Source organism: Hypanus sabinus, chromosome 9 (genome assembly GCF_030144855.1).
Source record: "Hypanus sabinus isolate sHypSab1 chromosome 9, sHypSab1.hap1, whole genome shotgun sequence".
Classification (NCBI taxonomy): Eukaryota; Metazoa; Chordata; class Chondrichthyes; order Myliobatiformes; family Dasyatidae; genus Hypanus; species Hypanus sabinus.
The window spans coordinates 24,768,977-24,901,250 of record NC_082714.1 but is presented as its reverse complement, the minus strand read 5'-3'; the positions used below and the strand labels follow the sequence as shown (position 1 = coordinate 24,901,250).

Genomic DNA, 132,274 nt, shown 5'->3' with positions numbered 1-132,274 from the left:
GATATCAAACACTCCTCGTACGTTAACTTTTTATTCCAGGATCATTCTTGTAAACCAACTCTGGACCTCTCCAATGCCAGCAAGTCCTTTCTTAGATATGGGGCCTAAAACTGTTCACAATACTCCAAATATGGTCAGACCAATGCTGTATAAAGTCTCACCATTGCATCCTTGCTTTTACATTCTAGTCCTCTCAAAATGAATGCAAATTCTTCATTTGCCTCCTTAATACTGACTCAGTCTATGCCTTTATTCTTTCTATCGAAGTGCATTACCATACATTTCCCTACACTATATTCCATCTACCATTTCTTTGTCCTAATCTATCTAAGGTCTTCTGCATACCCCTGTCATCCAAATCTTTAACATAGAAAGTATTAAGTAGTGGACCCAACACTGACCCCTGCAGAACAATGAGAAATGGATCCCTTTATTTTGGCATCTGTGTGGACTTTCTTGTCCATGTTAGTATCTTTCCTGTAATATCACATGAAGCACCTTGTCAAATGTCTTCTAGAAATCCAAGTGAACAAAAACAACTTACTCTTCCTTGTCTATCCTGCCTGTATTTTATTGAAAGAATTCCAACAGATTGGCCAGGTATGTTTTCCCTTTCAAGAAACCATTCTGACGGACTTATCTTATTGAGTGCCTTCAAATACCCCAAAACCTCATAATTAATAATGGACTCTAACATTTTGCCAATCATTAAAGTCAGGCTTACTGGCCTTTAATTTCCTGTCTTTTGCCTCCCTCCCTTCTTAAAGGGTGGAATGACATTTGTAATTTTCCAGTCCTCTGGAACTATTCCAGAATCTAGTGATTCTTGAAAAATCACTACTGATGTCTCCACAATTTCTTCAATTACCTCTTTCAGAATGCTGGGGTGTAGCCCATTTGGTCCAAGTAACTTATCTACATTAAGTTCTTTCAGCTTCTCAAGCACCTTCTCCTTAGCAATAGCGACTTTCTATCTACTGCTCCCTGACATTCTCGAAATCTGGTCTGCTACTGATGCCTTTCACAGTGAAGACCGATGCAAAATACTTATTGAGTTCATCTGCCATTTTTTTATTCCCCATTATTACCTCTCCAGCATAATTTTCCAGTGGTCCAATGTCTACTCTTACCTCTACTTTATTCTCTATATATCTGAAAGGACTTTTGGTATCATCTTTAGCTTACCTTTATATTTCATATTTTCTCTCCTTATTGCTTTTTATTTGCCATCTATTATTAGTAAAGCTTCCCAGTTATCTAGTTTCCTACTAATTTTTGTTATATTGTATGCCCTCTCTTTTGCTTTTATGCTATCCTTGATTTTCCTTGTCAGCCATATTGCTTCATCCTCCATTTACAATGCTGCTTCTTTGGGATGAACTGATTCTACTTCCAAATCATTCCCAAAAGCTTCTGCCATTGCTGTTCTACCATCAACCCTGCTAGAGGCTTGTTCCAATGAACTTTGGCCTCTCATGCCTCTAGATAGCTTTACTCATCTATACTGTGGATGTGAAAACCATAGAAAGGGTTCAAAGGAGATTTACAAGGATGTTGCCTGGACTGGGGAGCATACCTTATGAGAATAGGTTGAGTGAACTCGGCCTTTTCTCCTTGGAGCGATGGAGGATGAGATGTGACCTGATAGAGGTGTAGAAGATAAAGAGAGGTATTGATTGTGTGGATAGTCAGAGGCTTTTTCCCAGGGCTGAAGTGGCTAGCACGAGAGGGCATAGTTTTAAGGTGCTTGGAAGTAGGTACAGAGGAGATATCAGGGGTAAGTATTTTACGCAGCGAGTAGTGAGTTCATGGAATGGGCTGCCGGCAAAGTCGGTGGAGCCGGAAGTGATAGGTTCTTTTAAGAGATTCCTGGATGGCTACATGGAGCTTAGAAAAATAGAGGGCTATGAGTAAGCCTAGGTAGTTCTAAGGTAAGGATATGTTCAGCACAGCTTTGTGGGCCGAAGGGCCTGTATTGTGCTGTAGGTTTCCTATGTTTCTATTACAGAAGCATTTGATTTTAGCTTCACCCTCACAAATTGCTGGGTAAATTCTATCATACTGTGATCACTACCTCTTCAGGGTTCTTGTAGCTGAAACTTCCTAATCACACCACACCGAATCTAGAACTGTCTTTTCCCTAGTGGGTTAGACCACAAGCTACTCTAAAAAGCCATCACATATGTATTCTATGAATTCCTTCTCATCATAATATTGCTCTTTTTACATGCCTTTTCTATCATAATATAACATTGGAATTATTCAAAGAGAGATCTTGAAATAGATGGCAGGGGGTCAGTATTAAGGGTCACCCACATGACTGAAATAAGAGGATTTTTTTTTCCTCTCAAGATGTTGTGAGCTTTTGGATTTTTTTTATCGTAGAAAGGTGTGGAAGCTGAAACATGTGACGTTTCATGGCTGAGATAATTAGAGTTTTAGGCTTTTGTGGAACTGTGGATTATGTGGGATCCCGACAGGAACGCGATGTTGAGGCCAAGATCAGACGCAAGAGACTGCAGGCTCTGGGATCTGGAATGATGGCGGTGTTTCATCTGAAACAGTATCAAAGTTCAAAGCACATATATGTCACCACATACAACCCTGAGATTCATCTTCTTGTGGGCATACTCAATAACTTCAATCACCATAGTAGAATTAGTGAAAGACCACACCCAACTGCATGGACAAACAACCATTGTGCAAAAGACTAAAGAAAACAGAACAAATAATAATAATAAATAAATACATAAGCAATAAATATTGAGAACACGTGATGAAGAATCCTTGAAAGTGAGTCTATAGGTTGGGGGAACAGTTCCGTGATAGGGCAAGTGAAGTTATCACCTCTATTTCAAGAGCCTGATGGTTGAGGGGTGATGACTGTTCCTCAACTCAGGTCTGAGTCCCGAGGCTCCTGTATCTTCTTCTTAACAACAACAGCAAGAAGGGAGCATGGCATGGGTGGCGGGGGTCCCTGATGATGGATGCTGCTTTCCTGCGACAACATCCATGAAGATGTGATCAATCGTGGGGAGGACTTCAGCCAGGATGGATTGGGCCATATCCATAGGCTTTTCTATTCCAGGGCGTTGGTCTTTCCATACCAGATCTCCATTCAATATACTCTCCTCCATACATTTATAAAAGTTTGTCAAAGTTCTAGATGTCATGCTGAATCTTGGCAAACTCCTAAGAAAGTAGAAGTGCTGCCGTGCTTTCTTTGTGATTGCACTTACATGCTAGACCCAGGACAAATCCTCTGAAGTAGTAGCACTGAGATATTTAAAGCTGATGACTCTCGCCACTTCTGATCCTCCGATGAGGTCTGACCCATGGACCTCCGTTTTTCTCTTGAAATTAATAGCCAGCTCCTTGGTCTAAGTGACATTGAGTAAGATACTGTCCCCTTGTCTTTGCAGATGCTGCCTGACCTGCTGAGTCGCTCAGCAGCTTGTTTTATGCACCAGATCAGCTACGTCCTTATTGACCAGTCGAGCAGATCTGAGGGGCTACGTGGTCTACCGCTGCTCCTCTTATGCTCATAGGTACTTCATTAGCTGTGAAACAGTTTAGGACATCCTGAAGATGCAGAGAAAGACATTTTACGAGCACGAGTCTTTCTATTTAGTTTAATTGCTGGCAGAGCTCATTAAACAGCACTGCATGAACTCTTCGTTTCCTCACTTCACAGTAAGTGAACTAGAACTCCCTGCCCTCACCGCAATTGAAATACTAAACATTCCATCTTGGGTGAAGTATCAGGGCCACATGTTCTTATTATCCATGACTCTTACAGTGTTTCTTCAGCTGTGTGTGTAACTGCCAGTTGATTCTTATTAGTTGTGAGTTTTGCTGCCAGAAATTCTCATTATCTACACGCTTAGGAACTATTGGGCTATTAATTCACTTTAATCAAGTGTGTGGCTGCCATTAATTTCTTTTTAACCAAGGAAACTATTTTAACTTGGTCAGTCATGAAGCTTGTGGGTGATCGTGCCACCTGCCTGATGCCTCCAAGGGGCATTTCAGTCTTGTCATGATGAAGGGAAGAGTAGGCTCTTTGAACAGAGGTAGTTCTTGCTCATGGTAATGCAGTGGCTTCTATTCAGTTATAAATTAGGAGTAATAACTTTAGTGAAGAGTGGTTATCACAGCAAGAATGTGCAAAAGGACAGGCTATGATTATTTTGGTATTTTCAAGGTCCTTATTTAATCAGGAGTATCAACCCAACATGACTGAGTTGGAGTCCACAGGCATTAAAGCCTAATTACCAGGACACAATTGGAAACTTAACCTGGGAGGGAAACCACACAGACAAAAAAAAAATGGTGCTAAGTTTATTTTAAGAAAAAGTGTGTTTGTTAATTATAAAATTATTGGTCAATAAGAACAAAGGTTTTTGACAAACAGACAAGTATGTTCCAATTCATTAATTTCAAATTGCTTTCCGAATAGCAGTGGAAATCCTAGTGCCATAGGGAAGGAAGTATTAGTCATGCCATAACAGGATAGTTAAAGGCAGAAATGTGGCGATTCATGTGATTATATATTCAGGCAAATATTCAACCGGAGTTAGTCGTCCGGTGTCTGTGAATAATGCACACCAAATTCCCCTTTCTTTGGACCTGAACTTGCATTTTACAAAGAAGCTCATACCTTACACAGGGAGTGGGTGCAGGATGTGGGCCTTCATAAGCTGTCACTCAAGTAGACTGCAAACAAGGATATAAATAATTTTAGGGCGGTGGTATTTGGAATGTTACTGGGAAATTTGCCTTCAATTTCTAGAGTAGTTTTGCCAGTCAATGGTATTTTAACGGTAACAGTATACCATTAAACTAATGTCAAATGAAAATTCCAGACAATTGGATTGCATTAACAAGGAACAGCACGAAGGGAGAGGAAAGGGGAAATGGCTCTCCAAGGATGGGTTCAAAAAGATACGGAACACATAGCGAAAGATACGGCAGAAAGAATGTCTCCAGATTTCAAGATAATTTGTTGTTAGGACTTTAAGTTTCCAGTGCTGATAAAAGGTATCCTGAAATGGTGCTGTCTTACAGCCTGAGGGTTTTCATCATTTCCTGAGTTTATTTCAATTTCCATACACATTTTTCTTTCTTAGCCTGTTAAGTGTTTAGTTCAGCATTTAAGAAATATAATAAACCAAGCGATATATCAGGTGAGGTTTCAGAATGGTAGATATGACGTTGCAAGCTACACCTGCTGACATGGTTTGTCTGGCCAAATAGAATACTGTGCTCAGTTCTGGTCGCCTCACTGCAGGAAGGATGTGGAAGCCATAGAAAGGGTGCAGAGGAGATTGCCTGGATGCCTCATGAGAGTGAACTTGGTCTTTTTTCCTTGGAGTGACAGAGGATGAGAGGTGACCTGATAGAGGAGTATAAGATGATGAGAGGCATTGATTGTGTGGCTAGTCAGAGGCTTTTCCCAGGGCTGAAGTGGAGGACACAAGAGGACACAGGTTTAAGGTGCTGGGGAGTAGGTACAGAGGAGACGTCAGTGTAAATTTTTTACTCAGGGAGTGGTGAGTATGTGGAATGCCACTATTTCTTGGGGTACTTCCTTAAGCACTCTGGGATGCAAGCCATCTGGCCCTGGGGATTTATCTGCCTTTAATCCCTTCAATTTACCTAACACCACTTCCCTACTAACATGTATTTCCCTCAGTTCCTCCATCTCACTAGACCCTCGGTCCGCTACTATTTCCGGAAGATTATTTATGTCCTCCTTAGTGAAGACAGAACCAAAGTAGTTATTCAATTGGTCTGCCATGTCCTTGTTCTCTGTGATCAATTCACCTGTTTCTGACTGTAAGGGACCTACATTTGTCTTGACCAATCTTTTTCTTTTCACATATCTATAAAAGCTTTTACAGTCAGTTTTTATGTACCCTGCCAGCTTTCTCTCATAATCTTTTTTCCCCTTTCCTAATTAAGCCCTTTGTCCTCCTCTGCTGGTCTCTGAATTTCTCCCAGTCCTCAGGTTTGCCGCTTTTTTTTGCTAATTTATGAGTCCTTGAATATGGTCCAGTCCACTGACTCGAAGCAACCCCATAGCCACTCCTCTGCCTTCCACAAACGCATCTCTGGAGGTTTGTTCTTTAGCCTCTGCCTGTATGCAGGTAGGAGAAGAACAGACAAGTGATCTGATTAATTAAAATGCGGTCTGGACATGGAACAGTAGTCATTCCTTATCTTATTATAGTGGTCCAGTGTGTCGGGACCTCTGGTACAACAGGTTATCTGCTGATGGTTATTGGGCAGGATTTCTTCAAATAAGTCTGGTTAAAGTCCCTGATTATGATTTGAAATGTTTTGGGGTGGACTGTTCCTTGTTTGGAGATGGCATCATGCAGTATCTCAAGTGCTTTGATTATAATCGGCCGCTGCTGGTATGTAAACTATGGTCAGGATTATAGAGGAGAGCTCTGTTTGTAAATAGATTGGATGGTATTTAATTGTTAGACGTTCAAGGTTGGGGGAGCATGAGTTTGACAAAAACAACTCATCTGAGCATCACTGAGAGGTTAAAACACACCGCTCCACCTTCTGCCTTTTCCAAATCAGCTGTTTGGTCCATACGGTAAATCGAGAAGCCTTCTGGTTTGATTGCTGTATCTGGTGCCTGGAGAAAACAATGTTTCACTCAGACAGGCCGCAATAATCCCTCATTTCTCTCTGACATCACAACCTTGCCCTCAGGTCCTCAATTTTATTCTCCAGCAACTGTACATTTGCTGACAAGATGCTGGGTAGAGGGGACCTCAACCCTCTGCGTTTCAGCTTGGCTTGGAGTCCTTCCCCCCCCCCCCCCGCCCCACACACATAACTTCCAGCCATGGCAATGAACATTCGTCTGCCGAAAGGTGCCATATAAGAGTATCAATTGTAATGAGTGTTTGTTATATCTTCCTTGAAGGGTTTGAGGATTTTATACCTAAATCATGGGAGGCAATCAGGAGAATCCCCAAAGCAGCTCCACACCAAGATGCCGTTGATATAAAATAGCTTATATCCCAGCACAGCCTACCGTAGATCTTAGAATGCCCTCAATGTGTTAACTAATACATTGCACTCAACGTTATTGTCAATGCACAAGTGAATGTACGTACTGATGCAATGAGAAATTTCTTGAGCGGTATCACAGTCACTTAACATCAGATAAGCTGCATTCACAAGAAAAACAAATTAAACATAAATTATATACAGTTTTTATAAGAAAGCACACAACTGGAACAAAAAAAAGAGTAAGGTTCATTGTAATGCAAGGTTATCATAGTGTTGCTATACTGAGATAGTGCTGATGCACCATCAATAACTTTCAGAGACAGGAGGCAAAAGATAGGCTTTTATTAGCTGCAAACGTGACCACAACATCTTGGAGACTGAGGGAGGAGCTGTGCCTCCAATCCTACAGGGGTCTGTGGGAGGAGCCACAGGAGCATTCAGCAGAGGGGCGTGTCCAGACAGGTATACACATAGTTTACCACAAGTGCTTAGTGTTGTGCAGGTTGATTCAAGAACAAAATGGTGAAAGGAAGTAGCTGTTCTTCAGCCTGGTGGTGTGGTAGAGAATTGGCAGATGTGCATCAGATGTCCTTTTGGGAGATAGTGGGCACCCCAAGAGAGCCATGGGTTGAGACTCCAGATCAGAAAGTAAGAGTCAGGTGGGTGACTGTGGGAAGGAAGAGCAGGGTAAAAGATACCCACTGTCTGGGGGCATCAACTCCAGAGTTGGGAGTGTCCAGCCATTTTGAATATCTCGTGATGCTGGACGACCACGAAACCTCTGAGCTAGTGGGCAAGACAGAGGAACCGCATACGAACCTCTCTAATCCTAAACCTAAATCCCATAAAAAAGAGATAGTGATAGTGGGGGAAATTTATCAGTACTGAAACGAAGTCTTGTACAATGAACTGCCTACCAGGAGCACAAGTAAAAGACCTCTTTGGATGAGTAGATAAGTTCCTGCCAGAGCTGGGGTGGGTCTAGTGGATTGTCCACTCTGGAACAAATGACATAGATAAGGACTGCAAGACAAATTTAAAGAGTTATGTGGGAAGCTTTGGGACAGAACTGACAAGGTGGTCTTCTCAGAAGCTCTGTCTGTGCCAAATGCCCGTCCAGGTAAGATGGAGGAGATCAGAAGATTTACTGCATGGCTCAAATCATGGTGTCATTTAGAGCGGACATTGGGGGACCTTTTGGGGCTGATGGAGCCTATGCTGCCGGGATGGGTTGCGTTTGAACCGGGGGGAACCAATGTACTGAGCAGTCATATGCTTCAGTTAGCTGAGGACTGTTTAAACTAGGGAATGGGGGAGAGGGGTAAGGAGCTTATAGAACAGACTAGCCTTAACTGTTTAAACACCACAGTGGAGAATAACATATTAGGGCATAAACCAATTATAGGCTTCAAGAATATAAAAATGGGCCAAAATAAGATGAAAAGTATCAGTAATAGACTGAGGATAGCCTGTATAAATGCAAGAGGCATTAAGAATAAAATAAATGAGCTGGAGTTATATGCAGGTGTACCTAAGTATGATATAATAGCAATAACTGAAACCTGGCTGACCTCAGAGAATGGTGATGAATATAGTATTGAAGCATATGCTTTACTTAGGAAAGATAGGAAAGATCATAAAGGTAGAGGAGTAGCCATATACGTATATGAGAGGGAATTTAAACAAGAGGCTGCTTATGACAGGAGATGAATTGAGACTTAGTGACAATATCTGGGTGAGAATTGAAAGCTATAAGGATAAAGGAATAACATTGGGTGTATGCTATTTACCCTCTAATGCTGATAGTGATTTGAATAAGCAACTCTATCGCAAGTTATAGTTATGGGAGACTTTAATTTCCCAAATATTGAGTGGGAGAACGCAGTGACTAATGGATTACAGGGAAGTGAATATGTTGAGTTATTAAATGATTGTTTTTGACCCAGTATGTAAATGCACCAACAAGAGGGGAAGCCTGTTGAGATTTGATATTCTGTAACAATCAGGGTAGAATTTTGAGTACAGATGTTGTTGATCCTTTAGGAACAAGTCATCATAACATTCTTAGTCTCAAAGTTTTTTTGGGGAGAGTATGTCAGTAAAAACCCAAAACCATTAAATTGAATTTCAGAAAGGCAAAGTTTGTTCAGATCTGGCAAAGAGCTCAGGGAACTGCTTGACATTGAATTAGTAGAGGAGCAATGCAGTCGATTTAAAGAGGTAATACACACAGTACAGGGAATCTTCATACCCAAGGTCGGGAGAAGCAATTAAAACAATACATCAACTGCATGGATGAATAAAGATGTACATAAAAATTACTGAAGAAATGACAGCTATATAAAGAATACAAAAAATTGTAATGACATTAACCATAGAGCATATGAAAATATGAGAGCTACAGTCAAGAGGGAAATTTGAATTGCCAAAAGGCAGGCTGAGAAGAATAATGCTGATAATGCTAAGATTTACCCAAGAGATTTTTTTCAATACTTTAGTAGTAAAAGATAAAGTAAAGGAGTAAATTAAGTGTATTAGGAATAATAGTGGGATAATAAATTATGTGGAGAAGGACGTAACGGATACTCTTAACTCATATTAACCTAAAGATGTACTCATCCACAAAGATGTTAGCTGTATGACTGTAAGTGTAAAGAAAAATAAGGTTGTTTTAAGTGACTTAGAGACCTTAGCAAGTGAAGTTCTGCTTCAACTGAGAAGGCTGAAAATTAATAAATCTCCAAGGGCACACAATGTATATCCAAGGATACTTAAAGAGGTCTGTGATTAAATATACAAACCCCCAAACATTTATTTTCCAAAAGTTGGTGAAGACTGGTGAAATCCCTAGGGACTGGAAATGGGCTAACGTTATCTCAGTATATTTGAAAGATGACTACAGCGACCTTGGTAATTATAGACTGGTAAGCTTAACGTGTATTATAGGTAAGATAATGGAAACATTAATAAAGAATGAGATGGAAAATATGCTGATAAAAGCAGGCATTTAGCAGAAAGCTAAGAAGGGTTCAGAAAGGGGAAACTGTATTTTACTAATATGCTGGAGTTCTATGGAGAGCGAACTAAAGTTTATGTTGAATAACAATAGAGCAGTTGATATCATTTACTTGGACTTTCAGAAGGATTTTGACACGGTGCCTCAAAAGAGGTTAATAACCAAATTACAGGAGGTAGGTATTCAGGGTAAGGTGTGGGAATGGGTGTGGAATTGGCTCAAAAACAGAAAACAACCAGTTATGGTGAGAGGATCATTTTCACACCTGGAAGATGTTAAAAGTGAGGTTCCACATCGATCAGATTTGGGGCCACTGCTGTTTATAATTTACATTAATGATTTGGATAAGCACATAACAAACAACTAGTAAAGTTTGCAGATGACACAGAATTAGGGGAGAGGCTGATAACATTCAGGCAGCAGAATCAATACAGTTAGATCAAAACAAAATCCAGATTTGGGCAGATAAATGTCAGATGAAATTTAATGAAAATAAATGTAAAATATTACATATAGGAAGTAGAGCTATTAATATAAATATACAGTGGAGGATCTTGGGTTAGAAAGTGCACTGTCAGAGAAGGATTTGGGCGTCCTCGTAAGACCTCATCACTATCAATGTCTAGACAATGCACAGAGGCGATTAGGAAGGATAATAAAATGTTGGGCTATATAATGGACTCAGTGGAGCTCGTCTAGAGGTGTACTCCTTAAGCTGTATAATGTGTTTGTGAAGCAACACTTTGACTGTGGTCTCCATATTTGGTGATGGGTGTGAAGGCACTGGAGAGAGTTCAGAGAAGGGTGACGAGACTCATTCCAGGACTGCAGCGTAAGAGCTATGAAGGAAGATTGGAAGAATTAAATCTTTTTAGCTGAAGTAGACATAGAATGAGAGGAGACATGATAGAAGTGTTACAAATCAGTAAGGGTATAAGTAGGTTGGGGGCCAGCTGCTACTTCAAAATTAATCTATCAACGAGGACACAGGGCCATAGGTGGAGATTTCAGACCAACATCAGGAAGCATTTCTTTACACAGTAAGTTGTGGACACAAGGAACAAACTACCTAGTTGTGTAGTTGAGAGTAGGACTTTAGAGTCCCTCAGATCTAAACTCGATAGTTATTTCAACACAGCATGTGAATAGGTACTTGGCAGCCTCTGTTGGGCCAAATGGCCTATCCTTTTCAAAAACTTTCTAATGTTTTAATGTTCAGACTCCTGTATCTTCTGCCCGATTGTAGTTGTGAGAAGATAGATGATGCCTCCTTGAGGCATCCCATCATTTAAACACTACCACTGGTGAGGAGGGATGTACTGGTAATATATTGGGCTGAGTCCACTGCTCATTTTCTGAACATTCAAATTGCTATACCAGGCCATGATGGAACCAGTGAGGATACTACAATGCTACATCTATTGAAATTTGTTAGTGTTTGGTGACATGTTGAACCTCTTTATCCTCCTAAGAAACTAAAGATGCAGGCTTGCCTTCCTTGGACTTGGACCCATTGCAATTTGCCTATCGCCACAATAGGTCAATGGAAGACGCAATCTCAATGGCTCTCCACACGGCTTTAGACCACCTGGACAACACAAACACCTACGTCAGGATGCTGTTCATCAACTATAGCTCAGCATTTAATACCATCATTCCCAGAAACCTGACTGCCAAGTTGCAGAACTGGGCCTCTGTACCTCCCTCTGCATTTGAATCCTCAACTTCCTACTGGAAGACCACAATCTGTGCGGATTGGTGATAACATATTCTCCTCACTGATGATCAACACTGGAGCACCTCAGGGGTGTGTGCTTAGCTTTCTCTACTCTCTCTATATCTTTGACTGTGTGACTGGGCATAGGACAAATACCATCTGTAAATTTGTTGATGATACAACCATTGTTGGTAGAATCTCAGGTGGTGACGAGAGGGTGTACAGGAGTGAGATATGCCAACTAGTGGAATGGTGCCACAGCAACAACCTGACACTCAACGTCAGTAAGATGAAAAAGCTGATTTTGGACTTCCGGAAGGGTAAGACAAAGGAACACATACCAATCCTCATAGAGGGATCAGAAGTGGAGAGAGTGAGCAGCTTCATGTTCCTGGGTGTCAAGATCTCTGAGGATCTAACCTGGTCCCAACATATCAATGTAGTTATAAAGAAGGCAAGGCAGGCTGCATCACTGTCTGGTATTGGGGGGGGGTGGGGGGGGTCTATTGCATAGGACCGAAATAAGCTGCAGAGGGTTGTAAATCTAGTCAACTGAATCTTGCATACTAGCCTACAAAGTACCCAGAACATCTTCAAGGAGCGGTGTCCCAGAAAGGCAGCGTCCATTATTAACGACGTCCAGCACCCAGGGCATGCCCTTTTCTCACTGTTACCATCAGGTAGGAGGTACAGAAGCCTGAAGGCACACACTCAGCGATTCAGGAACAGCTTCTTCCCCTCTGCCATCCGATTCCCAAGTGGACATTGAACCCTTGGACACTACCTCACTTTTTTAATATACAGTATTTCTGTTTTTTTGCATGTTTTTAAAAATCTATTCAATATACGTCATTGATTTACTTGTTTATTTATTATGATTTTTAAAATTTCTATTTATTATTTTTTAAAAATGTCTCTGCTAGGTTACGTATTGCATTGAACTGCTGCTGCTAAGTTAACAAACTTCGCATGACATGCCAGTGATAATAAACCTGATTCTGATTTTGATTACATCTCTGTGCTGGGCCCAGGACTGGTAATGCTGTAAGTTCCCAGGAATTTTAAGCTGTTGACTTTCTTCTGCAATCTCCCAATGTAGGCTGGCAGCTGATTGCCCTCCTGTCCCTTCATTTACTTTGTGGGATCTGCACACTAGTAGCAAGGGCAGTATACGTTGCTCCTTCGTATTTAAACAAATCAGATTGGTGATGAGTCACCCTCTTGAACTGCTATGGTTCATCTGATAAATGTACTCCCACAGTGCTTTAGGGTTGAGAGTTCCTGGATTTGGATCCAATAACAATAAAAGGATGGCTGTGTATTTTCAGGTGGGGCTGATGTGCATTTTGGAGGGATACATGCAGGTAATTATGTAGTCCATAGTTCTTCATTGTGAGATTTACTGCTGGAGCAGTAAACTACTCCATAAACTACAGTACAATTTGTAGATGGTTGACCATGCAGTCAGTCTGTGCTGATGGTGAAGGGAGTAAATGTTTAGTGGTTGAAGGGTGCCAATCATACAGGTTGCTTTAATGAGAGCCCCTTCTACCTTAGGCCACAAACTTATCAATCACCCCTGCTGTGGACCACTTCTGGAGGTCCAAGACGCTGATTTCTACAAAGAAGGGATCCGTATGCTCCACGACTGCTGGACTAAGTGTGTAAATGTAGGAAAAATAAATGTGCTAGGTTTTCTAAAATTGACTCCTTCTACCTTAGGCCACAAACTTATCACTCACCCCTCGTACTTAAGAATTGGAATTATATTTGGTTTTCTAACTAACTTGGGATTAGTAAAAAAGAAAGTTTAGTCTGTAAACTTATAAATAGGGAATTACGCTAGACCTAATTAGTTAGAGAAATTAGAGTAATAAAGGAATCTCACTGATTCTAATTAAAAAGGAATTTGTGTTGGTTTGAAATCTAAAATTTGGAACCTAAACAGATTGCTGGATTTTTGAATTGTTCTTGCTCACGTAAATATTTTGTACATATTATTTTTTTCTTATAGACAAAATTTATCTCCAGAAGTGTGTGGTTTCTATTCACTGCCTTCTTCCGACACCCAGAATCTTCTGATGGCTTAATAGCACCTAGTGTAGTACTGTGTAGTTCAATTTTTCTCAAAGAGGGTGGTGACTACTCACACACAATAAGACCAGTGCTACACAGGTGTTACACTCATATTTCCAGCATCTGCAGATTCTCTCTGGTTAGTCACTCCCACTCCACTTCTGGACGTCAGCTCCCAGGTCAGTGTTGGACACGTGTTGTGATGAGCTGAATGGTACTGAAATGCCCTATCAAAACCCAAACAAGGCACTGATTTGCAGTAAATTGGTGAGTAAGTGTTGCTTAGGAGTACTGTTGATGATGGCTTCCATTTCTTTTTTAATGATTGGTAATAAATAAATTAGGTGGTAATTATCTTATTTGTCTTTTTGTGAACTGGATGTTTATGTTTCTCCCATTATTGAGTCAATGCTCATGTTGTAACTGGCTAATTCACAGTTCATTCTGGAATGCAGACAATCAGTCCTAAACTGGAATGTAGTCTGGTGTCATTGGCTTCCTGTGCCCAGTGCTTTCAGACTTTTCTTGATGTCATCGGGATTGTGCAATGGTTAGTGGAATTCAATGTGGTTTGATGCTTTTGTGTTTTCTTTGGCAATCACATGCTGGGCACCATAAATTTGTCAATGTCTTGTTTTCCTGTCCTGAGCACAAAACCTTTTGTTGATGTAGAACTGAGTCAGGTGCCTTTTCTACCTTTTCTGCAGCATGAGAGTGGCAAAAGGTACATTTAATGTTGCTAGAGCAAACACGGGGAAATCTGCAGATGCTGGAAATTCAAACAACAACACACACAAAATGCTGGTAGAACACAGCAGGCCAGGCAGCATCTATAGGGAGAAGCGCTGTCGAAGTTTCGGGCCGAGACCCTTCGTCAGGTCTCGGCCCGAAACGTCGACAGCACTTCTCCCTATAGATGCTGCCTGGCCTGCTGTGTTCTACCAGCATTTTGTGTGTGTTGTTATTTAATATTGCTACTTTGTTGCTACTTTGTGCAGATATTTGGAGTTGTTCAGCTGTGCTTAAGATTTCCTTCTCTATCTGTGTATCATTTGACAATGTGATTCAGTTGAGGTAAATGATTGACAATAGTTTGCTCTTTGTTTCCAATGGTGATAATCGGTTTGGAATAAGTAATATGCAACTTCTACTTCCCCAGCTTTCTAATAACCAGTTGCAATGAGAGGCACTATAAGAGCTTAGTCCACAATTGCTTCTCTATTGTCTATTTAGATGGATGTGATTCCCTGATGTACAGAATCATAGGCATGTTTCTGCGATATCGTTGCAAAACCATGAAAAAGATTTCACTAAGTTGGAATCAAATGTCAGTCTTATAGAACCATAGAACATTACAGCACAAAAACAGGCCTTTTGGCCCTTCTTGGCTGTGCCGAACCATTTTTCTGCCTAGTCCCATTGACCTGCATCTGAGCCATATCCCTCCAGCCCCCTCTCATCCATGTACCTGTCCAAGTTTTTTCTTAAATGTCAAAAGTGAGCCCGCATTCACCACTTCATCTGGCAGCTCATTCCACACTCCCACCATTCTCTGCGTGAAGAAGCCCCCCCCCCATGTTCCCTTTAAACTTTTCCCCCTTCACCCTTAACCCATGACCTCTGGTTTTTTTTCTCCCCTGGCCTCAGTGGAAAATATGGATGCACATTTGATAACAAAAGACTTGGTAAATATTTTGCCACATGACAGTCAGAATAAATCTCTCTGGATAGTCCAATTTGGACAGCAGTCTTCACAGGCCTCCTGTCAAAAATACTGGCCTATAATAACTCCATTGAAGTCCACATGCTACTCCACACATAGTTGGCAAGAAAGGAAAGGTAGTCCAGCCATATATAGACTTGTTCTATAGTTATTTTGGCTCTTGGAGATCATGAACATTGACAATGAAGAATAAGAATTTTCTAATCTTTCAAAAACAGAAAAAAATCCACACAGTGATTCCATGGTCTTGTAAACAAAAACAAAAATACAATCTATGAAGTCAGACAGTATCCATAAAAAGAAAAATAGTTAACATTTCAGATCTGGAGCACTTCATCAGAACTAAGAAAGAGAGAAACAGGTGAGGGAGGGTGACATTAGAATGAAAAGAATTCCTTAGATACAAGAAATATTGTGTTGGAAAAGGAACAATTAATCTTTGTCTATGTAATGCCTTATCTGTGTAATGTTGTATAGTCTGGCCTATTGGGACATGCACAGCAGGCCAGGCTATACAGAAGAAGAAAAGAAATGGGATGGCAGACAAAGCTGATCTATTCTATACAGACAGAAAGAAAGAGCAAGTATTGGAGGCCGCAGTGCCTCCAGATGAAGGGTAAGCTTCTGTTCCTCAGCCTTACATTGGGCTTTATTGTAAAGCAAAGGAGGCCACAAACAGAATGATCAGAGTGGGGGCAAGAGGGGGAAGTAAAATGGCATGCATCTGGAAGCGCAGGGTCACTCCTGCAGACTGAGCATGGGTGCTCTGCAAAATAATCACCTATCTGCACTTGGTTTCTCCATTGCAGAATCTGAAGAAGTTTAAATGAAAATAATGTTGGGGTCCTGGATGGTGGGTAGAGATAAAAAGACAGCTCTTGCTCCTCCTCTGAATGAATGGGTAAGTCCATGAAATGGAGAGTGGTAGGGGGGATAGAAGTACGAACCAGGGAGTTTTGAAGGGAGCAACCGTTTTGAAGTACTGAAAGGGGCGGTGAATATGTGTCTGGTGGTGGAATCTTTGTAGCTATAATAGAGGAGAAGCCACAATTGAAAACGAAGAATAAGATTGTGCAGAATGCTTCATCATTAGAACAAATGCGATGGAGATAGAGGAACTAGGAGAACAGAGTAGAGTCCTTATAGAAGGCAAGTGTGGAGGAAGAATAATCAAGGCAGATGTAGAAATTTTACAGTTGACGTCTTGGGCCGAGACCCTTTGTCAGGACTAACTGAAAGAAAAGATAGTAAGAAAATCTCTTACTATCTTTTCTTTCAGTTAGTCTGGACAAAGGGTCTCTGCCCAAATCATCGACTGTACCTCTTCCAATAGATGCTGCCTGACCTGCTGCATTCCACCAGCATTTTGTGTATGTTGCTTGAATTTCCAGCACCTGCAGATTTCCTCGTGTTTGAGATGTGGATATTTGTTGGCTTGTATTAAATGTTGAAGAAAACTTATCTCCTGATATGGAAACAGAGAGGTTCAGAAAGGGGAGAGAAGAGTCCATAAGACCATAAGATATAGATGCAGAATTAGGCCATTAAGCCCATCAAATTTGCTCTGCCATTTCATCATGGCTGACTCAATTTTTCTCTCAGCCCCATTCTACTGCCTTCTCCCCCATCCCTCCATGCCTGACCGATCAAGAATCTACCAGCCTCTGTGTTAAAATACCCATAAAGACTTGGCTTCCACAGCTGCCTGTGGCAAAGAATCCCACATGGGATTCTAAATTGAGTCAGGTGTGGACCATGTGAATGTGAGAGAAGGATGAAAGTTTGTAGAAAAACAATGAAGTGTCTGAGTTAATGAAGTTGTCATTACTGTACCAGAAGACGAGTTGTGGAAATTTGCCCAAGTAGGACTGAAACAATGACTGTTCCACATGTCCTGCATTAAAAAAAAACAGTTGTGGGTCAGGCCCATGTGGGTCCCCATAACAATTGCTTTGATCTACAGAAAGTGAATGGAGTTGAATGAGAAGTGGTTTAATGTGAGGCCATTAAACAATAAGTACAGTGAATTTAGAGAAGCACTTACAATGAACAGCATTTTAGGAAAAAGGCAGCTAAGGACTTTAGGGACAAAGGAAGAGAAATTTATGCTAATAGAATGGAATAAAAACGCAGGGGATTCTGGTGCACAGCAAATGTCAATCATGTTGAGTCGATTGTCTGTGTAGTAAGAAGCTGTGCGAGGTACCGTATATCTCTGGAGGAATCCTATTTGATTTTAGTATTTCACTGATCTTCATTGTCTAATTGGGACCGTTACTTTGTCAAGTTTTGTTACAGTCTAATTAATCTTACTCTAATGTGGCCACTGTGGCTCTGAGTTCTAACCATTTTGATGACTACTCTAATGAAAATGGGGATCAGAAATATAATAATTATCAATAAATCCAATTGGGATCTCCAAAGAGACATTAATTGAAAGAGTGGTTAGAAGATGGAGCCCTCTATTACAAGCAGTAATTATGTTGAACAGCTTTAAGGAGAAACAAGTTAATAACTTGAGTGAAAACAATAGAAAATTATGTGATGGGATAGAATAAAAAGAGTATAATGTTAGGTATAAACAGAAGTAGAGGCTTTTTGGGTTGAATGACTTGTTTTAATACTGTAATGTGTAATTATGGAAGGTAATCAATTTATTTGTGCATGGATTTATCTTTGACATTGGCAAAGATGCCAACATCCTCTTAAAATACAGAATTGATCTACTTGAGTCACACACCCTAATTACTGTATCAGTTAATGGTTTGTGTTGGTCTAGATTGCTTTGGATTGGATTTCATCAGCTGTTCTGTCCCACAATCGATCTTTCTTGTGTGGCCACTTAGGCTGAGACGTAGCACAATGTTTTTGAGCTCCCTTTACAGTTGACTTGGGATTGTAAAGCAGGCATATGTCCATCTTCTGTTTCTCTTCAACCAGTCTTCTGTTAGAGTGGGTATTCTCATCAAACTTAGTCATCCAAGATAATTGTATTGAAGTTCCTTCTGTATTGCAGAAAGCAATGCCTTGCATTTGATCTTGATGTTACCTTGACACTTGAGACAAGTTCTGCACTAATGGTACTGCAACATATGTGTTTACTTGAATGCTTCAGCTGCATTTTATGTAAACATTAACTTTCAGACAGTGCTCAGATAAAATAGCTGGATTGTGAATATAATTAATGATTTAATCATGCAGTGAACATTTCAGAATTTTATACTGATCATGTTTTTAGTGTTCTTTCATCCTTCATGTTGCATTTCCAAAATGGGGCAAGTGGAGAAAATAATGTATTAAGTCTTTAATGTATCCAGAGTTTCTCCATGTATGAGTTTACCTTGATGGAAAAAGTACTGGTTTCGCAGGTTTAAGAAGAAACACAACCCTCCTTCCTGTTCCTAAGGCCTCCTAGTTTTGTATTCCACATATGAGGGGTGATTGATAAGTTTGTGGCTTAAGGTAGAAGGAGTCAATTTTAGAAAACCTAGCACATTTATTTTTCAGCATACTCCCCTCCTACATTTACACTCTTAGTCCAGTGGTCATGGAGCATACGGATCGTCGACCTCCAGAAAGTGTCCACAGCAGGGGTGATTGATAAGTTTGTGGCCTAAGGTAGAAGGAGATGAGTTATGCAGCTCTCATTACATGCACCTGCAGGTCAACTCTTTGAGTTCAACTCATCTTCTAACTTAGGCCACGAACAGATCAAGCACCCATCTGTGGACATTTTCTGGAGGTCCAAGAATTGTATGCTACATGACCACTGGACTAAGTGTGTAAATGTAGGAGGGGAATATGTTGAAAAATAAATGTGACAGATTTTCTAAAATTGACTCATTCTACCTTAGGCCACCAACTTATCAATCACCCCTCGTAATTTACCACCCAAATAACCACAGGAATAACATGATGATACTAATTTTTATCATACCTATGGTCAAGTAGATCATCTTTTACTACTGTTATGAGTGATGAACAGACCTGATGGACAATGGGGTACAGAGTTAACCATTACCCCCCGAGAAACACGAACTATTACTGTTGTTATGTTGACCATGAGAAAGAGAGACGAAAAACAGGCAAGAACATCTGCGACAGATAAGAGAGAGGGGGAAATTGCTGATTAACCGTATTGTGACTCCTTTTTGAATTATTTACTGTTTTGCTGCAAGGACAATCGTTTGCTCATAAACATTCCTCAGTGGCCTGAAGGAGTGGCCTTATTTGATGGACACAGTCATTCAGGAGTGATGGATAGCTGAGTCCCCGTGAGTAGGGATAAAAGACAGGTCTGGAGAGACACCCTCCAGACACGCCAGTGGACACTGATTGAGTGTTGGAACCCACAAGAAAGGTGGGGGCTTCGAAGACCGAACCAGGAGATCGGTCAGTAAAGCTCACAGTGTTACAGCAGGGCCAGTGGGGACTTGTGTGTGTGTCCACTCATGCCAGAGTCTGGCTGAAGACCAGAGGGGTCATAGTTGAATGACCACCACAACACGATGGATTAAGAAAGCAAAGGAAGGTTTGGCTGCTGTAGCTGTTACCTCTCGCTCGCTCTCTCTCTCTCCAATGATTACAACACAACAACCATAACTACATCAGCACTCATGAACTGAACTGAACTCTATACTTTCCTATGACAATTCATTTACCCGTAGACATCGATAGAGCGTGTTTATTATTGCTTATTATTATTATTATTATTCCTACACTTTTAGGTTTATTACTGCTACCTTGTGTTATATGTATATTTGCATTATTGATATGGTTTTGCTTATTTTTATTAATAAACACCTTTAGTTTGGTACCACCAGACTCCAACGGATTCTTCTTTCTCTGCTGGTCAGACACTCAGTTACGGGGTACATAACACTACCACTCACACCTTGCCTTTCAAATATTCTTGCTCAGCTCCCACCAGCTAGCTGTTTTAGCTGTTTTTGCTACCTGTTTTAGTCTCTGGAGCTTCTCCTCTTCCCTTATTGGCTTGTATTTTTAGTTCTATTAACTTTCTAAGCTCCCTCAATCTTGTCCTATATGTCCAATTCTCTACCTAAACACATGTTCATCATGTTATTAAAATAAAAGCAGAAAATAGTGAAAATAATCAGTAGTCATATAGCATCTGTGGAAAATATAGCCTTCTGTTATCCCCAGCATTTTAAAATTTTATTTCAGGCTTCTGGTAGTTTCAGTACCATTGAGACCTCTGAAGCATTCATCATTAATAGGCCTCACTATAATCATTCGTCATTTTATTTTGATTGCTGCACCTGCCTCAGCCATCCTACTTTTGCTATATGTTCTTGGAAAATTATATCTTTCTCAATTACCTTCAAGGGACTGGGTGATAAATTAAGAAGTCGGACTTCAAAGGTAGTAATTTCAGGACTGCTACCTGTGTCATGTGCTATTCAGAGTAGGAATAGCAGAATAGTTAGGGTGAATTTGTGGCTTGGGCAGTAGTGCGGGAGGGAACGTTGCACATTCCTGAGGCATTGGAGACAGTTTTGGGGAGATGGGGCCAGTACAAACTGGAGATTCTACACCTGCACAAGATGGAAATGTTTGCTAGTGCTACTGGGAAGAGTTAAAACTAATCTGGCAAGGGGATGGGAATCCAGGCAGAAAGATAAAGCAATGCAGAACCAAAGCAAAAGTTATAAAAGAAGAAAGTAAGAGTGGAGTACAGAAAAGCCGGATGCAAAGGACACAAATTTTACTAAATTTCAAAAGGACAATGAGTGTAAGGACACTTCATCTGAATACCTGTAGCATTCAAAAGAGGGTCAGTGAAGATGACAGTATTCTGGTAAGATGGTGACATGCTGGGATGCAGGGACCGCTCTGGGTCCAACCAAAGGTGCAATTGTTTGTCCCTTTTAGTCTTTTTCATGATTGTAAGACAATGCTAGTTATCAAGAAGATCAGATTCTGTAGGTCTATCTCACTAGTTAGTTGCTGGATAGTGGAGGAGTTGCACTTCGTGTTGCAGCCTACTTCAGTCGCCCAGGATAGAAGGCGCCATCAGTGGTGGTGCACGATCCAACGGATGGTGTGGGTGATTGTCTCGGAAGCTTTTGTTTTGATCGCAAGACCCTGTTGGACATTGGTAATAAAGGATTCTGCGAGTCCGATCCCCGGTTCATTGATGAGACCGACAGCCCGGGAGCTGTGTGGCCTCGACTGTTGCGTGGACTAATTGTGTCCGCCGGGGAAGGAGAAGCCAGAGTGGGCTGTGCACGTGCTGGGTTGGAGGCTGGCGCCTCTCATTAGCACTGTTCTCTGGAAGGTAAGCTGTACTGCCTTCATCTGTGGCTGCACTATGTGATATAAGGAACTGCTGTGAGCTGTTCTTGCCCAAACGTGGCTCCAGGACAACATCCACACACCATCAAATTATAGGCCGTGACATTCAGGAACTTGGGCTATAATGTCTTTTAAAATTTTTGTAACTATGTTTTTCTGCTATCATAATTATATGTGTGACACATATATTACTGATTAACTTAATCAGTTGGTTACAGATGACATCTGATGACATAAGTTAATCACATGATTAACTTATTATTATTTAATTATTTATGGTTTTTATATTGTTATACTTCTTCACTATTCTTGGTTGGTGCGGCTGTAACAAAACCCAATTTCCCTCGGGATCAATAAAGTATGTCTGTCTGTATGTGTCAACTGTATGTGACAGTTGCTTATAACCATATAACCATAAGACACAGTTGCTTCTGTGTTTTGCAGAGGAACACAGTTTCGTTTGGCTATATTCATGTCTGTGGTTGAATGGTAAACTTGAACTTGAACCTCTGGCACAAATCAGTACAGTTTGGTTGAATTTCCCATACAAATGGAGGGTGCAACAATTCAATCTGAAACCAGTGTATTATGCCTAAACTAGGGAAGCTACCACGGGATAAAGGTGGAATTGGCTAGCATAGACTGGGAACAAGGGCTATGTGGTGGGACAGTGGAGGGACAGTAGAAGACTTCCAAAAAGATTTTTAAAAGCAAGGCTGGTAGGGAGAGCCAGTCTTTGATAGCAAAAGAAATAAATAAAGGCATCATGGATACAAAGTTGGCAAGAGTAATGGGAAACTGGAAGATTGGGAAAAGTTTAAAAAGCAACAAGGAATCACTAAGCAAGCAATAAAGAAAGGGAATATAGATTTTGAAAGTAGACTGGCACAAATTTAAGAACAGATAATACAAGTTTTTACAAATATATAGAATGGAAAAGGGTGGCAAAAGCGAACATGGGTTCCTTGGAAGATTAGAAGGGGAATTAATATTGGGTAATGCGAAAATGACCAAGACTTTCAATGATTATTTTGGTCACAGTGGAGGACATGTCTAACACGCCAAAGAGAGATGTTATAGATGGGAAGGGAGGCGAGAGCCTTGATACAATTGGATCACTAACAAAGTAGTCTGAGCAAACTAGAGGATGTAAAGATAGGCAAGCTCCCTAGTCCTGATGGAACACATCCCAGGGTACTGAAAGAAATGGCACAAGTAATAGTAGAAATGCAAGAGATTCTGCAGATGCTGGGTATCTTGAGAAACTCACACAAAATGTTGAAGGAATTCAACAGGTCAGGCAGCACCTGTGAAGGGAAATGAACAGTTGACATTTTGAACCAAGACCAACAAAACATCAAAATTATAATAGATTTGTTTGTGATAATTTACCAAAATTCTCCAGATTCTGGGCAGGTCCAAGTCAATTGGAAGATAGCAAACATAATGCAACTGAATAAAAAAGAATGTAGACAAAAGGCAGGTAAGTATTGATCAGTAAGCTTAATGTGTGCAGTCAGGAAAATGCTTGAACCTATTATTAAGAAATAGTGAGACATCTAAATAGAAATGGTTCCATCAGACAAATACAGCATGGATTCAGGAAGGACAGGCCGTGTTGACGCATGTAATGGAAATAGGTGAGGATATAATGAGCTAAGTGGATAGAGGGGAACAGGTGGATTTTATATGCTTGCATTTCCGGAAGCTGTTGGAGCAGTGCTGCCAGAATAATCAAGGACAAGACCCACCCAGCCAACACACTTTTTTTCCCTCTTCCCTCCAGGAGAAGGTTCATATGGCCAGATTTGGGAACAGCTTCTTTCCAACTGTGATAAGACTGCTGAACGGATCCTGACCCGGATCTGGGCCGTACCTTCCAAATATCCGGACCTGACTTGCACTACCTTACTTCCCCTTTTCTATTTTCTGATTATGAGTTACAATTTAAATTTTTATTATATTTACTTTGATTTGTTCTTCAGGGAGCACGAAGCGCAGAAACAAATATCACTGTGATGATTTTACGCTCCAGTATCAATTGTTTGGTGACAATAAAATAAAATATAAAGTATAAAGGTGTTTGATAAAAAAACGTCTCCCTAAGATAAGGATACATGGAATTGGGGGTAATATATCTTCATGGATAGAGCATTAGCTAAACAATAGAATGGGCAGAGATGAGATAAATGAACATTTTTTTGGTTGGCAATTAGTAGTGAGCATGGTGCCGCAGGAGTCAGCTCTAGGCCTGACAACTATTTACACCATTCATGAACAATTTGGAAGAGAGGACTGAGAATAGCATATCTAAGTTTGTCACTAAACTGAGTGGAAAAGCAAGTTGTGTGGAAAGTCTACAGAATGATATAGATAGATTATATGAGTGGGCGAGGGACTAGCAGGTGCAGAACAATCTTGATAAATGTAAGGTCATCCACTTTAGAAGGATAAATAAATTAGATTATTGTTTAAATGGTGAAAGATTGTAGTATGCTGTTGTGTAGAGGCACTTGAGTGTTCCAATTGTAACAAGTTAGTTTGCAGGTACAACAGGTTATTTAGAAAGCAATATTGGCCTTCATTTATAGAGGGATAAAATTTCAGAGCTGGAACGTTATGCTGCAACTAGAGAGGCTTCTGGTGAGGCCCGTCCTAGAGTACTGCAAGCAGTTCTCATCTCCTTACGTTGGAGGCATTGCAGAGAAAGTTCACCGGGTTGATACCAGAGATGAGGGGGTTAGACTATGAGGAAAGATTGAGTCACCTGGGACTGTATTTGCTGGAACTCAGAAGGATGAGAGAAGATCTTATAGAAAGATATAAAATTATGAAAGGGCTAGATAAGATAGAGGCAGGAAAGTTATTTCTACTGGTAGGTGAGACTAAATCTAGGGGACATGGTCTCAAGCTTTGGGGGAGTAAATTTAGGATGGAGATGAGGAGGAACTGCTTTTCCTAGAGACCAGTGAATCTGTAGAATTCTCTGCCCAAGGAGGGAGCACAGACTATATCATTAAATATGTTTATGACGCTCTTAGATTGATTTTAGTATCGTAGGGGAATTAGTGAACATGGGGAAAGACAGGTGGTTGAACTAAATCCACAGCCAAATTAGCCATTATTTTATTGAGTGGTGGGACAGAGGTGATGGGGCAGATGGCTTACTCTTGCTCCTATGTTCTTATATTCATAAGGGCTATCTTAATTTTTTATAATGTTTCCCACCCACAATCATTACCGTAGACTCTTTTGATGATCTTGTTGATAATTTCAGCAGTACTGTTAACTCCTCTGATTCTGACTAGTCTCCCACTATTCATGTGCCTTTATAAACTGACACACTTAAATTTTAGTTTTATCCTAAGGCAAAATGTGGAGTTTCATTGAAGTATATAAAAGAATGTATATTTCCAATATATTACTTGTTAAAACTATTTGCTGTTGTGCAACATAATTTTTAATACAAGCAAATACTGCTGATTATACAAAGTTATAAACAAAAGCAGAAAATATTTACAACACCCATCATATTCAGGCAGTGACTTTCAATCAATGTTCAATTCTGGTGACAGGTTCTGCTCAATTCTGCTCAATTTCTTTATCTTTATCTGTCTTGAACAGTCTTTTTCATTCTCTCTTCTTCACTCAACAGATTCTGCCTGGCTAGTATTCTTGTTTTGCATTGTTTTTGATGCAGTGGAATATGAATCAGTTTGAGTCAAACTGAAGAAGTAAAATCCTTGACAAATTATCAGGCTTCAGAAGCAATTGGCTTCTGAACACTCCAGGAATCTCATCAGTGCAAAGATATCCCAGTGCTTCATATGATAATAAAGAAGAGCAGTTTAATCATGTAAGGTACAGGAGCTGCACAAAGAACATTTGCAAGGACATAAATAGGAAGACGAATTGGCCTTGGGATAATCTAATTTTGATATCTAGAATATAATAATAGAAATAAATGGACTCTATTGAGACTGTTAGCTCTTGGGATCTCTTCCAGTCTTTGAATTATGGATGGTATAGAATTATTGCAATTTCTAGTGGAGAATGAGGCCATACAGCCCATTGAGTGTGGTGAAAAAACTGCTATCCCAATTCTCATCTCTTATCTTTGGCCTTGATCAGACCAGTCAGACCAGGAACTCATTCAAGGACTCTCAAAATACGACAAGGGTTTCTGACTCCACTGTTATTGTGACAGTGAATTCCAGAATCTACCCTTCTCTGCATGGAAAATTAACTCCTCAACGATCTGTTCCAATGTCTTCATAATCATACAAGAGACATCTTCTGTTCTGATAGAAGTATCAAAGAAAAGGGACTCCTAATATTTTCACATAATTAAGGTTCTCTGTCAGTATTCGTGTAAGTACCCTCTGGTATAACAATAGACAATAGGTGCAAGAGTAGGCCATTCAGCCCTTTGAGCCAGCACCACCATTCAATGTGATCATGGCTGATCATCCACAATCAGTACCCCATCCCTGCCTTCTCCCCATATCCCTTGACTCCGCTATCTTTAAGAGTTCCATCTAACTCTTTCTTGAAAGCATCCAGAGAATTGGCCTCCACTGCCTTCTAAGGCAGAGCATTCCATAGATCCACAACTCTCTGGGCAAAAAAGTTTTTCCTGAACTCTTTTCTAGATGGCCTACCCCTTATTCTTAAACTGTGGCCTCTGGTTCTGGACTCCCCCAACATCAGGAACATGTTTCCTCCCTCTAGCATGTCTAATCCCTTAATAATCTTGTATGTTTCAGTCAGATCCCCTCTCACCCTTCTAAATTCCAGTGTATACAAGCCCAGTCACTATAATCTTTCAACATATGACAGTCCCGCCATCCTGGGAATCAACCTCATGAACCTACGCTGCACTCCCTCAATAGCAAGAATGTCCTTCCTCAAATTTGGAGACCAAAACTGAACACAATACTCCAGGTGTGGTCTCATCAGGGCCCTGTACAACTGCAGAAGAACCTCTTTGCTCCTGTACTCAACTCCCCTTGTTATGAAGGCCAACATGCCATTAGCTTTCTTCACTGCCTGCTGTACCTGCATGCTTACTTTCAGTAACTGATGAATAACATTACTTGCTCACTGACAACCACTCCAACTCTGGCCCACTAATATTTTATCATGTTGATCTGCTCCTTCCTTGCTAGAGTCCCATGCTGCAGAGCCTAAGAAACATGCAGAGAATATTGAGTAAAACACTGCAGCAAATCAGAAACACCAAATGCTGGAGGAACTTAGTGAGTCAGGCAGCATCTATGGAAGGAAAAGAACAGTCAACATTTTGGGCCAGGACCCCACATCAGAACTGGAAAGAAAGAGGGCGGAAGCCAGAATGAAAGGATAGGGTAGGGAAAAGAGCACAAGCTGATAGATGATGCGTGACTCCAGGTGATAGGGAGAAGGTGGGAAGGTGGAGTGGAGGTAAAGGGGAATGATGTGAGAAGCTGGGAGTTGATATGTGGGAGAGGCAAAGGGCTGAAGAAGAAGGAACCTGATAGGAGAGGACAGTAGACCATGGAATAAAGGAAAGGAGGTGATGGGCAAGCCTCCTAGCTCCCTACCTTCTTTATTCTGGCTTCTGCTCCCTTCCTTTCCAGTCCCAATGAAAGACCTCGACCTGAAACATTGATTGTTCACTTCCCTCTGTGTATGTTCTCTGACCTGCTGAGTTCCTCCAGCATTTTTTGTGTGTGTATTTCCCAAGATTTCAAGCTTTTGTAGAATCTTTTGTATCTCCAAGACACAAGGACACAAGTTGAATGGGGCAGGAGCAGACGGAAACAATGGGCTTACCTGTCAGTATGCTGTTCATTAAAAAGGTCTTTAGATTTAAATTAGACAGCCACAATCGATGATATTGATTATATGTTGACAAGCAACTGTTTGCTTATAAGCTGAAACAAACATGGACAATGTATTTTTCTTGCATCTAATTAGCAAGAAGGAACTTCTTTTAACTTACTGAAATAAGTCACCAGGAAAATATACAGAAAGCTCAGATTTTAAATAAAATATGTATCCATTTGTTCTTCCCAGGCATTGTTAAAGGTGGCATGTAAATTTTTTTTGGGGAAGTTTCATTATTAAGTATAAATAAAATATTAGATTTTCCTTAACCATAACTCTGCTTAACACAAAAACCGGCAACAAAAGAACTTTAAAAATTACAAATTATAGAGACTTTCATTTAAAGTCCAGTAACGCCTTTCTTTGCTAATGATAATCTCTGGTTGAAGTGATTGAGTAAATGGAAATGTAATGTTCAAATGAATGAGTCTTAGATTAATGCTGTGCATGGGTGGATGTCTGTGCAAAGGGCAGCATGTGCAATTGTAAAGGGAAAATTATTTTTGAAAAAGTGATAAGCAAAAGGCTAAAAGAGTCTCTAAGCACAGAAGTGCAGGATGGCCTTCCGTACCTATATTGTACTCTTTCATATGTCCATCAAAGTTTTCACAGTTTTTGTTAGAAAATGATTTCTAATGAGACATTGTTACCTAAGATGAAAAGTGCATTTGGGTCAAGCATGTGGTTCAGTTTTGTACTGAGAGGCAACAAACAAAAAAGATCCAAACTATGCAGGATCATCTAAAGATTGAGGTTTGGCTCTGAAAGAATTGAAAGGTTATATTTCCAGGAATTAATTGTCTTATGCAACCTTCTTGATACTAAAAATCATCAATTTTACTTGAATTCTGGCATTAAAAAAATCTAGTTGTACTGTGACCAGAAGGCTTCTTCTTGTGCAGCCCTGTTAGAAACAACAGGGAGGTGATCTTGAATCTTCCAGCGACCACTTGCATTATGTATCCATTGGAAGACGAGCGAGAACAAGCAAGATAAGCCACACAAAAAGGGATTAGAGCAGGAATGAGTTTATAGAAGGAGAAATGAACGAAAAGGTTAGGGAGTTTGTTAGAGAATTCCAGAGCTTAGAGTCATGACCAATAACAATTCTAGAGATGAAAGCTTCAGCAAATGCAGAACTGACTGGCATCTGCGCTGTGGGAGGAGGCAACGTTTTTAAAGGTGGGGGTGGGAAGATCTCAGAGCAATTTTATTGCAAATCGCATATTTCTGAGTTCCTTTATATTACTTTTCTATTCAGACTTTGAAATTTTAACCATCTGTTGCCTTCGAATTGGTGCACCCTGCAAAGATTTTAAGATGTCTCCACAACCAGTAGCTTTAACAATAATGGCTCGCTAGTCAAAGAATTTGAATTTGATATTCTCATATCTGATTATTCTAGCAGACTATATTAAATGTGATAAAGGGAGATATATCAAATAATGTTTTCATGATTGTAACAAACTCTGCATTTTGACAATACCATAAATTCAGCTCATCGAAGTATTGCTGTAATATTAATTATTTTTATTTCACCTGCAGTTGGGATTTTTGGTAACTAGTTGTTAAAACAGTTTTCTAATCTTTGCCCTATTTTGAATGATAAATTAAATCCTCCTTTCAATCAGGCATGTTTTTGTCACTTAGAAATAGAAAATAGAAAGAAAAAAAGAAAGACCTAAGTAAGAAAAAACGTGCACCACCGAACCACTGAGAAGATGTTATGTGATTTTGAATTTGAAAAGCACTCCTCCTCATGAGGATCGTAATTTCTTGGAGGTAAGAGTCAGGACAATGAACTTCAAAAATAGTGAGTGCGTATGGTATAAAAGCAAATGTAGCAGTAGGTTTTCCTGCTTTTCCTTCAGTCTCTCATTTCCCAAAAGCAGCAGCAGGTTCGCTGCCATAGCAACACATATTAGATCAACTAGCACTTGCATGACCTCAGGTAAGATTGAATTTATAGGCCGTTTACCATTTAAAAAAACTAATCGAACATTTGAAAAGAGATATTTGGATTGAATGTAACCACCTTATGCATATGTAAAACAATACAAAACCAAAAATAATACCTAGCTATTGGGTCGAGTTATTGGGTCTGGTAAGAATGGTTTATACTTGGAAAGATTAAATGGTCAGAACTTTAAAAATTATGCTTAAGAGTTCCAATTAGTGGTTTGCTGAGGTGTAAAATTAAAACCTGACCTGAACCTTACTGACCATGGTAAATCCGAACCAGATCCAAGTGTGAAAGCTTACTATTTTTTTCTTCACCCAACTCAACCATCACTGTAAATGTAACAATCTTAAACATGCTATTATTTGACAAATAAACTCTTCTTAGGTATTTCAATTGCATTTGCAATGGCCATAGGATTGATTTCGATGACACAAAACCTCTGTGCCACACCAGTGGCTTTTGGGACTGTCTGGTGAAGGAAACCATTGAAGTAAAACTAGAGGAAAATAATTTTAACAAAGGCGAAGGTCTTGCTCTAAGAAAGAATTGGAATTCGGTTGTAAGCAAGATGGGACAGCGGAATTCTAATTGGATGAGGACTAACCAATCAGGAGGGACGGAATACAGAGGTATAAATACCACCAGACTAGACAAACCCAGGCATCATTCCTGATGAAGGTGGCAGAGTTTGTCATTGAAACATCAGTTAGAAATCAAAACCGGTACCCAGATGGAATCTGGAGAAGAGTTTATTCATCATATTCGCCGGGAAAGCACTAGCTCCTTTTTCATGCTAATGATTTGTTTGAGCATGAAGTACCAAATACTGCTTAACATGGAATGCACATGTGGTAATACTGAGCAAATCACCCTGACTTGGAAAAGAACTTTAAAGCAATGGCACAGTACAAACCGAACATACTCCAATCCAAAATAAAACAGAACCTGGCCCGAAACCTGTGTGTATATGCAGGATGCACTGGGATGAAGTCAGGTAAACAGACTCAGGTGCTGATTACATCTTGTTATCTGTTTGAATACATAATCTCTGTAAAAACACTTCATAATTTAAGCTTATTTTAAAAGGAGCCAAAGATTAATCCATAAATATCGAAGTTGAAGCATTTGTTTGGTATATTTTATAAGAAAATGCATTTCATACGGTAGAATGGATTAACAATTAGGCAGTGAGTTTATGTGAGCTCAAGCATTCACACTTGAAATATCACTTATGATATTATGACTTATCACCGGGCCCTAACCCACCTGGACAAAAAAGACACATACGTTCGGATGCTGTTCGTAGATTTCAGTTCAGCATTCAACACAATCATTCCTCAGAAACTGATTGGAAAGCTGAGCCTATTGGGTCTGTACACCTCCCTCTGCAACTGGATCCCAGACTTCCTGACTGGGAGACCTCAGTCAGTCCGGATCGGAAGCAGCATCTCCAACACCATCACACTGAGCACAGGGGCTCCCCAGGGCTGCGTGCTCAGTCCACTGCTGTACACTCTGCTGACCCATGACTGTGCTACAACACACAGCTTGAACCATATCATCAAGTTCGCCGATGACATGACTGTGGTGGGTCTCATCAGCAAGAACGATGAGTCAGCTTACAGAGAGGAGGTGGAGCGGCTAACGGACTAGTGCAGAGCCAACAACCTGTCTCTTAATGTGAACAAAACAAAAGAGATGGTTGTTGACTTTAGGAGGGCACGGAGTGACCACTCCCCGCTGAACATCGATGGCTCCTCGGTAGAGATTGTAAAGAGGACCAAATTTCTCGGTGTTCACCTGACGGAGAATCTCACCTGGTCCCTGAACACCAGCTCCATAGCAAAGAAAGCCCAACAGCGTCTCTACTTTCTGCGAAGGCTGAGGAAAGTCCATCTCCCACCCCCCATCCTCATCACATTCTACAGGGGTTGTATTGAGAGCATCCTGAGCAGCTGCGTCACTGCCTGGTTTGGAAATTGCACCATCTCAGATCGCAAGACCCTGCAGCGGATAGTGAGGTCAGCTGAGAAGATCATCGGGGTCTCTCTTCCCACCATCATGGACATTTAAACTACACGCTGCATCTGCAAAGGAACCAGCTTTATGATGGATACCATGCACCCCTCATACAATCTCTTCTCCCCCCTGCCGTCTGGGAAAAGGCTCTGAAGCATTCGGGCTCTCACGACCAGACTATGTAACAGTTTCTTCCCCCAGGCTATCAGACTCTTCAATACCCGAAGCCTAGACTGACACCTTGCCCTATTGTCCTGTTTATTATTTATTGTAATGCCTGCACTGTTTTTGTGCACTTTATGCAGTCCAGTGTAGGTCTGTAGTCTAGTGTAGCTTTCTCTGTGTTGTTTTTTTACATAGTTCAGTCTAGGTTTTGTACTGTGACATGTAACAGCACGGTCCTGGAAAACATTGTCTCATTTTTATTATGTACTGTACTAGCAGTTATGGTCGAAATGACAATAAAAATGACTTGACTTGATAATTTCTGCATGTTTGGGTTAAGTTACTGGTCTGGCACAAAGAATATCACATGGATAGAGATAAAATTTGGAGAGAGAATCAATTAACACCACATCCCACAAACAAGTCACCCAAAGATGTTCAAAGGCAACACGAGTGAATCTGCAGATGCTGGAAATAAATAAAAACACAAAATGCTGGCAGAACTCAGCAGGCCAGACAGCATCTATGGGGGGAGGAGCATCCCATGGATGCTGTCTGGCCTGCTGAGTTTTGCCAGCATTTTGTGTTTTTACCCAAAGATGTTAGTGTTTTTATTAGTGTGCAAGCTATTTCAATCAAATTCTTTTAAGTAGCACCTTAGAAAAGTAAAGACGTAGGTTGATTGAGGAACAAAATGCCAGCACTCAGACTCATATCTCTGAAGATACAATCCCCAATGTTGGGCCCATTGTATTCAAGTATAAGCAAGGGGTTATACATTTTAAAATTGTAGGGCAAGAGGAGAATGCAAGTTCAGAAGAGTTGAGGCCAAGGGCTGGGTGCAACAATATGTTGGTAAAAATATGCGCTGGCTTTTTAGAACTGAGGCTTTATTTAACTTGAATCCAGCAAGCTTAGGGGCAAAGAGATGGGAGATAAATTGTCAGAGTTAACGACTTAAAAATGTGTCCCAAACCTTGGTATAAATTCTAAATCAAGGCCAGAGCTTGGAGTCCAACCAATTATTCGACCACAAGCATAGGGCAAAGATGAATGGGTTGGATTGCTTGTCTGATATAGCAACTAGAACGTAGTGAATATCTAAACCAGGCGATAAATAGTGAAGCCTGCAGTTTCTTTTCCTATTGTCAGCATATTGCATTGGCAATCATGACAGTTTATATTGTGAAAAGCTATTTCACATCACTTGCGAGCTTTATATGCCATGAATACGGCACAGTTGCTTTCTAAATAGTTAGTCTTATATCTCAGAGGGTATGTGATAATGCAAATCTTTAATGGGACCAATAATGACCAATTTGTCTGTTACTGGTATACATGGCATGCCAACAGTAATTTGGGAATGATGAACTAAGAAGATAACAAGATTGTGATTGACAGTGTTACCCTTTAAAAATGACTATTTTCTTCAGTGAAGGGTGAAAAATTACATTAGCAAATGATTCAAAACTACAAGATACATGTGAAGCAATTTTTGACCCCTGTCAATGTACCGTGATCAAAGCATAACTATTTGTCATGCTCTAATAGTTTTTTCCCCAACATGAACCAAATTAGACATTTGTGTCTAAATTCATTTCTCTTTCTTATTTAAACCTGAGAGAATACGTTGAACAGGTGAACCCAATATCATTGGGCATGATTGTCATCCGCAAAGGTAGGCAGTGGAGTTCCAAAACAAGCAGACTAGACCAAGACTTAATTGAAGGGAAATATTGTTTTATTCAGACTCTTTTATTGGAGTTTAAAACAGAATTGAGTGGATTGATATTAAAATCTAGAACTTTATCATCTACTATAATTACATTTTTGAGGAATATCAGAATTGAGACATCTCCAAGACATATAATGAAGATGCCTCTGTGTGTCAGTTTTCTAACCCAATATTGATAGCATTCATTTCTTCTATATAAAAACAAAGTCATTCCCAACTTTTTTGGAAGCCCTTCCACCATTCTTACTGCTGAAAATAGTTCTTCTATTTGATTTATTTATCATCTGTGTAAATCTTTGGTGATAGAATTCAAGGTCATAGCATTTCGCTTAAACATTATGTCAAGTGAGAAGGGAAGCCAGCACTGAACTCAATAAAAACAGCAGTGAACTCCTCTTAGGGCTCCTTGGCAGTCTCAGTGCAGCGGGCTCTGTTCCAGCTGGATGGTGTGTGTGCCGTCATCCTGCCAAGAACAACAAATGGATGAACCTTTTGTCTGGTGAAGGACCTTTGCAACATTAGGACGGTGCCACCTTGTCTGCGACTTGGAATCAATAGGCAGCAACAGCAAAAGGGGTGGTGTAATTTCAAAGGCTGACATTTATCAATGATCGCGAGAAAAGGAAAAGGCACAATTCATTAACTACCTTTAAAAATAAACAAGATTTGCACTTAATGGAATCTAATGTCAGCTTTCATAAGGTTGCAAGAATGACGCAGCATCAAATGGAATAAGACAGAAACCCCCATCACATTGAAGTACTTAGATAAGGGGTTGCAATGGACAATATACTTGCTGAGGATGGGAGGTAGGATTTGCTTAAATGGCCTTTTTTGGTTTAGATGGATATGACAGGTGAAACCTGCGGTAAATTTATGATTCCCTGAATTATAATAAATTGAGAAGTAATAGCTTGACCCACCTGTGTGTGTTGATGCTTAGCACTGGCAATAATTGTTTTCCCAGCTTCAGCACCTCTCCAGACTTAAGTCATTCGAAACACTTAAGCAAATGTTATTTCTTGTGCCGCTATTTCATTGGTAGTTAATATACTTTTAACCACTAGTTTATAAAATCCAAATCAGCCAATATGGTCCCATTCTTGGTGTAAATGTTCCAACACGATTTACAAGCTTCCCTCATTGTGCTGTTGTTTAAGGCTTGGTAACAAAGACAAACTTCAGAAGCATACATTCTCTTCTCTTTTGTGCCCCTGGGTTTTGTGTATGTGACTGACAGGGTGAAGAGTAGATGTCTGTAACATAAATGCACAAACCTCAGTTCTTCTGAAGATAACTTCCACCGTTGTCTATTCATAGCAAGTGCTGCTGGAAAGCATACTATTCTTGGAAATAAGCTGGTTTCCTTCATTTCCATATTTTAATATTACTTACATAACACATGGAACATTGTGCAACAGGAATGGAGATATAGTTCAGACCAAGTTTCAAGATGATATTTGCCCTTTAATAATGGCAAGTTATAAGTTCAACAGCTTTAAAAAATTATACACAGAGAGCTAGGATTGACATGTAAATAGGTAACTGTTGTGGTGTATATCTATTGAATAATAATTGAATAATTGACATTGAATAAAACACCAGTCTGTACTATTTTATATATTAGAATGTGGTATTCTCTTTGATTACTACTTCATATTTTTGACTCCCTGATTTAAAGATTTAAAGATATTAACTGTAAATGATTGGAGATTATGGGCTAAAAATCATTTGCAAAACACCAGAAGGAAAAAAGGACTCATGGCTTAAAACCATGTTAATTTGGAGTCAAGCAACTCTGTGCCTGTTTTTGGTTGTCTTAGCACCTGTTATTAATATAATTTATTTATTTATGGATGAAATGTTTTTCCTTTCTGAAACATACGGAATGTACAACTATGGTGTACATACAAAATTCTTTCAGCAGCAAGATTTTTAATTTTATTGGTCTGAACAGAAGAACCAGTTTTACTATGCTTAAGGTTCAGAAACAACATTATGTAAAGAATCAATCACAGTAAACCAGCTGTCTTAGTGAATTGGTTGCACATCATTTTACATACTCCAAATTTACTTGGCACACTGCTCACATTGAACATTGACTCTATAATTTGTTACAGCCAAAACTGGCATTCCAGCGTCCATTTGTCTGGACGCAGCATTCATCACAGATGAGGCAGTGTGCACTCTATACCTATCCATTTATCTACCCAGACTTTTCAGGAAAGAAAGTAAGATCAGCTTTATTTGTCATGTGTACATTGAAATATACAGTGAAATGCACCTTTTTTGTCAAATCAGATCAGTGAGGATTGTGCCAGAAGCAGTCCACAAAAGTCTCTCCACTTCTGGCAGCAGCATAGCATGCCCACAACTCACTGACCCTAACCATACGTCTTTGGAATGTGGTAGGTACCTGGAGGAAACCCACATGGTTGCAAGAAGAACGTACAGACTCCTTAGAGACAAGGGTGGAGGACCAATGCGGATGCAGGCAACAGTTCCATGGGTTCCTCTTCATTCACATTTATTACCTCTTAAAACCCAAGAATAACTCACATATATGACCGGACTACTCTCACAAAGGCCACCTTCAATCTTAATTCTCTTACTTCCAGCTCTTTGCAGCTTGTAACTGCTGATCAGTGCCATTCACCATAGTCTGCTGTTCAATGCTGCATTAGAAAGGTAGTTGGTGAGCTACGCTTCACAAGACTAGACCATCTATTCTCCAGCCAGCTCAAAAATGCAGCCACTCATGTCCATCACAGTTCCCGTTCTCAATATATGATTATTCATCTGAAAGAGATTGTATTTTCTCGATGTACACATCATGATAGATCAGCAGAAGACGTCTTTCGTATTCAATTCCAGCAATCCAGCATTACTGGAATTGAGTATGAAAGATGTCCTCTGTTGATCTGTTCTTAGCTATAGTCATACCTACCTCTCCTTTTTCAAGGCTGTGCTACTCTGAAGGGTGGAGAGCTGCTCGTGTGATATTTCCCTGTATGCTCTTTTTTTGGTGGCCCTCTGAAGTATGCAATAGCTAAGCTCCTATTCTTTCTACTATTCTCTGCCTCATTAGGCCATTCGATGAAGTTAGCCATTACCTGCCATATTTGACACCAGCATCTAAGGCAGCAAATGTAAGCAAGAATGGTGACAAGGAGCTACAGGAAAACTAAGAAGAGAAGAGCAAGAAGCCATTCAGTCCATACCCACAGTAACAGGAATCCTGCATCAGGCTTTCCCAAAGTCAGTGCCTTTCTGCATATGTTGTAAAATAACATTTGATTCCAGAAAGTTTCTCAAAAACCTTGTAATATCCACTACAACATTGCTGAAATGGCCTTCAGCCAGAGTGATAAAATTATTTCCACCTTTACTAAGATCTAGCTATGCTGTATCTTAGAATGATTTCCAGGATGCTACTTGGCTTACTAAGAATGGAAACAGACTTCCCAATAAATTTTAGGCCGAATCTTCAAATTCAGTTTTCCACTTCAGCTACTCATTGCATCAAGTTCTAATTCAGAAAGACCAAGCTGAATGAGAAAGTTCGGTTGTAATCATGAAACAGTGTGAGGGTGAGAAAGATATTATTCCTTTTTGTTTACACACGGCTTCATTTTCTAAATCCATCATCTTTCTGTTTAATCTCCGGCACCTGAATTCCTTTAGGGCAAGCATCTCATCGCATTAGCAAACCTGACCACTTCTTCTCAAATGGCTTACTTAATAACGCTTGGAGTCATGGTCACGAATGGATATTTAGGATCAAAACAATGTAAGGTAGCAGAGGTACTCACTGAGGTCACAAGGGTACTTAATATTCCTGTCTCGTTCACTGGAATACCTAGCTAAGCAGTTTGATCAAGAAATGCACTCATGAGCCTCATGACATTGTTTAAAAATGCAGCCTGACCTCGATCACTCTGCACATAGTGTGAACCGGGAGCACACTTTGACAGCCACCGTCAGTTTTTATTGCTACCTCAAAATTTCCGCAATGGAAACAAATCACTGGAACTGTGCAACAACATACTTCAAGCAGAGTTATCTATCTCTCTCTTTCTAAGGTTCTTCCACCAACCATAACTTTTAAGTGACAGATACTTTTTAAGCAGCAAGTTATGGAGCGTGACTGTCGCCTCCACAGCCACAGTGTCAGTGTCGTGCCGGGCAGCAGTCTACATCCTGCAGGGGTGAGTATACAGATGGATCAGGGGTAGTACAGTTCTGGAAGACTGGCATTGTGCTTCAAAGATGCTGAGACCTTTCCTGGCTCTGCACCAGTTCGGGGAAGAATGTAGACATGAACTATCCCATGCTACTAGTCATTTCATGGAGCCAGATTGACAGGCCACATGAGTGCCAACCCGAAATTCATCTTCAGTATCTTCCTTACGTCGAGTCCATCAGACACACACCCAAGTCAGCACCACTGAACAGATGCCACTATGGATAGGAGAGTATAATTCTTCTCACGCCTGACTGCAATCATTCTGGGCATCTTCTCTGATGAAACACATCCTTATAATCCGAAAGGTTACTTCGTTATACCGTTATCAGAACGGCTGCTCTGCGGGTGTAAAGGTGCTTTCTTCTCTGCAACATCTTCTTGCTCTGTGACCCTTGTGTTTCCTTGGGACATCATGCTGCAGCATTGGGCTCCCCTCCCTGCTACCGTGTGAAACTCAGCAAAGGAAAGGTGGTCCTGCAACAATAAAAGCTGGAAGTTATACACCTCATCGCCAAACATGTCACATGATATTGCTCGCAGTATACTGCTGGATGGACCTTTTTACAAACCATGATTTCCAGATTCATTTCAAAATATTTCAAAGAAGGGCGAGATCACCCAATGCTATTTAAAACTGTGTGCTTTTGATTACGGTTCTGACTGCGCAGCTACCATTGCTGCCACAGTAAGAGTTCTCACAATGTACAATAGGTCTCTTTTGCTCTACGAGTATCCTCAGCTATTACTCCTCTGTGATCTATGGGTGATAATCGTATCAGAATATTTAGGTAGTAGTGGTGCACCTGCTAAATGTCTGTATGCTGAATTGCACACAGGTGAAGATGTGTGTCAGGACTAGACCAGAGTACTGCTCTCCCCGAGGACAGATGCTGCACTGAGAGGAAGTGTTGATGATATGATATGTACTTGTCTCCTTGTCTAAGTACACCAGTGAAATGGGTGCCACGTGACATTGTTTGCAGCTGTCTAGTGCACTGACTTAATGTCCTATTGAGAGCTGAAGGATCCATTAATGAGAGTGTTTGAATATGCACCTGCTTGTTTATGGATCGAGTCCCAGCAAGTGAATACTCAACCTAAAATTAAATAAAATCACGCCCAGCAGATTTCAGACGAGCTCTACTTCTGCTGTGGGACTCGCCCACTTCAGAACTCTCGCCTATTTACAGGCATCACCTGCTCGCCTGGGGCAGGTTCCTTCTGGTCTGGGGCTTTTTGACTGCTAGAACCGACATCTGTTTGGGATCATAGCCATCACCTATAACATCAGCAAGCGGTTGAGTAGACTTAATATAATTACTTCTTTGGACCTTTGTGTGAATAATTGTGAGAGTGAGTCAATGTTGAAGGCTGTGCCTTGTATTAGTATGATTTTCCTGAAGTTATGAACCCCTGACAACTCTCCCAAACAGATCTCAACTCTGACCTCTCTGGTGTTCCTCTCCCCATCTCAGTGTTGCTCAAACTACTGTCTATCCTCACTCCACTCAACTGCAGCTGCTGCCTGCCAACCCTCTGTCCATACTGTAGATATCTACATGGCTGCAGATGACTGAGAGAACAATAGAGGGAGAGGGGTGGAGGAAGGAAGAAAGTCAGAAAAACACATGGAGAGAGGGAGAGAGACAGACAGACAGACACACACACACACACCCCTCCCAACCTGATGGCATGAGCATTGATTTCTTGATTTCTCTAACTTCTGGTAATTTCTACCCCTTCCCCCTTCTCTCTTTTCCCATTTCTCTTTCTATCTCACCTTCCCATTACCTCACTCTGGTGCCACTCAGCTTTTCCTTTCTCCCATGATCCATTCTCCTCTCCTGTCAGATTCCTTTTCCTTAGCTCTCTACTTCTTCCACCTATCACCTCTCAGCTTCTCACTTCATCCTCCCCCTCACTTACCTATGCACCTTATCCCTCACTGGTTTCACCTATCACTTGCCAGCTTCCCCTCCCCCTGACTTCTTAATTTGGCTTCTTCTCCCTTCCCTTCCAGTCCTGGTGAAGGGTCTTAGCCCAAAATGTAGACTGGTTATTCTTCTCCATAGACGCTACCTGACTTGTTAAGTCCTTCCAGCATTATGTGTTTGCTGCTTTGGATTTCCAGCATCTGCAGAATCTCTGTGTTAGAGATAGAAGTATGAGAAAAGAAACGTTGGGAGGCAGAGCATGTACGTCTGACTGGGGTGGGGGATATTTTGTAAAGGATGAGTTAATAGTGTGAATGAAAAACTATAGGTGTAATGAAGATCCTTAAACAGCAAGTACATGTCTTTGCCAATCTCATAAGTAGTACTCTTTTTGTGGTCCCATCAACCTTTATATAACTGTCGCAAGAAGTACTTGCTTCTTAGAATCTCTTGCACTGCAGGCCAATATGTCATTTGTCTTTGCCTGCATGTTTGCTTTCGGTGCTTAATGTGCATGGACTCAAAGGTTCCTTTATACTTCAACATTTCTTATCATCATTTAAATAATACCTCATCTTCCAGTTTTCCCTCCACAAAGTGGATTACTTCATACTTATCAGGCAATATTTTCCCATGCATTCAACTTACAAAGTCTCATAACCCACAATCCTCTCCAGTTCTGTTGTTGATCAGCTTGGAAGTATTGTTTTTGTTTTTTTTCTTAACAAGTTATTGATATATATTGGAATAGCTGGTCACAGGCATTTAGCCTGTAATACCCACTAGCCATCGCCTGCACCAGAGGAAATTGTATTCCAATTTTCAGTCAGTGCCAGTGTACTAATCTCAACTGCGTGTGGTTCAATTTTACATGCTAACCTCCAATGTAGACCTTTATCAGAGATCTTCTAAAAATCCAAAAGCCCGTATGCACTGGTTTCTTGTTTATCCATTCTATTGGCTGCATCCTCAAGATGCTCCAATAAATATGCCAAACTCAATTTTCCTTTCACAAGATATGAAATAAAATATGCTCTTAAGGAACTTTTATGATTATAAAAGCAAAATAAAACAACACACAAAAATTACTTTGCTTCAATGTGTGTTTTTTGGGCAGATGATATGGCAGAAAATTCTGATATACCCTCTGCCTTAGGAATATAATTGCCTCCATGGCCCACTCCTCCCTCCCTCCATAACAGAGGGATCACTCGTACTGAACTTTGATATTAGTTCCATCACTAGTTACCTCACAGAAATTCATGTTACATAATACAAAGTTGTCACTTCCATGGATTTTTAATCATGAAATCACTTCTGATTTTTCCCTGGATCTCCCCGGTTATTCTGGCTATCCATCATTTCTCCAGTGAGGAAATGAAATGTGTCTGCGTGCAGCATTCAGTCTGGGTGATACGGCTGTAATTGTGTCTGAATTTTACCATGAGGTTGTACAGTTAACATCTGAGACATGTGTGTCAGACTACATTGGAGTTCAGAAATATTACACTTCAATTCCGATTAAACAAGTAATTGGAGCAGAATGAATTGAGCTGTTTGAGGCTGGTAGAGCACTTGATATGCTACACTATATAATCGTAGATTCACTGGCCTACACCACTTATGTGAGACAATTGAACTTCTTGCAGTATCACATCCATGGCTTGACCCATTGGTATTAACTTCAAAGTATCTGCTTCCTTGAGGCCCTCTGTTGGTTGTGGTTGACCTTGGATGTTGCATCCTAGATGTCTATAGCATATGACACATAAATCACAAGACAGGACAGTATGATATGGAGAGCAAGCTGTTGCCCATGCAGCAGAACCCCCCCCCCCCCCACCCCTCCACACAGCTGATGAATCCAAAGGAATGGCAGAGACTGATACAGTTTATCACCAGCAGCGTCGCAGGAGTTGCTAGTCAGCATTGGTCTGCCTTAGGGACTCCAGCTCCAGAGCTTTCCTCGGGGTTTACTCCCAAAGCCTTCTCCATGAGTCAGTATAGCTGCAAGGCAGCAGAGATTGGAGATCAGAGTTTTGCTTCTCCTAGAAGAGCTGCCAACCATGGCTGATGAGTCTCACCTGTGGCCCATCGAAGTGACTGGTTTTAAGGAGCCAGCAGTCCGCCTTTGCTACTTCTCCTGTGAGTAGAAACGGTTCCACTGGGCTTAGTAGCTGGGTTGCACAGGAAGGACAGGAGCTGGACTTGGTTGTCAGAGCACACCATTGGGAGAATTTATTAGGTAGTGGGAGCTTATCCCCACCACCACCTCCTGACCTTAGTGAACCAGCTTCCAACAGTTTTAATTACTGGAACTCTTCTTCCCACTTACTTCACCAAGGGTTGCAGTCCAGAATATGTAAAGATGTGGACCTTTTCGCTTCCATGCCAGTCTTAACCTTTTGCCAATTAATTTCACAAGTAAAATGGCTGTTGGTGTCTGCTCTAGCTGCAGTCCACCTCCCATGTAAGATGTACAGCTAGTTTTAAGCATTGCTGGGTAAATTTCAAGGGAATGCTATCAAGCACAGTATTGGACTTCTGGCTTTTGCAGGTAACCAATCAGCAGTCTATCTAGTGCTGCGTGGACACTGAAGATCATCACTATGAGCAGGCAGCATGAAACTAACAAGCTGCTTGTAATACAATCAATGGGCACAATTTAATTGAGCAGTGCTATTCTGGTGACCAGTTTCTGGAAGCAGTTTAATTTAGCAATGTCCCCTCCCCATATGGTATTTTCAGCCTGAAATTACTGCCATTGATAGCAGAGAACTAATGGGAAGATAATGATAATGCCACTACACCATAATTGGGCAGTTTTCCCTTTTTGTAAGTACTATAGCAACAAACAATTGTTTTCTTAGTTGTGGCCAAATCCAGATTTTGGCTACGTTTGAGCAGTAGAAAATGAGATTAAAGTGATTTTGGTTTATTGCCCAGCTTCAGTGCGTGCAGTCTACGTATGGCTGAGCAATTATCTAGCTAACTCACAAATCTCACAATTTCTCAACAGAACCTATACTTTTGCCATCACTTAGGAACAGTGTCGATGAATATTGATCTAAAACATATCCTCTGACTTGATGGTAACTGAATATAAATTGAATGGCAACAGACCCAAAAAAATGGAAAAGGTGATCAATATTAAAAATGAAACGCATATATCAATTAACTGCTCATAGCGATGAATTTTATCCCAGCAATGACACAACAAAAATCTAATCTCCTTTTTGTCGTAAAGAGAAATGACCAGAATGAACGGTATATTTAACAATATATAGTCTCATTCAGTATTGTGTCATTGAACGTAGAACAGTATAGGCCCTTAAACCCACTATATTCTGCTTAATGATATTAACCTACTCCAAGATCAATCTAACTCTTCCTCTTACACAGCACATATTTCTTACATCCATATCTCTATCTAAGAGTCTCTTAAAAATTCCTATTGTATCAGCCTCAGCATTGCATTCTGGACACCATCACTTTCGGCAAAAAACCCCACCTCAGACATCTCCCTAAATGTTCCTCCAATCATCTTGAATAGATGCCCTCTATTATTGGCCATTGGTGTCTTGGAGGAAAAAAAAATCACTGTAAGTCCACTCTATCTACACCTCTCATAATCCTGTACACCCCTATCACGTCACCTGCAATCCTCCATCACTCCATAGAGAAAAGCTCTACCTCACTCATGCTTTCCTCATAAGACATGCTCTCTATTCCAGGCAGCACCCTAGTAAATCTCCTCTGCGCCAACTCTAAAACTTCCTGTAATAATGCACCACAGTAGCGCAGCAGTCAGGGTGTTGTGGAGTTTGGAATTCAATTCTGACTCTGTCTGTAAGGAGTTTATACATGAACAGCATGGGGTTCCTCTGGGTGCTCCAGTTTCCTCACACTGTCCAAAGACATACTGGTTGGTAGGTTAATTGGTCATTGTAAATTGTCCTGAGATTAGGTTAGGATTTAACAAGTAGGTTGCTGGGCTGTTTGGCTCATTGGGCAAGAAGAAACTGTCGCTAAAATAAATTAAAAGTGACCAGAACTGAACACAATGCATTAAGTGTTCTCTAGCCAGAGTTTTATAGAGCTCCAACATTACAGCGTGGCACTCTTGAACTCAATCCCCCAACTAAAGAAGGTCTCACATCATATGCCATTTTAACCATTCTGTCTACGTGCGCAGAAATTTTGACGGACCTGTAGATCAAGATCCCTCTGTGTCTCCACACTTTCAGGAATCCTAACATTAGCATTGTGCACTGCCTTCACATTTGATTTGACAAAGTATATCACTTCACACTTTACAGATTGAACTCCATCTGCTTCTCCAAATGCCTGTAGGTCAGGTCCTGAAGAACCCTCTCTATCATTTATGCCACCAATGACATAAGACTGACAGGTCTATAATTCCCAGCATTATCCCTATAACCTTTCTTAAATATAGATTACTTTCTTGGGACTTACAGTCAGCAAAAGTGACAAGGCAATAAATAATAAAGAATAAGCAAATAACATCAGAATGGAATTTATTAAGTCTTTTTATTCCGTTATATTTTCCACATGGTGGGTATCTTATACATGCACGTGCTTTTGGATAAGTGTTAGAATGTGCAAGTTTATGTGCTTTGTCGTGCTTTCACTTTGTCAATGGTTGTGGTTCCAGGGATCTCTTTATTAGTTGGTGGATATCAGTGCCATAAGAATCTTAGGGACATCCATTCACTAATTGTTATGGAAGATTCTCTGGCCAGAATGGAAGCCTGGGGTTGTGGAGTACTGTAAGCAATCCCTCACCACTCTTGCGCTCTCCTTTCCAGTCAACAAACCGTTGATTATGTGTGATTAATATACAGTTATTCTTCAGAAGTCAGGACTTGATTTCTTTCCGGATTTCTAAGGTTGGGCCTATTTCTATGGCACATTTAACCAGAAAGGAATCTCTGAAATTCTGCTACAAAATCTCATAAGAAATGGAAGAGGAATGTGCACTTTACAAGGAAGCAGAATTTCCACTGTTCCAGTTTCCAGACTATTTGTTGCTCTAATCAAGTCACTTAGAGTTGTAACCCTCTCACTCTGCCACCTGATTGAACTCAGCTTCATCCCCAATTACATTGGAGCCCAGATTTCCCCCCCCATTTTACAATAAAGACTACCCATGGCCCCGCTTCTCCAGGAGCCCTATCTTAATGGGCAGCGCAACTTCAGTCATGTCACTGGTAGCCTGGACTAACACAAATTCCTTACCAGCTGATTGGTCAAAACACCATTCAACCAGCAAAACTTTCCCCAATACTTTTACAGGACTCAATGCTCTAAGTAGTAGTTTGTCAGGAATTTAAATATTGACTCCACTCTGAACACAAGCATTGTTTGTGGATAACCTCTTTGAATCACACCAAACCTTAATCCCCGCAGCATCCGTAATAAAGTACCCTTAATCACGACACGCCTCAATTTCCATGAATGTTAGTTTAAACACTGGCTCAGATAAACATACAAATGAACTGCTTAATCAATCCTCATACAGCATTCAAAACCCCGACGGATACCCCACAAATGCAACCCTCTTGCTAGGGCTTGTGTGCCAACTTGGCCAGTTAGTTAACTCAGCTAACAGCACATGACTCAGGGGTAAGAAGGCACCTTACAAAAGCAAAACACGTCTAAAATTGGCATGATTTGGAGTTTAACCAAACCAGAAGGTTAGGATGTTCCAAGGAACGTTGATTGTAAAGAATGCTGTGTAAATACTGCCCATACACAATTATTGGTTGCCAAGAAATGACAGGTCGTACACCAGTATAAAATTACAAAGAAAGTGTATTTATGAATTTTAAACTTCAAACAATTAATAAGAAAAAAGGTAAAAAAAAAGAAAAGGGCCCATTACAGTTAAACCAGCCTAAATGTTCACATAAACATTGGAGCTCATTTCTGTAGCAGTTGGATGTATTTCTTTACTCACAGCACTGAATTCCCATCATCAACAGCAGGTGCAACGTCTCTTCTTGGAACCCTTCATTTTGCAAAGCACTCCTTGCATTTGGGTCTCCCCTTCGATGGGATCCTCTAGGTGTCTTCCCTGGTGCTCTTCTCTCCGCACCTCCCACCAAAACTAGACTACTGTCCTTCGGAAATCTCACCCCGCCCAGCTCTCTAGAATCTTATCTCATGTCCCACTGGGCAGAACGTTACAGCACATACCCAGACAGTCCTGACTGGCTGACACAACATTCCTAAGTTAGCCAACAAGACTCCTTATCTTTAACTAAAGCCAAAACAGTCCTAATAGGACGCACTAGTTTTACAGAATACTGCTAAAATAAAAATAACTCTCAGCATTGCAGTAGAAATCCTACCCAGGGCATTGCAGAGTCATAGAGTTGTACACCAGAGAAAAAGACCCTTCTGCCCATTGTGTCTGTGCTGATCATCAAACGAATCCCACTTACCTGCATTAATTCCATGTCCCTTTACTGCTTGCTTATTCAAGTACCATTTGAGATACTTCTTCAAATATTACTGTTCCTGCCCCCCACCACCTCGCCTGGCCACTCATTCCAGTTACAAGCTACTCTTTACAAGACACATTAACCCCTCAGATCCTCTTTAAACTTCTTATCTCTTTTCTGAAACCCATATCCTCTAATCCTAGACAGCTCAACCATGGGAAATAGACTCTGAATATCTACCGTTATCTATGTCTCTCATAATTTTATACACCTCTGTTGTGTCACTTTGAAGTTTCCTTTGCTCCAGGAAAAAGAAACACAACCTGTCCAATCTCCCCTCATAATTCAGACCCTCCAATCCAGTCAGTATCCTTGTGAATCCTTTCTGCTTTCTCTCTCTCTCTCTCTGGATTATTCACATCTTTCCTGTCATGTGACAATCAGAACCACATACAATACTCTAAGGCTGCCAAACCTGTTTTGCACAACTGTAAACACGAGGAAATCTGCAGATGCTGGAAATTCAAACAACAGCACACACAAAATGCTGGTGGAACACAGCAGGCCAGGCAGCATCTATAGGGAGAAGCACTGTTGACGTTTCAGGCCAAGACCCTTCGTTAGGATGAAGGGTCTCGGCCCGAAACGTCGACAGTGCTTCTCCCTGTAGATGCTGCCTGGCCTGCTGTGTTCCACCAGCATTTTGTGTGTGTTGTTTGCACAACTGTAATATGACTTCTCTCAGTGCTTCATCCCATGCCATAATCTTACCCACCATGCTGTCTATCTGTGTTGCTACTTTCAGGGAATTACTATATGTACATGCACTCCTAGTTCTTTCTGATTAAGAACACCATGCTCTGTCTATGTTTTACCATGGCTTTAACTTCTCAAAATCCCATCACTCCGCACTTATCTGAGTTAAATCCTATCCTCTATCCCTTTTCCACTGTCCCTGTTGATCAATATATTGTTGCAAGGATTGTTTTACAAAGTGATGAAATTCCTCTCTATATTAATGCAGTAACAAAATGCAATGTGGGATATTTAGATAAAAGACTGATATATTTCTTAATCACAGACCATACTTCTTTACGCTAGAAAAATTTAAGAGCATCCAGCTGTGCGACAGATAGTTTTCACAAGTCTTCCAATGTGCAATTAACCTTCAAACTGTTTACTGAAGTAGCAAGTAGCAGTGGGAAGAATAAAGTCACAAAAATATACTGAGGATCTTCAGAGAATATTTGAATAATTTATAGATTGGTTTAAATTTCACATGTCCCTCTTAATGAAAGAAACAAGTCTAATTTCCCATCAGCATTTTGATATCACAGTCTGAAGCTACAATATGTCAGAAATCCTTCAGTTCTCCAAAGTAACCTCATGTTATAGCTGTCAAATGCTTCAATAGGTAGGAAGAGAGGACCAGAACTGGGTTATTCAGCCCCTTGAGCTTATTCTACCATTCAATTAAATGATGACTGATCTATATCAAAATTCCACAAACCTACCTTTGCTCTATATCCCCTGATAGCCTTAGCAAAATTCAATGCTTCTCTTTCTAAAGATCACAATTAGACCAGATTCAACCTTCTAAACTTCAGGGAATACAAGCCCAGTTTATCCAACTTGTCCTCAATATTTAACCCTTCACGTACTGGCATCATTTTTCTGAATCTCCTTCGTATTCCAATCCTAAATTACTGTTCATAAGGTGATATAAATTGGACATGGGTTCCAGACGTGGCTTGGCCAGCACTCTAGGCAAATGAGATATCACTTTCTTGCTCTTGTATTCCAGACTCTTTGTGAAATGTCAGCATTAGCTTTTTTTGATAGTTTGTTGCCCTGTCCATTAGATTCTAGTCATTGTTTACAATGGATATTTAATTCTCTTAAACCACTGACCCTAAAAAATTTGTATTCTAAAATAATCTCCAATAGGATCCTACCACCAAGCACAACTTCCCCCCCCCCACTTTCTGCTTTCCACAGGGGTCACTCTACAACAGTATCCCACCAACAAACAAGTTTCCCTCCCCCCCCCCACTTTCTGCTTTCCACAGGGGTCGCTCTACAACAGTATCCCACCAACAAACAAGTTTCCCTCCCCCCCCCCACTTTCTGCTTTCCACAGGGGTCGCTCTACAACAGTATCCCACCAACAAACAAGTTTCCCTCCCCCCCCCACTTTCTGCTTTCCACAGGGGTCACTCTACAACAGTATCCCACCAACAAACAAGTTTCCCTCCCCCCCCCCACTTTCTGCTTTCCACAGGGGTCACTCTACAACAGTATCCCACCAACAAACAAGTTTCCCTCCCCCCCCCACTTTCTGCTTTCCACAGGGATCGCTCTCTATGCGACTCCCTTGTCCATTCACCCTCCCCACTGGTCTCCCTCCTGGCACTTACCCTTGCAAGCAGAACAAGTGCTACACCTGCCCCGACACCTCCTCCCTCACCACCATTCAGGGCCCCAAACAATCCCTCCAGGTGATGCGACTCTTCATCTGTCAGTCATATACTATGCCCAGTGCTCCTGGTGTGGACTGCTGTTTATCGGTGAGACCCAACTCACCTACCCTGGGGGATCACTTGGCTGAGCACCCACGCTCTGTCCGCCAGAAACAGCAGGATCTCCCAGTAGCCACCCACTTTAATTCCACTTCCCATTTCCATTCTGACATGTCAATCCATGGCCTCCTCTACTGTCACAACGAGGCCATACTCAGGTTGGAGGAACAACATCTTATACTGTCTGAATAGCCTCCAATTTCATGACCTGAGCATCAATGTCTCGAACTTTCGGTAATGCCCCTCCCCCATCATTCCCCATCCCCTTTTCCCCTTTTCCCTCTTTCACCTTATCTTCTTGCCTACCCATCACTCCCCTCTGGGCTCCACCCCCTTTTCTTTCTTCCACGGCCTTCTGTCCTCTCCTATTAGATGCCCCTTCTCCAGCCCTGTATCTCTTTCACCAATCAACTTCCCAGTTCTTTACTTTACCCTTCCCCCTCCTGGTTTCACCTATCAGCTTGTGCTTCTCCCTCCCCACCTTTTAACTCCAACTCCTCAGCTTTTTTTCTCCAGTCCTGCTGGAGGGTTTCAGCCTGAAACGTCCATTGTACTTTTTTGCATAGATGCTGCCTGGCCTCCCGAGTTCCTCCAGCATTTGTGTGTGTTGCTAGGAAAAAAAATTGGATTTGTCTTTCTTAAATACCAAGTGGGTGAATTTGCAATTCCATAGAGTTCTGCCTCTTATTTAGTCTATTTAATCTGTAATAAATTTCTGCTCCTAGCCCCACAATTTGCTGAGTTAACATCAACTTTGATTCAGGACATAACCACGCATGGCGAATTGCAAAGGCAGATCCCTAGACGTTTTCTTCCATCATATTCTTTGCATGTGTTGGTGCGTGGCCAAGCGGTTAAGGAGTTGGTCTAGTGAAGGTCGCTAGTTCGAGCCTCAGCTAAGGCAGTGTGTTGAGCAAGGCACTTAACCACACATTGCTCTGCGACTACACCAGTGCCAAGCTTGCCCATCCCTTGGACAACATCGGTGGCGTGGAGAGGGAAGACTTGCAGCATAGGCAACTGCTGGTCTCCCATACAACCCTGCCCAGGCCTGGTTCTTTGCATCCTACATCCACACCTTCAGCTTCCCGAGTTTTTATTTTTATTACTGTCTTCTCTAGAAGTTTATTGTCAAGTCTGAGGAATCTATCCACAGTGATAATGATTTGAACAATCTTTTCAGAAGAAGGCAAGGTAATGGGTACAAGAATTGGTATGTCACATTGCTGCTGTACAAAGTGCTGCTGAGACATATTTGGAGTATTGGATACAATTCTGGTCACCTAGCTATAGGAAGGAGGTCATTAAGATGGAAAGGGTGCCAAAAAGATTCACAAAGATATTGCTGGGACTTGATGGTTTCAGTTCTAGGTGGACATTTGATTGGCTGGAGTTGTTTTCCTGGAATACAGGAGATTGAAGGGAAATCTTATAGAAATACATCAAATCATGAGGGGTATTAAAAAAAAGGTGAATGGTCATATTTCCTTTTATTCCCAGGGTAGGTGAGTCTAAAATTAGATGGCATAGGTTTAATAGGTGGGGAAAATATTTAAAAGAAACCTGAGAAATAAGTTTTTCACATAAGAGGATATATGAAATAAGCTTCCAGCAGAAACAGAAGAGGTGGGTGCAATGTTTACAAGAATGTTAACAGGTATTTGGTTAGAATAAATATGGAAGGAAATGCCTTGAGCAAAGTTGGGCCAAAGGCACTGTTTCAATGCTGTATAACTCCATGACTTTATTCTCTTTACTCTCTGAACTAATTGTCCCAGCAGATGGAATCTTCACAATTAGCATTAAACTAATAGGGTTGTTACTGGGACTGGATTACTTGAGTTATAAACAGAGACTGGATGGGCTAAGGCTCTAATACTGTTTGCTGATGATAGATTTAAAATTTGGCTGAGTGGTGTCATAATAACAAGCTCTCACTCAATGTCATCAAGACCAAGGAACTGATTATAGACTTCAGGAGAGGGAAACCAGAGGTCCATGAGCCAGTCCTCATCAGGGGATCAGAGGTGAGGAGGGTCAGCAACTTTAAATTCCTGGGTGTTACTATTTCAGAGCATCTGTCCTGGACCCAGCATGTAAGCACAATTGTGAAGAAAGCACGGCAGCGCCTCTACTTCCTTAGGAATCTGTGGTGATTCGGCATGTCACCTAAACTTTGACAAACTTCAATAGTTGTACGGTGGAGAGTTTATTGACTGGCTCAGAACCTGGTGTGGGAACACCAATGCCTTTGAATGGAAAATCCTATAAAAGATAGCTGATTCAGTCTAGTAATCATGGGTAAAGCATTCCTGACCATTGAGCATAGCAAAACGCGGTTGTTGGAAAGCAACACCCATCATCACAGATCCCCACCGCTCTGGTTATGCTCTTTATTCCCTGCTGACATCAGGTAGAAGGTACAAAAGCCTCAGGACTTGCATCACCAGATACAAGAACAGTTGCTACCCTTCAACCATCAGGCTCTTGAACAAAAAGGGATAACTATACTCACTTGCCCATCATTGAGATGTTCCCACAACCAATGATCACACCTTAAGGATTCTTTATCGCTTTGTTGCATTTGCACAGTTTGTTGTCATCTGCACTCTGGTTGATCTTTCATTGACCCTGTTATAGTTACTATTCTATAGATTTGCTGAGAATGCCCACAGGAAAGTGAATCTCGGGGTCATATATGGTGACACATACTTTACTTTATTGTCACCAAACAATTGATACTAGAGTGTACAATCATCACAGCGATATTTGATACTGCGCTTCGCGCTCCCTGAAGTACAAGTCGAAGTAAATATAATAAAAATGTAAATTATAAATCATAATTAGAAAATAGAAAAGGGAAAGTAAGGTAGTGCAATTCAGATCTGGATATTTGGAAGGTACGGCCCAGATCCGAGTCAGGATCCGTTCAGCAGTCTTATCACAGTTGGAAAGAAGCTGTTCCCAAATCTGGCCATATGAATCTTCAAGCTCCTGAACCTTCTCCCAGAGGGAAGTGGGACAAAAAGTGTGTTGGCTGGGTGGGACTTATCTTTGATTATCTTGGCAGCACTGCTCCCACAGCGTGCGGTGTAAAGTGAGTCCAAGGATGGAAGATTGGTTTGTGTGATGAGCTGGGCTATGTTCATGATCTTCTGCAGCTTCTTCTGGTCTTGGATGGGACAACTTCCACACCAGGTTGTGATGCACCCTAGAAGAATGCTTTCTACGGTGTATCTATAAAAATTAGTGAGTGTTTTAGGGGACAGGCCAAATTACTTCAGCTTTCTCAGGAAGTAAAGGCGCTGGTGGGCCTTCTTGGCAGTGGACTCTGCTTGGTTAGACCAAGTAAGGTCATTTGTGATATTCACCCCGAGGAACTTAAAGCTTTTGACCTGTTCCACCTGTGCACCACTGATGTAGATGGGGTCGTGCGGTCCACTACTCCTTCTGAAGTCTACAGCCAATCCCTTCATCTTGCTGATGTTGAGGGATAGGTTATTGTCTTCGCACCATGCCACCAGGTTCTTAATTTCCTCTCTGTACTCAGATTCATCATCACCTAAGATGCGGCCTACAATTGTGGTGTCATCAGCAAACTTATATATTGAGTTTGATGGAAACTTGGCTACACAATCATGGGTGTACAGTGAGTACAGCAGGGGGCTGAGTACACAGCCTTGTGGGGCACCAGTGCTCAGAGTGATTGTAGAGGAGAGCTTGTCCCCTATTTTTACAGCCTGGGTCCAGTCTGTGAGGAAGTTGAAGATCCAGCTGCAGATCTGAGTGCTTAGGTTCCAGAGCTTAGGAATCAGTTTATTTGGAATGATGGTATTAAAGGCAGAGCTGTAGTCAATGAAAAGAAGCCTTACATATGCGTCTTTATTCTCCAGGTGTTCTAAGAAGGAATGTAGTGCCAGAGAAATGGCATCTGCTGTTGACCTGTTGCTCTGGTAGGCGAATTGCAAGGCATCGAGATTGACCAGTAGGTTACAGATGGTGAATGCCATAACCAATCGCTCGAAGCACTTCATAGCAATTGATGTTAGAGCCACAGGTCGATAGTCACTCAGGCATGCCACCTTGCTTTTCTTCGGCACCGGGATTATCATTGACTTCTTAAAACATGAGGGGATCTTAGACTGAAGCAGGGAGCAGTTGGAGATGTCAGCAAACACTACAGCTAGCTCGCTTGCACAGGGCCGGAGAACCCGTCCCGGGACGCCATCTGGGCCCATCGCCTTCCTTGGATTTATCTTCAGGAAGGCTCTTCTAACGTTCTCCTCGGTGATGATGAACCTCGATGCCACCAGGTCCGGTTCATCCGGTTCATCAGCTCCTCTTCTGTTCGAATCTTGTGTAGAATACGTTAAGTTCATCAGGAAGAGAAGCGCTACAGTTATTGATATTCCCAGCCTTTTCTTTGCGCCCAGTGATCTCATTTAGACCCTGCTATAGTCTACTGGCATCGCTCTGGTTAGCCTGGGCTTCCAACTTGGCTCGATATTCCCTCTTGGCTCCATTAATAGCTTTACGGAGGTCACGCCTGGATTCTGTGTAGCGACTGGTATCCCTGGACCTAAAAGCCACAGCTCTAACCTTCAAAAGGGATTGGACCTCATAATTCATCCAAGGTTTCCGGTTAGGGAATACCCGGATTGTCTTGCGAGGCACACAGTGTGCATTTCCAGATAAAGTCTGTGACAGCTGAGGCATACTCATCGAGGTTAGCTGCCGAGTCCTTGACTACTAACCAGTCCACCGATTCAAAGCAGTCACAGAGGATCTCATCCATTTCCTCTGTCCAACGCAACACCACTTCTGACACTGTGACCTCCCGCTTCAATTTCTGATTGTAAGCCGGGAGGAGGAGTACGGCATGAAGGTCCGATTTTCCGAAGTGAGGTTGTGGAACAGAATGGTAGGCATCCTTGACTGCTGTGTAGCAGTGGTCAAGTATATTAGGGCCTCTAGTGGAGTAGGAGGCATGTTGGTATAACTTTGCAGTGCTTTTCTGAGGTTGACCTGGTTAAAGTCCCCGGCTGTAATGAACAAAGCCTCCGGGTACCTGGTCTCAAGTTCACTGATGTTGGCATACAGTACTTTTTACAGTATATGTACTTTTATAATAAATTCACTTTGAACTTTGTTTCCCTGGAATGTAGCAGGCTGAGGGGTGAACTTATAGAGGTATAATTTGACTATTTCTTTCTTCTTTCCTCTTTAACCATGAAATGACATTTGACTTTTTTAAAATAATATTCCTTGATCTTTTTTTGTGACTGAGGAGTTGAAGGAATAGGAATCGAAAACAGGAATGGAAAGACCTGCAGCAATTGAAGACAAGTAGAGGGCTATTACAGGGTACCTGTGTTCTTGCATTTTTTAGTCCCATGTACACCCAGTATTCATCAATGCTTTTAGTTCTGCAGGCTCATAATACTAGAATTCTGTTCCAGAACCCATCTTCCTCCCTATAGTTGCTTTCTCATTCATTTCCCTTTCAAGCCAAGCTCTTTGACCAAGCTTTTGCTAAATTTGCCTCTTGATGTGGCCTGGTACCAGATACTGTTTCTGAACAGTCCATTGAAGTGCCTTGCACAGTTTCACTACATTAAAGATGCTAGGAAAAAGCAAGCTGATGCTACAATCTAACAAATGACTTCAGTAGAGAAGAACGTAATTATGGAGATCAGTAATGAGTATATTTATTTCTAGTTCACGGGTGAGTTTGCAGCAGAACTACATTGTCTGCTATAGCACTAACTGTTGTCCATGATCAAGCCTCGCAGGTCATTTCTTGTTGCTCTCAGGGTATCTGCATACCCAAACTTCTACATCTCAGAACCAATTTTAGGGATGTACATGCATGGCTGTGCATGGAAAGGGTTAATTACAATATTCATTATGTTCCGTAATAGTGACCTGTAACTTTATAGATGGGAACGCGCAAGTCAGGTTAGTTGTAATAAGCAATCAACTGTTGCAAGCTGAATTATCTTGGATCAATGACCACTTTAGTCACTTCAGGAAAACAAATTAAAAGGCGCAGTCGTGCAAGTTGACATAACTTATGTAAGACATGCAGTGTGGCATAAGAGAAACATCTAAGAGTCCACCATTCTTCTTAGATATATGAAATGGCAGTGAATCAATAACAGTTAAATGTAACAAGAGTGAAACTATTGATGAAATAACCAAGTTGTGGAAAATGTTGTTTAATACCAAGGTTATCCTTTAGCATGAAAATCAAAAAAATCTGCAGATGCTGGAAATATGAAATAAAAATTTCAGAAATTCCAGGAAAAACTCAACAGGTGAGGTAGCATTTGCAGAGAAAAAACATTTCAGGTCAAAAATTTAAAGATCATTCATCATGCCCTTAAACATCAATGTAATGAAAATACCTCATCTGCATAACTGTATTCCATAATCTAAAATTGTATGGATTGTCATACATATAGAATTCAAAAATATTATATAATCAGATGCTTCTACTAAGGAATTGTATGCATCAAAGCTGAAGGTATTGAGGCCAAAGCTGCTAATGCTTAAATCCATTGCCACCATCAGGAAGTCTGGTAGATACACCCTTGTATTTTCATCTATAAAAATTGCTAAAGTGCTTAAGAAGTTTGTGACACCTGATTTTGTAACTATAGACCAATAACTTTTATTTTAGAACAATAGATTTTAGAAATAATAATCAAGGACAGACTTGGCCAAGCATGAACCAGTTAGAAAAATAATAACAGAAAATGCTGGGAACGTTCAGCAGGTCAGGCAGTATCTAAGGAAAAGTAACAGAGTTAATGATTTAGGTAAAAGACTCTCCATTTAATCTTAAGGACATTTATGATAAAATAAAGCAGAGGATCAGAAAGTGAAACACAGTTGTGATACACATGGACCTTTATAAAGAGTTTGAAAAGGTGCCACAGAATAGGCTTGTCATGAATTTTGAAGTTCATGGAATAATGAATTGAATTTATTTAAATCTTGCATCCATCCCACAACGTGAGAGAGTAAAAATCTTGTGTTATGACTCCGTCGCAATGTACAGACATGTGAATTTATAAATCTAAAGATGTAGAAAGAAGCTGTCCTGTAACCTTGTGGTCCTGGTTTTAATGCTGCAGTACCATTTGCCAGATGGAAGCAGCTGAAACAGTTTATGGTTGGGATGACTGGTGCTCCAGTCTTTCTTTACGCGCCTGCTGCCGTAAATATTCTCAGTGGTGGGAAGTTCACATACACAGATGTGCTGGGCTCTCGGTACCGCTCTCTGCAGTGCCCAGCAATCAAGGTTGGTGCTGTTCCCATACCAGCTGGTGATACAGTCAGTCAGGATGCAATCAATGGTGCTCCTGTAGAATGTCTTGAGGATTTGGGGGCTCGTGCCAAACATTTTCAGTCGGCTGAGGTGGAAGAGATGCTGCTTGGCTTGTTTTGCCACATGGCTGGTGTGCACAGTCCATGTGAGATCTTCAGAGATGTGCATAGCGAGGAACGTGAAACTACTCACCCTCTCAACTGCAGAGCCATTGATGTTGACTGGGATGAGCCTGTCTCCATTCTTCCTGTAATCCACAATCAGTTCTTATTTGGAATGTAATAAGAAGGAATGTAATAAAATCAATACAAATCGGTTAATTAACAGGAAACAGAGCAGAAGAGAAAGATTGTTTTTTGAGTGTTCAGTGGACTGCCCCAAAGAATGGTATCAGTGCCACTGTTTTCCTGAACATAATTAATTTTCTATACTTGGGTGCACCAGGCAGAATTTCAAAAGTAGCACCTAACACAAGCGTTGAATATATAGTGAACTATGAAGAGGATAGTAACATGAAAGGAAATAAGGACAAGTAGATGGTGTTTAACACTGAGGAAAGTGAAGTGTTATGTTTTGGTAGGGAAAATGAGGGGAGTCAAAATAAACCTGGGTAACAATTCTAAAAGGGAGTAAAAAAAAAACCTGGGTATGTGATATATACATACATAGTTCATAAAAATGACAGGGCAATTCATAAAGTACTTAAAAATATAGGGAATCCTGAGATTTATAAATAGAGGCATAGAACACAGGAGCAAGGTGACTGAGATGAATTTAATTAAACATTGATTTAGCTATAACAGGTGTATGGTGTCCATTTCTGGTACCTCATTAAAGGAAAGATGGGAAGGCTTTAGAGAAAATGTAAAGAGAGTATCACAATATACCCTGTGATGAGAAACTTCAATTATGCAATATACTGAAGAAAATAGGTTGGTTAATTTTGGATCAGAGGGGATCTGAGAAAAGAATTTTAAATCAATGAAGGCCTAGACAAAGTGTATGGAGAGAGATTGTTCACTATGACAAAGTGGTCAAAAATGAGTGGACATGCAATGCGAATGTTTGGTAAAAGAACCACAAGTGTCATGAGGAAAACTGTGAGTAGTTAACATCCTGAGTAATAATGGAGACAAACTCAATTGCAGCATTTAAAAGAGAGCTAGCAAATATCTCAAAAAAATTATAAGCTGTGCGGAGAAGGTGGAGAGAGTGGGAATAACTGGATTGCTCTTCCAGAAAGTCATTGTAGACCTAAGAGATCAAATCACTACCTCCTATTTGTAATTCCTGTTTCTTGTTGGACTTTGTATCTCCCTCGTGTCCCTCACTATCCACCTAAAACCCTGCCATTGCATTCTGAGCTGAAGGGCTCTTCTTCCATGCAATTGTTTTCCCCACAGCTGACTCAGAACTTTGACCTGACAATGTATGTCATAGTGTTGAAGCTAGTGGAGCTGCTGCCTCTAAACTCTAATGACCTACGCTCAATCCTGTGACTTGTGGATTTCCTCTGGATGCTCTGGTTTGTAGGTCAATTGACCTCTGTAAATTGCTTTAATGTGTAGGTGAATCTGTAGGGAATTGATGGCTATGAGAGGAAAGCAAAATGGGAATTGTGTAAATGGGTGATAATAATGCTTCATACTGGCTCAGCAGGCTGAAGGGTCTATTTCGATTTTGTGTTACTCGATGACTCTATAACTATTGCCATTCATATGAGGGAAGAGCATAGACATAGCAGATAGAACCTTCTGAATCAAAACATGGAGTCATTGGTTTTAATTGAGTTTAAACATCTCTTGATCATCTGAGTATCACTGAGTGCCAGAATTCCTGGCTTCTCTGCCCACAAGCCTGTTAACCATGAAAAAAAATCAACTGGCATATTTCCATTGCAATTTGCTTAAAGGTGGCGATTTGCCTAAAGGAAAATAGTAGAAGTGACAAAAGATGACAGAGAGGGAAAGGGACCTCCTCCCTTCCCATCCCCTGTGATAGTCTTGAAAGTGGGCAGTGAACAGGATCGAAGTGGAACCCTAGAGCAACACACACAAAATGTTGGAGGAACTCAGCATTTATGGAAATGAATAAACAGTCAACATTTCAGAAGCAGAGTCATTCACAAGTCCAGATGAAGGGTTTCAGCCTGAAATATCGACTGTTTATTCATTTCTATTGATGCTGCCTGTCCTGCTGAGTTCCTTCAGCATTTTGTGTGTGTTGCTCTGGATTTCCAGCATCTCTTTGTGCTCATAAGTGGAACCCTAGTCAGTTTATGGAATCAATTAAAATGAAAACCAAAAAAAAGATTTCTACCTCAAAATGGTCAGTCCAGATCCCACAACACATGCTTTTAGCTGATTTTGAACCACTGAGTTCAATATCGCTGTTTCTTCAACTTGAAAAGTTCTGCTGATTGACTTGATTCTTACAATTTACATTACTCTCACAGTAGGCTCACTGTCCACACTTAAGAAGTGAAGTTTCAACACTGAAAGATTTATGCTGTGATATGACGATAAGCAATACATCAGCCCGGGCACAGACAGCATTCCATTAATCATATTGTAAAGTCTGTTGGCATGTCAATACAAGATTCATGTTAACTGATCATTCACATTTTTGTGACTATGTAATGTAGTATATGTCAAATTAGAAGTCAACATATCGCTGCATAAATGATGCATGAAGGTCTGCTTTAAGTTACAGTGAAGTTAGTTGACAAGAACAGTTCTGCCTCAGGAGGTCAACAGCAATTGCAACTGCAGGGTGTTTGTATGTACTGCAGATGCCACTGAATTTCAGCTGGATACAGACAAACACGGCTGAAGGTATTGCACCACAATGTGTTTTATTGTAATAATTCTTTGTGAGAAATATAAACCCAAACTTAGTATTATATTCTTTGTTGAGAATAAAACAGAATGAAAATTGAAAAACTGTTGCACTTTATCCATGAGATGGACTAGTTATAAAATCAATGGGATAGGTAGGAGTGATCTGTGAACTAGGATGACAGTTTCCAGGATGTCTCAGAAGCAGATATCTTCTAAGCCTTTCAATGAGATTACTTGAAATTGTTGCCAAGCATCCAAGGTAACCAATTTAGGTTCAATTTTAATGAGAAGTCATCTGCCTAATGGCAGCCATTGTGAAGGAAGGATAATTCTCCCATTGTCACATTATAACTCCTGGGTCTTGTCAGAATGCTGCATAGGGCTTTCAAAATTCTGAGAACTGCACTGTCCTTTTTACATCAAAATGAAGATGTACCACTCTTGTAATGAAAAACAACAAATTATCCTGGAAATGTTGAGCAGATGAGGAGGGATCTGTGAATCGAGAACCAGAGCTAACTTTTCAAGTCAATGAGCCTTCAACAGAGTCCTTGAAGACTAGCAAAACAGGAATAGACCTCATATTTACCTCTGTTTATCTCTCCAGATGCTACCTGAGCTGCTGAATGTTTTCTGGATTTCTTTTCCTTTTTCAGTTTTCTTACAGATGCTTCAGTGTTAGTTTCAAAAAAATCACAGTCAAATCAGATATCAATGACCTTCCAAGATTCTGCAGATTCTTCCATCCAATTCTTATTGAAATGTGCCATATCTCTAATCTGGATTGTGTTGCCGTTCATGTAGTGTCTCCATCTAAATTATGAAGAATAATAGATGGAACCTTCTCTTTAGGCAGTTCCTCACTATCAAGTATGCTTCCTCTCTGGTATTGTGATTCTGAAATAACTGTTGAAACTAACTGAGAAATGCAGATCATGCCAAAGATGACCGGGGAGTATCCATGGAGGGGTATAAGCAGTCGATGTTTCATAACCCTAACCCCTCATTCCCTACATAGATGCTGCCTGACTTGCCAAGTTCCTCCAGTATTTTGTGTGTGTTGCTCAAGATCTTGAGCATCTGCAGAATCTTTGTATTTATGACCTGAAATTGGCTGAAGGGCAGCGTGTGAGATGATCACTACTGCCTCCACTTATACAGGTTTTCTGTGTGTTGTTCATGCATAGACTTGAGCTTCTCTATTTCACCCTGAATATTTGTTTCCAATTCCAAGATCAAAAGCTAGACAAGTTTTAGAAACTTCCTCTGTCCACCTGGTAAGCCAGAGACAAAGCTCAGAACCGTGTCTGCTTCAGGAGTTTGGAGTCAGTTGTGTTGAGTGATATAGCTATCTAAGTGTATTTAGGCCCTTAATGTTGATGATGTTGACCTGGAAAATGTTCATTTAAATCTCAATGGATTTGGAGGATTTTGCACAGATAACATTGATGGTATCTGTGCTGTCTTTACGACAGTTATTTAGTTTATAATATTTTCGCTTAGTAATTCATTCAATAGTATTTTCTAGTTAGAATTAGAAGTGTTTAAAGTGTATTCATTGCATGTAAAATATATCGGCATGCGATGACGTCACATCCGGTTTCGCCGCGTCTTGTGGGAAAACACCGGTTTGAAATTAGCGCGAGGGTGGGGGCTTTCCACGAGGCTCACCTGAGCACAAGCAGTTTTGCAGGCATGAGAAATCACAGTGAGAGCAACGCTGTAAGTTAATAGATAATCGATATATTGAACTAAGATGTTAATGCTGATCCTGTTAGAGGTAACGACGGTAGATAATGTTTATGCTTTCGTTAGTTAAAGAGTCGCGGATAGTTTGCATGGAAGTGTATTTAAAGTAGTCAATGGAGCAGGTAAACTCTCCCTGTATACTGCACCTTAGTGTAATGTAGTTATAGTCACCTTTGCAAGTATTTACACTTGAAATGTGATATTAAGGAAGGAACAAATACTGTATCAATCTTGTATTGTTTTATCAACAGTTTTCACCATATGTTAATGTGAAGAGTGAACAGTAAATGGTTAATCTTACTGCGATCTGGTTCTTATTAACTGTGGTTTATCCGGACGTTAAATTCGGCGTTTCGTTACACCCGAAGGAGAACGTGACAGTATCCTTCTGGTACTTAAATGTGCCTTTGGTAGGTAGGCCATGTCTTAGAAGCATACAAGAAGGCCAAAATCATTGCTGTTCTTTAGACCTTGAGCTTTTTATTCACAATCTTCAGGTCTTGATTTTCATATGTGCTTTTCCTCGGTCAGCCAATGTCACTGAAAGCAATAGAACCACCATTGATGGAATGAAGGTACCTCTGATGTCTTGGCTTTCAAAATATGAAAGCTGGATGAAGCTTTCACACAGTTCTGAGATAACTGTAAAATTTGTAAATGCACCAGCAAAATTCAACAGATCAAAAGTAAACCCACTGAAAGAGTTCAGATTTGTGACCAAGGTGTTATCATTAACTGTAAGGTTGGACTGTGCCAGATCCCAGAATACACTGAATCAGGCTTGTTTGCTAAGGCTCACCATTCATATTAATCTTTCTTGGATGTGCCTACGTCCAAGACTAAACTTGACAGGAGAGTAGATTTAAACTGTTGTGCCACCAAGCCTCCCCTCCTGTCGAACCCATGTGCTTCTACAAAGAGCTTGTGTTATTTTGTTACTTTAAAATAGTCACGGACATTTTAAAGTTATTTAAGTAGAGTTAAATAATTAAAACTATAAAATAAACTTCTAAGCAATATTAATTTTTTTTTAGAAAATTGAAATAAAGTAATTCAAAGAAACTCATGCAGTGGTATGGTTATTTACACCAGTCAATCCTCTCTCTGGCATGATTCCCGTGACTCAGCAATGAGCAAGCATCTGACCAGCAGCTCTTCTTGGACTTGTGCTTAGTCCAACTAAAGGTCTGACAGGAGCTGAGTCATTAACAGCTGTTACTCAACGCATATCTGCCAATTTTGTTGCCTTGCCTTCAAACAGGGCAGGGTGAAACTTGACCTCTTCACTTATCTTTTGGAATGTATTAATTGCTGATGCAAGAGATGTTATGACCAACGTATGTTTTGATGTGTCAATATACGCTTGACAAATAAAGCTAATCTATAACTGATCACAGAACTGGATCAGTCTGAACATCTGATTGAATTGTGTGCAGTTTCACTGGTGTCAGCTTGGAGATTTTGCAGATCTAAGCAAGCATTAAGTCTAAAGCACTGCACAAGAAGCTACCCAGTCCCCTCCCTTTCTCCTGGAACTGACCCCCTACAACTCTAGGTGTACAACATTGTTCCTGCAACTTCATATACGACATTTGGTACTCTTGTATGACCTTTCCTACATCAGTAAAACACATATGCTCTGCCTGCTGAGGCTTTCTTGACCTTTCATTTCAACTCCCATTCCCATTCCCACAGTGGCCTGTCAGTTTTTGGCCTTCTCCACTGCCAGGGTTAGATTAATCTCAATCTAGAACAACATATCATATTTTGTCTGGTTAGTCCATGACCCACAGGTATGACTATTGATTTTTCCAATTTTAGGGAACCCACAATCACTGTATTCCATTTTCTCTCCTCTTGGTCCCTACTCATTGCCATTTTGTTTCTTTTCTCTTCCCACTTGGTTCCATTGATGTATTATCCACATATCTGGTTCTCTTCTCCTCTCTCCCAACTTGCACCACGGACCTATCATCCCTGCCTTACATGGTTCTATTTATCACTTTCCTTCTGTATCGGATTCCAGCATCCACACTCTTGTGTTTCCAATTATTACCTTTCAGGCTCTTCCGCTGCCTCCACCTTTCCCTCTCCCACCTAACAACATTTGCCTTCCTATTTTTCTCTTTCCTCATCCATCTCTGCCTCTGCATCCCAACTCTACCCATTTCACTCTGCCACCTAGGTCCATCTCCTTCCCTACCTGGTTGTACAGATGAAGCCTAATCACTTCTTGCTGGCACTAATGCAGAATTTTCACAGACTTCACTAGCTCTTTCAATTATTCTTTTAAAAATATTTGCATTAATGATAAAACAAAACAAATAAAATATTAGTCAGACCTCAAGTTTTGACCAGCCCCTACCTCACATCTCCCTCTTACTTCTTTATGCTGGTTATCTTTCCTCCGCACTCTCAGTCCTGATGAAGAGTCTTGATTGGAAACATTGAACATCCCTTTGCTCCAGACTCCAGAGTCTGTTTCTTGCTCTAGATTCCAGCATCTGCAGCCTCTCTTCTGTCTACTCAGGAAGCTTTCTGCCACAATAACTGGAGATGTTTTTGCAAGTTGCTCCAGTGTGAAAGACCATAAGGCCATAAAACATATTTCATCCATTGAGTCTGCTCCATCATTCCATTATGGCTGCTTTATTATTCCCCTCAACCCCATTCTCCTGCCTTATCCCCCTAACTTTTGATGCCCTTACCAATTAGGAACCCATCAACCTCCACTTTAAATATACCCAACAATCTTGCTTCCATGGCCATCTGCGGCAATGAATTCCACAGATTCACCAACCACTGGCTAAAGTTAATCCTCCTCATCTCTGTTCTAAATGGACACCCTTCTATTCTGAAGCTTTGCCCTTGGGTCCTGAAATTCCTCACTATAGGAAGCATCCTCTCCATGTCTACTCCATCTCGGCATTTCAAAATTCAATAGGTTTCAGTGAGAAACCCTTCATTCTTCTAAACTCCAGCAAGAACAGGTCCAGAACCATCAAACGCTCCTCATGCATTAACCCTTTCGTTGCCAGGATCTTTCACCCTCTCTGGCCTCTGGACCCTCAGAGCCAGTACATGGAGTAATTGGCTTGAACTACGTAAATGTAATTGAAGGAAAGAGGAAGCTTGATAATTTGAATGGGTGGAAAAGAAATGGGAGCAGATCTTGTTACGATGATAAACAATAAATTAAGGAAGGGCGCATGTGGAGCACAGACACTGGGATCGGATTGTGTACGGAATGGCCTGTTTCTGAGTTGTACCTACTGTGAATGTAAATCAGTAAGTTTCTTGAAAATGGAAGCAGCTGGAATACCTGCAAGAAGGGGCAGGAAGTGCTACTTCATAGGGCTAGCTCACCGCATCACTGTTGGCACAAACCTAACTTGCCCCATGCCCTTTGCTTTTCCACTCTGATGTTGTAGCTCATCGACCTGGGAACCACAATCCCCCTTGTTCTAAATTCCTGGAGCAAATTGACTCAGACGAGATGGAGTCTCCAATAATATTTTCACCTTTCACCAATTAGTCCTAATTGATAGAACTATCAATTCTGCCGACAATATTTCAATGACTAGTGGTGGTTGTTGGGTTGTCCAGGTGAAGCCTAACCAATTCAGACTGGCACTAATGCAGAATTTCTTCATAGGGGAGGGACTTCAACCACGGTGACTAGGATTCTTTAAAAGTTCTGTTCATTTTGCATTAATAATAAGACAAAGAGAGGAAATAAACCCATTAGTTAGATATATTGGTTCTGTAAGGTTATTGTAGACAGAGAAGGTGGTGGGGATAAGCTCCCACTACCTATTAAATGCTCCCAATGGCGTGCACCTCAAATAGCTTCTGGCTAACAAGTCCAGCTCCTGGCCTTCACGTGTGGCTTAACTACTAGCACGGAAATGCCACTTCTACTGATAGGAGAAGAGGCAAAAGTGGGTTACTGGCACCTTAAGAACAGTCACTTTGGGCAAAGGGGACTCATCAGACTGATCTCAGACCTCCACCACCTTGCAGCCACACCCACTCAGGAGTATACACAAAGTAAACCTGATGCAGTCTGCAAGTGAACTGTGACATGGGAGAAGATTTGTTTTCCAGCAAGGAAATAACTCCAAGCATAAAGACAAAGCTACATCAGACTAAATGACAAAGTTAATGTCCTGGAGTGGCCAAGTCAGAGTCCAGGCCTCAATGAATTGAAAATTTGTGGTTGGTCTTGAAAAGAACTGTTGACTCACGATCCCCATGCAATCTGACAGACCTTGACGAGTTTTGTAAAGAAAAATGGGGAAAAATTGCAGTGTCCAGATGTGCAAAGCTGATAGAGATCTATCCACACAGACTCTGCAGATCACTTTGTAGGCATCTGTTTTCACTTTTATATGAAACAGTCTTTTTCCATTAGTAAGTATCGAAAAAAGCCAAATTAAATCCATTGTGTTTCAATGTTGTAAAACAATAAAACATGAAAACTTCCGGGGCGGGGGGGGGGGGGGGGAGGTGAATACTCTTTATAGGCACTGTACATATTTCACTTCAGGTGAATGCAATGGGACTACTTCACTTGCAAACATTTTACATTGTTTTCAGCTGTTGCGGCATGTATTTACTTTTACCTGCTTTACCATCTTGCTGTTAAGTGGGTGTTCATCTAAAGGGTTAACAATCTTGCTTCATTCTCATCAGCTTTACTAATTCTTGCTTTGCTCCCATTATCTGCATTACATCTCTCACAGTTGCCCCGGAAACATAATTTTTATTTGGTGTAAGGATTTATATTCTTTTATAGACTCCAGCTGTGGAGGTTGTATTAGTATGGAATGAGATCTCAGCACTAGGAATGCAATGGTAGGTTTTCCAGATGAGGGTTGTGCCTTCGAAGCACAACATACCACCTCACGTGCTTTTTTCAAGACTCAAGATTCAAATTTGTTTTTTATCGAACCATACGGGGAATTATGTCGTTTGCGTAAACAACCGACATATCCAAGGTGTGCTGGGGTCAGCTTTCAAGATGACACTGATGAGACATGGCACCATCTTTCAGGCAGCAAACAAAATATTAACTATTTTAATTGAAACCCCCTTTTACTGGGTCTCTCTGGAAGTTAGTCCCTCGCTAGACTCCACAGCAAGAAACCCATCTTTCTCAGGCTTCATACGTCTAGGCTGTACATGACTTTGGTCCTGCCAAATCCGTGAGGTTGGGATGTCTCACCTACCCAAACCCTAGTTTGTATGAATCCTTCCCCCGACAATCGCATGTTGGCAAGAAACAACGGATCCTCACTGCATGCAATTAATAAAAGTACATTTAAGAATGTTAACGTAAGCAAACAGATAGTAAAGGAAAGAAAGAAACAACAAAAAGGGCCCATAGTACTTAAACAGCCACATGTGCATGCACAGTGGAGCTCAAACTTGTCTATAACTCATATGCTGGACCCTCGGTCTGCGAGAAAGCACACACCACCTTCCGAATGTCGCTCAGAATCCGTCCAAATAGGCTCTCCCACAGGAATGTTGGTCCTTCCTCCTCAAAGCCATTGATCTGCACAAAGTGCAACAGTGAAGGCATCCTCCCCCATCTTCCCTCCTGACTTCTTCTAGCATTCCTGACCTGACCTCCTGACCTCTCCCCCCCAGCATTCTCTTGAACCTTCTCCCCACTCTACCATCCTGATTGGCTATCACCACATTCCCAAGGTGAACAACAAAGCCTCGTACATCAGCTCAAACCCAAACGAGCTGAAAGCAGAACAGACTGCTCTAACAGAACTGCTAAAATGAAATTCCTACAGCATAGCAGTAAAAATCTTAACCAGGACATTACATAATTAAATATACTTTTTATAAACAGTGATCACTGCATTCTGCTGCCTGTTATTTCCTTTTTGGAGTTGTGCTTTTAAACCGTTCGTATGACCTGCCATTTTTTGGTATCCTGAAAAAGGTGAACCGGACTCTTGAGAATGCAGCTACGGCTGTGGCGGCTATTGCTGGAGTGGACTCCCGACAGGACTGAAGCATCTGGCTGAATTGATGCGGCAGGGCCCGGGCCTGAGAGCTGAAAATGAGCGGACCCTCAGCTGATTTAAGTGCTGAGCCAAATTTAAAAAATTAAAGCTTGAGACAGAGGGCAAAGAAATAACCGGTGTTCAGCTCACTAACCTGTCCGGCTTTACTTGCATCAGCGCTGAATTCACTCTGCAGATATGGCATGCAGCCATCGGCACTCACCTCAGCTTTGAGCTGGCTCCATCGCTGTGGCCTGCAGCCATCGGGTCCTGGACTGTCTGCAGTGCTGAACTGGCTCCGTGGCTCTGGATTCACTCCAGGGACTCTGCAGTTCATGTTCTGTATGTTATTTGTTTACTTTTTATGGTCTGCACGATTTGTTCTTTTTTCACACATTGGATGTTTGATGGTGTTTCTGGTGTGGGTTGTTTTCATGGATTCTATTGTCTTGCGGCTGTCTGCAAGAAAATGAAACTCAAGATTGTATATAGTAATACACTTTGATAATAAATATACTTCTGAACCTTCAAACTTTGTTTTGTATTTTTTGAAGTGTCGCCACATACTCTGGCACCAACCAAGCATACATACGATGATCAGAGGTTGGCAACTAGTCTGCATGTCTAGGCAACGGTGCCTAGACCTACCACCTACACGGAGATGTCAACAATACACTAGCTACTCAAAGATCCATGTAATGCAGACTCAGTGAAGTGAGAAAAGAACAAATTGGCCCAATTCTACCAACTTCCACACCTCCATTCCCGCACTCCCCCGTAGCGTCCACTTGCACAAAATTAAGTTTCAATCACTTTTCTACACTTGTTGGCATAAGAAAATGGATTGACATTCAGAATCAAACAAGTCAGAAGATTAAATTCTAATCTTGGTAAAGTCACAAGATACGGAAATTGTGCTAAGCATTAATGACTAATGTGTTATATTTTAAAATGATCTGTGAAAATCTAACCTCCGGTCAAACAGCCATGGATTCGGAGATAAGAGTCGCACTCTTTATATTAAAACTCCAATGATCTTAGAGTTGCTGAGTGTAATGTTCCAGCAACACTTGTGTGGGAGCAGACTCGAGTATTAAGAGAGGAGGCACTATGGACAGGATACAATGGGGCAATGAGAACATGTTAACTGGAGTTCCCATTTGTTCTTCTAGCACCCTGTTTGATGGAATCATGGTGTAGATATGTGATACGATGAAAGACCAGAGGTAAGTTATTTCTCATCTTGTTAGAGGTGCATAACTTCTGTCTGACCTTCCAAACTCATTTGAAAGCTGTGACTGGCTCTCCATAGAAGACCTCTCTGTGTTAACCAATCTTGCATTTTTGCTGCTTAGCCCCAACTGGATGAAGTAAGTGCAGTGAGAGTGATGGCTATACAGCCATTGTACAAGGGATGGAGTGTCACAGACGTGCACAGGTTAACAGAGAAGTAAAAGAATGTGCACAAATTGAAGGATTAGCATTTAAGCAAGTTCTGTGAACTAACTGATTATCAACACAGAGTGGAAGATGGCATGTTAGGAAATATGTCCATCAAGCTATGCAGTTCAGTAGTAAATAAGCTCACATTTCCCAACTCTTTAGGGGATATGACACCTTTCTACACTGCATCCATCTCCACCGTTGCCTCCAACCTCATCTGCTTGGTAATGGCAACTGGTTCCTTTCTCCTGTTACTGAGGAATTGTACACTCAGTGGCCACTTTATTAGGGACACCTGTACACCTGCTCGTTAATGCAGATATCAAACCAGCCAATTATGTGGCAGAAACTCAATGCACAAAAGCATGCGGACATTGTCAAGAGGTTCAGTTGCTGTTCAAGTTAAACATCAGAATAGGGAAGAACTGTGATCTAAGCGACTTTGACTGCGGAATGATTGTTGGCACCAGACAGGGTGGTGAGAGGATTCTAACTCTAGTTAGCCAACACGATAACTCAAATAACCACACATTAAAACAGTGATGTGCAGCAGAGAATCTCTGAATGCACAATACAACAAATCTTAAAGTGGATAGGCTAAGTAGCAGAAGACTGTAAACATACACTCAGTGGCCACTTTATTAGGTACAGGAAGTCCCTAATAAGATGGCCACTGAGTCCATGTGCTCACTACTCTCTGTAGTAACTTGAGGGAAACATCATTGCCTCTGGTAGTAATATTTTCTTTGTGAATCCACGCTGAACACCAGCTAGTTCTTTCTAGTTGCATTTTGGTGCTGCCCCAATAAATGTTGGATTTCAGATCGCATTAGGTGGGCACGCATCGAGACTGTTGTGTGGTTCAGATGTGAACTTCAAAAAGATCAATCAAATCATAATGATATGATAGACCAGTTTCATTACTGTGCTTTACTTCCATAAGTACTCTTCCATCAGTCTCAACCCTTCTCTCCCCCAGAGTGTCCTCCCTTCCTGTGTAAATGCCACATGTGCCAAAACTCAGTTGTGTTTCACTGTCATGACCTTTAACTCAGGTAAAGAACTCAAGGGAGACCAATTTCCTCTAAATATTTTCCACTATTTACCTTACCACCAATATCTAATCTAATCAGTTATTAAAATTGGCACTTGAGGCTGGGTTTAAATTTAACACTGATAGCAGGGACAGTTGCCTGTGGTCAGAAGTGACATGGGAAAATTATTCTTCACTGTCAATAAACAGGTTCCAAACAAAGCAATTGTGAGGCTGAATGTTAGTGAAATTTATATTGAAGTCCATCGGACTCATGGGCATACATTGGTGGGCATATATTTATTTAAATTCATGTGCTTTTCAATCAAGATAAGTGTTAGCAGCACATCACACTGCACCTTCCCGTCATCCTAGACACCAGTGTTTCCATTCAGTACAAAGAGAAGTGACAACAGTTTCTGCTTTTGACGGGTGAAGAGCAACAGATCTAATGAAGATTGGCAGTCAGGATAATCTTGCTTTTAGTGGACTTCAAGCACGTAGTACAATGTTGCCTCTGATTCTTCACTAATTGGCACTAAGTTGGCAAAGTTTCACTAGACTATAAGAACTGAAAAGCTTTGCAAAATTTATGAGCTTTTTGAAGCTGTGCTTTAGATAAAAAGAAACTAGATTGCTTCAGTAATTTCTCAATTGTATCTGACATAAGAGAAGTCTTGCTATCCTTCATGGAAATGATTCTTTCTGCACTATTACCCCTCACCTATGTGCCTTTAAATTTCTACCAATGTATCTGGCATGAGTGAGAAGATCTGAGCCAGGAACACAACTCCTATTGGAAGAACTTCCTTTTTGCTTATTTAGGTAGCAATAGCATACAACCTGTTGTAAGAGGGGCCTACTCTTAATTAAAAATGCCCATACTTCTGGCTTGCAAATTCTTTAATTAAGCCCATTCCAGGGCCAAAGCATACAAAAACTGATTTTATCGAACCATCTGTATTCATAGATATTTCAATTCAGGAATTCAATGGTTAGAGCAATGAAAGTTTGAGCCAAGGAAAGTGTGCTTGAGTTGCTTGGGTTTGAACTAATTGCACAGTAACAGGTCTAAAATACAACACTTTGTCACAATATTAAGTGGGAGTCTTGTGAGGTAACAATTATTCTAATGGACAATGTAAAGCTGTCACCACCTGTGGCAAGCTATACTTTGGACCAGAGCTCATGTTTTCTTCCTCTTATTTTGTATCATTAATAATTTACTGCTTATTTTTTAAAGGTCATTTAACTTGTATTTTTGCTTTATGCTACGTTCTCTTGCACCCCCTGTTATGTAACTTAAATGTCATCTAGTCATATACATCTGACCCACAACAGTCCCAAAGGAGATCATTTGCTGACCAATGAGGAGTTGTTTCTTGATTCATTGATATTAATGCCAATATCTATTAGAGCCAGTGTCAAAATAGCACACAAGCAGGTGCATTAGCCCACATTATTTGATTAATACTTCACCATTTTATTCACATTTAAAATAATTGTACTTAAAGTCCAGGACTTGCACAGTGTGGAAACTCTTTCTTTATCTAATCAAGTTCACGCTGACCATCAAGCACCCACTTTCACTATTTCTACATGAGTTAAATTTTACTCTCTTTCTCCTTTTACCATTAAATACCCCACCCCACTCCTGCCCCAATTGTTCCACTCACCTACATAGCATGAGCATTGGACAAATTCTCTAGTATTGTGCGAAGTTGAGCTGCCAGTGGCTGGCCCTTTGATCTAACGTGAGATGCCAGTGCATCCAGTAGCTAAGGGTGATGGGATTCCCATCATCTCTGGGGGGGGGGGGGGAGGAAGGGGATGCTTCTGTGATTCAATTTCAATTATTTCCATTGGCTTTCCTGGGACTCAAGATATTTATTATTTTTACTGATTTTACTATACTTGAGAGAACTGAAGCTTCAAAGGTTCAAAAGCAACAATAACAGACCTCGCTCACAGAAAAGGACTGCAACAGTAACAGTCCCCGACCTCCTTGCTTGCAGAAAGAAACAGTGACAGGAGCACCATACTCCCAACTCCCACTCTGACACACAAAAAAATTAACAGATCATCCGCCCACCAATTGGCCACAAGAAAGAAAACACTGAAAAACGGAAGGAAAGCAGTACAAATTAAATTATCATCTTACTGTCATCTATGTGTTTTGATCAATGTTTTTGAGTTTTTAACCAACTTTAAAATAATTTTTATTTTTATATGATGTAAAGCAATGTTTATAGTTTTTAAATGGCTCTGAATATTGGAAACATTTAGAAGCTGGTATAAAGCTTGGCATAATTTAACAGGGAGGTGAATACCTGTCCAAAGCTTTGGCTCTTGTCAATACCTGGCAGGCTGTCTGGAAGTCGAGCCTCAGCTATGCACTAGCTGAGCTCTACAGTACCTTGCAACACGAGTGTCTGGTTCAAGGCTCAGCTGGGCCTTTGTATACAACCACAGTTAGCTAGCTGAATGCAATTGGATTTCAAACTACATTTATTATCAACGTACGTATGCTGTATACAACCTTGAGATTTGTCTTCATGCAGGCAGCCACAAAACAAAGAAATATAATAGAACCCACTGAAAAAAAATCCACACAGCAAAGACTGTCACTCAAAGCCCAAAAAAAAGAATAAATCATGTAAAAAGGTAAATGAATAACACACAGAACATTAAACGCAGAATCTTAAACGAGTCCACTGCCAGGGAGTCAGTTCAGCGATGAGGAGAGTGAAGTTGGTCCAGGAACCCAGCGGCTGCAGGCCACAGTTCCAGATTCAGCTCAGCACTGAGGTGAGTAAATCTCACAGAGCAGTGAGCTGAACGCCAGCTCATCCTTCGCTCTTGGCCTTAACGCCTTGATCAAATGCGCAAATTGTTAAAAAAAATATAAACAAAAGAACATTGAACAGAGTCCCTGAAAGCGAGCCCACCCAGTCAGATTTGGACTATCTTATTTTTCAGAAGGACAAGGAAAAGACTCGCATCTTTCCATCTTCACAAATATCACATCGTTAGTTTCTGACCAGGGTCTTTGCCTCCGGTACAGGATTCCATACATGATTGCAAATGAAACCTGAACAAGGAATTACTCTTTGAAATCCTCTCAACTGAAATGATTTGTGGTGAGTTTTCTATTTTGCCAGTACTTTTGATGATTTGATAGATATTTGTCATTTCTTTCCACCATCCCATAGAGTCTGTGTTTGCAATCTCCAACAGGAGAAGGAGAACAGTTGGAAATGTTGTGCCTCTGATCACATGAGCATTAAAAGATACGCTCCTTGACAGTTCATTATTGCTTCAGAGACACACAATATGATGGGAAGGATGCCCGGTTACTGAACTACAGGTTACAAGAGAAGATGTTAAAAATAAGATGGAATATTTCAAGGGTACATCTCACTTAGTTTGAAGGTAATCCTGAAGATTTGTGACAATGTGATGATAGTCATCTTTGTGTAGAAATGCGCTTTCTCTATTACACTGTGACACAGCTTGACAAAATCCCTGTGTCCTTGCCAGTCTGCAAAAGGTGATACATGTGTTAGTTACCTCTTCATCTATCAAAACAACACAAATGCTTAAATGTCAGAGTCAGTATATAGTATCCTTATTAGGGAGAATTATTTTACTGACAACTTGCAATCCGACTGCACATTGAAAGCAGGCATCTGTATTACTGAAAGACTTTGGGCACCAGAAACAGCCTATATCCTTAAAGTTCAAAGTAAATTTATTATCAAAGCACCGTATACAACTCTGAGATTCATTTTCTTGTGGGCATACTCAATAAATCCATAATAGAATAATAACCATAACTGAATCAAATCCAAATAGAATGAAATAATAATAATAATAAATAAATAAATAAGCAATAGGTATCAAGTACATGAAGTGAAAAGTCCTTGAAAGTGGGTCCATAGATTGGGAGAATATTTCAACGATGGAGCAAGTAAAGTTGAATATAGTCATCCCCTTTGATTCAAGAGCCTGGTGATTGAGGAGCAATAACTGTTCCCGAACAGTAGTGTGAGTCCTAAGCTTCTGTAGCTTCTTCCTGATCACAGCAACAAGAAGAGAGCATGTCCTGGGAGGTGGGAGTCCCAAATGTTCAATGCTGCGGTCCTGCGACAGTACTCCATGTAAATGTGCTCATTAGATGGGGAGTCTTTACCTGTGATGGACTGGGCTGTATCCAGTACACTTTGTAGGATTTTCCATTCAGGGCATTGGTGCTTCCATACTAGGCTGTGATACAGTCAGTCAATACACACCACACTACTCATCTATAGAGGTTCATTGAAGTTTTAGATGTCATGCTGAATCTTCACTAACTCCTAAGGAAGTATAAGTGCTGCCGTGCTTTCTTCTGAGTTGTTCTTATGTGCAGGGCCTGGGACAGGTCCTCTGAAATGCTAACGCCGAAGAATTTAAAGTTGCTGACCCTCTCTACCTCTGCTCCTCCAATGAGGACTAGCTCATGGACCTCTGGTTTCCTCCTCCTGAGGTCAATAAGTAGCTCCTTGGTCTTGCTGACAATGAGTCGGAGGTTGTTGTTATGGCACCACTCAACAATATTTTCAATCTCCTTCCTATATGCTGATTTTTTATCACCCTGGACTCGGTCTACAACAGTGGTGTCAGCAGCAAACTTGAATATGGTATTGGGGCTGTCCTTAGCCTCACAGTATAAAGCAAGCACAGCAGGGTACTAAGCATGCAGCCTCGTGGTGCTCCTGTGCTGGTGCAGATTGTGGAGGAATGTTATTGCCAACCCAAACTGACTGGGGTCTGCAAGTGAGGAAATCGAGGATCCAGTTGCACAAGGATGTATAGAGGCCAAGGTCTTGACGCTTATTGACTAGTTTTGAGTATTGCCGTTCATTTGCCTCCCACGATCACTTCTTTGTTGTTCTAATCTCTGGAACTTTGTTCTTCAGCCTCTGCTTGTATGCAGGTAGGAGAAGAACAGCCAAGTGATCAGATTTACCAAATTGCGGTCTAAGCATGGAACAGTAGGCATTCCTTATCTTGGTATAATAGTCATCTAGTGTGTTGGGCCTCTTGTGCTAGCAGTTATATGCTGATTATAGTTGAGCAGCGCTTTCTTTAAACAACCCTCGTTGAAGTCCCTGGCTATGATTTCAAATGCAAGGGGGTAGACTGTTTCTTCTTTGGAGACAGCAACATGCAGTATTGATGCACCATCAATAACTCTCGGAGATGGGAGGTGAAACAAAAATAACAAAAGAGACCACAACATCCTGGAGACTGAGGGAGGAGCAGTGCCTCCAATCGCCTTTATACAGGGGTCTGTGGGAGGAGCCACAGGAGCAGTCAGCAGAGGGGCGTGTCCAGACAGGTAGTTTACCACAAGTATCTCGAGTGCTTGATTATAATCTGCTGCTGGTGGTATGCAAACTGTAGTCAGGATTATGGAGAAGAACTCTCTTGGTAAATAGAACGGACGATATTTGACCATTAGGTGCTCAAGGTCGGGGGAAAATGAGTTTGATAAAACCACCACATCGGAGACATAGGAGCAGAATTAGGCCTTACAGCCCATTGAGTCAATTCCACCATTCGGTCATACTGACTTATTATCCATCTCAGCCCTATTCCCCTGCCTTCCTTCTCCCTGTAACTTTAACACCCTTATTAATCAAGAATCTATCTATCTCTGCTTTAAGCATACCAAATGACTTGGCCTACATAGCCACTTCGGCAATGAATTCACCAACTTCTAGCTAAAGAACAACCCCCCCCCCCCACCCCCGCAACCATCCCTGCAACTTAACAAGTTTTTTCTGTTCTCTTCCAGTCTTGACAAAGTGTTTTTGATCTGAAATATTAGTTCAGTTTCTCTTCCCATTGTTGTGGCCTGATTTGCAGTCTATTTCTAGTGCTTTCTGTTTTATTACTGATTTCCAGATTTTTAAGTTTTTCTCCCTCTAGTAACGTAGACACTTTGAGAGAAGCAATAAAATCAGAAAATGCTAGACACATTCAGGCAGCTCCTATGGGGTGAGTAAGCAGGATCTCCCAGTGGCCACACACTTTAATTCCATGTCCCACGCCCATTCTGATATGTCTATCCATGGCCTCCTCTACTGTCAAGATGAAGCCACACTCAAGTTGGAGGAACAACACCTCATATTCCATCTGGGTAGCCTCAAACCTGATGGCATGAACATTGATTTCTTTAACTTCTGTTAATGCCCCTCCTCCCCTTCTTACCCCATCCCTGATTTATTTATTTCGCCCCTCCCTTTTTTTCTCTCTCTGCCCATCACTCTTTGCCTCTTCTCCATCTTCCTCTGGTGCTCCCCTCCCCCTTTCTTTCTCCCTAGGCCTCCCATCCCATGATCCTTTCCCTTCTCCAGCTCTGTATCCCTTTTGCCAATCACCTTTCCAGCTCTCAGCTTCATCCCTCCCCCTCCTGTCTTCTCCCATCATTGCAGATCTCCCCCTCCCCCTCCTACTTTCAAATCTCTTACTATCTTTTCTTTCAGTTAGTCCTGACGAAGGGTCTCGGCCCGAAACGTCGACAGTGCTTCTTTCTAAAGATGCTGCCTGGCCTGCTGCGTTCCACCAGCATTTTGTGTGTGTTGTGAGAAACCGTGTTATTGTTTCAGACCAAGGACCTTTTCCTGTCAGGTATCCATCGTTCCAAATAAAATAAAACCTTTCTGGTCTCAGCCCTATTCTTGGCCAACCTAGCAGGCCTCTTAACTCTTGACAGTACTCTCTCTCACCTTCCGTCTGTCACTAGACCAGGGGTCAGCAACGTTTACCACTGAAAGAGCCACTTGGACCCGTTTCCCACAGAAAAGAAAATACTGGGAGCCGCAAAACCCGTTTGACATTTAAAATGAAATAACACTGCATACAACGTTTTGTTTTGCCTTTATGCTATGTATAAACAAACTATAATGTGTTGAATTTATGAAATTGATGAACTCCTGCAGAGAAAACGAAATTACATTTCTGCATGCAACAAAAACATTTTGAACTCCGAAAAAAAGACGTTGGGTTGAAGGTTACTTTGAAGTAAAATACCCAACGTCTATTTGAGTCCTTCTTGTATTTATGAAAAACGCCAAACTTAAATTTGCCGCCAGCAGCAAACCAAAAATACCGTCAGCCAGCTGTCAACCTGAAAAATAAAAGGACTATTTCACTGAACAATGAAAACATATGAATATACGTAAAATAATAGGCAATTAAAATATTTATCATACTTGTTCAGGTTGACTCACACCTGACAATGCAGTCGTATTCAGTAGGGATGGATCTATGCTTAGGGGAGTGACCGGGAAGGATAATGTGTTTTTTCCCTCTCTGAACTCACAGAAGCGTTTCCCAAACGATGTTTGCATTGCGATGATTGCAGAATGTAAATACTCCGAATTTATCATGTCGTGACCTTGTTTGAACTCTCTCAAATTGGGGAAGTGAGACAATGTGCCTTTCTGTAAATCTCTGGCAAACACTGTCAACTTGCGCTCGAATGCCAAAACATCCTCCACATGTGCAGGGCTGTACGTCCTTTCCCCTGAAGAGCTGTGTTCAGCGTGTTCAGGTGCGCTGTCATGTCTACCATGAAGTGTAGCTTTTCCAGCCACTCTGGCTGTTCCAGCTCAGGAAAGTTGAGCCCTTTGCTGCCAAGGAAAGTTTTCACTTCTTCCAGACACGCGACAAAGCATTTCAGCACCTCCCCTCTGGACAGCCAGCGATAAAAACACGTTGTAGTGGTTGCTACACGCAGTCAGTAAACTGCAGTCAAAGATAGCTTTATTCGAACTAAACAGCCTTGCTTTTAAGCCTCCCTCAACCCGCCCCCCATGGGCGCGGATGCTGCAAAAGACACGTACTCACAAACCCCCGTAGGCTATCTCCCTTAGCCGGAACGGTGGCTAATTGTGAGCCGGTTCGGATGTGTCAGGAAATGGGTCGCCACAACGTCTTATTTAGATTGTACAAGATCACCATAATCTTCAAATTTAGATTTACATTTCAAAAACTAACAAACTAACATAAAATACATTTTAATTAAATACTGACCATGTAGCGGTGTGCTACACGCAGCGCTAAAATTACGACACGGAGTCGGTAACTACAGTCGAAGGAAAAAACTTTATTCGAAATCTTCAGCCTCACTTTTAAGCCTCCCTCAACCTGCCCCCCCATGGCGCAGAGGCTCCAAAGCTCTGTGCTCGCAAACCCCCGTAGGCTATCTAATTGTGAGTCGGTTCGGATGTGCCAGGAAAAGGGTCGCCACAACCAATTATTTCCCAAAGCAACAGGGAGCCGCAGCACAGACGTAAAAGAGCCACATGTGGCTCCGGAGCCGCGGGTTGCCGACCCCCGCACTAGACCATCATTAATTCTACAGCAACAATCACCTGCAGTGGAAGGAGTGTTGCCTGAATTTCTGTGTGTCCCACGTTCCAGAGGTTACACCTGCAAAGTGAAATGCCGCCAGCTGTGAAAACCTGGTGTAGATCAATGGGAAATACCGTGTGGAAATCAACAAAATCAATCTCACACAGGGTTAAGCAGGGAATCATGACAGCTTACTCTATAAACCTTGCATATAAAGATCTGACTTTAAGTGACTCGCAAACAGTGTGACCCACAGAACTGATTTTAACACTATCAAAAGCTGCTTCAGCTCACCAACTTTTAAAATTCCATTGGCACAATATAACAGCAAAAGAATGCAACAACTAACACAATGTGAATAATTTTAACATGGATGTCTTGCAACCAGGCACAGAAGGTCTGGAGCGAGACTGTGAAACAACATAATTTGCACAAATGTAAATGTTTGGAAGCTGTTTTACTTTTGAACTTACACTATGCACCCAAATCTCCCTCTTATTGAGGGTTGTCTGTTGGAATTAAAATGGCAACGGTTTCCTTAATGAGCCTCAGGCTTTTTGTATGTTTGGGGCCCCAGTGGTTGATTTAAATAAGTGTTACTGATCTTCCCTTGGTTTGTTGATATTTAAGGGCCACAGAGATATCCCAAAAATAGCTGCATTGTTGCCACAATGTCTTCTTGCACAGCTGGAAGAGTTATTAGTTTAGGAGACAAATTTTTTTATCAACAGCAGTCTCTGTTTGCCTTTTCTAGATACACCTCTTCCTTTGAAATCTACCTGACTATTTGCACATATTCTCAATTTTTATGTTAGTGCTTACTGACCAGTAGATTTACATCATGATTTTAAGCTACATACATAAAATATTCATAAAACGTTCATACGTCCATCTAGAATCACAGACAGAGTGAATACATTTAGAAGATCCTCTCACAATTTGGCTTTTGGACATAATGTGGTGGGATGGACTTTGGTCTCCATTGTATCACCCCACCCTCCCCCAAAAGTTTTCATGCTTTATTAGTTTACAACATTGAATCACACTGGATTTATTTTGGCTTTTTGGCACTGAGCAACAGAAAGAGACTCTTTTGTGTCAAGTGAAAACAAATTAATCTCACGCCCATTGCCAGCTTCCTTACCCTTAGAGTATGACGTCTGGTTTCAGGCTTCACAGCCAGAGACGGCAGTCTCAGCATCTACTCTGTCAGGTTCTTTGAGAATTTGGAGACACAAGATGCTGGAGTCAGGAGTGAAAAACAAATGCTGGAAGAACTCAGCGGGTCAGGACGCTTCTGCGAACAGTTAATGTTTCAGGTTGAGACTTTTCATTTAGACTGAAAGACAGAGGGGAGATTGCCAATATAAAAAGATGAAGAGATGGAGTGGGCAAAAGTTGGCAAGTGATTGGTGGATCTATGTGAGGAGAGGTGATAGGCAGATGGAGGAGCGGACAGCAACGGAAGCTGAATGGTGATTGGTGCAGACAGCAGAAGTGGCAATGAGCTTCAGTTAGAGCATGTCACCAGACCAAGAGAGCAAATGAAATCATAGATGAGGAACAGTGAGAGAGGTTATCGCAGAATTCCTGTCAAGAGGAGGAAAACGTCTTCAGGGCGGACATACCTTGAAGAGACTTTACAGTGACATATAGTGCCTATAAAAAGTACTCAACTCCCCCCCCCCCGAAGTTTTCATGCTTTATTGTTTTACATCATTGAATCACAGTGGACTTAATTCACCTTTTTTGACACTGATCAACAGAAAAAGTCTCTTCTGTGTCAAAGTGAAAACAGATCTTTACAAAGTCATAAATTAATTACTAAAATAACAAACTACTAAAATTACAAAATAATTGATTGCATAAGTATTCACCCCCTTTTATTGACATACCAAATCAACACTGGTGCAGCCTTAGAAGTCACATAAGGCTTTAGAAGTCACGTAATTAGTTAAATGGAGATCTGCTTTTGGAGACCTGTGTGCAGTCAAGGTGCTTCAACTGATTGTGGTAAAAATACACCTGTGTCTGGGTTATGCATCTCCTTTCCAGACAGTTGTTGGGATTTGATTCCCAATTGTGTATGTGACCGAAATTTCTGGACACGACAGAAATCAAATAATATAGGGTAAAAGGGAAGCCGATAATAGAAATGCTCATCAACATTCACTGAGAGAGGAAGAGAGATAAAATTTCAAGTTGACAACCTTTCAGGATGAAATCTATGACGGAAGTTCATTGATCTGAAACATCCATTTTGTTCCTTCTTTCACAGACGCTGTCTGACCAGCTGAACACTTGTGTTTCTTACAGATTGGCATCATGTTTGGTATTTTGCTTTTGCTATTAAGAATTGCAGGGATAGGGTGGGAAACTGAGTTTGATGAAGAATTCATAATCCCATTGAATGCAAAAACATGCTCGGCAGGCATTATGACCTATTGTTGCTCCTATTTCTTCTGTTCTCGTGTTAAGGGGAAAGTAGGTACTGCAATGCATTGACTGACTAATAACTTGATATCTGCCAGCTTGCATCATTAAAATTCGGTGTAGTGGAGTAAACAAGCTCACATGAGACATGGCGCTTCACAGTTATCAGGCACTGATTATCTTCTGCTATTCCTGATTGTTGTCGAGGTGAAATGTAGAGGGAACTATCAAAGATTGTTCTTTTGCATCTCCCAGTGGCCAGTTTAAGAACAACATGACTTTTAAGTGGAGGACCGTAAATGCAGGAAACTATCAATGTGTATTGTTATGACTTGTATATTCTGTGCTTAAAAGTGATGAGGGAAAGTTAATACCAGTAGCAAAGCTTTGAGATTCAGATTTAAGTAAATTGGATGAGCTTTCTCAACGTTTATGATATGATAAGCAATTAACCTGTGTTATTACCTCAAGTTATCTCTTATTCAAACCTGTTTATGTCCCAATGAATATCACTCATTTTTTTCCAAGCAAACACAGATTGGTATCTTTTCTATCAACGGAATCTTTTTTGGAAGAAAATGGTTTTGCTGTGGTCACCATCATTAGGTCCCTATCTCTGGCAAGTGAGTTTTCTCTCATACTTCCTCTGTCATGGTTTCTGTTTTTGGGACTGTATCGCTTGCAATAACTTTTCACTTCTGTTCTACATTTACACTTCTGATGTTCCATGCCTTTGTCTTTTTTAAAAGCATCTTTCAGCCTTTCTCCTTGTACAATTTCCATATATGCACACTCTCTGCCTCTTTCTGTTGCCCATTTGTTAGACCTTTCTCTATCTAAAGTTGCATTCTGTAAAATTCCATCTTTAAACTTACACTCTATGCTAGTTTTCTGAGCGTAATGTGGACACACTACGGTCCATTTCAAGAACGTACCTTATAGGCAACCAATTGATATCCACTGGGGAAGAAAGGCACTTTGTAGTTTTGAGTTGTCTCTCTCTAATTCATTCTTTCCTTCCTGGGCATTACTTCTTACTCAGGGTGTGTGGGGATGCATGTGCACATTGTAAGATGGAGCACACCTAACACTCGCCTTTGAGCACATCCACTGTTTGGCACTGATGCGATTTTTCTCTCATTATGAGGGTGGATCGTCCCTCACCCTCTCATACTGTGTCCGGACGTCTTCTGTAATACATGCTCCACTGTTATGTGCATTTCTCCTTCCTTTGAGATGTCCACTTCCCCAGCAAATGGGAAAGCAATGGCTCAATGATTCAATTTAATATCAGAGAATGTATACACTATACAACCTGAAATCCTTACTCTTCGCAGATATCCATGACAGAGAGAAAAAAACCCCCAAAGAATGAATAACATAAAATATTAGAACCGCAAAGCCCTCTGCCTTCCATGCACAAGCAACAGCAAAACCATCAACCCTCCCCTGCCCCCTGACCTGAGGACCAGCAGACTCTCCGGCAAGAGAGAGATTGCTCAAGAGCACAGACCTTCTTTCGACGGCAGTGTACACTGCTTGCCTGCGGCCTCGATGCTTCAATCTGCCGCAGCGCTTCAGGCGGTGACACTGGTGAGGAATCAGGTCGTTCAACAGGGCCACACTTCGAACCCGCACGTGGAGGTATCTAACACCAGGCCGCTCGACAAGGTCCGAGATGGAGAACCTACCACCTGTGAAGGACTATAGTCTGAGCCGCAGCTGCAGATCACGAACTCTGGCAGGACCCCAGCAAGGGGAACGGTTACCTAGAAAATACATCACATACACTATACTGCATACACTGTACATACCTATTGCACTTATAAACCATCTGCTGTCATTTATCAGCAAACCATGTACTTTCATATTTACTGTGTGTTCTGACAAGATTGCTAAACTGGGCTCTGAGTTCTCCTTGAGTCTGGTGACTAGACACAGAGTCACCAACTTACACATGTCTGGCTGTCACATCTGCTAAATGGTTTAAAGTGGACCTAACTAAGTGGCCCTCTGAAGAACAGCTCTTTGAACTCTCTACAAGTAGTATAAATTCTGTATTTATTCCTTGTTGTAGACCTCTCTTCAGCTTGTGAACTTCACGCCTTCAATTATTGATTTGAAGCTGATGTTCTCAGATACGCTTTCTGACCATCAAGAACTGATTTGTACCCTCCAACCCGCTCACATGGTTCAAATTCCTTTTCTCCTGGGTTTCTCTCTACTGCAAAGACTACATACATGACCAGCATCCTATCTAAGTTAAAATCAAGCAGGTGGAAAGAAGGCCTTGGGCACTTTGAGCGTGCAAGATGTATTCCATTGCACACACATCTAGATTGTTGAAACTGCAGAATTTTGCAGTGGTGTTTCCCACTGTGCTTTGCTGCTTTAAGGTGCTTTTCCCAGTGCAAATCAGTTTCTAGGCCAATCTCTCCATTGCCAGTGAAAAGCACTTCTTTAGCTCATGTTGATCTGTTGCTAAAAAAACTGAACTGATTAAATCATTTTCCAAGATGGTACAATGTTTTAGTGAATTGTGAAAAGGGATATTAATGTCTCTAACCACGGCAAACAGCTGTGCGTGTAAATATGTTTAGTTGAAGATCTGAGTTGCAAAAGCACACAGGCAAGTCCCCTTCACATTGAGAGCTCCTTGTCAAAGCTCCCTGCTGAGCTGCAAGCAGAAGTGCAAAGCACCTGCCTCTCCATGTGCTGTTTCCAAGTATTTCATAAATCTACATTCTGCCTCAGATAAAGGAACCACTGATGTCTGCTTTACGGTCATCATAGTCACAAATGGGATGAGCGCAATTCCCTACGGTTGTTGCAAAAACAGTGAAAAAAATAAAATAGAGATCCATGGCTGAATGTTTACTAGATAGTAATAGTTGCCATAGAAACGCACATTGCAGCATTCCTCTATCAGTTAAAATGTCTTCTAACTTTGGAAAATGGTTCCCCAATCATCACTGGAGCAATTTATAGTAGTTCGATTCAACACACACATATTGGCATTTCTATACTGGCATTGAGGCAAATTCCTAACTTTATGTACATAGTATTCTGCAAGTTATTTCCTGGAAATTATACAGCAGTAGTAGGTGAGCATTGATCTAGCAGCTGATTCAGAAGGGATTTTCACTGTGAACTTCAGTGGTGTTTGTGGAAAACCTCAGACACTGCTGGAAGGGCATTGTAGTTTTCCATAAAGGAAAATGATCCACATAGGATCAAGGGCTGGGGCCAGGAATTACAGAGGAGAGGAAATAACAAGCAGCCACAGAGTGTGGATCAGATTATCAGGGGAACAGAGGTGGAGGTAGTTTTCTGGAAGAATTAGGGATGGGAGAAGATCAGGAGATTCGGTGTAACGTACACAAAATGCTGGAGGAACTCAGCTAGTTAGGCAACAACTATGGAACTGAATAAGCAGTCAACATTTCATGCTAAAACCCTTCTTCAGGACTGAAAAAAAGAGGGGAAGACAGCAGATTCAATGTGGAAGAAAGCCTAGGAGGTATTTATGTGTCGGGACATGCTGGTAATTGAGGTCTTCATCAGGGAACATGACTACTGGTTTGGGGTGGTGGCTATGGGCTTGGGAACTTAGATGGTTTGGGCTTTGGGTCCTGGGCAAATTGGAGCTGTTGGAAAGGTGCAAAATGGCGAATGACTATTTTGTCCATATGCCTGCATGAGGTGTGTATGAATAAATGAGTTGATTGTGTCCGGTACAGAAACTGGGCAAATAATTCCCACAATATTCTTCCAATACTGCATAACCTGTCAAAAGGTTCCTTTGAAATAACTATTGTAATTTGCATTAATATCTGTTATGAATATGAAAATCAGGTGTTGCATTGCAAGAAGAAATTTAAAGAATGTAAAAACTTAAAAATAGAAAGATGGTAGATCATTGATAAACATAAGACTCTTGGCCAGTGGATTGCATCGATACGTAATGTTATTTAGGCCATAAGACATAAGGAGCAGAGTTAGGCCATTCAGCCCATTGAGTCTGCTCTGCCATTCCATCATAGCTGATCCCAGATCCCATTCAACCCCATACACCAGTCTTCTTACCATATCCTTTGATGCCCTGACTGATTAGGAAACTATCACCTTCCGCCTTAAACATACCCATGGACTTGCCTCCACTGCAGTCTGTAGCAGAACATTCCACAGATTCACTGCTCTCTAGCTAAAAAAATTCCTCCTTACCTCTGTTCTAAAAGGTTGCTCCTCAATTTTGAGGCTGTGCCCATTAATTCTTGATACCCCCACCATAGAAAACATACTCTACACATCCGCCCTATCTAGTCCTTTCAACATTCAGTCTGTTTCAATGAAATCCCCAAACATTCTTCTAAGTTCCAGTGAGTACAGGCCCAACGCTGTGAAATGCTCTTCATATGTTAACCCCTTTGTTCCTGGAATCATCCTTGTGAACCTGCTCTGGACTCTCCAATGACAACAAATCCTTTCTGAGATAATAGGCCCAAAACCGTTGACAATACTCCTATAAAGGCTCAGTATTATCTCCTTGCTTTATATGCCATTCCCCTTGAAATAAATACCAATGTTGTATTTGCCTTCTTTACCACAGACTCAACCTGTAAATTAGCCTTCTGGGAGTCTGCATGAGGACTCCTAAGTCCCTCTGCACTTCTGATGTTTGAACCTTCTCCCCATTTAGATAATAGCCCACACTATTGTTCCTTTTACCAAAATGCATTATCACATATTACCTAACACTATATTCCATCTGCCACATTTTTGCCCATTCTTCCACTTTGTCTAAGTCCCGCTGCACTTCCTCAGCACTACCTGTCACTCCACCTATCTTTGTATCATCTACAAACATTGCCACAGAGCCATCAATCTATTCTCCAAATCATTGACAAACAATGTGAAAAGCAGTGGTCCCAATACTGACCCCTAAGAAACACCACTAGTCTCTGGCAGCCAACCAGAAAAGGCCCCTTTTATTCCCACTCACTGCCTCCTGCCTATTAGCCATTCCTCTATCCACGCTTGTATCTTTCCTGTAATACCATAGGATTTTATCTTGTTAAGCAGTCTCATGTGTGGCACCTTATCAAATGTCTTCTGAAAATCCAAGTCAATGACATTCACTGCCTCTCCTTTGTCCGCCCTGCTTGTTACTTTCTTGAAGAACTCTTAGCAGATTTACCAGGCAAGATTTTCCTATCCAGAAACCATGCTGACTTTGACTTACTTTATCATTAGTCTCCAAGTACCCTGAAACCTCATCCGTAATAATCGAATCCAACACTTTCCCAACCACTGAGCTTAAGATAACTGGCCTGTAATTTCCTTTCTTTTGCCTTCCTCCCTTCTTAAAGAGTGGAGTGACATTTGCAATTTTCCAGTCCTCCAAGACCATGCCAGAATGAAGTGATTCTTGAACGATCATGACCAATGCATCCATTATCTCTTCAGCAACTTCTCTCAGGTCCCTGGGATGTAGTCCATCTGGTCCAGGTGACTTATCCACTTTAAGACCTTTGAGTTGTCTAGTACTTTTTCCTTCATAATAACAATGGCTCTCACTCCTGCTCCCTGACACTCACAAGCATCTGGCACACTGCTAGTATCTTCCACAATGAAGACCAAAGCAAAGTACCTATTGAGTTCATCTACCATTTCTTTGTCCCTCATTACTACCTCTCCAGCATCATTTTTCAGTGGTTCATATCAACTTTCTACTCTTTATATAACTGAAAAAAAAACTTCTTGTATTCTGCTTTGTATTATTGGGTAGTCTGACCTCATATTTCATCTTTTCCCTTCTTATAGCTTTTTTAGTTGCCTTTTGTTGGATTTTAAAAGCTTCCCATCATCCAACTGCCCACTCACTTTTGCAACCTTATATGCCCTATCCTTGGGTTTAAGGCAGTCATTAATTTCCTTTGTCAGCCACAGTTGCCTACCCCTGCCATTTGAGAACAACTTCCTCTGTGGGACATATCTATCCTGCACCTTGTGAACTGCTCCCAGAAACTTCAGCCACCTCTGCTCTGCCATCATTCCCCCCAGTATCCTCCCCCAATCTACCTGGGAAAGCTCCTCTCTCATGCCTCTTTAATTCCCTTTATTCCATTATGATACTGAATCATGTGACTCTGCTTATCTCTATCAAATTGCAGTATGAATTCAATCATATTATAATCACTATCTCCTTCAGGTTCTTTACATTAAGCTCCCTAATAAGATCTGGGTGATTATACAACACCCAATCTAAGATGGCCTTTCCCTCGAGTAGGCTCAAGCACAAGCTGCTCTAAAAAGCCATCTCATAGGCATTCAACAAATTCCCTTTGTTGCAATCTGACGCCAACCTGATTTTCCCAATCCCCTTGCATATTGAAGTCCCCCATTACAATTGTGCCACTACCCTTATTACATGTCTTTTCCAGCTCCCTATGCAATTTCAACCCTACATCTGGGCTACTATTTGAAGGCCATGTATGATTTCCATAATGGTTTTTTCACCTTTGCAGTTTCTTGACTCGACCCACAACAACTCAACTTTCTCTAATTCTATGTCACCTCTTTCTAAAGATGTAATTCCATCTCTTATCAACAGAAACACCGCACCACCTATGCCTTCCTGCCTGCCCTTTCGATGCAAGGTATATCCTTTTAGTCACGACTCAGTGATGCCCACAGCATCATACCGACTAATCTCTAATTGTGTCACGAGTTCATTCACCTTTTTCCAAATGCTACGTACATTAAGTACAGCACCTTCAGTCCTGCATTTTTAGTTCTTTTGAATTTTGCCTCTATGGTACAATCTAACTCTTTACTCTGCATTCGTACCCAATCAAGATCAGATGGTGTAAATTCGAGCAACATACACAAAATGCTGGAAGAACTTAGCAGGCCAGGCGGCATCTATGGAGAAAAATACAGTTGACAGACTTTTCAGTTCCCTACCCTTCTGAGCCACAGGGCCAGACTCAGTGCACAGCCGCTGTTGCCTCCCCCAAGTAGGTCATTCCCCTTTCCCCCCAGCAGTACTCAAAATGGAGTACTTATTGTTGAGAGGAATGGCCATGGAATGCTCTCCACTATCTGATGTTCTCCCTTCCTTCTCCTAACAGTCACCCATTTATCTGTTTCCTGTAGTCTTGAGGTGACTACCTCCTTGTAACTCCTATCTATCACTGCTTCACTTTCCCTAACATTGAGCTGCAGCTACCACGGTCTCTAAGGAGCTGCATCTTGATGCACCTGGTGCAGATGTGGCCGTTTGGGAGGACATCCCACATCTGACACCTAGAACAGACCAGTGACTCTGTAGACATACCCCCTATTCTCTCAAGATTTAAATAAGAAATAAGGAATAAACTTAACTACTTACCTTACCTCTGGCCTGTTCTCGCTGATGCCTTGTTGAGCCAAAGCCTTACTACTCTGACTCAGACTACTCTGATGATGACTGCTTCCATGATGACCATTCTGCTAGGTGATACCTCTCTTTTATAGAGACTGGGTTTTTTTTAAAGCTCTTTGCCAGACCTGCACTGGAACAATTTAGTTGCATCTGCGCAGTACTCCAATCAACAGTTCCCATCGAAAAACTTCTTACTTTTTAAAGCTCTTTGCCAGATGCGCAGGAATGTTTCTGTTATGTTTGCGTAGTACTCCAATCAATGACTCATTTATTAAAATAACCTGGAGAAGGGAAAGCAAGTAAATTATATTTAATTCTTGAGTGATATCAAAGCATAATAATAAGAGGGCAGAAAGTGATGTGAGGAGTTGACATGAAAATAAAATGGTGCAAGGTTTAAGGATCTAAAAACAGTAAGAAAATCCTGGAAACAATCAGCATAGTGAGAGGTATCTGTTGAAAGAGAAACTGTTAATATTTCAAGTTGAATTTCCTTCCTCAGAATTCAACAAGGCAAATGAAACTGATGGAAAAAATTCTTGGAGAGAGGAGCAAAATGTATTCAAAGGTGACATCCCTGGAAAGAAATTGGGATGAATTTAATGGTAAATGAAAATCAAAAATCTACATATGCTGGAAATGAGATAAAATGGAAAATGCTGGAAAAATCAATGAGTCAGGCTGCAGCTGTGGCAATCAGCTATCAGGTTGTCAAACAACTCAGGCTGAAGAGACTTCATCAGAACAGAAAAGGTTTAATAATAATTGCTTGGAGTCTTGAAGGAAGATTGTAAGAAGATTGTAACAAGGTACAAGGATGCACATTGTTGCTGTGTCAAACTTCTGGAATGTATTTTAATATTTGTTAATTTATTTGTGGTAATATTACTTTATGTGTTGTGTATCATTTATACTTTGTGTATTATGCTGTGCACCTTGGTCCAGAGGAACATTGTTTTGTTTGGCAGTATACATGTATATGATTCAATGACAGTAAAGTTGAACTTGAATTTGTCTAAGCTTGCAGGATGGATACTTAATTGACAATTGATTATCAATTTAATTATGAGAGGGTGGATCTTTGAAAAAAGAACAAATAGGTCACATTCTACTTGAATGATGTAGGGGAAATCAAGGATGCCTTTATGGAAATGACTTAAAGCAATGCTGTCTTTATAAGCATAAATGAAAATAAGTATGTAGGTTTACTCTGAAGGGAACAGAATTGAAGAAAATGGAAGATGTCTTAAACTTGCATAGAACCTTGAGTATCTACACTTGGTGAATCATGCACATTTTTAAATCTCAGTGTCACTGGAAGATATAGAGCAAATGAATAGATGTAGAAAGGAGTTTACAAGTCCCTGAAAGACTGGCAGTCTATAACTCCTGGTGGAAAAGAGCAGATTAGAAAATGATCTGATGAAGATTTTTAAATGAGCAAGCAGAATGATAGAGCAATTGTCCCACTAATATTGAGATTCAAAACCAGAGACCGAGGAAAATATTTTGAAACTAAGAGTAGTAAGAATATGCAAGCTTTTGAGCGAAATACTGTTGATGCCTTTTTAGAAAATGTGTGATGGAGAATAGAGTTAAAAAATGTTGATATGGCTTGTTAAGAGAAGTGAGAAATAACTTATGTGGAGAATGCACAGTGAAAGAGGTATAATGGATCAAAAGACTGGTTTCTGCATTATAGATTTGATGTAAATCAAGAAATTCCTATTCAATAAGTCCAGTATCTTAAACATGAGATAGTAGAAACTCATGAGGGGAAGAGGCACAGTTTGTAACAGAACTTTAAAAGACCTTTCTAGGTAATGATATAGAAACAATTTGGACACATCTTGGCCTCTTTCCTTCACAAAGCATGTCCAATTAGCCCAATTGTTACTAAAGCTCCATCTTCATGCTGCTTATCTCTGAATGATACCAGACTGCAAGCCCATTGCTGACGATATTTACAATAGGCCTGTAAAAAAACTGAAGAGATGGGAGCAGAAGTAGGTCACATTGCTCATCAAGCCTGCTTCACCGTGTTCAAAGTTGTTCTAATATATTCACTCCACATTCCGGTCTAATCCCCATATCTCTGGACTGCTCTGGATCAGTAGCCTGTGGTATTAAAAGAGTACATTTAACTTCTGAAGTCAAAACTTTAGAACTTGGCCTTTAATTACAAGCACATTGAGAGATTACACCTGACTACTACAGAATTTTCAGCTTTTTGAAGACTCCTGAGGCAAAATCATATTGAAAATTTGAATCAATAATGCTTTATTGTGTCAAAGCTGCCCTATTAGTTTTGTGATAAGTATTTTATGTATAAATTACTCATTGCCTAGCTAAATTCAAATTACTAGGAATACAGAACATTTAAGCATTTAAGCTACCAATAATATGGTAAGTTATGAAGTATTTTGTTTAGTTATTTGTTAGTTCACTAGTATAATACACGTTTGTCATTTTGGAAGATCTGTAAATGTATGGATAGGCGTTATGGTGATTTTTAGCCCAGAGCAAAATATATTGAACACCAGCAATATTGACACTCACAGAAGCTCCGGGGCTCACATCAGTGTACACTAGATCCCAAATATACAGCTAGATAAATATCCTCAGGATCATAGTTCCAACAGGTGGTTTTGGGAAGCTTCCTGAACAATCCATCAAAAGCTGTTGGAAATATAATGGTAATGCATATGTTTCACTTTGACAGTTTACTTCAGATTAAAAATACCGAACTCTTCCATCTTAATCAATGTCAGTTTCTAAACAAACTCAGTTGACAACTTGAGATTTAAGATTAATTTACAAAATCTTCACCCAAACTTTCATTTTTGTCAACTAGTCTCTTTAAAGCTGTGATATAGATTGGCTTCTAGTTAATTGGGACACATCAACACCAGTACATCTTGGCCCACTTAAGCGGCTGCCCCAGTTAGTCAGTTTCATGGAAATAGTTACAAAGGTATAAAAAAGATAAACTACCATTTAACTGAGTAACAAATTATGTATTTATATGAAATACAGAACAAGTTAGAACATTACCAATGCTATTACAATATTATAAAACTGTAATAGTTTCTAACAATCATTGACGGAGGAATTTATCCAGTGTATGCTACTGTGTTCTTTTGCTTGACTGTAAATGAACAAAATCAATGAAGACACCTAGTGCTAATAATGGGCTGCCTTCATACAACCAAATTTTCATTTTCATTGTAACATTCAAAATGATTGTTGATACCTTCAAGTTCTTCATAGTTCCTGACTTATTGAAGTAATAAAGTTGTTTCATTTTCACTCCTAGCCTTCTCTGACACCTCCAAGCCTGAATGCTTAAACCACAGTGAGCAAAACAATTGAGAATTGTCTTACTGTTTATTTCTCATTAACTATCAGTGAGAAAGATAACTGATTTTTGAACAGAAACATACATAACTCAAGCTATTTAAAGAATGTTCACTCTAAGCATGGTGCAGTGTCTAATAGCCAAACAAGTGCACATGACTGATGCTAGTTAGAAACTGTTTGTCAGCAGTCTCATTTCCCAATTAAACTGCATTGTGTCCCAAATAAATGAAGGGAATCCCAGTTATTTTCTCAGTTAGTTTTTGTTCTTTACAAGTCTCCCCAATTAACCAATGGCCCTATAAACTGGAATCCACTGAATTCAAAACTATGATAAGTTTTTGGAATGTTGGGAGTCTTCAGAATCAGTACCTTTTGTGGCTGAGTATGTTCTCAGTAGTCAGGCAATACCAATATTTTATAGTTGCTTAGAACAGATGACTGTATGCTCAGAGGGTTTTCAAAATGAGAAGTCACAAGTCCCCTCGATGCAGTAGAACCTTGCTCTGGTTTCACCAATAAGACACACAATTCAATGAGCAGCAGCAAAGAGCTGTTACCCCACAGTTTCAGTAACCAGGGTTCCATCCTGACCTCAAGTACAGGTCGTGTGGAGTTTGCATAAACTCCCTGTGACTGCATTTCCCCCTCCCCCCCCACATCCAATGAAACTGCAGTTGATTGGTTAAGTGGCCAGTGTAAATTGCCATCAGTATGTGGTTGAATGGCAAAACCTAGGGGGATCTGAAGGGAACAGAGGGAGAATAAAATGGGGTAACATCTAAGATACAAGACACTGCAGATGCTGCAATCTGGAACAAGAAACAATCTACTGGAGGGACTCAGCGGGTCAAGTAGTAGAGAGGAAGGTAAATTAGTTGGAGGGGTTGTAACATTGATTTGGGAGAATGTCACAGCAGGACTCAGAAAGGACATGCTGGAGGGCTGAGCAACAGGTATAACTTAGGCGAAATTAAAGTGATGGGATTATACTATAGGCCCCCATCGACATTGAGAGGTAACAAACAGATAAGTACCATGGACAGATTAAAGAAAGATGCAGAAACAACGCTGTGGGAGATTTTATCTTCCTCAGTATTGATTGCAACTTTCTTAATACAAGAGGCTGAGATGGGTGGGATTTCTTCTTACATCCAAGAGGGGTTCTTGAAGCAGTATGTGGAGAGTCCATTTAGAGGAGAGAGAGCATACTGGGTCTGATTTTGGGAAATAAGCTAGGTCATATAACACACCTGATAGTGGGTGAACATTTTGGGAATAGTGACCACAACTCATTCTGTCTTAAGATGATTATGAGTTAAGGATAAAATCAGATCTTGCAGAAAGGTGCTTAATTGGGGGATAAGACTGAAGTTAAGGGGCAACTGCTGTCAGACAAGTCCATACCTGACATGTGGAAGTTATTTAAAGGCCAACTGATCAGAGTTCAGGACCAACATGTTCTAGTAAGGAGGAAAGACAAGGTAAGGCAAGCAAACTTTGGATGACCCGAATGATCCTAATTTTAGCATGGAAGCATACATAAGGTTTAGAAAACGGACTCATCAGTTAATGGTAGGGGTTCATAGAAAAAAGGTTGGGAACCCCTGGTTTACAAGCTAGAATGAGGCTTCACTATTGTGGAATATAAAGGTAACAGGGAAATATTCACACAGGATTTTAGGAAGTCCAAACTGAGACATGAAATGTCCTTGGTGAGCATGGTCAAGGAGAATCCCAAGGCATTTTATATGTTTGTTAAGAAAAGGAGGATCACCTAGGAGAGGGTGGGTACACAGAAGGATAAAAAAGAGGAATTGTGTTTGGAGGCTGGGGTAATAAGTAATACTTTGCATCAGTATTTACTGAGGAGAAGAGATTGGAGGATAATGAAAACAGAGTGAAGGCATGCTTCTGTGCCTGAACATTTAGAGATGAAAGAAAAAGTTGTGCTGGGTCTTCTGAAAAGCATTAAGGTATATAAGGCGCCAAGGCCTGATGGCATCAATCCCACAATTAGGCATCACCGTAGTGTAGCAGTTAGCATGATGCTATTACAGCTCAGGGTACACCAGTGCTTGGATTTCAATCCCAGCGAGTCTGTAAGGTGTTTGTACATTCTCCCCGAGATTCGTAAAACTCAGGTTTCCTCCCTCAGTCCAATGATCTACCAGTTAGTAGATAAATTGGTCATTGTAAATTGTCCTGTGATTAGACTAGGGCTGAAATAGGTGAGTTGCTGTGTAATGTGGCTCATCGGGCTGGACTGTGCAGTATCTCTAAATAAGTGAGGAGAATGTCTGGGGCTTTGTCAGGGATTTTTGTGTCTTCAGTAGCAGTAGGCAAGGTCCTAAAGGACTGAAGAGCAGCAACTATTATGTGTTTGCTCAAGAAGGGAAATGGGATAATCCAGGTAATTACAGACTAGTGAGCCTGAAGAACAGTTACCTCTCAGCTTCAGTGACTGGGGTTCAATTCCGCCTACAGTGTTGTCTACAGGGACTTTGTATGTTCTCACTGTGAGTGCATGTGCTTTCTCCAGGTACTCTAGATTACTCTTGCATCCTAAAATGTCTGGGTTGATAAGCTAAAGCTAATGTCAATTGCTCCAATTGTGTAGGTGAGTTGTAGAATCTGTAGAAAGTGAAGGAAATGTCAGGGGAATAAAATGGAACTAGTGTAAGATTAGCATAAATGGGTGCTTGATGGTCAATATAGACATTTTGGGCAGCAGTTGCTGCTTCCATCCTGTGTGATTCTATAGCTCTATGACTGTGCGAAAAAATGAATCGGATTCCTGCAGACACGGAGGAGAAAATATTATGTGGTTGTTGCAAAGAAGCAGTGCTTATATTGGACATTGGTTTGGAGACCTATCCTGATTAATAGAAATGGAAAAGTTGAGGAAAGAGGCAAACACTACTGATCCACGATGCAAAGTCAGGAGAGGGGTGGGACACAGCCTGAGAACCAGAAACAGGACCGATTCAGCACATGTTCTTGATATTTGTTGATTATTTATTATTATTGTTGTTGAAGTTGTTATTATTATTTTATTTTTGTATTTGTACAATTTGTTGTCTTCTGCACTTCAGTTGTCTTTCCGTCTTGTTGTGTGTGATCTTTTATTGATTCTGTTGTGGTTCTTTGTATCTACTGTGCTTGCCCACAAGAAAATGGATCTCAGAGTTGTATATGGTGACATATATGTACTCTGATAATAAAGTTACTTTGTTCTTTAAACTATTGAAAGAGGTAAGGGAGGACATGTGAGCAAGACCAGAATACAGATTGTTCCATGCACAGCACCAAGGACAGGACAAGATAGCATCATACAATACACAGTATCTTCTACTTAAAAAAAGGTTCATGGAATACAAATAATCCAATGTAAATCTACCCTAAATCAGCAGTTTGCTTCTGTATCCATCTGTGCCATTGGTGCCCACAAAATATGAAAAACTCCTTGAGAGATTGGTCAGCTAGGTTTCAGACAACCAGAAGATCAGGTGTATTATGTATCAAAAATTAATTTTGCACTCTCTCATTCCTACTTTTGGATTGTTCTATTATTCATGCTGAATTGAAATTCAGGTTTAAAAATAAAAATTCCCCAAGACATTTAAATGAATTTTAATTAAGATATTTCCGCTGAAGCACACAATTAAAATATGGTGTCCCGTTCCCTTTCAAGTTAAGACAGCTTGCCTCCTCTGTTTTCACTGCCTGGAGCTCTTGGGATTTTGTGAGAATATTAACACTTCTCGCAGAAAGAGGGTTTGCTTCTCCCTGGAAGATTCTGCTTCAACTACCCAGTTATTTTCATCTACTTCTTCAGTAGCCCTTTGGGATGATGGATGACTTGCTTCCACTCCACTTGAGGAGTGGAAAATGTTGCTGTATGCATCCTTTTAACAAGGGGAAGCCATTTCATGGCAGCTACCACAGAGGTTTGACTGAGGAAAGGTTTAGTCCAATGACAAGGAAATCCAAGACAAATGGAGCTTAGGGTCTGCTGCACACACACACACACACACACACACACACACACACACACACACACACACACACACACACACACACACACACACACACACACACACACACACACACAACTCACATTTGGATACAAGCACTAATAACCTTCTCTACATGTTCTTCATCAGCCTCCCTCTACACTGTCATCCTTCCTGTTTCAGTCCCCCAAATGCCTGTCTTGCCAAACACTTAGTGGCCTTCCTCTCAGATGCTTTCTTCATAGCTCCTTCCTCCCTTAGCCTCTTGACTCCCCCACCCATCTTTCCAAATCTACGTCTGGCCCAGGAGGTCTCTTTTTGCCCCCAGAGAGTAGTAAAGCACTGGAACACCCTCTCATTCTGCCTAGAGAATACCCAACTAGTTTCTGGCTGGATCACAGATCAACTCTCACGAGTAGTATTCAGGCAAGAAGTCCTTCATCATTGTTGTGCTTAAAACCTGGAGTTCCCCATCTAACAGCACCAAAAGTTGGCTGGTGACAGAAGGGGAATGCCAATGTAGTTGATGACAACAGGTTTCTGAATTTTGAAAGAAAATAAAAACAAACAACAGTAGGTACAGAGGATCCATACCCCTTCAGGTTTCAATTCATGCATCATCTTGTCTGAGGAATATCTTGCCCTACCATGTCTGGAATTTCCTGTCCCTCGAAGGTAACAAGGAAAAAGCATGGAAGGATGATGTTGCCCATCATACCACTCAGCATTCATTTTAGAATTCACTGAACCTTGGGAAGCTACATAACTGGCCAAAAAACACAACTGCAATCTCCTGTAAATTCTATCCATTCTGTGCCAGTTTTGACTTTGTCTGTGTTGTTAACTTTTTGACACATGAAATATGTGGACAAAGGTCCATTACCACAGCATAACTCTGTAAAAGGGAAAGTGATGATATACTCTATCTCAATAACTTCCTCTAGCCTTAAATCATGATCTTTATATTCCTCCATATAACCATATAACAATTACAGCACGGAAACAGGCCATCTCGGCCCTTCTAGTCCGTGCCGAATGCTTACTCTCACCTAGTCCCACCGACTTGCACTGAGCCCATAACCCTCTATTCCTTTCCTGTCCATATACCTATCCAATTTTACTTTAAATGACAATATCGAACCTGCCTCTACCACTTCTACTGGAAGCTCGTTCCACACAGCTACCACTCTCTGAGTAAAGAAATTCCCCCTCGTGTTACCCCTAAAATTTCACCCCCTAACTCTCAACTCGTGTCCTCTTGTTTGAATCTCCCCTACTCCCAATGGAAAAAGCCTATCCACATCAACTCTGTCTATCCCCCTCATAATTTTAAATACCTCTATCAAGTCCCCCTTCAACCTTCTACGCTCCAAAGAATAAAGACCTAACTTGTTCAACCTTTCTCTGTAACTTAGGTGCTGAAACCCAGGTAACATTCTAGTAAATCTTCTCTGTACTCTCTCTATTTTGTTGACATATTTCCAATAATTCAGTGACCAGAACTGTACACAATACTCCAAATTTGACCTTATCAATGCCTTGTACAATTTTAACATTACATCCCAACTCCTATACTCAATGCTCTGATTTATAAAGGCCAACATACCAAAAGCTTTCTTCACCACTCTATTCACATGAGATTCCACCTTCAGGGAACTATGCACAATTATTCCTAGATCACTCTGTTCTACTGCATTCTCCAATGCCCTACCATTTACCATGTATGTCCTATTTTGATTATTCCTACCAAAATGTAGCACCTCACACATCAACATTAAACTCCATCTGCCATCTTTCAGCCCACTCTTCTAACTGGCCTAAATCTCTCTGTAAGCTTTGAAAACCTACTTCATTATGCACAATGCCACCTATCTTAGTATCATCTGCATACTTACTAATCCAATTTACCACCCCATCATCCAGATCATTAATGTATATGACAAACAACATTGGACCCAGTACAGATCCCTGAGGCACACCACTAGTCACCGGCCTCCAACCTGACAAACAGTTATCCATCACTACTCTCTGGCATCTCCCATCCAGCCACTGTTGAATCCATTTTACTACTTCAATATTAATACCTAAAAATTGAACCTTCCTAACTAACCTTCCGTGCGGAACCTTGTCAAAGGCCTTGCTGAAGTCCATATAGACAACATCCACTGCTTTACCCTCATCAACTTTCCTTGTAACCTCTTCAAAAAATTCAATAAGATTTGTCAAACATGACATTCCATGCACAAATCCATGTTGACTGTTCCTAACCAGACCCTGTCTATCCAGATAATTATATAGACCAAATTCTGGACTCCAATTCTGGACTCTCAAGTATTCACCATTAGTGGCTTTGCTTTTGACCTACCCAGATCCTCTCTGAATTTCCTTTGCTAAAACTCTTTCTTCCTTCCCTCCTCCTCTATTAAGGCCCAGCCTAAGAACTTACCCTCTGCTAATGCATCCTCATAACCCCTTGCATTGTTTGTGCCACCAGGTCTCAGTAAGCTCCTTTGAAGCAGAAACACTCAGATATTCCATGAATGGAGGGTTATGGGCTGAGTGTGGGTCGGTAAGACTAGGTGAGTGTAAGCGTCGGCATGGACTAGAAGGGCCAAGGTGGCCTGTTTCCGTGCTGTAATTGTTATCTGGTTATATGGATGTCACTATCTGCAGTATTGATCTGGTTGTACAGCACAGAAATTGGCCCTTCAGTTCTCATGTTTATTTCCATAGTAATTCCATTTCCCAGCACTTGGTCTGTAGTCGATGATGCCTTGTGATTCAGGTGCTTGTCCAGATGACACTAAAACATTATGACAAAACGTTGCAGTCCCAGAGGGAGAGCTGCGGTGTTGGAAGTGTTTTTACCTTGGATGAGATTATAAACCTGTAACCTCAGGTGAAAATAAGAATTGTCCCTGCTGTCTCAGGAAGTATTTATTCTTTAAGTAGAATGTCTCAAAAAAGCCATCTCTGTTCTGATTGTGGAAGTCTGATGCATGAAATTTGTTAGTCACTTTTTGTTCATTGAAATTTCTGCATGTCAAAAATACCTTGTTGGGTATGATGTGCTTTATGATATTCTGAAAGGCTCTTGAAGGGTGCTAAAGAAATGCAGGAGGCACATGTGTGCAAGTAAACTGAGGTAAATAGATGAGGATTTTCACTTTGGGGAGCAGAATAGCAGTGTGGTTGCTGGTGATTTATCAAAAACAAGTTATTAAACTAATTAAGGCACTTCTGTTGGCACTTCTGTGGCTCAGGGTTTTTATGGGATGGTGTCGCTAGCCTTATGCCTAGCCTCCTCCTTTCGCAGTCTGGTGTGGGTCTATCCAAAGCGGAATTTTTAAAATTCTGCTCAGGAAAATGTCCCACTTGAATCAATGTGAACCTGACTGAGTCCTGTTTAACATTTGTCATTTTTAGTTAAGCATGCGAGTAATTTCCTTCATCTATAATAGAACTGTATTTTATACATACATATCAAAGCTAAAAGAATTCAGATAGAAAAGGTGAGTTTAATGAGCATAAACTTAAATACACGAGCAATAATAATCACTAATAGCTGTACATATAATTCAATAACCAATGTAAAAAAATCACTTGGATCAAATGTGTTGTCAATTTATTCAATCAGTTTTCTGCCAGGTATTTTAAATAGGTCTCATCCTGAACTATTCTTATAATACCATATGACCTCATCCTTGTATTTCTGTCATAAAATAGGTCTTTTGTGAATTTTAATATTGACTTATCTGTCTATTGATTAATAAATATTTTATTTCTGAGCACTCCCTTGTCAGTAATCTGTGGATTATAAACTCCTGTTTACATACTTACACTAGGTTCTGCTGATGTAAACTGGTCACACTACTTCCCTTCTCACTCATGGGAAGGAAGGAGTAGTTAAAATAGAGCTGGCATTTGGTTTGCACTCTGCATTGACGCATCAACTTCACAGCCAATAATGGTGACTTCATTAATGAGCTGTACTTCAATAATGCACTTGTAAATACACCGAGTTTCAGCAGCCTTTAGTGTTTTGGCTGGTATCACCTTTTAGTCATTCTGGTTGGTTAAGATAATGAGGATGTCTAGTCACAGACCTTTGCTGGTCTGTGTGAATTAGCATTAGTCTTGGGTTGGTTTAAGTGTTTATGATTTATCTCTGACAAACCAGCTCATTGTATGGGATTATATCCTCATCTCTAAAGGTTTGATCATGGTGTATACGATGATTCCAGCATGTTTTATGCTGTGGTGAGGGACTTCAGAGATTGATTTATGTGAAATTAATGCCAAATTCTCGAATCCGCTTCAGGTTCTTCAGAGTAATATTGCTACTTAACCCTTGAGCTGAAACACTGTTCAAAAGTAAATATGTCCTTTCTTACATAAATAACTTTCTTCAATTGTCTTTGGCTGATGCTGTAAAAGTCGGAAGGGATTTCTCACACATTGAGTGGGGATCTGATATGGAAAACAAGAAATTGCGCAGTTGGTGAAGTCTTTGCTTTTCACCCTGCATTCTCTGTGTCTACTATTGCATGGGAATGACTGGGCATGGACAGATGCAATCAATGTTGTGTGCAGAATGTCCGAACCTGATGCTTCCATGACTTTCATTGATTCATGGGTTGGCCCGTAGGTTTGCACCATCCACCAAAGCGTGACAATTTTTTGAAGACATTTAAGGCCCACTTCACTGTAATTTTAAGGGACTCTTCCTGAACAGGTCCTATTAATGAACTAACTTCAGCAGGTGCACCTTAAGCAAAACATGCTAAAGCAGGTTTAAGGTGAGAATGGAAATATTTAAAGGAGATCTGACGGGCAGGTTTTTCATGCAGAGTGGAATGGGTAAGTGGATCAGTGGAGTTAGTAGAGAGAGGTACAGTCACAGCATTAAAAAGAAGATTGAAACAGGTACATGCATAGGAAAGGTATAGAGCATTATAGACCTAGCATAGATAGTCAGCATAGATGAGTTGAGATGAGGGGCCTGTTCCTATGCTGTAGGATTCTGTAACTCTATGACAACCCTCCACCCCAGAAGCCAAATGCAACCCATTATTTGCTTCCAGTAAGTCATCATAATCTCATCCTCTCTGCCAATTCCAATCGTAGCCCCAAATCCTCTCCCAGAAGCTTGTCATAATCTGATCCCTCTCTCAACAGCAAACTGTGATCCAAATTCTTAGTCATGATCCAACCCAGCTCCCATCAGTCAATCAGGACTGAACTTTTCCCAGCATTCAGTAATTACTTGCCCATAATGCTTTGACTCGAGTCTTAAGGGGCTAATCCTCAACTATCAGAATCCCCAATTTCCTTCCATTCAATTCCCCACCGATTCAATTAATGGTGTTTCAGCTGGGTGAAGCTGATGTGCAGGAGAGGAAGGAGTTAATGCCTCATGGGATGATGGTGCCAGATAAAATGAGTCATGGGGGTTTAGCTTCTGTTGTGATCCTGACAAGCAGTCAGCTCTGGCTTCCATGGCCAGTGAACATCAACAACGATTGGGGTCAACAGCAACCAGGTCTCCGTCTGATTCTGGTGCAGCTCTGTCTGGCAAGAGGCAATACTGCACCAAGAAAATTGGGCTAGGTGTCAATAACCCACAACTGATGGGTCAGTGCAGATCTAGGCAAAGGCTGTGGGACCTGAAGCTGCAAAGGGTAAACTGGGATCATGGAAACTGTGGTAATATCGCTTTATTCTGAAAATGTCAAATGTCACCTTTGCCCTCTGTTCTCTGCAAAAGTGACTGACATGTATGTCTTGACTAACATAATATAATGGGTTGACTTTCTTAACATTTATGTCAGATAGGTAGCCATCATCAATGGTGCAGATCAATCAGAACCTTCTGAGGTAGTTTAATTTGCATTTGTGGTCATTTACCAGGATTTATCTGCACTTTTGAATGGCAATTAAACTTGTTGGATTATTCTGCAATATTCATAATTTTAGTACAGCTTCTATAGAGGAGATTTGAACTCTCACTTGTTAGAAGCCACATAGAAAGGGATGCAACCAAAATGACCATTTACTGCTCAGTATCCATCCTGCTGACAGTTTGAAACCAGGAGCCTGAGCATCATTCTATACTCGACAAGTGGACCCTGATTAATTTTTGCTTGCACAGGTTTTCTTGGCTTCCATGAGGAACGTTGACCCACATTGCAGTGGAAAGCCCATAGTCTTGTAGGGTGCCCATTTGAAGCAAGGGTTACCAACCTTTAATATGCCATGGACCAATACCGTTAAGTGAGGAGCCCATGGACCCCAGGTTGGGAACTCCTGATTTAAAGGAAGCACTGGCTCATCTAAAAATCACTCTGCCTCTCAGACAGTGTGCACATGTGTTTTGTTCACTGACTACCCAGGAGCTAAAGTAACACTTCAGAATTAATGTCATTATAGCCCATCCTGCCCAATCGGAAAGCAAGATAGAATTAATGACTGATTTCATACCCTGCCCATTATAACTCCACGTTGACTCCTGTGACTGAAGAGATGATGAGAAATTGAATATGCACTTCAGCCTGTCAGTGTCATGACAGATGGGCCACACCCATCAGATTCGACCTGGTGTCACTGATAGTTAATGATTATTACTCCCACTCTTACCATCTTACTTATCTCTTCTTATAGTTTGTTTAAAAATCCTTTCTACCAACTGAACAGGGGCTCATTCTTCAGGCTTACAATGAGTTCACAGAACCACTCCTGGAGCTCAGCACTAATTAGGGAACCATAGTATCCATGGCAACCCACCTGCCCAGGGTTGCAGAGAAGGAAAACCTGTGACACAGCTGACCCTTGTTGAAGTTTGTGCCAAAAATATACTTGTTTAGGACCCACAATTAGGGCTCCCAGCTCAGCATGGTAACATACCTGGGGCTGTCATTTCATGACTTGTCTCCTGACCCTGTCCAGTCAAACAGCCCTTGTTTCCCCCACTTGTAAAATATTCAAAATTAATAAAGAGGAATGCTTAAAGTCAATTAAAAATGCTTTAATATTGCTGATGTTCATCCTGGGGTGCCTGCTATATTGCCCAGGAGGATTATTTATTACTCTTGGAGAGCTTTTGACATTCTTAGACAACTGGCAACCTTACTCACCACCCTGCTCAGATCAGCAACAGCAACAACATAAATATCACACAGCATAAGCATTTATTTTATAACTCACAAATCTTTAAATCCGTAATGAGCATGAGGTGTACAAAAATGTGATGTTTGCAGCACATTATTAAATAATTTATCACACACAAAATGCTGGAGGAACTCAGCAGGCCAGGCAACATCTATAGAAAAGAGTAAACAGTCAATGTTTCAGGATGAGACCCTTCACCGGGACTGCTGCAGGGTCTCAGCCCAAAATGTCGATGCAGTCCTGATGAAAGGTCTTGGCCCGAAACATCGACCAGTCCTGATGAAGGGTCTCGGCACAAAATGTCAACTCTCTATTCTTTTCAATAAACAATAGGTGCAGAAGTAGACCATTCAGCCCTTCGAGCCTGCACTGCCATTCTGAGATCATGGCTGATCATCTACTATCAATACCCGGTTCCTGCCTTGTCCCCATATCCCTTGATTCCCCTATCCATAAGATACCTATCTAGCTCCTTCTTGAAAGCATCCAGAGAATTGGCCTCCACTGCCTTCCGAGGCAGTGCATTCCAGACCCCCACAACTCTCTGGGAGAAGAAGTTTTTCCTTAGCTCTGTCCTAAATGACCTACCCCTTATTCTCAAACCATGCCCTCTGGTACTGGACTCTCCCAGCATCTGGAACATATTTCCTGCCTCTATCCTGAACAATCCCTTAATAATCTTATATGTTGCAATCAGATCCCCTCTCAATCTCCTTAATTCCAGCGTGTACAAGCCCAGTCTCTCTAACCTCTCTGCGTAAGACAGTCCAGACATCCCAGGAATTAACCTCGTGAATCTACGCTGCACTTCCTCTACAGCCAGGATGTCCTTCCTTAACCCTGGAGACCAAAACTGTACACAATACTCCAGGTGTGGTCTCACCAGGGCTCTGTACAAATGCAAAAGGCTTTCCTTGCTCTTGTACTCAATTCCCTTTGTAATAAAGGCCAACATTCCATTAGCCTTCTTCACTGCCTGCTGCACTTGCTCATTCACCTTCAGTGAATGATGAACAAGGACTCCGAGATCTCTTTGTATTTCTCCCTTACCTAACTCTACACCGTTCAGATAATAATTTGCCTTCCTGTTCTTACTCCCAAAGTAGATAACCTCACACTTATTCACATTAAACGTCATCTGCCAAGTATCTGCCCACTCACTCAGCCTATCCAAGTCACCCTGAATTCTCCTAACATCCTCATCACATGTCACACTGCCACCCAGCTTAGTATCATCAGCAAACTTGCTGATTTTATTCTCAAAGCCTTCATCTAAATCATTGATGTAAATCGTAAACAGCTGTGGTCCCAATATCGAGCCCTGTGGCACCCCACTGGTCACCACCTGCCATTCCAAGAAACTATTCACCGTTACCCTTTGCTTTCTATCTGCCAACTAGTTTTCTATCCATGTCAATGTCTTCCCCCCAATGCCATGAGCTCTGATTTTACCCACCAATCTCCTATGTGGGACCTTATCAAATGCCTTCTGAAAATCGAGGTAAAATACATCCACTGGATCTCCCTTGTCTAACTTCCTGGTTACATCCTCGAAAAACTCCAATAGATTAGTCAAGCATGATTTTCCCTTGGTAAATCCATGCTGGCTCGGCCCAATCCTATCACTGCTATCTAGATATGCCACTATTTCATCTTTAATAATGGACTCGAGCATCTTCCCCACTACTGATGTTAGGCTGACAGGATGATAGTTCTCTGTTTTCTCCCTCCCTCCTTTCTTAAAAAGTGGGATAACATTAGCCATTCTCCAATCCTCAGGAACTGATCCTGAATCTAAGGAACACTGGAAAATGATTACCAATGCATCTGCAATTTCCAGAGCCACCTCCTAGGATGCAGACCATCTGAACCTGGGGATTTGTCAGCCTTCAGTCCCATCAGCGTTTCCTTCCTAATGTCAATCTATTTCATTTCCTCTGTTACCCTATGTCCTTGGCCCATCCATACATCTGGGAGATTGCTTGTGTCTTCCCTAGTGAAGACAGATCTAAAGTACTTATTAAATTCTGCTATTTCTCTGTTTCCCATAACAATTTCACCCAATTCATTCTTCAAGGGCCCAACATTGTTCTTAACTATCTTCTTTCTCTTCACATACCTAAAAAAAGCTTTTGCTATCCTCCTTTATATTCCTGGCTAGCTTGTGTTCGTACCTCATTTTTTCTCCCCATATTGCCTTTTTAGTTAAGTCCTGTTGTTCCTTAAAAATTTCCCAATTATCTGTCTTCCCACTCACCTTAGCTCTGTCATACTTCTTTTTTTTTAATGCTATGCAATCTCTGACTTCTTTTGTCAACCACTGTGGCCCCTTTCCCCCCCTTTGAATCCTTCCTTCTCTGGGCGATGAACTGATTTTGCACCTTGTGCATTATTCTCAAGAATTACTGCCATTGCTGTTCCACTGTCTTTTCTGCTAGGATATCCATCCATTTAACTTTGGCCAGCTCCTCCCTCATGGCTCCATAGTCTCCTTTGTTCAACTGCAACACTGACACCTCCGATCCGCCCTTATCCTTCTCAAATTGCAGATAAAAACATCATATTATGGTCACTACCTCCTAATGGCTCCTTTACTTCAAGATCGCATATCAAATCCTGTTCATTACACAACACTAAATCCAGAATAGCCTTGTCCCTGGTCGGCTCTCGTACATACTGTTCCAAGAATGCATCCTGTAGGCACTCTACAAACTCCCTATCCTAGGGTCCAGCACCAACCTGATTCTCCCAGTTCACCTGCATATTGAAATCCCCCATAACTACTGCGACATTACCTTTGCCACATGCCAATGTTAACTCCCTGTTCAACTTGCACCCAATATCCATGCTACTGTTTGGAGGCCTGTAGACAACACCCATTAGGGTCTTTTTGCCCTTACTGTTCCTCAGTTCTATCCACACAGACTCTACTTCTCCTGATCCTATGTCCCCCCTTGCAAAGGACTGAATCTCATTCCTCACCAACAGGGCCACCTCACCCCCTCTGCCCACATTTCTGTCCCTACGATAGCATGTATACCCTTGTACATTCATTTCCCAGGTCTGATCTCCCTGCAGCCATGTCTCTGTTATTCCAACGACATCATAGTTACCCATTCGCACCTGATCTTCAAGCTCATCCACCTTATTTCTGACACTTCGTGCATTCAGATATAGAATTTTTAGCCCATTTCTCCTCTCTCTGTTTAAATCGCTGCCTATTGTGCTTAACCCAGCTCCCCAAACTCCCATCAGGCTATACGCCCCTTGAATTTTGTTGTCCTTCCTAAATTTACTTATTCTTTCTGCGCATTTAACTCCATGTTCCGTCAGACCATCCCTCTGTACATGTGTCCTCCTTATCACTTGTTCCGCCTCACCTTTCTCTACTACACACTTAATATTCTGAAACCGTGTAGTCCCCACCTGTCCTTTATTCTTCATCTCACTATCCTCTCTCACATTCTGGATCCCTGCCCCCTGCAAATATTTTCCATAGATGCCACCTGGCCTGCTGAGTTCCTCCAGCATTTTGCGTGAGTGCTTTGGATTTCCAGCATCTGCAGATTTTCTCGTGTTCATATTAAATAATTTAGTTCGGTAGTACAAAATAAAACATGCGCTGCTTAGATGTGACTTGAAATGTATCAAGATTTTACTTGAAGTAAATTGTGTTAGCAATCATATCTAAGTGAAATTGATCCAAATGAGAGAATGGACTGGACACTTCCAAACTGTGTTAGCCTATCAAATATTTATCCAGGGTCAGAGACACTCAATGACGTCAGTCATGAAACACATGATTCAACTGCTAGCAACTTAAACTGGAGCTGCTGGATCTGGAAAGTGACATGGTGTTGAATAGAATAAACAAGGGACAGAATGTGCTGTGTACTTCATGTAGAGAGAGGGTCGCAATGTGGCTTTTTACAGGGCCGCAGATCTCATGAGATTCCCTCCATTAACAGCCAGGGTGCTCAACCTGTTTCCAAGTTAATAACAGATGCTTTTTGACGAGTGTGCCCATCGGGAAAATTGTTACATTCAGTTCAGACAGCATTCTGCAGGTATCACGGTCTTGGGGCCAGATGATGCAGATAGCTCTTTCTCTTTCAACTGGGGAGGAGGTACAGGAACGTACAAATATGGACAGTCTTTCCTGCATCCATCCTCTCTGTTTTGGCAGCGTGTTTTCCTGGCTCTTGCTTGCCATGGGGGCTGTGTGCGTTTCAGGGTGGGTGGACAACCTTAAGCCTACTCAGAAAAATGGTATAAGACGCATCACTACGATGCTGCTCCCATTGCGACCTGCACTGTTCACAATTCCGCTTGGAGGCAATAATAACACCACATACTCGTTTTTGAACAATTTTGTGACATTTTGAGGAGGGCCCAATTTGACACCAAAATTAAAGTTGTATAACATAGAGACAGGCCCTACAGTCCATTATGTCCACTCAGTCCACCTCTTCTGCCTATCTATACTAATCATATTTTACCTGCTTTAGTTCTGCAGTCTTCAATGGATTGGCAAAACAAGTACTCATCTCAATGACTTCTAAATGGCTAGAGAGTAACTGCCTCACCATCAAGCAGCTCATTCCAGAATCCAGTCACCCACCGTGTCAAAAAAATCACAGAAGAGAGATTAGTATCGCACAGGAACTTCCCCTTTGACATCTCATGACAATTCTGCCAGCCTAAACTATTGCTATCTGCCTGTACATGGTGCATGCTCTACCATTCTTTTCATGTCATTGTGCCAAATGGAATACCTCTTAAAGATTGCTATCATACTTGCCTTCACCTCTTCACCTGGCAGCATGTTTCAGACCCCTGCCACACTCTGTAATGAAATCACCATTGTAAATCTCCAGTAAACTTAACCCCTCTCACCTTAAAGCTGTGCTAAGTGTATTTGACACATCTGATCTCAGCAGAAGACTCTTCCTATCTACCCTGTCTATGCCTCTCATTATTATATATACTCCTATTGGATTACCTCTCAGCCTTTGATGCTTCAGACAAAACAATCCAAGTCACCATAGCTTTCCTTATCACTAATAGTCTGTAACCCGGGCAACATCCTGGTGAGCATCTTCTGCACCCACTCCACATCCTTCCTGTAATATAGCAACTACAACTGAACACAGTACTCAGAATGAGGACTAAGCAATGTTTTATATGGCTGAAGCATTTCTTCCCACACTCTATATACAAGTTCCCGAATGATAATGGCGAGTCAGCTTCTTTCAGAGAGTGTGGACTGCACCCCAAAATATTTTTGTACATCAGTTCTTTAAAGGGTCCTGACATTTTCTGTATACTTTCCTTGTACGTTTGGCCTCCCAAAGTGTAACACATCACACTTAAATGGATTAAGCTCCATCTACTATTTTTCAGCCCATATTTCCAGCTGGTTGACATCCTGCTGAAACCTTTAAAAAACCTTGATCTGCGCACAACTCCACCAATCCACTAGTACTTTCATCCAATGTAGTAGGCCTCCGTTAGTCTCGATAGACCATGGATTTATGCCTTGGAAAGTTTCCAGGGCGCAAGCCTGGGCAAGTTTTTTTTTATTATGGAAGACCAGCATTTGCCCAAGCTGCAAGTCTCCCCTCTCTACGCCACCAATGTTGTCCAAGGGAAGGGCATTAGGACCCATACAGCTTGGCACCGGTGTCGTCGCAGACAATGTGTGGTTAAGTGCCTTGCTCAAGGACACACACACAGCCTCAGCCAAGGCTTGAACTACTGACCTTCAGTAACTAGATGAACACCTTAACCACTTGGCCATACGCCAACACTTTTCATCCAATATATATAATCATAATCAGCACAGATACCAGCAGTGATCTCTGCAGAATGCTACTGGTCACAAACCTCCAGCCAAAATACCACTCCTCCACCACTACCCTTTGCCTTCTACAGGCAAGCTAATTTTACATTCAATCTACCAAACCTGCATCCTAATTTCTAGGTCAATCTACCATGAGGAGCGTTGTCAGTTAAATATACAATATCCACTGGCCTATCCGCATCATTTCACTGTAAGTTTGATATGAGTGATAAATAAATCTGAATCTGAATAATCAGTCATCTTCTTCACCTTCTCAAAAAAAACTAAAGTAAGAGTGTAAGAATTGACCTTCTCTGCACAATTCATGCCGACTGTCCCTAATAAGTCTGTGCTTTTTCTAGATGGGAGAAGAACTTAACCTGGAGAACCTTCTCCAATAATTTCCCTACTGTGGACGTTAGGGGATGTTCTGCAACTACCTGAGTATAGCGGAAACTAATTCAAGCACTGGCAAAGAAATGGGAGGAGCTGGACTTGGAGTGGATCATGACACTGCCTGTGACAGAGAGGCATCAGTGCGCCAAGAAGGTGTTGATGCACCATCAATAACTCACTCTGAGACGTAAGGCGAGATATCGGCTTTTATTGACTGAAGAAGGAACCAGCAGTGAGTGACCATCATACTACATCCTGGAGACTGAGGCAGAGGATTAGACCTGAATCGCCTTTATACAGGGGCCTGTGGGAGGAGCCACAGGAGCAGTCAGCAGGGGGTGTGTCCAGACAGGCACACGTAGTTCACCACAGGTGTGCTCTCTAACTGTGAGTGATTGCCTTAGCTGCCGCAGTGCAGTGAAGCAGGTCTGATTTGTTGGTTTATTGGTAATTGGTGGGGGAGATGCATGGCCTCAGTCATAGCGTGGACGGGACCTCAAGCCATGGTGTCGTCTGTTCACCGCCACACAGGCATCAGAGTCGGGGGTTTGACTGGAGCGCCAGTGGTGATGCGGTGCCGAGTCTGGGCTGGATTTGCTGCTGCCTCCCAGTGTTCCCTTGCCAGAAGACAAGTTGTACTGTGTTCAACTGTAGGCTGCTGCAACATTCATGGACTCAGGAACTTTATTTTACTGCTTTCTTATATGTGCCTTGTGCTGTGTATGACCATTGGTACTGTGTTTTGCATCTTGATCTGGAAATAAAGCTGTTTCATTTGGCTGTATTCTTAAGTGTTCAGATATGGTTGAAGGACAATTAAACTTGAACTTGAAGAACCTATTTTCAGTTCTTATTATATATTGCAAACAGTAAATGGAAGTTAAGAGTACAGGATGGCCCACAGACTAAGGGATCTGGTTTGCATAATGATGACCATGTGATGTTAATAATGCATCACCCAAAAATTAGAACAATGGGTTTGTGTTAATTGGCCTGCATAAATCCAGACAACTATGGGCTTAACTAACTTGTACCATCGTAAGTAAGTTCAGGGAAGCTTGCATTAGTTTATCCAGCAAAGGTATTTGAACATTTAGAAGTGTTTCTCACTGCAAATTGGCAATTCAAAGGAAGTATTTTTAACCCAAAGTACTGAAGTAAACAGCATCATTGTATCTATTGAAATTGTATTTAAGCACTTACCATTACATTTGATCTTAAGGGTATGAAAATATGATGCACTTTTGAGTTTGGGAGACTCTCCCAAGAGGATCTCCAGAATAAAAGCCTGCTTGTTGCAATGGATTAGGACTTCTACAGTATATCACCAGCTTCAGTATTTCTCTGGTGACTTTGATCACAGTCACAACAAGGCTCGCCAGCCTATAATTTTTCGTTTTGTCCCCTTTGTCCCTCTTAAATAAAAGAACAAAATTAGCTATTCTTCAGTCCTCTAGGACCTTGCCTATTGCTTCGGTGAATACAAAAATCTACAAAGAAGAACATAAAGCCCCTGCAGTCCCCTCCTTTGCCCCTGTAGATAACCTGGGATAGATCTCATTAGGCTGTTAATACTTACCCACCTTAGTATTCCTCATGGATCTCAAGAACTCCTTCTTCTTGGTATCAGTTTGTTCCAGTATATCAGCATACTCATCCCTGATCTTATCCTCCATGTCCTCTGATGCAAAGTACTAGATTTAGCCTCATAATTGAATATGCTATATCTCTATAAAATCAGCCCTCAGTCTCCTCCACTCCAGAAAAACAAAAACCACAGACCTAGGCTATCCATTCTCTCCTTACAATTGCAATATTCCTGTCCTGGCAACATCCCGGCGAAACTCCCTGTACGTTCTCTAGCACAATCACATCCTTCCTACATTACATTCAGCAGTGTTTTAGCACATCTACAAAAGGTGCAATCCAACTTCAGACAATGTTACCCAACCAGACGTCTGCAGGTTTGCATCAATGTTTGCAGAAGGAATAATCCTCCAGGTACTGTTGATTCTTTCTTTCTGTCTTTTCCTATACTAATTAGTAACTTGGCAATATTTACAGCATGTATCTTAGGCTCAGCAGAAGATATTTTCCAGCATTTCTGTATTCCAAATGTTGTTGAAACAATTATCAGATCATTTATTGCCAACACTGTCAGCCATTAAGTTATAGTCAGGCCTCTCGGCAAAAGTAGTTAATTGGAAGAATGGCAGAAATTTAATGATAGAAACTTCAACTCTTCTCTATAAATACAAAGTTATTTCTTCAGAAATATTACAATGTGTGAAGGAAGGCCACATACAAATTCTGTGCAGAATGACAATTTCAGTCACTTGCTTGATTTGCCCAGTTGGTTCCCTCTGGCTGGGAATGTCATTCTAACTGCATGCAATCTGCAATCATAGTTACCTTAAGAATTTCTCCACAACAAGTAAGCAGCAAGTGTTTCCTAAGAAAGGGAGAGCAATTGAGACTTACAGAATGAACTCATCCATACTTGCTGCATGTATCAGCAACTTATAAAAGTTCATTGCTTGTTCATTGTGAAAGAATCTCTCTGTGACTCAATGCACATTTCATTTCTTCTATCAGAGCAAAACCAATAGGTTGTATATCCGTGCAAATTTATTAGTCAACCAATAATTCTTTGGAGAAAACCATTCAATTTCTGGAATGGTTCAAAGTTCAAAGTAAACTTATTACCAAAGTACACGTATGTCACCATGTACAACCCTGAGATTCATTTTCTTGCAGGCATTCATAGTAAATACAAGAAACACAATAAAATCAATGAAAGACCACACTTACAGAGCAGTTTTGGGCCCTTTATCTAAGAAAATATGTGCCAGCATTGAAGAGGGTCCAGAGGAGGTTTATGAGAATGATCCCAGGAATGAAAGGGTTTACATGTCATGAGTGTTTGATAGGTCTGGGTCTGTACTTGCTGGAGTTTAGAAGAATGAGGAGGGAACTCATTGAAACTTATCAAGTATTAAAAGGCCTAGATAGAGTGGATGCGGAGAGCTTGTTTCCAATAGTAGATGAGTGTAGGACCAGACAGCACAACCTCAGAATAGAGGGACAAACATTTACAACAGAGATGAGGAAAATTTTCTTTAGCCAGGCGTTGTGAATCTGTGGAATTCATTACCACAGGCCATTTGGTATATTTAAGGTGGAGGTTGATAGGTTCTTAATTAATCAGAGCATCAAAGGTTACAGCGAGAAAGTAGGAGAATGAGGTTGACAGGGATAATAAATCAGCCATGCTGGAATGGCGAATCAGACTCAATGGACCAAATAGCCTAAATCTGCTCTGTGTCGTACAGTCTTGTGATGGATGTTGCTGAGCTGCTACAGCACTCCGTGGAGATGTGCTCAATGGTAGGGAGGGTTTTACTCATGATGGCCTGGGCTATGCCTACTACTTTTTGTAGGCTTTTCCATGTAAGGGCGTTGGTGTTCCCATACCAGACAGTGGTGCAAAGTACCAGTTAAAATATTCTCCACTGCACATCTTTAGAAGTTTGTCAAAGTTTTAGATGACTTACTGAGTCTTCACAAACTTCTAAGACAGTGGAGGTGCTACCATGCTTACTTTGTAATGGTATGTATGTGCTCAACTCTGGACAGGTCCTCTGAAATGATAACACTGAGGAATTTATGTTGCTGACCCTCTCCGCCTCTGATCCCCCGATGAGGACTGGCTCATGGACCTCCAGTTTCTTCCTCTTGAAGTCAATAATCAGCTCGTTGGTCTTAACTGACATTGAGTGAGAGGTTGTTGTGGCACCACTCAGCCAGGTTTTCAGTCTTCACCCTATATGCTGAATCATCACCACCACTAACTTGGCCAACGACAGTGGCGTCGTCAGCAAACTTAAGTATGGCATAGGAGCTATGCTTGGCCTCACAGTCATTAGTATAAAGTCAGTAGAGCAGGGGCTAATCACACAGCCTTGCGGTGCACCTGTGCTGATGGAGATTGTGGAAGAAATGATGTTGCCAATCCAAACTGACTGGGGTCTGCGAGTGAGGACATTGAGGATCTAATTGCGCAAGGAGGTATTGAGGCCTAGGTTTTGAAGCTCATTGATCAGTTTTGAGGGGACGTTAGTATTGAATGCCGAGCTGTAGTCAACGAAGAGCATCTTGATGTATGCACCTTTACTGTCCTGATGTGCCAGCATTTAGTGAGGAGCCAATGAAATGGCATCTACTGTGGACCTGATGTGATGGTGGGAAAATTGGAGTGGATCCCCGTCGGGAGCGATATGTTTCATCACTAACTTTTCAAAACATTTCATCACTGCCGATGTATGTGCTACTAGATGATGGTCATTGAGGCAGGTTACTATACCACGTTCCTCTTAGATACCGGTATAGCTGAAGCCCACTTGAAGCAGGTGGGTACCTCAGACTGCCAAAGCGAAAGGTAAAGGTATCGCTGAACACTACAGACATTTGATCAGCAAAGGTCTTTGCTTAGATACCCCATCTCGGCCAGATGCTTTTGGTGGGTTCACCCTCCTGAAGGATCCTCTCACATCAGCCTCAGAGGCTGAGGTCATCAGGGTCATCAGGGGCTGTAGGAATTTCTGAAGGTGCCTCCATGTTTTGTGGTCAAAGTGAGCATAAAAGGCATTGAGTTGATGTGAGGGTGAGGTCTTCTTACCATCTATGTCACTTTGTGGGTGGTGATAGCATTCAAGCCCTGCCACAGCTGTCGAGTGATTCAAGTTTGGTCTGGATTGGTTCTGGAACTTATTGCCCCATAACCATCAGGTTCCTGAACTTCACTTACCTCAACACTGAACCTACAGACTCATCTGCGGCACAAATGACCCAAAGGAAGTGAGCAGAGATTCCTCAGTTTATTTTGATGCTGAAATGACTATATACCAGGTGACCTTACTGATTAATGTGACAATGGATCTGAAGTGCAATACAGTGAATAAATTTAAAAATAAAAAAATAGATATAGTTGTCAAAGCTCTGTGCTGAATTGGGGGGGATTGAGCTTCTACCAGACAACAATTCTTACAAGCAAAAGTCGTTCTTTTATGACAGATTGGTAATGAAGAGACCACTTACTGTGCTCTAATGAACTCCTTCCCTTATCTGTTTCCTTTTGCTTGTGTGCTTTTTCTGAAGAATGAATAGAACCATATGTTAATGAGGAAAGTAAATGGTTTATTTTATAAATATCCTCCACCTTGCCCAGATTTTGACACTGTCAACAGGAAGACTTATCTGTCAGTAGGAAATGGGAATGATTGATGTCTTTCAAGAAGTCGTATTACAGTTATGTTCTGAACAGATGTCCTAAATGAAGCAGAACATTTCATCTGATACAGACTGGCCCTTCCCGTATTGCAGCAGGTGAATAAATCACCAAAGATTCTTTTTAACGGAACAGCATGAAAAACATATAAGTAATATATTTTAAAACCCACAAGCTTGTGGCGATAAACATTATTATTTGCATAATTAGATTCACAATGGACCACTGCTTGCTATATCTGAGTGCAGAAACTTGTCTTGTGTGCACTGATGTGAAGTGTAACCCTTCATCTAACCTAATGCTCTGACATCTGCCAAGTGTAAATATATTTCCGCAAGTAATCTTTCTCAAGGTGCAAGAGTCTTTTTCTTTGGTAGTGATTTATTATCATCACATGCACCGAGACACAGTGCATAGCTCTTGTTTACGCTAGTACTTTGAGATAGTAAAATTAACAGAATGCAGAATAGTGTTGTGGTTAAAACAATGCTGCACAAGTAAAGTGCAAAGGGTCATTGGCAAAGTAGGTTGGGAAATCAGAGTCTGAGATCATCTTTTAGCATGTGAGCAGATGTTTATTCAAAAGCCTGATATCAGCGGGATAGAATTTGTCCTTGGACTGGCGGTAGATTCTCTGGTCACCGAGACAGGAGAGAAGAGAAAATGAGTGGTGGGGCCCTTGATTATGTTGGCTGTTTTCCTGAGGCAGTGGGAAGTGTAGACAGAATGAGTGAAGGGGAAGGCTGATCTGTATGAAGGACTGGCTGTGTTCACAACTCTCTGCAATATCTTGCAATCCTGGGCAGAATAATTACCACATCACACTATGATGCACGTAGATAGGATAGTTTCCATGGTGGATCTGTAAAAATTGCTAAGAGTCATCAGGGGCATGCTGAATTTCCTTGGTCAGCTGGGGAACTGAAGGCAGTGGTGTGCTTTCTTGGCTGCAGTATTCACATGATTGGATCAGGACTAGGAAACTGAAGCTCTCAATTTTTTCATTATTGCTGAGTTTTCCTGTGTACTTGTGGGCTCAAGTTCTAGTTACTTTTTAATCCAGTGACAGAAAACTACAACAGTTTGTTAGAAGTTGCCAAAAATCAAATGGCTTGTGAAGTTACCAGTCACATCCATTGGAATGAGAGTTAAATACAGGCATGCAGCCATTGTAACAACTCACAGGCTGCCCATCTGTCCTGAGAAGTACATGTGTACACTTTTGGCCTGATTTAAATGTTGCTGCTGAGTTGCAGACATCTAATAGACAGTCTGCCACTCAGGAACAAAAGTATTTTGGTCTTTCCTCACAGAGTCAGTCGATCACTGCCTAGCCCCAGAGCAGGACTGGGGTTGTACAATCTTCAGCGGAAGCAAACTTCAAATTCCTAGCCCCACACAAAAAAAAAACAAAAAGTGGGTTTGTTTTGGAGTAGTTTCCAGTGGTCAAAAGAATTTCAGAACTAGGTCTCTACAAGCCACAAAAAATATGATTGATATATTTAATGACTTATGCTTACTTTTGCGTGGCAGGTTGGAGATAGAGGTACATTTTTACCAAAGGAGGAATAAGGCACTCCTTTCTGCTAGCCTGAAGATCACCCTTGGGCAAGGTGTAGCACCTGCTTAGCCTCCCAATCAGAGAGCAGGTGGTGGATGGTCGTATGAGCAGCTGGCACATACCACAAGTCCTGATCATGCGACCACTGATGCCAGGCAGTCAATCACGAAAGAGTGTTGATAATGACTGTGGTCACCCACATTGTAAAGACACTGCCCGGAAGAAGGCATTGGTAAAACACTTCTGAGGAAAAATTTGCCAAGATCAATCATTGTCATGGAAAGACCATGATCGCCCACGTCATATGACACAGCACATAACAGACAATGCTTATTTCATGTCACTTTCCTGAACATTAGAGTTAATATGGTGCAGAGCACACTTCTGGTCTACACCAGGAACCACAAACAATGGTGAAAATTTCAGAGACCTGGAGCCCATTTTACATTTGGAAAGTATGAACTGAATTTTGGATTGCTTCCTTAAGGATTTAAAAGATGTTTTTCATTTTTCAAGATCAGCTAACATTTATTGCCCTTAATCTGAAAATTTTGCTAAGCCATTTGAAAGGGTAGTTAAGAGTCAACCACATTAAGTACAGTAGGTCAGAAGTCACAAATGGGTAAAGATGAAAGATCTTCTTCATTGAAGGGAATTACTGAACTAGATGGGCTCTTATAATAACCTGGTAAAAAATTTTTGTCATTAATACTAAGACTTCTTGTTGTTGCTTCATCCAAATTTCAGGTTGTTAATTGAATGTAAATTCCAAGTTTGCTGCCATGGGATTAGGAGCAATGACTAGAGTGTTAGTCCATGCCTCACATATACCATAAAAAATTAATAGAGATACTCAATAGGTCAGCCAGCATCTGTGGAGAGAGAATTAATGTGTCCGGTTGAAATGGGAAAATGCGAAACACTTACAGGGCACGCAGCATCCTTGCAAAGAGAAGCAGAGAACATTTCAGGTTCGGGATCCCTCAGCAGAACTCTTCTGTTATCTGCTGGCTGTTCCCAGTATTTTCTGTTTATATTTCAGTTTTCCAGCATCAGTAGTTTTGTTTTCATTTAAACAGTGCCTGGTTTATACTGGTTAATTCATACTTGTGCAGTGATGGTAGTCTAAATACAATGTTGTCCAACACACCTGAGTGAATCTCAAAGCTCAGTTTTGGAAGAGGTTGAAGCACACAGTCATGCTTTTCATTCCCTAGCCAGGAATGCAGAAAATGCTTTAGCTGGAGTAAGTCTATCAGACCAGTGATCAGAGAATGTGGAGTGTGGAGCAGTGTATTAGATCCAGCTGTCACATTGGAGCTGATAACATTGAGAAGCTGTGATTTGACCAGCATGTGTCCAGCGCAATGCTAGATGCTGTTTGCGGTTCAGCAGTAATATGTTTCCATTGCTGAACTTAAAGCCCTGTCTGAAACCCTGCGACATAAGGTTGTAGCCATTTCTGCATTCACACTCATTTATGGTATGGAATTCAACCTCTCAAGCCAGCTGCTCACTTGATGATATTCTTGCACAGTGCAGTGATGTTTGTTGGAACTCGTTATTTCCATAATCATGACCTTCTGTGGGGCTGACTGTGCAGTTATACAGGAGTGGGAGTGCAACAGGAAAAGGTGTGAAATTAATTGAGTAAATAAAATACTTGCGTAGTAAGAAATAAAATATGCTTCACAGTGGAATCATAAGTACATAGAAGTGCTGATGTTAAGAATGCAAGTAATCAAAATAGAGTTATATATGCCACAAATGAACAGTGCTATTTTTTTAAATAATCAAACCAGATCAAAACTGGTTTATGGTTAAATCGGTGGTGTTGTTTTACTGACATTCGACTCCTGAATATTTAATGCAGAAGGAGGCCCTTTCGCCCATACAGCCTGTAAGAGATCTAACCTCTTTGTCCTTCTCTGCTCTGATCTCTCTGTTCTTTTTTGGTTTTGCATCCAATTTTGAAAGTTATGACAGGAACTCCATCTTTTTGAGCATTGCAACTTGTTGTGTAAAAAATAAAAAAAACTCCCCTGTGTTCTTTTGGTGTCATCTTAAGATATATATCTGTCTCAAGCCAAGTGCAGGCATCATGTCTTAAACATTAGAAATATTGCTTGACTTTACAGTATGAGAAATAATATCCCTGAAGGCATCCTTCATCTATTTAGACTTGTCCCCAATGTCTCTTTAAAAAGTATGTTCCATTTATGCAATATCATAGAACCATTTGCCTCCAAATCCTACGATATCACCAGCAGATGCAAAAAAAACCCCCACTCCCTCTAGAGTTGTCACTGCAAATAAATCAGTTATTTGTGAACAAGGTGTCTTTTTTAATGTAATTGCCTCGACGGTTCTTGTGTATATCTATTACTGCTACTCAGTCACTTTCTCATGAAATATGCAAACCTCTTCAAGGCAAAATGAAATAACAGTGAGTTTCTGGTCACTTACGTAAGCTGCCCAGTCTATTTCCAGTACACAAATTAAAGAGACTTCACAACGTGAAAAGAAATATTTCAAGTCAGGATTTCAGGAGTGAGTTGTTAATTACGCGGTTTCCAAGAAGTTGAATTATTTTACAAGCATATTTGCAAAGTTCTAATTTGATTGTAAGCTTGAGATTTCTCAAGACCTTAGTTAGGTTAAAGGAATGAATTCTATTACCACCACGATGTGAATTCTTCTGAAGTTCCTGCTTTTAAGAATCATATTTTGTTTACAGTTTATTTGAGGGTTATTTAATTCCAGAGCGTATCGCCTGTGGTGTTACTCATAGTCACTTGATCATAGTGCATTGTTTTTTTATGTAAAATGGTAAATGTGTTTTTTGTAAGTCTCTCCACAGAGCCATCTATTGGCCAGATCCTGAGAGTAAACAGTGACTCCTGATATAAAGCTGGCTGAACTTCAGCAATTCATGTTGATAGCATAATGTGATTTAAAACCATAACAAGAAGTACGATTTATGGACAAGGAATATGGGATCTTGCAAGATTTTGACTTATATATATATGTCTCCATCATTTCTAAATACACTAACTCACAAAATTACAGTGATGTGCTGTTAATTTTTCTCACACATCATAAATACATTGAATAAATCACAATGGAACTTTATGTAATCCTTGTATTTAAATGGTAATTAAAAAGGCATTGAAGAATAGCAAAAGTCATTCTGTAAACTTAAATAGAAATATTACTGACCAGCGGCGTCCATTTTAGGGATGCTCTGGAACACTTGCAAATATTTGTACTCTAGACAGCACTTAAATGTTTTATTTCAAAAACAATTCTGTTGCCATAGTGATATGTGGATTTCTAATGTGGCTGATTCCAGGAAGGTCTGACTCCTTTAAAGCACTCCCTGCATAAAATCACCTTAATTTAACTATTTGCTGGAGGTTTTCATTTTAAAATTTCTCACAGATATCTGTGATAATATTGATAGAAAATACAGGTTCTGATACATACTGCAATTCTGATATTGTTGCAGCTTTTCCTGCAATACAGCAAATTTACAGTATCATTATATAACTGATGTGAAATAAAAATGTAATGAAAGATGAGGGCTTTGTATGTATATTTACAGTCATATTCACTGATAACTTTGCATATATTATTGATAGTACATACAGATGATCTTTTATTCTTCATCTCTTTTGTCAATTATTTATGTTTTCTCTTCTGCTGATATTTGGCAGTGTTTCCTGAAGTCCTGGAAAAACCTTGTGCCCACCAGAAAGTGAATTGAAAATCTGCAGTTCCTTCCTCCGTTTTTTTCAGTTGAAAGGGTGGTAAATTGCTGTCACTGCTCGTTTTGTGTTTCATGTTGAAGATGTGCGAGACACCCCTGGTGGATAAAAGGGCCGGGAATGCTTTGTCCAGTAACTGTGCCTGGGAATTCAGCTGCGGAACCATGGTGAAAGATCAGCACCCTGGAGAGAAGCAAGGCCATTTACTGCAGTCTAGGCCTGAATAAATTTTCAGCCATCATAAGTAAGGTTAACACCAAAGTGTCTCATAAGCAATGCCCATCAGAATTGAAATTTTATTTTTATAAGTTAATCTATCCAAACGATGGTAATTGAAATTTATTTATATATTTTACATACACATTCTGTAATCCCTTTGAAAATGTTGAAAGTAAATACAGGGCCTGGGGCTTGGGACATAATGGTTACTGCAGTTTGACAGTTTTACAGCATTTTATCATAAAAATGAAATAAAACTGTCTTAAAGGTGATAAAGGCTTCATAAATATGTTTGCAATAATATTCGGAATCAAGCTTATTATCGCTGATATATGTAATAAAATTTGTTGTTTTGTGGCGGCAGGACAGGGAAAGACATAAGAACTACTATCAATTACAAAGAGAAGTATATCGTGCAAAAGGTGAATTTGTGGGTTCGTGGACTGTTTGGAAATCTGATGGCAGAGGGGAAAAAGCTGTTCCTAAAATATTAAGTGTTGGCCTTCAGGCTCCTGCGCTTCCTCATAGACTATAGTAATGGGAAGAGGCCATGTCCTGGATAGTGGGGGTCTCTAATGGCGGATGTCGTCTTCTGGTGACACTGCCTCTTAAAGATGTCCTCAGTTTGCTGAGAACTCAGTAATTCTTTGCTACGGCAGGCTCAACAAAGGAAGGAATTTTTGAAGAACAGCGTGCTATGAATTTACAGTCAAAAAGAATCTTTGGATAAGTATGTTTTATTAATCATCCTCATGCTTTAGATGTGTTGGTCCAATAGAGCTGTCTTCTGCCTTCCTCAGCTTGATAATCAGCATATCTATAACTGTCGATTCAATGCGGTGAAGTACAAATACTTCAAATACCTTTTCTTTCCAGGTTAATTATCACTGCCCTATACGATGTGAAATTTGTTTTGCAGCTGCAATACAGTGCAAGAACAAAACATTATTGTGAATTATAAAATAAATAGTGCACTGAAAAGGAATAATGAAATGCTGCTTGCGGATTATTCAGAAATCTGATGGCAGAGGAGATGAAGGTGTTTCTGAAGCATTGAGTGAGAGTCTTCAGGCTCCCTTGCTTCCACTCTGATGGTAGTAACGACATGAGGGCACGTTCTGGATGTCCTTAATGATGTATGCTGCCTTCTCGATGGTGGAGAGAGTTGTGCCTGTAATGAATTTGGCTGAGTCTACAGTGCTCTGCACCCTTTTGCAATGGAGCCTCCATTACCAAGCTCTGATGCGGGCAGTCTTTACTGTGTATCTACAGATAAAAATATCGTCAAACTTCTAATGAATTCGGGCCTTGTTTGTCATTGCATCAAGGGGCTGAGCCCAGAACAGATTCTCCAAGATGTCGACACTCAAGAATTTAAAACTGCTCACACTGCTGACACCCGAGGACTGAGAACTGGCGTGTGTTCTCCTGACGACCTATTCCTGAGGTCCACACTTGGACTTCCTGACGTTGAGTGCAAGCTTGTTGCGACACCATGCAACCAGCCAATCACTCTCACTCCTGTACGCCTCCTCGTTGCCATCTGAGGTTTTTCCAGCAAAAGCGGCATAATCTATGAGTTAGATGGTCAACAAGGAGGAGTTGTTATCCCTGATCCATACTGACTTGTCCCATGATGAAGTCAAGGATCCAGTTGTAGAGGGAGGTACAGAGGCCCAGCCTTAGAAACTTGATGATTGATACTGAGGGGACGATGGTATTGAATGCAGAGGTATAATGAATAAACAGCAGCCAGATATATGCCTTGCACCTGTTGTCTAGGTGCTCCAAATCAGAGTGGAAAGCCAGAGATTGCAACTGCTGTAGACCTTTCTGCTGGTAGGGGAAATGCAGCAGGTCTAGGTCCTTGCTCAGGCAGGTGTTCATTTTAGCCACAAGTAAAGTGTATCTAAAAGTTATTGAGTATCACTGATCAAGTGTGTTTGCTCCTCTTGCTCCTTTGGTGACTTGTGGTCTGGGTTACCCACATTCACATACACATTCCACCAATAAAGAAGTGATATTATTCCATGTCAGTGAGAATACTCAAGCAAGATTTAAGGTTCCTGCTGAGTTTATATAAAATCTATGTGATAAAGATAAATTAATATTCGTGCTCTTTCCTTGTCCAGTTTCTGCAGGAATTGTCTAATTCCTAAATTCCTTTGCTCAACCTTTGCCTTATCAGCTATCTGAGACTCGTGATTCAGCATCATATCTTGGTCATTGGTCTGTTATTATCATTCTTCCACCTCATTCAAGTCTCTACCTGATATTCTTAGTCCAGTCCTCTCTCCCGGGCAGTAGTTCTACCGCTTGTATCTCACGTTTGAGAGTCCGAGAACCCTCTTTGAACTTTTCATTCCAGGCAGCATTATTGATTTAAACAAACCTGCTGGGCAAGGTGCAGCAGCAAACAGAAAGTGTTTCAAAAAATGTGGCCATGATATTAACATTAATTATCTAATCAATGGTCATCTGACTGGTCACTGTTCTATTGTTTGCCTTTGCTAAAGTTGGATCTGTAATAGCCTTAACACCTTACATTTACTTATCAGTTTTAATATGGTTTAATGTCGGAAGATTTTTGATGAAGTTTCCTTAAGGTTGTTATAGCTGGAGGTGCTAATAGGTGCAAGATAGAAAAAGTTATTTTAATTTGCAATAAGAATGTTTTTTAATACGTAAATAGTACTGAAAGAGAGCAAAGCAATGTGGGGCAGATGTCAAAAGGGTTTAAAAATGTTCTTAAATATGATCTGATCACAGATATTGAGTGATGAACATGAAGATCTGGGCCACAGTTCCATTCTTTTAACTCTGTTGTCTAGTGTGGCCTCAAAACAGATATTAATTCAAAGGAAACTCCTGCCTCGTGTGTGCTTAAGGTAATTTTAGTAGCATGGCTTGAATCCAGATGGTGCAAATCATAAGCTTTGCAAGGCTCTTTGAGCACAGCTCCCCATGTTTTTGTATTTTCTATGAACTGTAATTTAATGCAGCTTGTATTTTTTTTCACCTTAGAGGCTAAAATTACAAAGACTTGTTCCACGGGGGACAAACATATCTTAATAAAACGTGGCTTGGCTTGCGGTCTTGTAGATAACACACAGCAATTATATTTCCCTGGGTTGAATGATCTGGCATGATGGGCAAACACAAGAATCTTTTGTTCCTAGTGAGGTATCTCAAAAAGTAGTTTAGAGATTCATGTCTCTGTGTTTAATAACAATGAATGGAAGGATAGGCTTAATGAGCCTTACTGCAGATAATAGCCTAGTCTACTCAATCATTGTCTGAATAAGGAGCATTGAAAATTTGAGTTAAAATATCCAGAGGATGAGCAATGAGGAACAATGATATTCAATTCTAGAATTCAGAAAAGTCATGAATATCTATTGGCTGTAAAGTAAAGGGCTGTCTTAAGATCAGTGAGTTGCACACTGCCATATAACATAATCGATTTAGTTCATTTTTTATTTCATGTTTATAGTTCAGTTATGTAGCAGACACTGTCAGTGGCTTCTTATCAGATGTACTTGTACTCCTGCTCATTAATGCAAATATCTAATCAGCCAATCATATGGCAGTAACTCAATGCATCATGCAGATGTGGTCCAGCATTTCAGTTGTTGTTCAGACCAAGCACTAGAATGGGAAAGAAATGTGATCTAAGTGATTTTGTCCCTGGAATGATAATTGATGCCAGGCAGGGTGTTTTGAAACTGCTGATCTCCTGGGATTTTTATATACAACAATCTCTAGAGTTTCCAGAGAATGGTGCAAAAAGCAAAAAGACAAAACATCCAGGGAGCTTCAGTTTTGTGTTTTGTAGGAGAAAATATCTTGTTAATGAGAGAGGTCAGAGGAAAAATGGCCAGACTGGTTTAAGCTAACAGGAAGGTTTCAGTAACTCAATTGACCACGCTTAACGACGGTAGTTTGGAGAAGAGCACCTCTGAACACACAACAAATCAAAACATGAAGTGATTGGGCAACAGCAGCAGACCACAAACATGCACTAAGTGCCACTTTATTGGGTACAGAAGGCACCTACCTGGTTTTAGTATTGATTGAAGAATAGTGATACTCAAAGATTCAGAACAGTTCAGAAGACTTACAGAACATTATACCAGCAATGAAGACCGGGATGGATGAAAATCCAGACTTGGAAAATCAGGCTGAGTGAGTTTACAAATTTGCAAAGGGGAAATGAAACAAAAGACATCTTTCAAAAGTAAAACAAGATTAATACATGCAGTTAAGGAGCTCAAGACGAGATAGCAGAAACAGTACAAATAGACTACACTGGACAACTCAGGAAATGTGATAAAGCACAGGAGGCATGTTGGATTTATTTCGGGTGATTGAAGAAGTTCTGACTGTGATGACATCGATGACACATGGACAACAATACTAAAGAACACAATGAAGTGATCCATAAAAGGGAAAAAATACTTTTAAAACAGACACTTGCTGCAACTTATATACAATGACAGCAAATTTGCTGGCACCACACACTGCAACAGATATTCCATCTGATGAAATTATTGCAAAGCTGTAAATGCACTATAACCCAGCACACTCCAATATACTTCAGAATTACAAGTTTGGTACTTGTAATGGTCTTGTTATTATGCTATTTTAGTAAATTTCATATTTTAGAAGTCTGCATGTGTTTCCTTCCTCTTTAAGGCTGTATTGTTGTATATCTTTGGCATGATAGTAAAGAATGCATTCATTTGTTCTTCATCATATATTATAATTTATCCAGCTAATGTGATATATCAAAAACAGATGCACCTGTAGCAGTTTACACTGGCAACACAGATAAACAAAGTGGACAAGTCTCATGTGATCCTTCCCCACCCCAGAGGAAAATGTGACCAATGGTATAAGAAAACAAAACACTCCTGTTATACTATGGTAGTAAAAAATTATTACAATGATAACTATGAACGTGTAACACATGGGGAAGGCTTCCACTGCTAATGTAATGGTTTTTCTGTAGCAGGAGTGTTTGGATTATGGCTAGAGATAACGGACACTTTGGGATGTCTGGGTCTTTTGTTCAGCGGAAGATGGAGAGAGAAGATGCCAGAAAGGAGAGGTTGTAGACACCAGGAAGGAGTGGACTTGGAGTGGGGCCGGGAGTCGATGAAACCCAGGGAAATCGATGGAGGACCAGCGAAAAAGAAACGGTGAGCAACTTGTGCACATTAGACTGTCTCATTAACATGGGCCCTTTTCTTTTTGTTTTACTGTACTAACCCTTTAGTCAAGTTAAGAATTATAAAGCTAAATTGTTTAATTGCATATGGTATACGGTTCATTATTTCGTGGTACTGATTTGTAACAGGGTGACACATAACGCAGCATCCACACTAACAGGAGGTTTTGCACCTCAGTCTCATACGTTTGGTGGAGACAGACTTACCTCGACTTACCCAGCCAACAGAACCTGAGGATTACAAAAAGAAAACCCGACACTAATTATGTATTTCACTTCATAGTGGTGTTTTGTCAAAAAGAATGAATGTGCAGTTTTATAGTACTGTGGTAGTATTGGTAGTGTTCTAATTTGTTCTGTATTTCATTTTAGTACATAATGCATTACTCAGTTCAATGGCAATTTGAGTTTTTATACCTTTTTAACTATTTCCATGAAACTGACTAATTGGGGCAGCCACTTAATTGGCCAAAATGTACTGGACCTGATGTGCCCCAATTAACCAGAATCCACTGTAATTGTAAATAAGATGACATGGTTCCTGGTAGGTGTTTGACTGAACTTAGAAGAAAAAATCTATAGTGTCAAGGAACCATGGTGTCAGATGTACAAGAACAAAATACAAATTATCCAAGCAAGTTATTCTGGTGATTATTTGCCTGTAATTGTAATCACCAACATCAGATCCTTATTACAGAAATTGTCCTTTTATGGTCTCCGAAAGCTTCCATTTCATAGCTTTACCCTGTCTGGACACTGCCCTGGCTGGTTGCATCACGGTCTCGTACGATCCCACACCACCTGTTTCAAGAACAGCCACTTCCCTTCAACCGATCAGTTCTTCAACCAACTTCGGCAACTGTAATGACTACCTCAGTATTGTTACGAATGTGCCACAACTCTGAGAGGCCGAAGAGTACAAAGTTGCCCCCTCCTTTTTGAGAATCGCAAGATCGCTATTATTTTGGGTCTGAGACCCAGGAAATGAGAGAGAGACACGCAGAATCCACAAGGGTTTGAAATGTGTGTCCTGGCCTCAGCGATACAAAGCCACGGATAACAGCCATTGTCTCCTGGAGACGGAATTATGTATTGAGTACTGTACTATTCATTGAAGCCCTTAGGGAATGACCAGAGTGGGCTGGTTGAGGGATTGCATCATCCCAACCTGATTGACATCTGAGACCCCGTGAGTAAGGGTAAAAGAGGGTCTGGGGAACAATCCCTTTAGACGCACCAGGAGAAACATATGAGACCAGTGGGGACTTGTGTGTGTCCATCCTTGCCCAGATGACAAGTCTTCCACGGAACGGCCTCGCTAAAGGACGAATACGGATCAAGATCGGATGAAAGGAAAAGCTGGCAAGTTTCAAAATCTGTCTCTCTCTCCAACCAAAAAGCTGCAGCTTGAATGAACTGAGTGACTTTTATATTTCCATCGGACAATACATTATCCCCTAGACAACGATAGAGCTTATTTCTTAGTGATTATTACTATACCCGCACTTTAAGATTTAGTATTGATGACGTATATTATCTGTATGTTTGCATTGATACTATTTTTGTGTATTTTTATCAATGAATACTGTTAAAAATAGTACCATCAGACTTCAACGGACCTCTCTATCTTTGCTGGTAATTGACCCAGTTACGGGGTTCGTAACAGTATGAACACTATGACCACTTTGTAAGGAATGAACATCATTTGCTTTTTGTTCTAATTATGTTCTTTCTTATAAAAACAGTGTATAATTTATGATTAAATTATGTTTCTCTTCTGAATGTTGTGTATCTGATGACATGTGCCTGCGATGCTACTGTAAGTAAGTGTTTCATTGCACCATGCATATATGTACTTGTGCATATGACAATAAACTTGACCTTTGATTTTGCATGTCTACAAATTATGGATAATCTACCGTGGCTCAATCACTAGCCAGAGGTACAGTGGCATCAGCACCGGACATTGAGTTCGAATGTGGCTAGCTCCTTGAACGCTTTCCAGCTATGCTGGGTTGAACTTCTAGCAACCGGGCCTTGTAGAAAAACAGTCAAATGCTACGGACGTGGCAGAAATGCTGCCCAATGCACCTCAAGGTGTGAAAAGGAACGACATCAACCGTGGTCAACAGTGATAACTTCAGTGAGTTCTCACATTACTCAGGTACTCAGCATTTCCCTGTGTGGTAGGGAAATTCCAAGCAGCTTCTAAAGTAGGTTACACAGTCGGCACAATATTGTGGGCCAAAGGACCTGCAACGTGCTGTAGATTTCAATGTTCCATGTTCTATCACACATTTTGAGATCACATCTTGAAGACTGGAGGCATTAGTGAACTGGAAGGAAACAAGGAAAGAAAAAATTAATAGATGTAGTCTTGGCAAGGCAGTGTGATCGTAATGCAGTTTGGGATAGAAAGCTGAGGGAGAGATTAGCGTGTGGGTTAAGTGACATGAAAACAGAAGCCAACTCTTTCACATGCAAGGCTTTCCTTTTTAAAAAAATTGAGAAACTAGTTGCAACACAAAAGGCACTGAGAGAGTTGCGTTCAAGTGAAAATGTGCATATAAGCTCAAAACTCACTGGTTTCAGCACCTGGGGCTTACACTGTCTGCTGTCCATAATAAGAATGTACAAACTGACCTTTTCACCAACTTTGCTCAAAGAGAGAGGAGATAAAAGTGGTGATATTGAAGATAGGAAATGTCCAGCAGGTCAGAAGTATAACCATAAGAGATCACCAGAAGAATGCACGCATAGGAAAGATTGGGCAGTAGCACAGATGGTTCCGGGGTGGTGGGGGGGGGGGGGGTAGTAGGGACAAGCTCCTACTACCTATTAAATGTTCCCAAATGGATGCAACTCAAGTAGTCTCTGTCAACCAAATCCAGCACCTGGTCTTCATGTCTGGCTTAGCTGCTGAGCACAGCAGAACCAAGGAGTGAAGGCGGGCTAGAGGTGCCTTAAAACCAGTTGCTTCAGGCATATAGAGCTCGTCAACCGTGGCCTGCAGCTCATCTAGGAGAAGGAAAACTCTGATTTCAAACCTCCACTGACTTTTGACTATACCAGCTCATGGGGAAGGCTTCAGAAGTAAACACCAAGGGGAAAATCTGGAGCTGAAGTCCCTAAGACAGTCTTACGTTGAGTTTAACTCTGACCAACGGAGGCCTCATCAGCACAAAAACTATGGAAAGCTCAGGAGAAGCTGACAGAGGGAAATTACACGATGGCCAACTTATTTCAGAAACGTGAATTAAAATAGAAAATGCTGGCAATACTCCACAGATCAGGCTACGTCTGTAGAGAGATTATTTGTAGTTAAGGCTAATAGCCTTCCAAGCAGAATTCAGTGTTTAAAGCATTTTCTGTTTTTAATCAAAAAATAGCCCTGTTGTTGAGGAACTTCTTAGATAGGTCCTATTGGAATGTTAATTCTGAGGAAACAAGAATGAAGGTGGAAAGCTGCAAAGAGATAGGTTCCTATTTGACTTCCCAATCGACCAACCCCATTTCACCAATTGACTTCCCGGCTCTTTAATTCGCCCCTCTCACCCCCTCCCTGTTTCACCTACCACCTTGTATTTCATCCTCCCCCTCCCCCCACTTTCTTACTCTGACTTCTCATCTTTTCTCTCTAATTCTGATGAACGGTCTCAGCCCGAAACATCGACCATTTACACTTCTCGTTAGATACATCCCGGCCTGCTCAGTTCCCCCAGCATCGTGCGTGTTGCTTAGATTTCCAGCAGCCGTAGATTTTCTCTCGTCTGTGATTTGACATTGATGTTGTTTGCTAAAAGTGCCTTAGCCCAAGCACAGCAGAATTAATTTTGAACTCTTTTGATCTGTGACTCTGTGACTCTAATAAAGACAAAGGAGGTAGAGATGAGGTTTACAACTTAAAGCTTCACTGTGAAGGCAATGGAGATGAGCAACACAAGGATAGTGGGGTCTCTGAGTACGAATTGTAGTATACATCAGAGTATAGGAACAGGCAAGTGAAGTCCCGGAGACAGGCAGAGGGCAGCACCAGTTTCTCCAGAGTGACTGTGGAAATATCAATTGGTCTGTAACTGAAATGGATCAAGGACAGAGCCCGTAAGGGAGATGCAAAGCAAAGGGATATCACAGGAAGATTTCCAGAGAACCTGAAACATTCATCACATCTAAGCATGCTGATCTATATACTGTACCTGAGTTTGCAACGTTAACAAATTTATATGCTGACATTTTGGATGTAAATAGATGTGTAATTCACCCTTGCTGATTACTTTACTCTGGATCTACCACCAGATAGTGTCCCTGATCCACATCTGTCACTGAGCAACAGGGAAGGGAGGTGCCAGCTCTGAGAGGCCCAACTCAAGGTCAAGTTCTGCCACCAAGGCCCAGGGTGATGGGACAGTGTGTGGAAGGAGGTTGGAATGCAATATACAATTAGTGCTGGATGCATTGGCAGATTCATTCCAGAGCCCTTGAGCAATGTCAGAACATACACAAATCTGGTACTCAGCTGGTCCAGGGCTTTGTACAATGTTGGCACAGAACTGGCCAGTAAAGTTGTGGATGCAGGCACAATGCAGTGTTGGTTGGGTGATATCGGCAATACTATTGAGCAAAAGCAGAATTCGTACAACATCTGATCACTGAATTGCAGGCTCAGAATCACACCATTATGACTATGGATACAAATGCTGAAACATTTAAGGTCAATACTGTTGAGATCATGTGCTGGCTTGGAGTGTGGTGGCATCAGCGCTGGACCGCAGAGCGAAGGCTCCCCAGTTCAAATCCAGCTGGCTCCCTTGCACGCTTCCCATCTGTGCTGGGTTGAGTGGCCTCGTAAAAACAAGAAAGCCTGCTTTCTTGAAACTCCATCACGACAGTGTCCTGATGACTCCACTCAGAGCTAAGGGTTTCAAAAAATTTTTTTAACTGTTGAGATCAGCACAGAGGCAAAAGATTGCGCTTTGCTGACTTGACAAGAGTGTGCTGTTTGCTGAATTTCATTACTGCTCACTTTTGCTTTGCAGCTTTCTCTTTCAGCATCATCTCTTTTATTAAGTGATCTTGTCTATCCATCAATTTTTCAACCTTTCCCAGGCTATCTTTTGTGTTTTCTTTTCCTTCCCGTTTTTCTCAACTTAAAAAGTTGTTTCATCTCAAACTTTTTTCTCTTACTGTTAGGTTACTCATTTCTCTCTCCACAAATGCTTCCTCACCTCTTGACGTTTGGGATATTTTCTGTTCTTGTTGTTCTTTTTTAGTGAGCTGCTATGCATTATGGGTGAACGATGAGTTTGAAAAAGCTGGAACCAATGCAGGAAGAATGAACTGAGCATGTGGGCAGCAATTGAGGAGGTGACAGAAAGAAATTAAGAAAGTATTATTAAAAATAATAGAAGAGAAACATCAGCCATTTAGCCCCTCTCGTTGTGCTGATATGCGGTTTTAGTGGATCAAAAATTAAAGATATTAGAGTCTTCAGGCAACAATATAAGTAAAGCAAAATGTATTGAGAAGAAAGGTTTGTGATTGGATGGAGTAGTGAATTAAATGAAAGATTAAAGATTTGACAGATAACCTTTATTTTTCACACATGCTTCAAAACAAGAAAACCCACAGTAAAATGTGTAATTTTCATCAACACAGGCCAAGCAGCCAACAAGTCTTGCCGTGCTTTTGGCATGATCATAACATGTCCACAACTCACTAACCTTAATCAGTGCATCTTTGGAATGTACAAGGAGCACTTCGAGAAAACCCATACAGTCACAGGGAGAACATACAAACTCCTTACAGGCGGCAGCAGGGATTGAACTTTAATCATTGGCGCTGAAAAGCAGTGTGCTAACCTCTGTGCTATCGTGCCACCCATAGGGTCTGAGATAAGGGGAAGCTCATTAAATGACTGAAGGGATGATGGCGCAGGGTGGAATGAGGGTGATGCTTTTGCTGGGAGTGCAGGTGACTACAATAGCTGAAGGGGAGAGAAGCAAGGAACCTCCAGCAGAATGGATGTTGCCCATCCACAGTGACAGAGGAAGGTGAGGAAATTCCAGGGTTCTGTTTCTTTGGTAAGGTCTTTAAAGGCACACATGCCAAGAAAGGATTCCCTGGGAGTTTCCTCAACAGAATCATTGCCTGTAGTGTTCAAGCTCTTTTAATGCTGAGGAAATGCATTCCCACAGCTCTGACATCTGTTCAACCAGAGTAGATCACATCGAGATAGAGCATTATATTCACTACATTTTAACATTTCCAACAAACTGGTTATTTGATGATAATCAGTTGTAATTAGGACTCCAAAGATCATTTGGTTACCAATTACTTGTTAGTTTTGTGTTCCTTTTTGACAATGATGACAAAGGAATTACAATGGTAATTATACAGAGAACTATGATGATGAGTGGCAGGTGCATTTCACGTCGGATCCCTTTGCATTTCTTACGGAGAAGAGAAGTATCTGCCTTGAGCATTTTTCCAGATCTGCAAGGAGAGAATGATAAATGAGAGCTCAAAATCAAGTATTTTGGGTAAAAAAAAACTAACCTTATCCAAAACTGCAGCTAATATCCGTGGCTTTACAAATCATCTTTTTTTTTTCCTTCTGGTCTGCCAGAAGAATGGCTGACACTTTATCCTGAAGATTATCTCCAGTCACAGGATAACTGGGTGCGAATAGACGCCTGTGGAACAGAAGCAACAAACTGTGTTTACAGTCAAAGCTCACAACATTTTATTTAAGAAACTAAGAACCTGGATGGCAATTTCTTCAAGCAGGTTCACTATTTCAGGCTGATACCCTTCATCAGGAGGGGAAAAGAAGGGTCAGAAGCTGGAATAAGAGAGTGGAGGGAGGGGAAGTTGGCAGGTGATAGGTGAGACCGGATGAGGGGGAATCTGGCTAAATGAGGGAAGGAGAATGAAGTACAAATTTAGGAAGCAATAGGAAGAGGATGTAAAGGGCCGAAGAAGCACCCTGTCCATTCTCTCAGTTCCTCCATCTCCACTGCATCTGTTCTCAGGATGAGGCTTTGCATCCTAGAACATCTGAAATGTCTGTTTTTTCAAAGAATGGGGTTTACCTCCCACCATCTTCAATGCTACCCTCACCATTTTCCATACATCTGCCCTCACCCCATCCTCCCCTGTCATAATAAAGTTAGGGTCATCCATGTCCTTACCTACCACCCCAACAGCCTTCATGTCCAGCACATCAGTCTCTGTAACTTCTACCGTCTCCAATGGGATCCTACCGTGAAACATCTTTCCCTTCTGCTTTCCTTAGAGATCGCTCGACATGACTCCCTTGACCACTTGTTCTTTCCCACTGATCTCCCTCCTGGTACTTAGTCCTGCATTCCTCATTTGTTATTCCTCATTCACATTTACTCCTCTTTTCCTTACCTACCCATCACCTCCTTTTGGTCCCCTCCTCCCTTCATTTCTTCCATAGTCCACTGTCCTCTCATATTAGATTCCTTCTTTTTCATCCTTTTACCTCTTCCATCTATCTCCTCCCAGTTTCATATTTCATCCCACCTCTGGTCTCACCTATCATCTGCTAACTTGTACTCCTTCCCCTCCCCATCTTCATTCTGGCTGCTGCCCCCTTCCATCTCAGTCCTGATGAAGGGTGTTGGCCCAAAATGTCGACTGTTCATTGCCCCTCCATAGACGCTGCCTGACTGGCTGAGTTCCTCCAGCACTCTGTGTGTGCTGCTTGAGACCTCAACATTGGTTTCAGTTCGCTGTTATTGAGTTGTTCCATGGAATACCAGAACTTCGCATAATATCAAAAAAATGCAAAATTTCGATTGATCATGTTCATAAGCTATGAATGCAACACTTGCAGGATGTGCTGATGGTGAAAATTAAG

General features: G+C 41.0%; 1 long non-coding RNA gene across 3 annotated transcripts; it reads left to right on the top strand.

Annotated features, from left to right (window-relative positions):
- Nucleotides 1-34,286: 34,286 nt before the first annotated feature.
- Nucleotides 34,287-126,196, top strand: LOC132399195 (uncharacterized). 3 transcript variants are annotated; one of them, XR_009513908.1, is made up of 5 exons: nt 34,287-34,444; nt 67,982-68,035; nt 72,265-72,425; nt 124,174-124,360; nt 125,087-126,196. It is a non-coding gene; the product is annotated as an uncharacterized LOC132399195 (long non-coding RNA). The 3 variants fall into 3 exon arrangements; XR_009513907.1 differs by having other exon boundaries at nt 124,171-124,360; XR_009513909.1 differs by lacking the exons at nt 34,287-34,444; nt 67,982-68,035 and adding an exon at nt 71,893-72,093 and having other exon boundaries at nt 124,171-124,360.
- The last annotated feature ends 6,078 nt before the right edge of the window (nt 126,197-132,274 follow it).